Raw genomic sequence first — 144179 nt, 5'->3', positions numbered from 1 at the left:
TTGTATTTCTGCTGGGTCGAACGACTCCCGGGGGAAGTTGGGTATTGGCTGGGCGGGCTCAGGTTCGGCCTTTTCGGCCCCGCCCGCCTCAGTCCCCGGGACGCCCGGCCCGGCGGCTACGCATTCCTCCGCGGTCCCCACGCCCCCCACGACAGGCAGATCTTCCACGCCATCCCCGGGAGGCTGAGGCTGGGCAGCCTCAACTGTCTCACCCTCCCCGGGGACAGACTCTTCTCGCCTACGGCGCTGCTTGGGGGCGCTGGTGGGGGACGCGGGACACGCGGCAGGCACCGACTCCTCCGCGGAGGGATGTTGTTCCCCCTCCGCCTCAACGGAGCCGTGCCTCCTTTTGTTCCTGGGGGCGCGCGGAGTCAGGGAGACCTCCATGTCTGCCGAGGCCTCCCGCTCCGCCCCCCCCCTTTTCTTTTTCTTGCCCGCCTCCGGGCCCCTCTGTGGTGTTCTTCAAGGACTCGGGCACGGGCTCGGGGCACCCCGCGCTCGCCGGTGACTGGGTTGGGCTGAGCGCGGTGGTCAAATTATCTGGCGCACTGAGTGGACCCGCCTCTTGATGTTTTGCCTTCTTCCGCGCCTTCTTTCCGGTCGGACGCTCTCCCTCCCCCCCGCCGGAGGCCCTGAAAACAAAGGCCTCCGACGATGCCCGCGCACCTACGGCTCCCGGCACGCGGACGCAACTAGGGGGAGGGGTGGCGGCGGCGCCAGCCTTGGCCGCCTTAGGTGGTTTGGCGGCCTTGGAGGCATGGCACCGCACGCCGTCCGACGTCCAGAAGACGCGGTAGGCAGTCCCCTCGTGCACCACATTAAAGTTCCCCTCCGTCGTCTCCTCCCGCGCCAGCCGGACAAAGAGCTGGCGGCGGAAGGAGAACACGTGGCGCAGGCTGCTCTCCCTGAGGCCGAGCGGTATGGGGTTGATCCCCGACCTTACCTCCCCCAGTTGGTGTAGGTGAGGGAGGAGGAGCTCAGCGGGAACAAAGGGCGGGACGTTCGATATGATGACCCTCTGCGCGGTGGCCTCGAGAGGGTCCACCGGCAGGAACGTCCCGCCCACCGTGAGCCCCTTTTCGAGGGCCAGGGACACCGCCCGCTCCGACCCCAGGAAGAACACGGCCTTCCCAGACATCTTGGAGGCTGCGACAATGGCCGAGGGGCCGACTACCCCAGCCATCGCCCGCACGCACTCCTCAATGCTCATTGTGGGGTGAGTGTAGCTCTTGACCCCGTGTTTTTTGGTGATTAATCTGAAAGATGGCAGGGCAGCGGGTGGCGCAGGAGGTGCCGTGGAAGCGGTTGCCACCTGCGCATACGTCTTCGCTGGCCCTGCCACCGGCGTGGATGGGGTCGCCATCACGGGGTCCCTTTAAGGGCTACACCCACCCCAAAGTCACAGGCCTTAATGGTCTTAATTGGCCTCGTTTGATTAGACTGAGCAGAGGAGCCCTTAATGAGGTACCTCTCCCCTAGTTGACAATTGGGGAGGGGCCTTGCTCCCTCTGCTCAGTTGTCTTAATTGTTTTTTTTTAAATTAATTTGGGAGAAAGAGGCCTCAGAGAGAGAGGGGAGAAACAGAGTAACAGAGAAAGAGAGAGGGGGGTGGGAAGGGGGGGGGGAACTGCGAGGGCAGGTCTCCCCTCGCAGCTGTGGGTGGGTGCACTCCCCAGATGGCAAAAACACACAAAAAAACACAGTCTTTGGGTTGGTCTTCAGGTGGGGGGAGAAGACGTCTTCACCTGGGGCAGCTCGAGCCACCAGGCACACACACCTAACGATCTTTAATAGGGTGATTAATGAAAATCTTCAGCCTGGTAGCTCCAGCTATCCCAGGCTAGGCAAATGTGGGGGGTGGGGGGGGGTTCCAATTGTGGGGGGGGCCTAGTTGTAAGCAAGGCCCCCACACACACTTCCACACACACACACACCCCCCGCGATGTTCCGGCCCTCAGTGGTCTTCTTTCCTCCCCCCACCGATACAACAAAGTCTTTTTGGGAAATGCACCCACACCCACCTGTAGAAGATGTAGAGTCTCCCTCCTTCCACACTGGATGTTGTTGGTTTTTCCCCCTCTCTCCAACTCTTTGCAGAAATGGTAAAGTTGTTCAAAGTTTTCTGTTCTCCTCCTCTCCCTCTGGGTAAAAGTTGGTGGTGAAGCCCCTTCCTTCCTTCTCTCCCTGGGCTGGTCTCAGGGCTCTCCAGGCAGGAGCAAAAGTTGATAGCTGCTCTCTTCACTGCTCACAGCTCCAACTGAGCAGGACACGCCTCCACTGCTCCACAATTGGTCCTTGTGCATGAAACTCTTTTGAGTTTACCTGCGAAAACATAAAACACTAAACGGTGCCACCCGACCTGGGTGACACTCCAGACATTTACAAGGCCCTTTTTTTTTCCCCCTTTTTTTTTTGTGTTTTTCTTTTTTGGTTTTTTTTTTGGGCACTAAAATCACAATTTTCCCCAGTGCCCCCTATAAAAGGGAAGGGGGACACTAAAAGCACCGGCAATTAAAACAAATGAAACTTAAAAACGTAAAATCAAATTAAAATTTGGTTGCCGGGCGTGATGATGCACTCCAGTCCCTCCGGTGCCCACCTCTCGCGGAAGGCCGCGAGCGTACCGGTGGACACCGCGTGCTCCATCTCCAAGGACACCCTGGACCGGATGTAAGAGCGGAAGAGAGGCAGGCAGTCAGGTTGAACGACCCCCTCGACCGCCCGCTGCCTGGACCGGCTGATGGCACCCTTGGCCGTGCCCAGGAGCAGTCCTACGAGGAGGCCTTCGGACCTACCCGCTCCCCTCCGCACAGGGTGCCCAAAGATCAGGAGAGTGGGACTGAAGTGCAGCCAGAATTTCAGGAGCAGCCCCTTCAAATAATGGAACAGGGGCTGCAACCTCGTGCACTCAATAAAAACATGGAACACGGACTCCTCCAGACCGCAGAAATTGCAGGCGGCCTGGGAGTCCGTGAACCGGCTTAAAAATTTGTTGCACGGCACTGCTCCGTGCACCACCCTCCAGGCCAAGTCCCCGATGAATAGTGGGAGGACCCCTGCGTAGAGTGCCCTCCATCGGGGACCCCCGCCTCCTCCGGACGGCAAGATGGTACGCCATGGCGTGTCCGGACGGCCGGCGAGGATGGCAAAGTTGAGAGTGTGCAGGAGCAGCCCGTACAGGAAACCCATCCGCGCGGAACTGAAAGGCACGGAGGGGATTTTCCCGAGGCGGCTCAAGTTGTGAGGCGCCGGCCCCCAAGGGAGGTTCCGGGGTTTGGCGCCGATGAGGAATTCCGTCCGGACGGGGGTCAGTTCGGACGGGATCTCCCCACGTGCTTGAGCCTCCTCGATGCACCTAACGGAGTCAGGGCCCAGAGCTGTTTTTAGCGACTCGATGGCATCGGCCGCGTGGCGGACGTTGGCAGAATTTAGGCGCCGCGCCAGCGTGTCTGGCGCCATCCAGCCCGCTCCTCCGCCATCGAGCAGGTCCCTGACCCTGGTCACCTCACCAGCCACAGCCCTCTCTTCCAACCGCCACATAAAGCCTCGGCCGTGGAGGTACGGATTCCCGAGCAGCGGTTCCTGCAGGACGGCCGCCACTCCAGCCGGCGGAGAGCTGCGCTTGGTGGAGACTTTGTTCCAGACCCTGATGAGTTCCCTGTAAAAGACAGGCAGCTCCCGGAGGGCGGTCCTGGCACCCCCCAAGTTCACAAACAGGAGCTGCGTGTCATAATTGAGGTCGCGCTGCTGGCGGAAGAAATACCTCGCCAGAGCGCACCACCTAGGAGGGGGCTCGACGTAAAGGTATCTCTGCAGGGTCTGAAGACGGAAAGTCGCGAGCTGGGCGCTGACGCACACCAACGACTGACCGCCCTCCTCAAGCGGGAGACTCAAGACCGCAGCAGAGACCCAGTGCTTCCTGTTGTTCCAGAAGAAGTCCACCAGCTTCTTCTGTATCTTGGCGACAAACGCAGGGGGAGGGGTCAAAGTGACCAGCCGGTACCACAACATTGCGGCCACCAGCTGGTTTATGACTAGCGCTCGACCCCTGTAGGACAGCACTCGGAGCAGTCCTGTCCAGCTCCCTAGGCGAGCGGCGACCTTGGCCTCCAGCTCCTGCCAGTTCGCCGGCCAGGCTCCCTCGTCGGGGCTAAGGTAGACTCCCAGATAGAGGAGATGGGTCGTGCTCCAGGCAAAAGGCCTGAGCTCCTCCGGCAGGGAGTCCACCCGCCACTGACCCACCAGGAGTCCGGAACATTTCTCCCAGTTGATCCTGGCGGAGGACGCGGCCGAGTAAATCTCCTGGCACTCACGCATCCTCCGCAGGTCAGCGGGATCCTCTATCGCGAGGAGCACGTCATCGGCGTAAGCCGAGAGGACGACCTCCACGCCCGGCCCTTGCAGAGCCAGTCCCGTCAACCTCGTCCGCAAGAGGCGCAGGAAAGGCTCCACGCAAACGGCGTATAACTGGCCGGACATGGGGCATCCCTGGCGCACCCCTCTCCTAAAGCGAAGGGGCGCCGTCAAGGACCCGTTAACCTTAATCAGACACTCCGCGGCGGCGTACAAAAGTCGGATCCGGGCGACGAAATGCGTCCCGAACCCGAAAGCGCGCAGAGTTCCGAGCAGATAGTCGTGATCCACCCTGTCGAACGCCTTCTCTTAGTCGAGGGATAGGAAGGCGACCGACAGACCAGCCTCCTGGGAACAATGGATGAGGTCCCGGACCAGATGGATGTTGTCGTGGATTGTCCGGCCCGGGACCGTGTAGGACTGGTCGGGGTGGATCATGTGGTCCAGCACGGCACCAAGACGTGCAGACATCGCCCTGGCGAAGATTTTGTAGTCCGTGCTGAGGAGAGAGACCGGGCGCCAGTTCTTAAGGAGGCGGAGATCGCCCTTCTTAGGCAGCAGGACGATGACTGCCCTGCGCCAAGAGAGGGGCATCTCCCCGGTCGCCAGACTTTCCCCCAGGACCCGCGCGTAGTCGCTCCCCAGGACGTCCCAGAACGCCCTGTGGAACTCCACGGTCAGCCCGTCCAGCCCCGGGGATTTTCCCCTCGAGAGCCGGGCGAGGGCACCGGTCAGCTCCGCCAGGCTTAGCGGAGCTTCCAGATTTTCGGCGCCCTCCGGGCTGACCTTCGGCAAGTCCTCCCATAAAACTCTACGCGCTTCCTCGCTGGACGGATCCGGAGAGAACAGAGCCCCGTAATATTCACGGGCCCTGTTGTTGACGCCCTCCGGATCCGAGACGAGAGAGCCGTCGTCGGCCAGCAGCGTCAAGAGCTGCTTACGGACACTCTGCCTTTTTTCCAGCGGGTAGAAGAAGGTGGAGCCGCGGTCCAGATCCCGCAGGAACCGGATCCGCGACCTCACGAACGCGCCTCGGGACCCGACGAGCTGCAGGTCCTTCAGCGCGGCCTTCTTCGCTTCGTACACCGTCCGCAGGGCCGGGTCCTGGACGACTTGACCGAGACGGGCTTCCAGGTCGAGCACCTCTTTTTCTAGGCGCCCGACTCTGGCCGCCCGCCTCTTGGTCGACCCCTTCGCGTACTCTTGACAGAAGACGCGGACGTGAGCCTTGCCCACGTCCCACCATAGCCTCAAGGAGGGGAAGCCCCCCTGCTTCCTTCTCCAGTCGGACCAGAATCGACGGAACGAGTCCTGGAACCGCACGTCCTCCAGCAGCCGGTTGTTAAAGTGCCAGTACGCGGACCCCGTCCTCGCACGGAGCGAAGCGAGCTCCGCCCACACCTGGTGGTGGTCCGAACACGGCACCGGCCGCATGGAGGCCGCCGGGACGCAGGAAACGTACGCCCGAGACACGTAAAGGCGGTCGACTCTAGACCATCCTACTCCAAGCCTCACCCAAGTAAAGGCGCTGGAGTCGGGGTGGAGATTTCGCCAGACGTCCACCAAGTCGAAGGACCCGACCAGGTCCCTCAACTTCTCCATCGCCGTCATGCACTGCGGGGCACCGGAGCGGTCCCTCGCCTCGAGGGTGCAGTTAAAATCCCCCCCGCGGGCAATGCAGTCGCCGACGTCGACGGAGCCAAGAAGAGCGGACACCTCTTCAAAGAAGCGCGTTTGCTGCGGGCCGGGCTGAGGGGCGTACACGTTCACGAGATGGAGCGGCACGTCCCCCAGGCGAACCGTTACGTGCAGCAAGCGGCCTGGCACGGGCTCCTCGACCCCCAAGATCTCCGGCTGAAAATGCGGGCCCAGCAAGATGGCCACCCCACTAGAAATGGCGGTGAGGTGGCTCATGCGGACCTCTCCTTGCCATTCCAGGAGCCACGTGGCTTCGTCTCCCGGAACGGTGTGGGTTTCTTGCAGGAAGCACACCGCATATTTCCCCTCCCGCAGGAGCGAAAAATTGTCAAATCTACGGCGTGCCCCTCTGCCGCCGTTGATGTTGAGGCTGGCTATGGTTATCTTCATGGCAAAAGCATAGTGCAACCTTTACCTTAACCTATTGTGGGGAAGGGAGCGGAGTCTTTTGTTGAACTCCGCTCCCTCCGCAGCCCAGCGAGGAGTCCCTCGAGCTCGCGCAGCTCAAGGTGTTGCGCTTTTGTCAAGGGCCCGCCCGCGGCCAAGGTTTTGACGGCGGCGCGGACGGACCCCTTGATCAGCTCTGGCTCGGACCATTTTTCCAGGGCCAGTCGGGCTTGGTCGCAGCGACCCCGGCTCTGGGCCAAAAAGTCCCGGAGTTCCTTTGCAGGAATGAGGATGGTCTCAGCGGCGGCCGCGAGCAGATCCACCGCCTCGCTGGCGGTGGTCTCTAGGTCTTCACCCGCGTCCCCCACCGAGTCCCCGTCCTCCTCCGGGAGGTGGCCGCCAGCAGCCGGCCCATCGACCGCACAAGGTACGGCAAATGAACCGGCCGCTCCAACCGACCCTGGCTCTGCCCCGATCCCACGCCCAGGATCGTCGGCAGAGGAGTCCCCACTGGGCTCTTTTAAAAATGGTGCTGGGTCGGGAAATGACAGCGGAAGGGGTTCCCCCTCCGCCCCAGGAACCGGGGAACAAGGAGAGACCCGGCCATAGGAAATCCCCAGGCTCCCCAAGTGCACCAGCTCCAAAGTAAGGGGCGAGGGTGGGTGTTCCTCCCCCTCCCCGCTGCCACCCCCCGGCCCAGCATCTACAGTGTCATTAAATTTCTTCATAGTTTGTATTTCTGCCGGGTCGAGTGACTCCCGGGGGAAGTTGGGTATTGGCTGGGCGGGCTCAGGTTCGGCCTTTTCGGCCCCGCCCGCCTCAGTCCCCGGGACGCCCGGCCCGGCGGCTACGCATTCCTCCGCGGTCCCCACGCCCCCCACGACAGGCAGATCTTCCACGCCATCCCCGGGAGGCTGAGGCTGGGCAGCCTCAACTGTCTCACCCTCCCCGGGGACAGACTCTTCCCGCCTACGGCGCACCTTGGGGGCGCTGGTGGGGGACGCGGGACATGCGGCGGGCACCGACTCCTCTGCGGAGGGATGTTGTTCCCCCTCCGCCTCATCGGAGCCGCGCCTCCTTTTGTTCCTGGGGGCGCGCGGAGTCAGGGAGACCTCCATGTCTGCCGAGGCCTCCCGCTCCGCCCCCCCCTTTTCCTTTTCTTGCCCGCGCCCGGGCCCCTCTGTGGTGTTGTTCAAGGGCTCGGTCACGGGCTCGGGGCACCCCGTGCTCGCCGATGACTGGGTTGGGCTGAGCGCGGTGGTCAAATTATCTGGCGCACTGAGGGGACCCGCCTCTTGATGTTTTGCCTTCTTCCGCGCCCTCTTTCCGGTCGGACGCTCTCCCTCCCCCCCGCCGGAGGCCCTGAAAACAAAGGCCTCCGACGATGCCCGCGCACCTACGGCTCCCGGCACGCGGACGCAACTAGGGGGAGGGGTGGCGGCGGCGCCAGCCTTGGCCGCCTTCGGTGGTTTGGCGGCCTTGGAGGCGGGGCAGTTCTTACGAACATGCCCCACCTCCCTACAGGCATGGCACCGCACGCCGTCCGACGTCCAGAAGACGCGGTAGGCAGTCCCCTCGTGCACCACATTAAAGTTCCCCTCCATCGTCTCCTCCCGCGCCAGCCGGACAAAGAGCTGGCGGCGGAAGGAGAACACGTGGCGCAGGCTGCTCTCCCTGAGGCCGAGCGGTATGGGGTTGATCCCCGACCTTACCTCCCCCAGTTGGTGTAGGTGAGGGAGGAGGAGCTCAGCGGGAACAAAGGGCGGGACGTTCGATATGATGACCCTCTGCGCGGTGGCCTCGAGAGGGTCCACCGGCAGGAACGTCCTGCCCACCGTGTGCCCCTTTTCGAGGGCCAGGGACACCGCCCGCTCCGACCCCAGGAAGAACACGGCCTTCCCAGACATCTTGGAGGCTGCGACAATACCCGAGGGGCCGACTACCCCAGCCATCGCCCGCACGCACTCCTCAATGCTCATTGTGGGGTGAGTGTAGCTCTTGACCCCGTGTTTTTTGGTGATTAATCTGAAAGGTGGCAGGGCAGCGGGTGGCGCAGGAGGTGCCGTGGAAGCGGTTGCCACCTGCGCATACGTCTTCGCTGGCCCTGCCACCGGCGTGGATGGGGTCGCCATCACGGGGTCCCTTTAAGGGCTACACCCATCCCAAAGTCACAGGCCTTAATGGTCTTAATTGGCCTCGTTTGATTAGACTGAGCAGAGAAGCCCTTAATGAGGTACCTCTCCCCTAGTTGGCAATTGGGGAGGGGCCTTGCTCCCTCTGCTCAGTTGTCTTAATTGTTTTTTTTTATTAATTTGGGAGAAAGAGGCCTCAGAGAGAGAGGGGAGAAACAGAGTAACAGAGAAAGAGAGACGGGGGGGTGGGAAGGGGGTGGAACTGCGAGGGCAGGTCTCCCCTCGCAGCTGTGGGTGGGTGCAATCCCAGATGGCAAAACAAAAAGTCTTTGGGGTGGTCTTCAGGTGGGGGGGGAGAAGATGTCTTCACCTGGGGTAGCTAGAGCCACCAGGCACACACTCCTAACGATCTTTAATAGGGTGATTAATGAAAATCTTCAGCCTGGTAGCTCCAGCTATCCCAGGCTAGGCAAATGTGGGGGGTGGGGGGGGTTCCAATTGTGGGGGGGGGCCTAGTTGTAAGCAAGGCCCCCACACACACTACCACACACACACACACCCCCCGCGATGTTCCGGCCCTCAGTGGTCTTCTTTCCTCCCCCCACCGATACAACAAAGTCTGTTTGGGAAATGCACCCACACCCACCTGTAGAAAGTGTAGAGTCTCCCTCCTTCCACACTGGATGTTGTTGTTGTTGGTTTTTCCCCCTCTCTCCAACTCCTTGCAGAAATGGTAAAGTTGTTCAAAGTTTTCTGTTCTCCTCCTCTCCCTCTGGGTAAAAGTTGGTGGTGAAGCCCCTTCCTTCCTTCTCTCCCTGGGCTGGTCTCAGGGCTCTCCAGGCAGGAGCAAAAGTTGATAGCTGCTCTCCTCACTACTCACAGCTCCAACTGAGCAGGACACGCCTCCACTGCTCCACAATTGGTCCTTGTGCATGAATCCCAAAAAGTTAGTTTGCAGGTGCAGCAGGTAATCAGGAAGGCGAATGGAATGTTGGCCTTCATTGCGAGAGGGATGGAGTACAAAAGCAGGGAGGTCCTTCTGCAACTGTACAGGGTATTGGTGAGGCCGCACCTGGAGTACTGCGTGCAGTTTTGGTCTTACTTAAGGAAGGATATACTCGCTTTGGAGGGGGTACAGAGACGATTCACTAGGCTGATTCCGGAGATGAGGGGGTTACCTTATGATGATAGATTGAGTAGACTGGGTCTTTACTCGTTGGAGTTCAGAAGGATGAGGGGTGATCTTATAGAAACATTTAAAACCATGAAAGGGATAGACAAGATAAAGGCAGAGAGGTTGTTTCCACTGGTCGGGGAGACTAGAACTAGGGGGCACAGCCTCAAAATACGGGGGAGCCAATTTAAAACCGAGTTGAGAAGGAATTTAAAAAGGAGTTAGATGAAGTCCTTCCTACTAGGGGGATCAAGGGGTATGGCGAGAAAACAGGAGTGGGGTACTGAAGTTGCATATTCAGCCATGAACTCATTGAGTGGCGGTGCAGGCTGGAGGGGCCGAATGGCCTACTCCTGCACCTATTTTCTATGTTTCTATGTTTCTATGAATTTCTTCTCCCAAAAGGTATTGAATCCGTGGAATTCTCTGCCCAAGGAAGCAGTTGAGGCTAGCTCGTTGAATGTATTCAAGTCACAGATAGATAGATTTTTAACCAATAAGGGAATTAAGGGTTACAGGGAGAGGGCGGTTAAGTGGAGCTGAGTCCACGACCAGATCAGCCATGATCTTATTGAATGGCGGAGCAGGCTCGAGGGGCTAGATGGCCTACTCCTGTTCCTAATTCTTATGTTCTTATGTTCTTATGTTCTTAAATAGAAGAATAAAACCAGATGGACCACTCGGTATCATACTTGGCACAGCCAGCCCAGTCAACCCTGCAAAGTCCTCCTCACCAACATCTGGGGACGTGCCAAAATGGGGAGAGCTGTTCCACAGACGAGTCAAGCAACAGCCTGACATAGCCATACTCACAGAATCCTACCTTTCAGCCAATGTCCCAGACTCCTCCATCACCATCTCTGGATATGTCCTGTCTCACCGGCAGGACAGACCCATCAGGGATGGTGGCACAGTGGTATAAGGTTGGGAGGGAGTGGTCCTGAGAGTCCGGAACCAATGAAGTCTCATGGCTTCAGGTTAAGCATGGGCATGATTACTACCTAGCCCACTCCTTCAGTTGATGAATCAGTACTCTGGTTGGGGGACTTCAATGTCCATCATCAAGAATAGCTCGGTAGCACCACTACTGACCGAGCTGGCTAAGTCCTGAAGGACATAGCTGCCAGACTGGTCCTGCGGCATAATAAGAACATAAGAATTAGGAACAGGAGTAGGCCATCTAGCCCCTCGAGCCTGCTCCGCCATTCAATAAGATCATGGCTGATCTGGCCGTGGACTCAGCTCCACTTAACCGCCCTCTCCCCGTAACCCTTAATTCCCTTATTGGTTAAAAATCTATCTATCTGTGACTTGAATACATTCAACGAGCTAGCCTCAACTGCTTCCTGAAAAGGGCCCGAAAAGGACCCATTTATCCCGACTCTCTGCTTTCTGTTAGGTGGTGAGAGAACCAACACGAGCGAAAAACCTACTTGACCTCATCCTCAGATGCATTGTCCGTGACCGCATTGGTCACAGTGACCATCACACAGTCATTGTAGACATGAAGTCCTGTCTTCACACTGAGGACACCCTCCATTGTGTTGTGTGGCACTACCACTGTGCTAAATGGGATAGATCTAGCAACTCATAACTGGGCATCCATGAGGCGCTTGGGCCATCAGCAGCAATGGAATTGTATCCCTCACTCTACCATTACCATTAATCCAAATGACCAAACATGGTTCAATGAAGAGGAGAGAAGAGCATGTCGGAGTAGCAACACGGGTATTGAAACAAAATGCGGCGCCAACCTGGGGAAGCTGCAACACAGGACTATGTGCATGATAAAAGCGGAAGCAGCAGGCTATAAACAGAGTTACGTGATCCCACAATCAAAGGATCAGATCAAAGCTCTGCAATCTTGCCATGTCCAGTCATGAATGGTGGTGGACCTCCCCAAAGCCTTTCCGCCATCTACAAGGCACAAGTCAGGAGTGTGATGGAATACTCTCTACTTGCTAGGATGAGTGCAGCTCCAAAAAACACTCAACAAGCTCGACACCATCCAGGACAATGCAGCCCGCTTGATTGGCACCCCATCCAGCACTTTAAACTTGCACTCCCTCTGCCACTGGCATACCGAGTCTGCAGTGTGTACCATCTACAAAATGCACTGCAGCAACTCACCAAGGCTTCTTCAGCAGCACCTCCCAAACCTGCGATCTCTACCACCTAGAAGGACAAAGGTAGCAAGTACATGGGAACACCACCAACTCCAAGTTCCCCTCCAAGTTTGCGGATGACACTAAACTGGGTGGCGGTGTGAGCTGTGAGGAGGATGCTAAGAGGCTGCAGGGTGACTTGGACAGGTTAGGGGAGTGGGAAAATGCATGGCAGATGCAGTATAATGTGGATAAATGTGAGGTTATCCACTTTGGGGGCAAAAACACGAAGGCAGAATATTATCTGAATGGCGGCAGATTAGGAAAAGGGGAGGTGCAATGAGACCTGGGTGTCATGGTACATCAGTCACTAAAAGTGGGCATGCAGCTACAGCAGACGGTAAAGAAAGAAAATGGTATGTTGGCCTTCATAGCTAGCGGATTTAGAAGCAGGGAGGTCTTACTGCAGTTTTACATGGCAGTGCGGCCTCACCTGGAATATTGTGTTCAGTTCTGGTCTCCTAATCTGAGGAAGGACTTTCTTGCTATTGAGGGAGTGCAGCGAAGGTTCACCAGACTGATTCCAGGGATGGCTGGACTGTCATATGAGGAGAGACTGGATCAACTGGGCCTTTATTCACTGGAGTTTGGAAGGATGAGAGGGGATCTCATAGAAACGTATAAGATTCTGACGGTACTGGACAGGTTAGATGCGGGAAGAATGTTCCCGATATTGGGGAAGTCCAGAACCAGGGGACATAGCCTTAGGATAAGGGGCAGGCCATTTAGGACTGAGATGAGGAGAAACTTCTTCAGTCAGAGAGTTGTTAACCTGTGGAATTCCCTGCCACAGAGAGTTGTTGATGCCAGTTCATTGGATATATTTAAGAGGGAGTTAGATATGGCCCTTACAGCTAAAGGGATCAAGGGATATGGAGAAAAAGCAGGAAAGGGGTACTGAAGGAATGCGCAGCCATGATCTTATTGAATGGCAGTGCAGGCTCGAAGGGCCGAATGGCCTACTCCTGCAACTATTTTCTATGTTTCTATGTTTCTATGGGGTCAAGTTACGGGCTGCGCCTAGAACGGCGCAGCCCTGCGAGCCATACCTGATTTCTGTACTCAAAACCGCGCCGAAAACTTACCTCGGTATTCTCCACTCCCTCAGGTCGATCCAGGCCCTCGCCGCGTGCAGCACGAGCCGTGGGGGGGCAGAGCCAGGCCCCTGTGCTGAAATCAGTGCCGGGACCTCTGCACAGGCGCGCTACAGTGGACGCGCATGTGCAGTAGCTCCAGGCGCCTGAAACTGTGTGGGAGGGGCCCGAAGCACACCGCACCTAGCCCTGGCCCAATGGGCTCACTGAGGCGGCGAAGAACAGGCTGCACCTCCCTTGTCCAGCTCCTGCTCCAGCTGTGGCTCCAGCTTCCTCCCCTGTTCAGCTGACGCTCCCTCTGGCTCTCTCACCCCACCAGCTCCCGCTCGGTACCCGCTCCCCCAGCTCTCGCTCCCGCCCCCCCCAGCTTCCGCTCCGCTCCCTCTGCTCCCCCCCAGCTCCCGCTCCGCTCCGCTCTGCTCCGGCTCCCCTAGCCACCTAACTTCAACTCCGGTCCGCTCCCTTCTCTCTCCCTCTCCTCTCCTCTCCCCTCCCTTCCTCTCCTCTCTCTCCCTCCCTCCCTCCCTCTCCCCCCCTCCCTCCCCCTTCCTCCTCCCCCTCCCCTCCCCCCCGCCCGAGGTCTTGGGCCCGGCTTCTTCGCGTCGGCCGGGCCCGTTCAGCCTCCTCCCTCTCCCCTTCCCCTCCCTCCCTCTCCTCTCCCCGTCCCTCCCTCTCCTCTCCCACTCCCTCCCTCTCCTCTCCCCGTCCCTCCCTCTCCTCTCATCCTCCCTCCCTCTCCTCTCCCCATCCCTCCCTCTCCTCTTACCCCCTCCCTCTCCTCTCCTCTCCCCCTCCCTCCCTCCCTCCCTCTCCTCTCCCCCTTCCCTTCCCTCCCTCTCCTCTCCCTTCCCTTCCCTCCCCTTCCCTCCCTCTCCTTTCCCTTCCCTCCCTCTCCTCTCCTTCTCCTCTCTCCCTCTCCTCTCCTCTTCCCTCCCTTCCTCTCCTCTCCCTCCCTCCCTCTCTCTCCCCCCTCCCTCCCCCCTCCTCCTCCCCCTCCCCTCCCCCCCTCCTCCTCCCCCCCTCCCCTCGCTGTCAGAAACACATAGACATTGACACTGACAAGAGAGAGAGAGAGACACTGACACTGACAGGCAGAGAGAGAGACACTGACACTGACAGACAGAGTGAGAGAGAGACACTGACAGACAGAGAGAGAGAGAGAGACACTGACAGAGGCAGAGAGAGACACACTGGGGGGGGGAGGGCCCATTCCAGCACGCTGTTGGAGGGCTCCCGGTGCTGCAGTCAGTGAGTAGAAACTTAATTTTTTATTTATTGATTTTTTTTTTTTTTTTATTGATTTATTGGTTGATTTATTGATGTATTTATCATTTATTATTGATGATGGCTCTTTAATTGTAAAACTGAAGTGTTTAATGTTTGTAAACTTCCCTCAACCCCCCCTCACCCCTGTTCCCTACGCCTGATTTGTAACCTACGCCTGATTTTCTAAGTGTAGACAAGGTTTTTATGAGCGTACAAAAATCTACACTTACTCCATTCTAAGTTAGTTTGGAGTAAGTTTTCACTGCCTAAACTTTCAAAACGGGCGTAAGTGGCCAGACACGCCCCCTTTTGAAAACAAAATCTGTTCCAAACTGAAACTGTTCTAACTGACTAGAACTGGAGCAAACTAAATGCCGAGAATTGCAATTTCTAAGATACTCCATTCTAAACCAGTTGCTCCAAAAAAATAGGAGCAACTCAGGCCGAAACTTGACCCCTATGTTTCTAAGTCACACACCATCCTAACTTGGAAGTATATTTCCATTTCTTCATCGTCAATGGGTCAAAATCCTTGTACTCCCTCCCTAACAATACTGTGGGAGTACCTTCACCACACGGACTGCATTGGTTTTAGAAGGCGGCTCACCACGATCAATGGCAATTAGGGATGGGCAATAAATGCTGGCCTTGCCAGCGATGCCCACATCCCATGAACACATTTTTAAAAACTGGATTGCTCTTCAAAAAAGCCGGTGCAAACTCAATGGGCCGAATGGTCTCCTTCTGTTCTGTACTATTCTATGATTCTATGATTCTATAGCCTATATATTAAAACAAAATAGGTTATATCTGTTTTCTCTCTTTCTTTCAACAAAACAGCTGGGAAGAGTATGATGACAGAAAATTCTTACTAGTGTTATATTGAGTACCAGCCAGTTTACAAGTTACAGTTGCCTACAAAAATGTTGGCAGAGCAGAGGATGTAGAAGATACTGATGCCCACCTACAACCCTCTTCCCATTCTATTGTACCATAGAGCATGAGTTAAGAATACCCAACTCATTGCACATAGGACCCTTACAGTCAGCAAAGAGGAAGCTCATATTGGTCTTGTCTGGATCTGAAACTCAAGCCCTAGAGGTCAAAGTGCTGTGTGCTGACTTACTGTAGTACCCAATCCCATAAAGTCTCCTGTTGGGTGATATCATAAGAACTCAATCTGTAAGGGTTACAGTCAGATTCTTTCTCTCTGAGAGTGATTTCCATAGTTTCTCAAAAGTAAATGTTAAAATCCTTTAATCGGACAGAATTAATCAGTTCCCAGAATGGGAATTTTATACAGAATTAATTGGAGTATGAAAACTTACTGAAAACTGAATCCATTGAGAGGAGATTTGACAGTGCAATGAGATGGAACGAATCAAGGGTCATAGTCTGTGACAACAGTATCCTTGAACGACTGGGATTCAGTTTGAATCCAGTCCACATCAATGTGATGAATGGCTTGAATTACCTGGATCGCGCTTATGCAGATATTACACTGAAATGTATGTCGGTTACTGCTACATCCCAAATTCCTGCAAATTGCATTAGCATGCATTATATAAAAACCTGCATTAAACAAGCGGAAATCAGCATAAGCAATCCAGACCAGAGAAAAGCACAGATCATATGACAACTTCCGTCTTTAAGTCTCTCTTTATCTTACTGATATTATTAATATTAAAGTTTGAAGCCATCACACCATCATTTATGTGCATAACAGGACCTAAATTCATTAGTGACCCAAATGGGCCTTGATTTCAGCAGCTCACAGCAATAACGCACCAGAACAGAGAGGCCTGAGGATCAAACTAAATTAATCCTCAGGCCTCATCTTTATAATTCAGGTGAGCTGCGACTGCCAACAGGCACCCTGATGCAGCTCAACTGTCTGGGCCTAACAAATTTCAGCTAGCGCTGAAGCACACAAGTAAGTCTGCGAAGAAGGGGGAGACGATCAAGAGAGGAGACGGCCCACAGTTGTTTTGTGGAGCATGAGACACACCTGTTCCTTCTGACTCTACAAAAACAAAATTTAACAAAGTTTTGTGGCCTTTGTTGAGGGGATTTGACTGCTATTCTTTCCAAATTTGGTTACACAATTTTACTGACCTTTTTGTATAGCTCTTCTTGCATGCAGGAAGATGTCTCAAAATGCTTTACACTCAGGGAAAGGAACAATGAACACTGAGCAGGTTGGGGAAAGGGAGAAATGAAGAGCTTTATGGTGAGGGACCAAAGGTACACTCGAAGAGAAAGATTTTGAAGAGATTTTTTAAAACGGAAGGTGAAAGAGGCAGAGAAAATTGGGCTATGCACTTGCACCTGCTCTATTTCCTTTCCTTGTTAGTAGTGATTTGGCCTCCCAGCCTAGTGCTTGGGCCTACTTCCCTTCCCATTCTCCAGGTTCCATATCCTCATCAGTTGTAGTTAAGACTGTGGCCTACCATCTTGGGCCTTGTAGACTGATCTCATGATCCCCTATCCCTGCAATTCCTGAATTCACAACCCTCCTGTTGTGTATAGAAGAACCCCACAAGGCTGGGTACTATGAGCTAAACTTAGTGTGACCTTAGTCTTCTGTATTACAACGCCAGAGTGCCTAAACAACATGGCAGTCAACCTTTTATACTGGCCCTGCATGTGTGTGTAGGTGACCATTAGGACTCCAACAGTCACACCCTCTGGTGGCAAGTATTACATAGTTACATACATAACATCACTCCCCCGCCACCCCCCCCCCCCCCCCCCCCCCCACAAAGTCTTTGGTACAAGTAATTTACAAGTTGAGGCGATTCGGAGCCCTTCGCTCCCTGGTTGATCATTTAAGTTCAAACCCTGGCATGTGTGAGTTGGCCGGACCATTGATGCACTGCAGCGGCTGGTCTGACCGGACTGTCAGGAACGGTGGGTTCATCCTCGTGATTAACAGCGAGGTCGATTGCTGGTTGGGTGTGTGTTGATGGATCGTCGATGGTGATGTGCTCTTCAAGTCGTTCCTGGTTGTCAGTAAATCATAATTTGATCTGATCTAAATGCTTTCTGCACGTTTAGCCATTTAGCAGTTTGATTATAATTACCCTATTCCCTTCCTTGGCCAAAACAGTGCCAGCAACCCACTCGGGACCATGACCGTAATTCAGGACAAACACAGGGCCGTTAACATCAATGTCACGTGAAACAGCCGCGCAATCGTGGTACATGTTCTGCCGGTGATGCCGGGTTTTCATATGATAATAAAGATCTGGGTGGACTAGGGAGAGCCTGGTTTTGAGGGCTCTCTTCATTAACAATTCTGCGGGGGGAGCCTCGATGAGCGAGTGGGGTCGTGTCCGGCAACTGAGCAGAATGTGAGACAAGCGGGTCTGCAGGGAGCCAGCCATCAAGCATTTCATGCTCTGCTTGATTGTTTGGACTGCCCGCTCTGCTTGACCATTAGACGCGGGCTTAAACGGAGCAGACCTGACATGCTTGATGCCATTGCGGGTCATAAGCTCGTTGAATTCCGCGCTGGTGAAACACGGTCCATTGTCACTGACAAGGACATCGGGCAAGCCATAGGTGGTGAACATGGCCCGGAGGCTTTCAATGGTGGCTGTGGATGTGCTGGATGACATGATTATGCATTCAATCCATTTGGAGTAAGCATCCACAACTATTAAAAACATCTTTCCTAGAAAGGGGCCGGCAAAATCTACATAGATCTATGGAGGGCCATGACCACAGACTCAGTGGAGCCTCCCTTGGTGCATTGCACAGTTGCGAGCAAGTGTTGCAAGCATGACTCCAAGTCCGAGTCAATGCCGGGCCACCAAACATGTGGCCTGGCAATTGCCTTCATCATGACAATGCCTGGGTGGGTACTGTGTAGGTCGCGTATAATCTTTTCCCTGCCATTTTTTGGCAAAACCGCGCGATTACCCCATAAGAGACAATCCGACTGGATGGACATTTCATCTTTGCGTATGTGAAACGGCTTAATTTCATCTTGCATTTCCCTGGGAACAGCTGACCAGTTCCCATTTAGGACACAATTCTTTACTAATGATAGCACAGGATCCTGGCTGGTCCAGGTCCTGATCTGGCGAGCTGTGACGGGTGACTCCTCGCTCTCAAAATCATCCATGATGCGGACTGCGCCATTTCAACCCCAGTGGTGGGTAATGGTAGCTGGCTGAGAGCATCGGCACAGTTTTCAGTGCCTGGTCTGTGGCGGAGAACACAGTCATAAGCGGATAATGTTAGTGCCCATCTTTGGATGCGGGACGAAGCATTGATATTTATACCTGTGCTCTCTGAAAACAGCAAAATGAGCGGCTTGTGGTCAGTTTCAAGCTCAAACCAAAGTCCAACTAGGTATTGGTGCATTTTCTTAACCCCATATACACATGCTAACACCTCTTTCTCGACCATACTATCGGCTCTTTCAGCATTAGACAGACGTCTAGATGCGTCTGCAACCAGTTGCCAGATACATTGGCTTACTGTAACACACAGCCGACCCCGTACGATGAGGTGTCACAAGCTAGCATGAAACATTTACATGGGTCATTGTGTACAAGTAACTTATTTGAACATAGCAGGCTCCTGGCCTTCTCAAAGGCTATGTCTTGAGGTTTGCCCCAAACCCAGTCATCACCCTTACGTAGCAACATGTGCAAAGGCTCTAACAACGTGCTCAACCCGAGTAGAAAGTTACCGAACTAGCTGAGGAGTCCCAGGAACAAACGCAGCTCCGTCACATTCTGTGGTCTGGGTGCATTCTTGATGGCCTCTGTCTTTCAGTCCGTGGGTCTGATGCCGTCTGCTGCAATCTTTCTCCCCAAAAATTCGACTTCTGGCACCAGGAAAACACACTTGGAGTGTTTCAGCCTGAGTCCCACTCTGTCTAGGTGGCTTAGAACCTCTTCCAGGTTGTGTAGATGTCCAATGGTGTCACAACCGGTGATCAGGAATTTGTCTTGAAACACAACGGTGCGTGGGACAGATTTCAGCAAACTCTCCATGTTTCTCTGGAAAATGGCTACAGCCGAGTGAAGCCCAAAAGGGCACCTGTGGTATATAAACAGCCCTTTGCGTGTGTTGATGCACGTCAGTCTTTTCGAAGATTTAGCCAGCTCCTGTGTCATGTAGGCGGAGGTTGGGTCCAACTGGTGAACGACTTCCCACCACCCCGCTAACGTTGTGAACAGGTCATCCGCCTTGGGCAGCGGGTACTGGTCCTGTAGTGAGACTCGGTTAATCATTACCTTTTAGTCTCCGCAGATTCTGACCGTGCCATCGCTTTTCAACACTGGAACAATTGGACTGGCTCACTCGTTAACTCGACTGGCGATATGATTCCTTTGCGTTGGAGTCTGTCCAGTTCGATCTCGACTTTCTCCCTCATCGTGTACGGAACCGCCCGAGCCTTGTGATGGATGGGCCATGCATTGGGGCCTAGATGGATCTGTACCTTGGCGCCTGTGAAGTTGGCGCCTGGTTCAAATAGCGAGGGAAACTTGCTCAGCATTTGAGCACACGAGGCGTCATCCACTGAAGATAGTGCTTTGGTGTTATTCCAATTCCATCTAATCTTTTCTAGCCAGCTTCTGCTGAACAGCGTTGGGCCATTGCCTGGAACAATCCACAATGATAGGTCATGCACAGCTCCATCATACGATACCTTCACTGCCGCACCTCCAATGACTGGTATGAGCTCTTTGGTGTAGGTACGCAGCTTGACATTAATCGGGCTCAGTTTGGGCCTTTGTGTTTTATTGCCCCACAGTTTCTCGAAAGCCTTCTGGCTCATTATTGACTGACTCGCATCCGTGTCCAACTCCATGGATACTGGAACTCCATTTAATTTGACTTTCAGCATTATAGGAGGGCTCTTGGTGGTGAAGGTATGTATCCCATATACTTCCTCGGGTTCAGTTGCCTGTGCTGCGTGATCCATGCCGGATTGATCATCCTCTGCCACGTGGTATGTCGCAGCACATTTGCACATTCACTGGAGGTGCCCCATCATTGCGCAGTCTTTGCACATGTAGTGCTTGAATCAACATTGATGGGCTCGATGATTACCCCCGCAGCGCCAAAACGGTGCTAATGGATTCACATTCACCCACAATGGCGGACTCTGAGTCATCACAGGTCTTGCAGCCACAGATGTATAGGCTCTGCCATATGCAGTTCGGCCTGCTAACGACGTCATTTTATGCATCGTACTTGCCGGTGAGCTTTGATGTTGAGAAGATATCTGTTTGGTGTTATTGTCCATGGCCATGCATGCCTGGGTGATCGCGATGGCACTGCTCAGGTCTAGGGTTTCGGCAGCCAGCAGCTTTCGAAGAATTACCTCATGGCTGATGTCCAGCATGAAAAAGTCCCGCGGCATTTGCTCCAACACAGATCCAAAGTCGCAAGATCCCGCTAGGCATCTCAGGTCAGCGACATAATCCGCCACGTCCTGGCCACCGGAGCTATGGTGCGTGTAAAAACGATATCTGGCCATGAGGATACTCTTCTTCAGCTTGAGGTGGTCCTGAACCAGCGTATATTCCTTCTCCGTTGGTTTTGTCGGTGCGAGCAGATTCTTGATGAGGCCGTATATTTTAGGCCCACAGACGGTGAGGAGAACCGCCCTGCGCTTGGCCACGTTAGTGTCTCACACAAGGCACATTCTGCAGACAAGGTCACTCTGTGACCTGAACCTTTATTCACAGGACCAAGAAGTGGTGATCCTGCGTGGGACCTCCCTTTATATACCTGGATGACCAGGTGAGGAGTGTCTCCCACAAGTTCACCCCCTGTGGTCAAGGTGTGTATTTCCTAGGTGTATACAGTATGCAGTGTTGTTATGAAGGTTACAGTTATATGAAGGTTACATACATGACATCACCTCCCGCCCCCCCCCCCCCCCCCGACGTCTTATGGGGTCAAAGATTAAGTCTTTCAGGCAGTCGACGGTCTCTTGTGGAGCGCCGCAGTTGGGGCTCTGGTTGTTGAGCCTTGGCATGTGTCTCTGTCACCTGTAGTGATTCCGGCTTGTCCGGTCTGGCCACAGAGACTGTGCATGCTGCTGAAAGTTCTTGTTGCTCGTTCACTGGCAGTGGTGTGGGCAACATCTCATGATCTTCCTCAGGTTCCTCAGTGTCCATGCTGAACTTTTTTTTTACTTGGTCCAGATGCTTGCGGCATATCTGTCCATTGTTAAGTCTGACCACTATGACCCTATTCCCCTCTTTGCCAATTACAGTACCCTCAAGCCACTTGGGCCCCAAAGCGTGATTAAGAACAAATACCGGGTCATCGATTTCTATACATCTCCCCTTTGAGTTACGGTCAGGCACTCATTTTGGGACTGGCACTTGCCCTCAACAATGTCTGACAGGACTGGATGAATGAGGGACAGCCGAGTTTTAAGTGTACGTTTCATGAGTAGTTCCGCAGGCGGGACTCCTGTGAGCGAATGCGGTCGGGACCTATAGGCCAGCAGGAGGCATTGAAGGGAGGGTCCTTGAATCTGGAGCATGCCCTGTTTTATGATTTGGACCGCACGTTCCGCTTGGCCATTGGAAGCCGGCTTGAACGGTGCCGTCCTGACATGTTTGATGACATTACCCGACATGAACTCCCGGAATACATAGCTAGTGAAACATGGGCCGTTGTCGCTAACCAGGATGTCCGGCAAGCCGTGGGTCGCAAAGACTGCACGCAGACTCTCCACAGTGGTGGATGTCATGCACGAATTCAATATGATGCATTCAATCCATTTCGAGTACGCATCAACAACAATGAGGAACATTTTTCCCATGAACGGGCTCGCGTAGTTTACATGAATACGTGACCATGGCCTGGTGGGCCAAGGCTATGGGATGAGTGGGGCCTCCCTGGGGGCATTGCCCAGCTGGGCACGCGTCATGCACCTGCGAACACAGTGTTCCAGGTCTGAGTCAATTCCCGGCCACCATACATGTGGTCGGGCAATGGCCTTTATTAGCACGATGCCAGGGTGCTCGCTGTGGAGTTCCCTGATGAATGCTTCCTTCCCCTTCTGGGGCATGACTACCCGGCTGCCCCATAGTAGGCAGTCTGCTTGGATGGAGAGTTCATCCATCCGTCTGTGAAATGGTCTGAACTCCTCGGGGCATGCTCCGTGTGTGGGCGCCCAATCCCCAGTCAGGACACATTTCTTAATCAAGGATAGGAGGGGATCTCTGTTTGTCCAGATTTTGATCTGGCGGGCTGTGATGGGGGAGCCTGCGCTGTCAAAGGCTTCAACGGCTATGACCATCTCAGCGCTTTGCTCCGCTGCCCCCTCAGTGGTGGCCAGTGGAAGCCTGCTGAGCGCGTCAGCGCAATTTTCGGTGCCTGGCCGGTGCCGTATGGTGTAGTCATACGCAGCCAGCGTGAGAGCCCATCGCTGTATACAAGCTGACGCATTGGCATTGACAGCTTTGCTGTCTGACAACAGGGATGTTAACGGCTTGTGGCCCGTTTCTAACTCGAACCTTCTGCCAAAAAGGTACTGGTGCATCTTTTTCACCCTGTAGACACATGCGAGTGCTTCCTTTTCAACCATCCCATATACCCGTTCTGCTTGGGAGAGCGACCTGGAGGCATAAGCCACAGGTTGGAGTTGACCCTCATCATTACTCTGCTGCAACACGCACCCAACCCCATAGGATGATGCATCACATGTCAAAACCAATTTCTTACAGGGGTTGTACAGAGTCAACAGCTTATTAGAACAAAGCAGGTTCCGTGCCCAATTGAAAGCCCGTTCCTGACAGTCCCCCTAAAACCAATCGCAACCCTTACGCAGGAGCACATGTAGCAGCTCCAACAATGTGCTTACGTTCGGCAGAAAGTTCCCGAAATAGTTCAAGAGTCCCAGAAATGGACGCAACTCCGACGTGTTGCCGGGCCTGGGCGCGTGACAAATCGCCTCCATTTTGGATTCAGTAGTCCGGATCCCGTCTGCGGCAATCCTCCTGCCCAAAAACTCGACCTCTGGGGTCAAAAACACACACTTGGACTTATTTAGTTGCAGGCCAACCCGGTCCAGTAGGCGTAGCACCTCCTCCAGGTTGTGGAGGTGTTCCTCGGTGTCTGGACCCGTGATAAGGATGTGGTCCTGAAATACAATTGTTCCGAGGATGGATTTGAGCAGGCTTTCCATGTTCCTTTGAAAGATAGCGGCCGCTGATCGAATGCCAAATGGACACCTGTTGTAGACAAACAGCCCCTTGTGCGTGGTGATGGTGGTCAGTAGCTTGGATTCTTCGGCCAGTTCCTGGGTCATGTAGGCTGAAGTGAGGTCCAACTTGGTGAACAGCTTGCCGCCTGCCAGCGTGGCAAAAAGATCCTCCGCTCTCGGAAGCGGGTATTGGTCTTATAGTGACACTCGGTTGATAGTGGCCTTGTAGTCGCCACAGATCCTGACCGAGCCATCCGTTTTTAGGACAGGGACGATGGGGCTTGCCCAGTCGTTGAATTCAACAGGTGAAATTATGCCCTAACTTAGAACATGTCCAACTCGCTCTCAATTTTCTCCCGCATCACATACGGCACAGCTCTGGCTTTGTGGTGCACTGGTCTGGCATCCGGGGTGATGCGTATCACTACTTTTGTACCTTTGAAAGTCCCGACACCAGGTTGAAATAGTGACTCAGATTTCTGTAGGACCTGTGAGCATGAACTTCGCTCCACAGATGAAATGGCGTGCACATCCCCCCATTTCCAGTTCATCTCAGCTAGCCAGCTCCTCCCCAAAAGCGCAAGACCATTTCCCGGGACAATCCAGAGTGGCAGCCGGTTCTCTGATCCATTATGTGTGACCACCAAAATTGCACTGCCTAGCACTGGGATGATCTCTTTGGTGTATGTCCATAATTGCGTGTCAATGCGTTCTAGTTTGGGTCTGCTAGCTCTGAGTGGCCATAGTTTCTCGAATTGTTGGACACTCATAAGTGACTGGCTGGCCCCTGTGTCCAGCTCCATGGATACCAGGATGCCGTTTAATAGGACTTTCATCATCATAGGTGGCGTTTTGGTATATGAGCTGTGGATGTTAGCCACATGAACCCGCTGAACTTCAGCGTCCATTGCTTTGTCCCAAGCATCAAACTGCCTTGCAGATCCCTCTTCTGGTTCATCTGCCTCGTAAATTAGCCTCGCTGCGGGTATAGTTGCACATTCTGGCTAAATGTCCACTGAAGTTACAATTTCTACAGATAAATTGTTGAAACCTACAGGTTTTTGCAGCATGTCTGCCCCTGCACCTCCAGCATGAGCTGAGATCGTTGTGAACAAAAGGGCTGTTACCAGGCATTCCTCTCTGATTGTCTCTTAGATTATTCTTGAGCACTCCCTGTTAATGGGTGTCAATGGCCCCATCCCAGCACGCATTGTCCACCGTGATGGCGTAAATGTCCGTTCAACCTGCCATTGTCTCTGTTGAGGACCCACTCTAGAGTCTGTTGCTGCCTGGGTGGTGTCGAATTGCCCTTGCCTGCCTGCGGGGTTCTGAGTCACGTTTACAATGTTAACTCCCTGATCCATCGCCACATTGGAAGCAGAGTTGCACGCGTATATTATCTTGATTTCCTCCTCCCCCGCCATGAAGGTCTGAGCCATGAACGCCGCCACTTCCAAGGTCAAGTCCTTGATCTCAATTAGCTTTCTGAAAATCCTGGCATGACTAATGCCCTCAATAAAGAAATCCCTTAACATCTCCCCCCTGCAGGCGTTTGTGAACTTACAGAGGCTGGCCAAGCGCCGAAGGTCCGCAATGAAGTCCGGCATGCTCTGTCCTTCCCGACGTCGGTGTGTATAGAATCGGTGTTGGGCCATGTGTATACTGCTCGCTGGTTTGAGGTGCTCACCGATCAGTTTGCTGAGTTCTTCAAAGGTTTTGTCCGCCAGCTTCTCGGGTGCGAGCAGGTCTTTCATCAGCGCGTATGTCTTAGGTCCACAGCTGGTCAGTAGATGCACCCTTCGCTTGTCAGCCGCTGCATCTCCCAGCCAGTCCTTTGTGACAAAGCTCTGCTGGAGCCTCTCAACAAAATCGTCCTAGTCCTCACCAACACAGTACCATTCCTCTGTGCTACCGGTGACCATTCTCATGAGGCGTTGATTCCCGTTTCTCGTCGCCAAATGTAATGTTCTTACACACTACTATAAATTCACACGAGGCACATTCTGCAGATAAGGTCACTCTGTGACCTGAACCTTTATTCACAGGACCAAGAAGTGATGACCCTGCGTGGGACCTCCCTTTATATACCTGGATGACCAGTTGAGGAGTGTCTCCCACAAGTTCACCCCCTGTGGTCAAGGTGTGTATTTCTTAGGTGTATACAGTATGCAGTGTTGTTATGAAGGTTACAGTTGCATGAAGATTACATACATGACAGAGATGCTCAACGAAGGCTTCACAATCATCACCCTCTACGAATCTCTCTAATATTCCAATGGCAGCCATGGTTGCATGAAGGTTCGTATTCTGTTACTCGTCGTCAATCGTTGTGTATAGAAGAACTCCATGAGGCTGGGTACTGTGAGCTAAACTTAGTGTGACCTTAGTCTTCCTTATTACAACTCCAGAGTGCCTAAACAACATGGCCAACCTTTTATACTGGCCCTGCATGTGTGTACATGTAACCATTAGGACTCCAACAGTCGCGCCCTCTGGTGGCAAGTATTACATAATTATATACATAACACCTCCATCTTCCTTTCCTTCAGGATTGTACTCTGAGTGACCGATTTCCACTGAATACTTTACGAACACTTATTATGTACATATACTGTACAAATATATAATTACTGCTCTTTAATGCCTTAGCAAACAAAACCAGTTTTTAAACATACCTTTAAAGAAACAAAGACTTGCATTTATATAGCACCATTCATTACCTCTAGATGTCCCAATGCGCTTTACAACCAATGAAGTACTTTTGAATGTAGTCATTGTTGTAATGTAGGAAACGCAGCAGCCAATTTGCACACAGCAAGCGCTCACAAACAGCAATGCAATAATGACCAGATTATCTGTGTTTTTTGGGGGATGTTGAGTGAGGGAGAAATATTGGCCAGAACTCCCTACTCTTCTTCGAAATAGTGCCATGGGATCTTTTACATCACCTGAGAGAGCAGACAGTGTCTCATCCGAAAGACGGCACCTCTGACAGTGGAGCACTCCCTCAGTACTGCACTGGAGTGTCAGCCTAGATTTTTGTGCCGAGGCCTCTGAAGTGGGACTTGATTCCACAACCTTCTGACTCAGAGGCGAGGTTATTGCCAACTGAGCCATGACTGACACGAAGATTCATGTTATCATGGATGGCAGAGCAATCATTTATGTAGTCATGGGTTGAGAAAACAGCGATTCCTCCAACTCACCATAAGATCCCCTAATATATTTCTTCATTACCCATCTTTTCTCCTCCTAAATTTTCCCTCAATATTCTCACCAGGAAATGGTTCGAGGCTCACTTTAACTGACTTTGGTAGTTAATCATGAATACTGAAGTTCTATCATCTACGACCATCCAAATATATAAATAGAATATTTTTTAAATTAACTGTCAATTACAGGACCCATGAGGGCTTCCATTTAAAGTTTGCATGGAATGACCTCTGTGCCCGGACCCACCTGGAGGGTGGGAGGACCCAAGTGAGTTTGTGTTATTTACCAGAATTATATTTAAATGGTAATTTAAGTAAAACCAGTGCCCTCTGGAGATATGACAATAAGCTAGGATTAATTTGAAAGAAAACTTATATCATTCATTCATGATCTTTTACAAAACCTTATGTAGTAATTGCCGAATGGCCTCTTTCTGTGTTGTAAATATTATGGGCTAGAACCTCCACTTTTGTGTTTATCGCCCAAAAATGGGCGATATTTCCGGTGTGGGCAGTAAAAAAAAGTTTTCAGATCGTTGGCTTCTCGCCCAATCTCAAACCACTTTTGAAAATGGGCGTTACCGCGAGCAATATAAAATGAGTGGTAGCGTTAAATTTTTCTGACCTGCTGCTGTAAAGTGTGGCCATCCTTAGCAATGGCATGGCAACGCTCGATTCCGGCAATTCTGGAGGTCAAGGGTCACCATGACATGCGCAGAAGAGGAGACAGAGAGAGAGGGAGCTCAGAGGGACTGAAGGCGTGGCTGGGTGTAGTGTGGCTGCTTTGGGAGGAAGGAGGGAGACTTTAGAGCTTCACAGCAAGCAGGCAAACAAAAAGTAGCTGTTACTAGTCACATATTTGACCAAATTTGGCCTATAATGGAGAGAGAGGAGAAGGCATCACAGCACGCTGTGGAGACTGAACCTGGAGAGAGCAGTGAGCTGGGAGAGGAGCACATTTGAGGGCGCAAAAGAGCCAGGAGGTTCTCAGATGAAATGCCTTCTTCCTGCAGGAGGTCGAGTTATGCTGAGGTGATTTGACACAGGGAGGGCGTGGGAAGCCCACCCCAAAGGCCTAGCAGAAGATATGGGCCGAGATAGCAGAGGTGGTCTCGTCGGCGACCAACGAGGTCCTTGAGGGCAACCAATGCTGCAAACGATGGAACAACTTTGTGGGATCTGCAAGAGTAAGTATTACATTGATTTACATGTACTTATGTATTTATATAATTTAATTTGTAACAGTCATGAGTGACTATCAGCAGATGTGAGGTCTTGCACTTTTACGGGAATGTTTTACTTAAAGCCTGCAGTCACGGTGTATGTCTTCAGGTAAAGAATGATAATGATCATAATAATCATGATTACATCTGTCGGTTATGTGTTGTATCAGTCTCTGTGACAGTATCTAGCAATGATATCACGCAATGATCTCATGCCATGTCGTCCTGTCACCTTTTACAGAAGAAGCTATCGACGATGAGGTCTGTGCAGAGGCGAACGGGTGGGGGGGGGCCACCAGTCCCTAGCGACATCACTGACATGGAGGAGCGGGTGCTCACACTTGTGGGGAAGCCCCCCCCCCCCGGACAGCCACGGACGCATCTGCAGACCCTGAAGTGATGCCATGTGAGTAAAGCTTACACCATTGCGTCATGTAAAGTCAATAGATGCCACACCCACTCATATCCTATCAATCATATATGATAGATGATTTCTAAAATTGTCATAGAAATAACGCTGGCCTAATGAAAATCATTGCAATGCACAATGTGTTGATGGTCATGAAATGTGATGTCTGTGATGATTTTGATAGTGGTGATGTTTTTGTGGTGCATATGCTGTGTGCAGCGCTGGACTCACCTTGTCACTCTAGCACCCACTTCTCCTCTAATAACCTCATTTGTGTTTTACATCTCAGCCAGCAGCGTGTCCCCAAGCAAGACCACAGAGGCCAGAAGGTGAGGGCGCAGGGCAGGAGTCGGCGCACGATCCTACTACATCTGGTGTGGAGGATCCCCGATTCTCGCCCATCAATCCGCTGGGTCTGTTCTCCATGGATGAGAACGCGGACTTCGCAGAACCTGCATCGCCATGCTCCAGAAGCCATTCCACCCCAAGGCCATCTAGTGGTCCTCCGGTCATTCCTGCTTCCACTCTGGAGGTACCGGACCCAAGCACCTCACCACAGGGCACCCCATTTGTCCCCAGGACGGCGCCGACCCCGCGTAGGCCTCGTGGACGCGGCAGGTCTGTTCCACGAGCACGACATGAGAGCGGAGAGATGGTACAGTTGTCCAGGAGGACTGTAGACATTGGTGATCAGCTCATCGAAGCATTGGAGGGCATATCCTGACAGCTAGCCACCATGACCGAGTACATTCTGCACATGGCGGAAGCCCTGGATGCGATAGCCAGGAGCACTGCTGCCACCGGCCTCCCAGTGGTCCCCGAGCGCGCACTCCTCCCCTAGGTTCCACCCCACCACTGCAAACGACAGATGAGAGCAAGGACCAAGATCCTGCTTCTGCATCAGAGAATGTTGCCCCCTTGGCACCCCCCTCTTCCATCCCCATCCAAAGACCACATCTGCCTTCATCCCCCCAATGAGGCACCGCCTGAAGAGCTCCTCTGTCAGGTGCCGTGGAGTGAGGAGGGGAAGAGATAGAGGTGGGGAGAATAAGGGTGGGGGGAAGGAAAGTGAGGTGCATGTGCGCAGGTGATGGCTGTGTTATATCTCCATCTGGGTGTATGCAATTTGTTGCAATGTATGTGGGCTGGGGACCATGCTCCTGCTTTGCCTTTGTATTGCTGGACATGTTGAACATGTGATTTATGTCAATGGTTGTAAAAGTGGAGTATGGGTGGGGGTTGGGTGTTATTAACTGTGATACTTTTGATTTCAGACCAATGTTGGTATTAAACTTTTGTTGTTGTACATTGTCTCAGATAGCTGGACCGTTACACACTGGTGATTCCTTAACATGAAAGGGTTAAATACAACTTAACATCAATCAACGTAACCTTTAACTGGCACCAAGATGATGGGAACCATTGATGTCTGAGCTGCACACATACAGCAGTTTGTCAGCGTTGTCACTCACATCAGCGCTCTTTCAGGCAAATCTTTCGGATATCAGCTCCTCACCTAAGAGTGGGATTTAACAAATGCCAGCCACACCGCTGGCATTCGTTCCGGTTAGTTCCACTTTTTGTGGGCGATTTTTTGAGCGAGCGATATTGTGGGCGATATGTGTGCGAGGTGGTGAAATTGACGATGGGCGATCTCATGGCCGCTAGTTTCGGTAAATATGCTCTTTATGACAAAAAAAAAGTGAGCGGGCGTTAATATTGAAACTCGGTGTTAAATCCGTGTGGAAAGTAATGCTGGGCGATATTATGGGCATTGAATTCTCCCATTCTGTTGATTCCGCCCCAAAAAGGTGGTCGGGTGTTAATATTTTTTCTCGGAGTTAAGCACATGGGGAAAGTAACACTCGGCGATAAGTTTCCTAAAAATGCCCGTCAGTTTCCATTTTGTACCAAAATGGGCAATATATGGGCGTTATACGTCATTTCAGCGGTAAAATTGGCATTAAGTGGCAGTATAGTACATAGAAAAGGGAGATTTGTGGCAGTATAGTACATAGAAAAGGAAGATTTGTGGCAGCATAGTACATAGAAAAGGGAGATTTGTGGCAATATAGTATATAGAAAGGGAAGATTTGTGGCAGTATAGTACATAGAAAAGGGAGATTTGTGGCAGTAGAGTGCAGAGGTAGGAGAATGTTGTTGTACTTGTCATGTAGGTGTGATGTCATTATGCAGAGAAGCATTGTATGGAAAATGTCACAATCTCCCCCAGTAGAGTTGCAGAACTTTGTCTTACGGCTTGAATCTGAACTCAGCTTCATCCCCCACATTTGCTTCATAGCTAAGACTGCTTTCTTCTACCTCTGCAACATTGGCTGCCTCCTTCCCTACCTCACTCCCATCACCTCTTGAAACCATAATTCATGCCTTCATTACCTCGAGGCTTAGCTTATCTAATGCTTTGCCTGTCCCCCGCCTTAACCATCCACAAGCTTAAACTCATCCAAAATGCCACAGCCCAAGCTCCACTTGCTTGATGTGCCCCAACGAGTTGACTTCAAAGCTCTCAAAAATCATTTTCAAATCACTCCATGGGCTCACCCCACCCTACTTAATGTTCTCCTCCTGCTTTACATTCCTGGATTGCACCATCTGCTCTTCTAACACTTGCCCTTTGCACCACTTTTGATGGCCACTCCTTCAGATGCTATGCTTCAGCCTGATACTCAGTATTCATAGAATCATAGAATCCTAAAAAAAAAATTACGACACAGAAGGAGGCCATTCGGCCCATCATGTCCGTGCCGATTGAAAAAGAGCTACCCATCTAATCCCACCTTTCAGCACTAGGTCTGTAGCCCTGTAGATTACGGCTCTTTAAGTGGACATCCAAGTACTTTTTAAATGTGATGAGGCTTTCTGCCTCTACCACCCTTTTAGGCAGTGAATTCCAGTTTGCCATTGATCAGGGGGTGGCGGAGTTCCCGAGTGCCCCAGAAATCAGGTTTGAAACAGAAAGGTTGGAATAAAATTCCACAAACATCGGGTGAAAATCTAAATGCCAGGCAGAGTTGGATGACTTAAGAACATAAGAACATAATAAATAGGAACAGGAGTAGGCCATATGGCCCCTCGAGCCTGATCCACCATTCAATAAGATCATGGCTGATCTGATCATGGACTCAGCTTCACTTCCCCGCCCACTCCCCATAACCCCTTATCCCCTTAGCGTTTAAGAAATTGTCTATTTCTGTCTTAAATTTATTCAATGTCCCATCTTCCACAGCTCGCTGAGACAGCGAATTCCACAGATTTACAAACCTCTGAGAGAGGAAATTTCTCCTCATCTCTATTTTAAATGGGCGGCCCCTTATTCTAAGATCATGCCCTCTAGGTCTAGTCTCCCCCATCAGTGGAAACATTCTCCCTGCATCCACCTTGTCAAGCCCCCTCATAATCTTAAATGTTTCGATAAGATCACCTCTCATTCTTCTGAATTCCAATGAGTAGAGGCCCAACCTACTCAACCTTTCCTCATAAATCAATCCCCTCATCCCCAGAATCAACCTAGTGAACCTTCTCTGAACTGCCTCCTGTAAAGTCCTGTCCCTGCAGTACAGATTCACACGAGGCACACACTGAAGTCAAGGTCACTCAGGACCTGCACCTTTATTACACAGCTCTTGAATGCCACACTTGCCTGAGACCTGTCTTTATATACCTGTGTGGAACAGGTATCCAGTGTCTCCTGCAAGTGCACCCCTGGTGGTAAGGTAAGCTTGTGATTAAAGGTCATCTCTAGTTACAGTCCTGTATAGCATGGTAAGATACAGTTATGTACAGTAATGTGAGATATATGACATTACCCTCCCCCAAGGTCTTATTGTCTTTATAGGTTTAGTCTCTCAGGTGGTCTACGCCCTCGCGTGGAGCGTCTTAGTTGTGGTTCAGTTGTTTGCCTTGGTGTCTGTTTTTGTTCCGGTGTGACTGCTGGTAACTCACCTGGGCTGTCTGTTTTGTTCAATATGATTGTTGGTGTCTCGCCTGGGCTGTCTGTTGGGATTGCCCTTTCCTCAGGTTGTTCCCTCTGGTCTGTCCACCAGGTGTGGTGTGAGTTCCACATTGTAGTCTGCCTCTGGTTCAGCAGTGATGTTCGTAAATCTACTTTTGACTTGGTCTACATGCCTGCGGCAGGTTTGGCCATTGTCCATTTGTACCACCAGTAGCCTGTTTCCGTCCTTGCCTGTTACTGTCCCTGCAAGCCATTTGGGACACCTGCCATAGTTTAGCACAAACACTTTGTCCCCTATCTCATTCCACCTCCCCCTCGAATTTTGGTCATGGTACTCAGTTAGCTTATGGCGCTTTGCCTCAATGATTTCATGCATGTCTGGGAGGATTAATGAGAGCCTTGTCTTTAAGGTCCATTTCATCAATAGTTGCGCAGGGGGAACTCCAGTCAATGAATGCGGATGAGATCTGTATGCCAGCAGCAGTCGTGACAGGCGGCCCTGCAGCGTGGGACCTTGGATTTTGAGCATGCCTTGTTTAATGATCTGCACTGCTTGCTCCACCTGGCTGTTGGAGGCCGGCTTGAAAGGTGCCGTCTTAACGTGATTTATGCCGTGGTCACTTATGAAATCTTGGAATTCTGCGCTGGTGAAGCACGGACCATTATCACTGACCAATATGTCAGGAATTCTGTGCATTGCAAACATAGTTCCAAGGCTCTCCACAGTGGTGGAGGTGGTGCTCGAGTTTAAAATGGTGCATTCGATCCACTTTGAAAATGCATCTACAACTACGAGGAACATTTTGCCCATGAATGGGCCCGCATAGTCTATGTTCACCCGCGACCACGGTTTGGTGAGCCAGGGCCAGGGGCTCAGGGGGGCCTCTCTTGAGACATTACTGAGTTGGGCACAAGTGGTGCACTACCGGACGCAGAACTCCAAGTCCGCATCAATGCCAGGCCATCAGACGTGGGATCTGGCTATGGCCTTCATGAGAACGATCCCCGGGTGCTCGCGGTGGAGCTACCGGACAAATGCCTTTCTGCCTCACAGAGGCATAACTACTCAGTTGCCCCACATCAGGCAGTCTGCTTGTAGTGATAGCTCATGCATGCGCCTATGGAAAGGTTTGATCTCCTCGGGGCAGGCATCGCGAGCCTCTGCCCAGTCACCAGTTAAGACACATCTTTTTACTAAGGATAACGTGGGGTTGCTGGTCGTCCAGGCTCTGATTTGGCGAACCATCATAGGCGAACCTGTGGACTCAAAGGCATTGATTGCCATGACTATCTCACAGTCCTGTTCGTCAGACCCTTCCATGGTTGCCAGGGGTAGCCTGCTAAGCGCGTCGGCACAGTTGTCTGCGCCTGGTCTGTGCCTTATGGTGTCATCGTAAGACGCCAGCATGAGTGCCCACCGTTGAATGCGCGCCAAGGCATTGCTGTTTATTGCCTTGCTCTCGGATAGTAGGGACGTGAGGGGCTTGTGGTCGGTTTCTAATGCGAACTTGGCCCCGAAAAGATACTGGTGCATCTTTTTGACACCATACACGCACGCGAGCGCCTCCTTCTCCACCAGTCCGTACCTGCGCTCCGCCCGCGAAAGTGACCTGGAGGCATAAGTTATGGGTTGTAATTTACCCGCACCATTGACATGTTGTAAAACGCACCCGACCCCATACGCTGACGCATCACATGTGAGAACTAGCTTTTTACCTGGATCAAAGAAAGCCAAAACAGTGTTGGAACACAGAAGGTTGCGTGCCTTATTGAAGGCGCGTTCCTGGGCGTCCCCCCAAAACCAATCGCACCCCTTTCTGACTAGCACGTGGAGAGGCTCCAGCAGCGTGCTTAAGTTCTGTATAAAGTTCCCAAAGTAATTGAGTAGCCCGAGAAAGGCGCGCAGTTCCGAGACATTCCAGGGCCTGGGTGCCAGGCGAATTGCTTCGGTTTTGGACTCTGTTGGGCGGATTCCATCAGCGGCAATCCTTCTGCCCAAAAATTCAACCTCGGGTGCGAGAAACAGGCACTTGGATTTCTTGATCGTAGGCCTACCCGATCCAACCGCTTTAGTACTTCCTCCAAATTACGGAGATGGGAGTTGGTGTCCCTGCCCGTGATAAGTATGTCGTCTTGAAATACAACCATCCCCGGGATGGACTTGAGCAGACTCTCCATGTTGCGCTGGAATATAGCAACTGCCGACCTGATGCCGAATGGGCATCGATTGTACATGAAAAGGCCTCGATGTGTGTTGATGGTGGTGAGTAGCTTAGACTCTTCGGTCAGTTCTTGCGTCATGTACGCAGATGTGAGATCTAGTTTTGAGAAAAGTTTTCCTCCAGCCAATGTGGCAAATAGGTCCTCCGCTCTGGGCAGCGGGTATTGGTCCTGTAGGGAGACTCTGTTTATGGTAGATTTGTAATCCCCACGGATTCGTACGGATCCATCAGGCTTCATGACTGGGATGATGGGACTTGCCCAGTCGCTAAATTCCATGGGTGAGATAATGCCTTCCCGCAGAAGCCTGTCCAGTTCATGTTCTATCTTTTCCCTCATCACAAAGGGCACAGCTCTAGCCTTGTGATGGACCGGTGTAGCATCCTGTGTGATGTAGATTTTGACTTTAGCCCCTTTGAAGGTGCCCACACCTGGCTGAAAGAGATGTTCAAATCGACTTAGAACTGTTGAGCAGGAGGTTCGTTCCTCTGACGACATGGCATGAACATCATCCCATTTCCAATTTAGTTTTGCCAGCCAGCTTCTCCCCAGCAGTGCTGGGGTGTCTCCAGGGACAATCCACAGGGGAAGTCGGTTCACTGTCTCTTTGTGTGTGACTGAGAGCATGGCGCTGCCAAGGACTGGGACAATTTCTTTGGTATAGGTCCTTAGTTTGGTATCGACCCTTGTGAGTTTTGGTCTGTCTCTTTTGTGCGGCCACAGCTGTTCAAATTGTTGAGCGCTCATGAGAGATTGACGCGCTCCCGTATCCAGCTCCATGTTGACGGGTATCCCGTTGAGTAGGACCCTCATCATTATTGGAGGTATCTTGTTGTAAGAGCAGTGGCCATTGATCGTGTTGACCTGCTGTACATCGGTGTCCCGGGTACTGTCCCCACCGTCTTCTGGTTCGCTTTCCGACCCTTCCGAATCGTATACCAGCCGAGCTGCCGTTTTTCTGCACATGTGGGCCAGATGTCCTGTATAGTTACAGTTTCTGCAAACAGCATGCTGAAATCGACACCCCCTTGATGAGTTCGTTCCCCCACATCTCGAGCACAGACCGCTTCCATTGGTTCCAAGAAATGAGCTGCGTCTGGCTGATCTCTCTTGAGCTTCTCTCAGTTTGTAGTTGATTGCTCGCATTGTGGTTGATGAGGTATGAACAGCCGTTCATGTCGCCCTTGATGGCTTCTGGCGCCACTGCCTGCTGTTGAGGGCCTGCTCTCCTGCCTTTGTCTGTGTTTGGGGGTAGCAGCTTGTTTCACGCTGTGAACCCCTTGTTCCGATGTTTCGTTAGTTGTCATACCCGCAGTGTAGATCAACCTCGTTTCTTCTTCTCCTGCTAATAATGTCTGTGCAACCAGTGCTGCTGCCTCTCGGGTCAAGTTCTTGGTCTCTATGAGCTTTCGGAATATACCTGCGTGGCCTATTCCTTCAATAAAAATGTCTCTCAGTACTTCTCTCCTTAGTTCATCGGAGAACTCACATAAGCTAGCCAACCTCCGAAGTTCCGCCACAAAGCCGGGTATGCTCTGGCACACATAGCGTCTGTAGTTGTAGAACCTGTGTCTGGCCATGTGTAGGCTGCTTGCTGGCTTCAGGTGGTCTCTTACCAGAGTGCTCAACTCTTCAAACGACTTGCTTGCTGGTTTCTCGGGTGCCAGGAGGTCCTTCATTAAGTTTTCGTATGTTTTCGAGCCACAGCTGGTCTGCCTTATCGTCACCGAACCAGTCTTTGGTTACAAAGCTTTGCTGGAGCCTTTCTATAAAGTCCTCCCAATTATCTCCAGCATTGTATTTTTCATCTGAGCCATTGGTCGCTATTCTGTGGATTCTGTAATCTCGTAACTCGTTGCCACTGTAAAGTCCTGTCCCTGCAGTACAAGGCACATACTGAAGTCAAAGTCACTCAGGACCTGCACCTTTATTACACAGCTCTTGAATGCCACACTTGCCTGAGACCTGTCGTTATATACCAGTGTGGAACAGGTATCCAGTGCCTCCTGCAAGTGCACCCCTGGTGGTAAGGTATGCTTGTGGTTACAGGTCATCTCTAGTTACAGTCATGTATAGCATGGTAAGATACAGTTATGTTCAGTAGTATGAGATACATGACACCTCCAAAGCAAGTATATCTTTTCATAAATATGGAAACCAGAACTGCACGCAGTATTCCAGGTGTAGTGTCTAAAACGAGCGTACTATGCTTAAACAAAGGGGATTACAGAGGGATGAGGACAGAATTGGCTAAAGTAGACTGAAAACACAGACTAAACGGTGGCACAATTGAGGAACAGTGGAGGACTTTTAAGGAGCTCTTTCATCGTGCTCAACAAAAATATATTCCAGTGAAAAAGAAGGGCGGTAAGAGAAGGGATAACCAGCCGTGGATAACCAAGGAAATAAAGGAGAGTATCAAATTAAAGACCAATGCGTATAAGGTGGCCAAGGTTAGTGGGAAACTAGAAGATTGGGAAAATTTTAAACAACAGCAACGAATGACTAAGAAAGCAATAAAGAAAGGAAAGATAGATTATGAAGGTAAACTTGCGCAAAACATAAAAACAGATAGCAAAAGCTTTTACAGATATATAAAATGGAAAAGAGTGACTAAAGTAAATGTTGGTCCCTGAGAAGATGAGAAGGGGGAATTTAATAATGGGAAATGTGGAAATGGCTGAGACCTTCAACAATTATTTTGCTTCGGTCTTCACAGTGGAAGACACAAAAACCATGCCAAAAATTGCTGGTCACAGGAATGTGAGAAGGGAGGACCTTGAGACAATCACTATCACTAGGTGGGTAATTCTGGACAGGCTAATGGGACTCAAGGTAGACAAGTCCCCTGGTCCTCATTAAATGCACCCCAGGGTATTAAAAGAGATGCCAGAAGTTATAGCAGATGCATTTGTTATAATCTACCAAAATTCTCTGGACTCTGGGGAGGTACCAGCAGATTGGAAAGCAGCTAATGTAACACCTCTGTTTAAAAAAGGGGGCAGACAAAAGGCAGGTAACTATAGGCCGGTTAGTTTAACATCTGTAGTGGGGAAAATGCTTGAAACTATCATTAAGGAAGAAATAGCGGGACATCTAGATAGGAATAGCGCAATCAAGCAGACGCAGCATGGATTCATGAAGGGGAAATCATGTTTAACTAATTTACTGGAATTCTTTGAGGATATAACAAGCATGGTGGATAGAGGTGTACTGATGGATGTGGTGTATTTAGATTTCCAAAAGGCATTCGATAAGGTGCCACACAAAAGGTTACTGCAGAAGATAAAGGTATGCGGAGTCAGAGGAAATGTATTAGCATGGATAGAGAATTGGCTGGCTAACAGAAAGCAGAGAGTCGGGATAAATGGGTCCTTTTCGGGTTGGAAATCGGTGGTTAGTGGTGTGCCACAGGGATCGGTGCTGGGACCACAACTGTTTACAATATACATAGATGACCTGGAAGAGGGGACAGAGTGTAGTGTAACAAAATTTGCAGATGACACAAAGATTAGTGGGAAAGCGGGTTGTGTAGAGGACACAGAGAGGCCGCAAAGAGATTTGGATAGGTTAAGCGAATGGGCTAAGGTTTGGCAGATGGAATACAATGTCGGAAAGTGTGAGGTCATCCAGCTTGGGAAAAAAAACAGTAAAAGGGAATATTATTTGAATGGGGAGAAATTACAACATGCTGCGGTGCAGAGGGACCTGGGGGTCCTTGTGCATAAATCCCAAAAAGTTAGTTTGCAGGTGCAGCAGGTAATCAGGAAGGCGAATGGAATGTTGGCCTTCATTGCGAGAGAGATGGAGTACAAAAGCAGGGAGGTCTTGCTGCAACTGTACAGGGTATTGGTGAGGCCGCACGTGGAGTACTGCGTGCAGTTTTGGTCAGCTTACTTAAGGAAGGATATACTAGTTTTGGAGGGGGTACAGAGACGATACACCTCGCTGATTCCGGAGATGAGGGGGTTACCTTATCATGATAGATTGAGTAGACTGGGTCTTTACTCGTTGGAGTTCAGAAGGATGAGGGGTGATCTTATAGAAACATTTAAAATCATGAAAGGGATAGACAAGATAGAGGAAGAGAGGTTGTTTCCACTGGTCGGGGAGACTAGAACTAGGTGGCACAGCCTCAAAATACGAGGGGAGCCAATTTAAAACCGAATTGAGAAGGAATTTCTTCTCCCAGAGGGTTGTAAATCTGTGGAATTCTCTGCCCAAGGAAGCAGTTAAGGCTAGCTCATTGAATGTATTCAAGTCACAGATAGATAGATTTTTAACCAATAAGGTAATTAAGGGTTATGGGGAGCGGGCGGGTAAGTGGAGCTGAGTCCACGGCCAGATCAGCCATGATCTTGTTGAATGGCGGAGCAGGCTCGAGGGGCTAGATGGCCTACTCCTGTTCCTAATTCTTATGTTCTTATGTTCTTATGTGTGGCCTCACCAATATCTTATATAGCTGTAGCAAGACTTCCCTGCTTTTTTATTCCATCCCCTTTGCAAAAAAGGCCAAGATTCCATTGCCCTTCCTGATCACTTGTTGTACCTGCATACTATCCGTTTGGGTTTCACGCACAAGTACCTCCAGGTCCTGCTGTACTGCGGCACTTTGCAATCTTTCTCCATTTAAATAATAACTTGCTCTTTGATTTTTTTCCGCCAAAGTGCATGACCTCACACTTTCCAACATTATACTCCATCTGCCAAATTTTTGCCCGCTCACTTAGCCTGTCTATGTCCTTTTGCAAATTGTTTGTGTCCTCCTCACACATTGCTTTTCCTCCCATCTTTGTATTGTCAGCAAACTTACACTTCTATCACCTACTGGTGGTAGGCCTGCAACTAAAGCGTGGCAAGCAAATTTATAATGTGGACTGGTAATGCAAACCATTACAAGACTATTTACCCCAGTAGAAATTTACAAAATGCATTTATTTTCATGTCTTCAAGGGTTGCAGTCCCTCATTCAAGGTATTTTTCCCCCTTTTCTGGGTCTCCTTATAATATGCATCATCCTTCATAAAAGAGTGAGCAGGTGACTTGTGTTGTGATGTATAATTGTATTCTGTAACATGCATTTTATCACTTATTGTAGTTTCATTTTGTATTTGGTAAATATAATTTTATTACATTAAAACTAGTTGTGAACTACAAAAATCCACAAAACTGGTAACCCTAAAGAAAGAAAAAGCTTTTTAAAACAACTAATTAACACTGTCAAAAGTGTGAATTCAATCAAAACGGAACCATGAGAAAAACAAACAAGGAAGTGGAATGGATCACTTGCAAATGTCTGATTTGAACTGCGTACCATTGTTGAAATTGATAATTAGAACTTGTATATCTGCTCTAAGGTTGAGCAGATGAGTCTGTCTAGGTTGGCAGAATTTATAATGAAAAAAAGGACATAAATAAAACTAACCAGACAACTGGAGAACAGTCAAGTTATGAACCCTGTGCTGGAAGAAATATCCAAAGATCGTGCCCTAGCCTGAGGAGAGATACCACCAGACAAAGAAGGATGAAGAAGACTTCACGTCCAATTAATCCTATGTCATTCATCCCTTTTCTAAATCTTTTGGATAGCTGGTCTATAACAGGTTAAAATAGTTGGGGAGAGACCATCAGGCAAAGGAGAAAGAAGACTTCACTTCTGACTAAACCATTGCTATCATGAGACGCTCTGTTATTTAACTTGTGTAACAAATGTAACTATCAAATAGCTTGTAATTGAATGTGTATTACACACATAAAGGAATAGGAAAATTCTGGTATCCAGGTGGTAGGACCAAAGTGAGTTTGTGTTCTATACCAGAATTTGTGCCTCCTCTGTCCCCGGGATCCCTTTTTCTAAATCTTTAAGGACAGCTAGCCTACACCAGGTTAATCTAAATGAAGTCATATTCTACGATTGTAACAGATTTAGAAATAGTAAGCAACACTCATTTGCAAACTTTCTCCAATTCCCTTGGAACCAGCTGCTAGAAAGCACATCTAAGCAGCCTGGGGAGGGAAAATTACCTAGTTCTTGATTTTCGCTTTAGCCCCAATTTTATCTTGGGGTAGCAGTCATGTGGGTGAGGGGCAAATTACCCCGACCTCAGCAGCATGAGGCAATAGAGATTTTAGCTCCTGGGCCTCATCTGCATAGGCCCAGGCAGGTTCCCGCAAAAAACTGACGGGAGGTGGGTACGAGCACAATAATAAGGGGGCAAGGACTGGCAACAGGGATTGATGGAGGGCTCCCCGGCACTCATGTAAAGTCACTGGGAGGGGGCTGGGAAGAGCCTCATGTTCGGGAGAGAAGATAAACCCAGGGCAGAGGAGGCTTACACTTTCCTTGTGGACTCAGGAGGAGCACACTTGCTCAAAATCAATGTCAAAATTGATGCAATGTATTTGAATACTTTGATGTTTCTATTCTGAAGCTGACAACTGCATACATCACTGCAGGTATATACAATGCATGCCAATATTTACCTTTTTGCCTTTGGGATGGCAAATCAACAGTTGGAGCACCGGGTACAATCAGGCCATACCAGCACCACCATAACAATTCAGTAAGGTTTCAGGCAAGTTACACAGTGAATGTAAAGAGTCAGTTATATTTCACATCTCTGGAATGAAAGGAATTTCTATAATGCACAAAGATTGCACCTTTAGAGAAAACCTTGATCACCCAGCCCTTAGTGTAAACATAGGGAAGAGAGTCGAAGACACTCGTGTCGAAGGCAGAGTCTCGGTTAAGGAGATCTTCGAAGTGCTCCTTCAGCGGGCCCTGACTGCCTCAGTGTCTTTAATGAGTGCCTCTCTGTTCTTCGCCAGCCGTGGGATGGGGCCTTGGGCTGTAGGTGGTCTTGACTGCACTGAAGAATCCTCACACGTCATGGTTGTCGGCCAGCTGTTGGATCTCCTGTGCTTTCTCCACCCACCATCTATTCTTTAGGTCGTGAGTTTATTGTTGGAACTCGGCCTTCAGCCGCCTGTAGAGCTGCTTTGCTGCTCCCGAGTTGGGTTGCTGCTTTAAGTTCAATAATGCCTCGCGTTGCGGCTTATTAGCTCCTGGATCTCCTGGTCATTCTCGTCAAACCAGTCTTGGTGTTTGCTGGTTGAGTGACCGAGCGTCTCTTCGCAGGCGATGTTTATGGAGACTTTGAGGGCAGACCAGGCATTGCAGGCACTCTGTGTCTTGGGGATCATCGAGGGTGGGCAGGTTAGCAGTGAGGCGCTGGCTGTATAGAGCTTTCTTAACTGAGACGTTGAGTGCCTTCGGTCGCCTGAGGAAGAGAGGTTTTGAAGACAAGATCCTCCAATCTGACACCAAGTTTCTGGTTTACTGGGCAGTAATGATACCTGCTCTCCTATATGGCTCAGAGACGTAGATTATATACAGCTTGCATCTGCGCACATTCAGAGGCTGAACTCCAAGTCATCTTCACGAGGTGTTCAAAAGCATGGGCCTTAAGCTAAACATCCGTAACACAAAGGTCCTCCACCAACCTGATCCCGCCACACAGCACTGCCCCCCAGTCATCAAGATCCACGGCGTAGCCCTGGACAATGTGAACCACTTTCCATATCTCGGGAGCCTATTATCAGCAAGGGCAGACATCGACGACGAGGTTCAACATCGCCTCCAGTGCGCCAGTGCAGCCTTCGATCGCCTGAGGAAGAGAGTGTTCGTAGATCAGGTCCTCAAATCTGGCACTAAGCTCATGGTCTACAGGGCTGCAGTGATACCCGCCCTCCTATATGGCTCAGAGACGTGGACCATATAGAGTAGATACCTCAAATCGCTGGAGAAATACCACCACAATGTCTCCGTAAGATTCTGCAAATCCCCTGGGAGGACAGCCACACCAACGTTAGTGTCCTCGATCAGGCAAACATCCCCAGCATCGAAGCACTGACCACACTCGACCAGCTCCGTTGGGCGGGCCATATTGTTCGCATGCCTGACACAAGACTCCCAAAGCAAGCGCTCTACTTGGAAATCCTACACGGCAAGCAAGCCCCAGGTGGGCAGAGGAAACGCTTCAAGGACATCCTCAAAGTCTCCTTGATAAAGTGCAACATCCCCACCGGCACCTGGGAATCCCTGGCCCAAGACCGCCCAAAGTGGAGGAAGAGCATCCGGGAGGGGACTGAGCACCTTGAGTCTCGTCACCGAGAGCATGCAGAAAACAAGCACAGACAGCGGAAGGAGCGTGCGGCAAATCAGACTCCCCACCCACCCTTTCCTTCAACCACTGTCTGTCCCACCTGTTACAGAGACTGTAATTCCCTCTTTGGACTGTACAGCTACCTGAGAACTCACTTTTAGAGTGGAAGCAAGTCTTCCTCGATTTTGAGGAACTGCCTATGATGATGAGGGAAGAGAGGAGCTTGACAACATTCCAGGGACTGAATTCTGGTCTTCACAATAGAACAAAGTCATTGCAGGGGGTGGGGGAGGGAGTCTTGGATACTTAGACCCAAGGGTAGAGCACATGTAAACAGACTAGAAACTTTGATGCAGGACCACCAGCCAGGCTGTCTAATTATTGGCTCCACATGCACTCTGCACATTCAAATTGGTCCCAGGGTCACACCTACACAATTGCCAGCCACAAATCTACCTCTAGCTCTAAAATCATTTGCCAAGAGCACAGTGTTTGCTAGAGCTGTTGGGGAGGGGTTAAACTAATATGGCAGGGGGATGGGAACCTATGCAGGGAGACAGAGGGAAGTAGAATGGGGGCAGAAGCAAAAGATAGAAAGAAGAAAAATAAAAGTGCAGGGCAGAGAACCCCAGGCGAAAATCAAAAAGGGCCACATTACAGCAAAATTCTAAAGGGGCCAAGTGTGTTAAAAAGACAAGCCTGAAGGCTCTGTGCCTCAATGCGAGGAATATTCGTAATAAGGTGGACAAATTAACTGCGCAGGCAGCTATTAACGAATATGATATAATTGGCATTACGTAGACATCGCTCCAGGGTGACCAAGGCTGGGAACTCAAAAGTCAGGGGTATTCAACATTCAAGAAGGATAGAGAGAAAGGAAAAGGAGGTGGGGTAGCATTGCTGGTTAAAAAGGAAATGAGCGCAATAGTAAGGAAGGACATTAGCTTGGATGAGGTGGAATCTGTATGGGTAGAGCTGCGGAATAGCAAAGGGCAGAAAACGCTAGTGGGAGTTGTGTACAGACCGCCAAACAGTAGTAGTGAGGTTGGGGATAGCATCAAACAAGAAATTAGGGATGCGTGCATTAAGGGTACAGCAGTTATCATGGGCGACTTTAATCTAAATATAGATTGGGCTAACCAAACTGATAGCAATATGGTGGAGGAGGATTTCCTGGAATCGATTAGGGAAAGTTTTCTAGACCAATATATCGAGGAACCAACTAGAGGACTGGTCATCCTAGACTGGGTGATGTGTAATGAGAAAGGACTAGTTAGCAATTTTGTTATGTGAAGCCCCTTGGGAAAGAGTGACCATAATATGGTAGAATTCTTTATTAAGATGGAGAGTGACAGAGTTAATTCAGAGACTAGGGTCCTGAAGTTAGGGAAAGATAACTTCAATGGTATGAGACGTGAATTGGCTACAATAGACTGGTAAAAGATATTTAAAGTGTTGATGGTGGATAGGCAATGGCAAACATTTAAAGGTCACGTGGATGAACTTCAACAATTGTATATCCCTGTCTGGAGTAAAAATAAAACGGGGAAGGTGGCTCAACCGTGGCTAACAAGGGAAATTAAGGATATTGTTAAATCGAAGGAGGAGGCATAAAAATTGTCCAGAAAAAGCAGCAAACCTGAGAACTGGGAGAAATTTAGAATTTAGCAGAGGAGGACAAAGGGTTTAATTAGGAGAGGGAAAATAGAGTATGAAAGGAAGCTTGCTGGGAACATAAAAACTGACTGCAAAAGCTTCTATAAATATGTGAAGAGAAAAAGATTAGTGAAGACAAACATAGGTCCCTTGCAGTCAGAATTAGGTGAATTTATAATGGGGAACAAAGAAATGGCAGACCAATTGAACAAATACTTTGGTTCTGTCTTCATGAAGGAAGACACAAATAACCTTCCGGAAATACTAGAGGGCAGAGGGTCTAGGGAGAAGGAGGAACAGAAGGAAATCCTTATTTGTCATGAAATTGTGTTAGGGAAATTGATGGGTATGAAGGCCGATAAATTCCAAGGGCCTGATAGTCTGCATCGCAGAGTACTTAAGGAAGTGGCCCTTGAAATAGTGGATGCATTGGTGATCATTTTCCAGCAGTCTATGGACTCTGGATCAGTTCCTATGGACTGGAGGGTAGCTAATGTAATACCACTTTTTAAGAAAGGAGGGAGAGAGAAAATGGGGAATTATAGACCGGTTAGCCTGACATCAGTGCTGGGGAAAATGTTGGAATCAATTATTAAAGATGAAATAATAACGCATTTGGAAAGCAGTGACAGGATTGGTCCAAGTGAACATGGATTTATGAAAGGGAAATCATGCTTGACAAATCTTCTGGAATTTTTTGAGGATGTAACTAGTAGAATGGACAGGGGAGAACCAGTGGATGTAGTGTATTTGGACTTTCAAAAGGCTTTTGACAAGGTCCCACCCAAGAGATTGGTGTGCAAAATTAAAGCACATTATATTGGGGATACTGTATTGACGTGGATAGCGAACTGGTTGGCAGACAGGAAGCAAAGAGTCGGGATAAATGAGTCCTTTTCAGAATGGCAGGCTATTGGGGTGCCGCAGAGCTTAGTGCTGGGACCCCAGCTATTTACAATATACATCAATGATTTAGATGAAGGAATTGAGTGTAATATCTCCAAGTTTGCAGATGACACTAAGCTGGGTGACGGTGTGAGCTGCGAAGAGGATGCTAAGAGGCTGCAGGGTGACTTGGACAGGTTACGTGAGTGGGCAAATGCATGGCAGATGCAGTATAATGTGGATAAATGTGAGGTTATCCACTTTGGGGGCAAAAACACGAAAGCAAAATATTATCTGAATGGCGACAGATTAGGAAAAGGGGAGGTGCATCGAGACCTGGGTGTCATGGTACATCAGTCATTGAAAGTTGGCATGCAGGTACAGCAGGCGGTGGCATGTTGGCCTTTAAAGCTAGGGGATTTGAGTATAGGAGCAGGGAGTTCTTACTGCAGTTGTACAGGGCCTTGGTGAGGTCTCATCTGGAATATTGTGTTCAGTTTTGGTCTCCTAATCTGAGGAAGGATGTTCTCGCTATTGAGTGAGTGCAGCGAAGGTTCATCAGACTGATTCCCGGGAAGGCAGAACTGACATATGAGTAGAGACTGGATCGACTGTGCCTGTATTCACTGGAGTTTAGAAGAATGAGAGGGGATCTCATAGAAACATATAAAATACTGACTGGACTGGACAGGTTAGATGCAGGAAGAATGTTCCCGATGTTGGGGAAGTCCAGAACCAGGGAACGCAGTCTAAGGATAAGGGGTAAGCTATTTAGTACCGAGATGAGGAGAAACTTCTTCACTCAGAGAGTTGTTAACCTGTGGAATTCTCTGCTGCAGAGAGTAGTTGATGCCAATTCGTTGGATGTATTCAAGAGGGAGTTTACCCTTACGGCTAAAGGGATCAAGGGGTATGGAGAGAAAGCAGGGAAGGGCAACTGAGGTGATGATCAGCCATGATCTTATAGAATGGTGGTGCAGGCTCGAAGGGCCAAATATCCTACTCCTGCACCGATTTATGGCCTCAAGTTTTGGGGCGCGCCTCAAACGGCGCAGCTCCCACGCCGGTTTTCCATGCTCAAAAGCACGTCAAAGACTCACAGAGGAATTCTCGGCTTCCCAGCAGCTTCCTTGCAGCTCGGCGCAGCGCGTAGCAATCAGCGGGAGGTGGGGCCAAAGCGTCGCGCCGATTTTGAGAGTGCAGGAGGGCGGGGCCTTCTTACAGCAGAAGATGTCGTGCCGGCAGCCCTGCGTGTTGGAGCGTGCGCTCATGCGCAGTGAGACACAAACATTGGCACTCGGCCATTTTTAAAGGTACTTGAGGAGCTGTGGAAAGGCTTGGAAATGAATCTTAGTGATATTTTTGTGCCTGAAGGAGTGCTTTTAGCAGCAGAAATTTGCTTGAAGAAATCACCTGCTGAAATCAGTGAGTGTTGCTTTTTGCTGCTGAACTTCCAGAACAAGTGCTGCACAGGTGCATGCAAAATAAGGACTGTGTGTTTTAAAAAATCAGAGTGTCAATTCAATACAACAATGGAACAATGTCCACCAAGAACAAAGAATTTCTTGCATAAGGAAGTGGAGATATTAGTCAACGTCATTGAGCAGAGATGGCAGGAGCTGGATACCAGCAACAGAGGTCGCATAAAAGTGCCACCCAAAGAAATGAAGAAACGCTGAAACCAAGTTGCAGAAGATTACTGCGCAGTGGTGCATACCATGAGATCTGGAAGTCTGTGTAAAAAGAAATGGCATGACCTTGGTCAAGTAGTTAGTGTAAGTAATATTTTCATTTTTTAATGCAATCGTAATTGTAAATGTGACTAGCTGTATGTCCCACGCTGCAGAAAGACGCACTCTGTAAAAAGTTATATTTTACTCTTTGCAGAAGAAATTGACCCACAACAAAAGGGAAATAACTCAAACAAGAGGAGGCACGCCCAATCTGCATCCACTGACACCCTTGGAACAGAGGGTAGCTGCTATGATGAGTTGCACATGGAGAAAAGCAATCAGTACAGCACGAGCTGGGCCCGCACGCGAGGAAGAGGGTACGTCCTGAAAATGCATCGTGGCCCTTCATATCAACCTGCTGCCTGACCTGCTATGTGTGAGAGTACTCATGCCACCCATCCTGCCCCTTCCACTGCTGCTAAACATTTGACTGTTCTGAAATATTTTGCAGAAGGTGATGATGATGCCAACCCTGAAGATCCTGAAGATCCAGAACAAGAACCAGAAGAACCAGATGCGGGCGATCCAGACTGGCTGCAGGCGGCGATGACTGAAATGTCTTCAGGGGAGATCTTCCAAATTAATATTTATAAGCTCACATTAACGGGCATCAGAGTTTCAATCCCTTGCATAGGTTCTGGTTCCACCTTCTGTGGTTTTGATTCCGATGTTGCGGGTCTCAGTGGTGCTGCTGGTGTAATCCAGCAGTTTACAGCCAGTGCCCCACCGTCCCAGCCTACGCCTCCCACTCGCATAGGTTCTGGTTCCACCTTCCATAGTTTTGATTCCGACGTTGCAGGTCCCAGTGGTGCTGGTGATATAATGGAGCAGTTTACACCCATTTACCCACCATTCCAGCCCACGGCTCGCATTCGAGTGGTGCCGGATTCAAGACCCAGGGCCGCACCATCCCAGCCCGCGCCTCCCACTCTAGTGCTGCCGTTTGGAACAACGAGCGTCCCACCATCCCCGCCCGCGGTTCCCAGTGCAGTGGTGCCACGAGGCAGACCCAGGCAGAGGAGAAGGAGATTGGAGACACGCTCTCCTGAGATGCAGCGTGCAACAGATGCGGCTCAAGTTGTGGCATTGGGTATGGAGACCAATGAGCTTACCCGATCACTCGTGGGCAGCGTGTGCAGTGAGTGATGAGGTGACGGTACTGATGGGAGAAATAGTAGTAATGACACGGGAAATGAGGGAGGGAATGTCCGAGGGAGTGCAATCGACGGCACAGGTCGTCAGGGAGAGCATGCAAGTGACGGCACAGGCCGTCAGGGAGGGCATGCAAGTGACGGCACAGGCCTTCATGGAGATAGCTGCTGCAATAAGGGCACACAGCCCGGCCAATCAAATGACATCCCCATGAAGAAGTGAACATTCACTGAGATGTGGATGAGAGATGGTTGCAGCCTTTCTTTGCTGCTTTTGTTCTTGTTCTTGATGTAACTGTAGTAACGTTTTTCAAATTGAAATTGTTTTGTAAGTTTTGTAACTTTACAACTTATAAGTGATCTTAGGGTTTTTAAGTGATCTTATTGTGTAAATGCTCCATGTAACTTATTTAATTTTGCACCTAAAAAGTGATTTTGAAGTTTAAGTGATCTTAAGAGTGTAAGATTTTTCACATTGAAATTGTTTTGTAACTTTTGTAACTTTACAAGTTTATAAGTGATCTTAAAGTTTTTAAGTGATTTTAAAGAGTCATATTAAAAAGTAAAGTTTGATACAACAAATATTTTATTACACCAACGTTAACTTTTCAATAAAAACGTTTTCATTAAAACTGAATCATGTTCCATTAACACAACACAACGTAGGAACAACTCCAAAAAATAAACATGTCCATGCGCAACAGTTGTCGCAGAGTCCTCAGGCATCAGTAATTGAAGCGTTCACGGATGAGCTGCTGGCGCAGGGCTCGAGCAATCGTTATAGGAGCACGATGGACCACCCTCCTCCGACCTCGTGCTCCGGCATCAGTCACTTGCATGCTTTCCTGATCATCGTTATCATCTTCATCCTGCTCTTCCAAATTACTATCATCAGGCACTGGCTCCTCATGTGGGTCTTCTGGTTCCATTACCAGCTCCTGCTGCCTCATGATGGCTAAGTTATGCAGCATGTAGCACACAACAGTGAAGTGACCGACAATCTGAGGAGAGTATTGCAAGTAGCCTCCAGAATGGTCCAGGCATCGGAAACGCTGTTTCAAGATGCCAATGGTCCTCTCTATGATGCTGCGCATCGCAATGTGCGCCAAGTTGTATTGATGGTCAGCTTCCATCCGTGTTACGCGTAGGGGCGTCATGAGCCAGGTGACCAGGCTGTACCCTTTGTCTCCCAGTAGCCAGCTCTGCCCTTCTGGCTGCTGCTCAAACATGTCAGATATAACGCTGTCACATAGGATGAATGCATCATGGGTGCTGCCAGGGTATCTCGCATCGACTGACATGATGCGCTGCTTGTCATCACACACGAGCTACACATTAATGGAGTGGAAACTTTTTCTGTTGCTGTACTGCTCGGAATCCTCCACAGGTGCTCGCAAGGCGATGTGGGTACAATCAATGCAGCCCTGTACCTTTGGGAAGCCAGCAATCCTGAAGAAGCCCACAGCCTTGTCATGCATTGCTTGTGCAGTCATTGGGAACTTGATGAAGTCATTCCTCCGTGCATACAGTGCAGCCATGACCTGGTAAACACAGGCATGTATTGCACGTTGATAGATGGCACACACATCTCCAGTTGTAGCTTGAAATGATCCTGAGGCATAGAAGGCAAGTGCAGCTATTACCTTCACTTCAACAGACAAGGCAGTTGGCATTCTGCTTCTGGGCTGCAAATCTGCTCTTAGCATATCACAGATCTCAACGACAACTTCTCTGCGGCAATGCAGCCTTTTGACACAATCAGCCTCGCTCATGTCCAGGTACGAACGCCTGGCTCGATATTGCCAATGTGGGTAAGGTCCCCTGCCCATCAGCCTACGGGCTACGACGTTCCTGGTGCGGTGAGCTCCAATCAATTCTCGCCTATGCAGTGAATTGATGGCGAACCATTGCATAATCCGTGGTGTTGATAATGCAGCACCCATACTTGAATTACAAATTTAACTTTTAAACTTGCTGGCTAGCTGGCTCGCTGGCTGGCTCTCCCTCCCGGTGCTTTGTACGCCTCCCTTGTCTCCTGGCCAAACGGCCTGCAGCCTATAAAAATAACTTCACAGCTGTGGAAGCTGCTGCGTTGTCTCTGTGTGTGGCCCCAACTGTGTCCCGCCCCTTTCTCCTGGCCGAGTGGCCGAAGTCATAGCGCAGCTCGGGAAGCGTTGCCTCTGTGGGTGGCCTGACGGCGCCCCTGTCCCCTGGCCGAACAACCTGAAGCTTCGCAGCTCGAAAACTGCTGCTGCTATCGTTGGGCTGCCCTCATTGGGCTGCCGTCGTTGGACTGACGCCGCCCCTGTCCCCTGGCCGAATGGTCTGAAGCTTCGCAGCTCGAAGGCTGCTGCTGCTGCTGCTTCAGACAGGTAGGAAAATTCAATGTATTTTTTTATTTGCTTTGTTTATAATTTATTATTCAGGATGGCTCTTTATTTGTATAAGTGAGACTGTTGAATGCTTGTAAAATTTAATTACTTCCCTTCCCCGCCCCCCCACCCCCACGCTCCCCATCTCTCATTCCTTATGCCTGATTTGTAACCTATGCCTGATTTGTAAGTGTAGGCAAGGTTTTTTTGAGCATACAAAAATCTATACTTACTCCATTCTAAGTTAATTTGGAGTAAGTTTTTACTGCCTAAACTTTCAAAACAGGCGTAAGTGGCTGGACATGCCCCCCTTTTGAGAAAAAAAATCTGTTCTAAAATGAAACTGTTCTAACTCACTAGAACTGGAGCAAACTAAATGCCAAGAATTGCAATTTCTAAGATGCTCCATTCTGAACTAGTTGCTCCAAAAAAATAGGAGCCTTCAAACTTAATCACTAGCCATGTTGAACCATAGACAATGAGCGGCCCAAACTAGTGAAAGTGAAACTGTTCACCACTGTGGATGCAATCAATGCTCCAATAACCCTGTGTGTAAATACATTTCTCCTATGCTCTCTTTGACTGCAAGTATGTACCTCGACAACATTACACATCTGGAAGAAGACTGAGAGCATGCCTCATACAAGAAGGTCAATCTGTGGCTTATGCCTCAAGATTTCTAATAGAAACAAAGGTAAATTTTCCTTAGATTAAAAAAGAACCTTTTACCCATTGTTTTTTGCTTTGGAGAAATTGAATAGTGTGACTTTGGAAATAAAATTACTATGGAAAGTAATCACAAATCATTTGAAACCATTTTGAAAGATGTACCCAAATGGTTTCAGAGAATGATGTTACATCTGCAAAAATATAACTTTGATGTTGTCAACAAGGGACAAGGAAGTGCTTCTTGCTGAGCAGAATAGTTGACAACGAAGTAGTCATGTTATTGATAGACATTCAGAAAAAGAGACAGAAATTATCAATACTCAAAATATTTACCCCTATTTGACGATGGAATAACCAAGATTCAGAAAGCCACTGTAATAGATAAAGATCTGAAATTGTTGAGAATGTCAGTTAGAATGATGTGAGAAATGCTATGTATTCAGCATTAGAAATTAACTCAGCATATAGGATAGGAAGTTTCATTAGGTATACCACTCCAGGTGAGAGAAGAGATGAGGTGCAAAGTTCATGCAAGCCATACTGGAATCCAAGGTTGTCTTCGAAGAGCTAGAGAGGTGATTTACTGCCCATTAATGAACATACAAACATAGGAACAGAAGTAGGCCCTTCAGTCCCTCGAGCCTGTTCTGCCATTCCTTCAGATCATGGCTGATCTGTTACTTTACTCCATTTACCGACCTTGGTTACATATCCCCTAATACTCTTTCCTGAAAAATATCTATCAATCTCAGTTTTGAAATTTTCAATTGACATATCCTCAACAGATTTTGGTGGAGAGAGATCAGATTTCCACTACCCTTTGTGTGAAGAACTACTTCCCAGCATCACCTTTGAATGGCCTAGCTCTAATTTTAAGGATATGCCCCCTTATCCTTGATTCACCCGCCAGAGGAAATAGTTTAGGGAGGATTTTCGGGTGTTCTGCGCTCCGTTTTTCACCCTGGAGCGGCGGCAATGGCAGCGGTGAGGTCTTCTGAGCGGGTGGTCAGCCTCCAGCGCCTCGCAGTGATCCTCAGATACGGTTCTGCGGCGGTGCGGAGTAGCATTCCCCAGAAGAGTTGAGCCAGTGTGCAACATCCCTGGTGCAACACCGGTGCAAGTTCTGACCTCAGCCTGACCCGTACGCCCCGCAGCGCGCCCCACAGTGAACACCTGGGAAATCAGGGGGTCCAACGATACCGACTGCAGAGAGATAAGTAATGGACTCCTAAGGTAAATGTGATTGTTTTTTCTTTTAATTTTTTTTTGCGATTTATGTTGTGGTGTTGTCGGCAATGTTTTGGGAATGCTCGTGTGGTTTTATTTTAGGTTTTTTTCTCCCCAAGCGTCTCTCGGAGCGCTCCCGGCCTGGCTCTTTAGCTTGGGATTTTCCCATGCCAATACCCTAAGAGAGGTGTACAATGCCTCCCTTAGCGCTGCACCTCCTGACTCATGGCTCAGATGCACAATTTTATTACTGATGCGCAAACTGTTCCCAGGCGCAAACTTTACCGCCCCGTCGCCATTTCTGTCCCCAGATCATCAAAACCAGCCCAAATTTATCTCTATATAATTTCCACTATCGATTTTTCTCTCCCTCCTGATTAAACATAGAAACATAGAAAATAGGTGCAGGAGTAGGCCATTTGGCCCTTCGAGCCTGCACCGCCATTCAATAAGATCATGGCTGATCATCACCTCAGTACCCCTTTCCTGCTTTCTCTCCATACCCCTTGATCCCCTGAGCCATAAGGGCCATATCTAACTCCCTCTTGAATATATCCAATGAACTGGCATCAACAACTCTCTGCGGCAGGGAATTCCACAGGTTAACAACTCTCTGAGTGAAGAGGTTTCTCCTCATCTCAGTCCTAAATGGCCTACCCCTTATCCCCTGGTTCTGAGGTTGCTAGATCCCCACCAAGCCCCGATCTTTCCTTTCCCCCGATTGGTGGGCACCAAACCCACCAAGCCCTCCGCCAAGCCTTGATATTTCAAGATTGCCGAGGACTGTCCCCAAAAGCAGAGACTTCATGTTAAACTTATATAGAATCTTGGTTAGACCATACATAGAGTACTGTGAACAGTTCTGGTCTCCGTATTACAAAAAGGATAATGAGGCACTGGAGAAAGTGCACAAAAAGATTTACAAGAATGATACCAGAACTGAGGGGTCGAAACTCGGTCCTGCCTTTTTTGAGGTGGTTGCACCAGCTGAGTGCTGATTTTAACGCCAGGCGGTAGGTGTAGCTTCAAACTGCAAAATTCAGTTATGCCACCCAAAGATAAGAGAGCAGCGTTCAAAGTGGTCTTGCACACTCATCCTGCGTTTGCTTTCTGCATGCTCTCGGCGACAAGACTCGAGGTGCTCAGCGTCCTCCCAGCTGCTCTTCCTCCACTTAGGGCGGTCTCTGGCCAGGGTCTCCTAGGTGTCAGTGATGATGTCGCACTTTACCAGGGAGGCTTTGAAGGTGTCCTTATAACGTTTCCACTGTCCTCCTTTGGCTCGTTTACCATGAAGGAGCTCCACATAAAGCATTTGCTTCGGGAGTCTCGTATCTGGCATGCGAACTATGTGGCCTGCCCAGCGAAGCTGATCGAGCGAAGGGATCAAGGGGTATAGAGAGAAAGCAGGAATGGGGTACTGAAGTTGCATGATCAGCCATGATCATATTGAATGGTGGTGCAGGCGCGATGGGCCGAATGGCCTACTCCTGCATCTATTTTCTATGGTTCTATGATTCTAAGAACATAGTATTTGCCAGCTCCACCAGAGCATCAAAATGGTCAACAAATCTGCCAATGGTTAATGGAGAACCAATTCTTCAAACATTTAAGAGATCCCAGGTCAAGCATTCATTTATAATGTTCTCTGTAATACATCACTTATTTTTATTCATTCACGGGATGTGGGAATTGCTAGCAAGGCCCTAATTGCCTTTGAGAAGATTCTAGATTCTTCAACCGCTGCACTCTGTGTGGTGAAGGTACTCCCACAGTGCTGTTAGGTAGGGAGTTCCAGGACTTTGACCAAGCAACGATGAAGGAATGGCAATATATTTCCAAGTCAGGATGGTATGTGACTTGGAGGTGGTGATGTTCTCATGCTTCTGCTGTCCTTGTCCTTCTGGGTGGTAGAGGGTAGAGGGTTTGGAGGTGCTGTCGAAGAAGCCTTGGCAAGTTGCTGCAGTGCATCTTGTAGATGGTACACACTGCAGCCACGGAGTGCCAGTGGTGGAGTGAGCGAGTGTTTAAGGTGGTAGATGGGGTGCCGATCATGTGGGCTGCTTTGTCCTGGATAATGTTGAGCTTCTTGAGTGTTATTGAGCTGCGCACATTCCATCACACTCCTGACTTGTGCCTCTTTCGAGGTAGTAGAGGTCGTGGGTTTGGGAGGTGCTGTCAAACATCGCCCTACTCCACTCCTGTCCCAGCTCATCTGCCACTAAAACGCTCATCCATGCCTTTGTTACCTCTAGACTTGACTATTCCAATGCACTCCTGGCGAGCCTCCCACGTTCGACCCTCCGTAAAGTTGAGGTAGTCCAAAACTCGGTTGCCCGTGTCCTAACTCACACCAAGTCCCTTTCACCCATCGCCCCTATGCCGCTGACCTGCATTAGCTTCTGGTTAAGCAATGCCTTGATTTCAAAATTCTCATCCTTGTTTTCAAATCCCTCCATGGCATCACTCCTCCCTATCTCTGTAATCTTCTCCAGCTCTACAACACCCCAAGATATCTGCCCTCCTCCAATTCTGGCCTCTTGATCATCCCCGATTTTAATCGCTCCACCATTGGTGACCGTGCCTTTAACCATCAAGGGCCCAAATTTGATGAAGGCCTCCGCCTGCCCAAGTGTCACCCAAAGGATGGCCGCCGAGTTTCCTGATGGTTCGTTGGCATGTTTTTCATCACCCAAGTCCCTCGAAGGTCGGCGGGCGACAAATCTGCAATGTACGCCGCCAATCTGGGCAGCAGCCGATGGGAGCTCTCATTCTCAGCGACAAAGGCGCTTGCTGCTCAAGTGCCGCCGAGGTTAGAGTCAGGCCCACAGAAGGTCGAAGACCTGAAAACTAAAATCGTCAGGAAAAAAAATCCATTGGCAGACCTTCAGGGGACACCATTGAGGTAAGTCGCTGTGAACATTTTTTTTTAAAGATCACTAACCATTTTTTCAGGATCGTCCTACCTACCGTCGGGGACAGACCAGCCTCCAGCCAGCAGTCCACCCCCGTTCTGGCGCCAACTCATGCCCACACCAATATGGCAGCTCAGCGGGCGGGAGGTCACTTACGCCACTCAGCCATCCACTGACCTCAGCAGGTGGTTCCCGGTGGCTCTCCCCTCCCATCTGCTCCAGCCCAAGCACTGGTCAGATCTTCTTGAGGAATGTCGGTGGCAGTGGGTGGCAGTCGGCAGCAGTGGGTGGTAAGGTGATCAAATTCAGGGCCCAAGGCTCTAAGCTCTGGAGTGCCCTCCCTAAACCTCTCCGCCTCTCTACCGCTCTTTCCTCCTTTTAGACACTCCTTAAAACCTACCACTTTGACTAAGCTTTCGCTCATTTTCCCTAATATTTCAAGTGGCTTGATGTCAAATTTTGTTTGATATCACAACTGTAAAATGCGTTGTTGTTGGTGAGTTGCTGCAGCCACATTGCACCGGTGTTGGAGGGAGTGGATGGTTATGGTGGCTGATGGGGTGCCAATAAAGTGGATTGCTTTGTTCTGGATGGTGTCAAACTTCTTGAGTGTTGTTGGAGCTGCACTCAACCAGGCAAGTGGAGAGTATTCCATTACACTCCTGAATTGTGCCTTATAGGTGATGGAAAGGCTTTGGGGAGTCAGGAGGTGAATCACACGCCGCAGAATATCCAGCCTCATACAATCATAGAATGGTTACAGCACTCAAAGAGGCCATTTGGCCCATGGAGCCCATGCCTGCTCTCTGCAAGAGCACCTCAGCTAGTCCCACTTCCCCACCCTTTCCCTATAGTCCTGAAAATTTTCCCCTTCAGGTGCTTATCCAATTCCTTTTTGAAAGCCATGATTAAATCTGCCTTCTCCACCCTTTCAGGCCCTGCATTCCCGATCATAACCACTTGCTGCGTGAAAAAGTATTTCTTCACGTCGCCTTCAGTTCTTCTGCCAATCACCTTAAATCTGTCACCTCTAGTTCTCGACCCGTATAGCAAAGGGGACAATTTCTCTTGATCTACTCTGTCTAGACCCCTCATGATTTTGAGCATGCCTCTGACCTGCTCTCGCAGCTACTGTATTTATGTGGCTGGTCCAGTTAAGTATCTGGTCAATGGTGACCCCCAGATGTTGACGCTGGGGGATTCAATTATGGTAATGCTGTTGATTGGCAAGGGAAGGTAGTTAGACTCTCTCTTGTTGGAGATGATCATTGCTTGGCACTTGGTGCAAATATTACTGGCCACTTCTCAGCCCAAGCCTACGTATAGTCTAGGTTTGCTGCATGTGGGCATGGAATTCTCATTTTCTGAGGAATTGCAAATGGAACTCAACATTGTGCAATCATCAGCGATCAGCCCCATTCTGACCATATGATGGAGGGAAGATCATTGATGAAGCCGCTGAAAATGGTTGGGCCTGAGACACTGCTCTGAGGAACACCTGCAGCGATGTCCTGGGGCTGACATGATTGACCTCCAACAACCACAAAGATCTTCCTTTGTGCTAGGTATGACTCCAGCCATCAAAATTGTAAGATGCAAGTTTACATTTATGTTGGGAACTCCTGCAGTTCAACCATACCATTAGCAAAGTTATCAATGAAGAAAAGACTCGAGGCTAGAAATTCGGCATCGCCCATTTTGAGCCGGTAATCCCGGCTGGTCAGTAAGTGTAGCTCCTTGTGAAAGTTAACAGCGTCTGCTGCAAAATTCGGCTTCAGCGCTCCAAGAGAGAAATGGATCGGTAAATGATTCGTTGCACAATTCTCTTAGGGCGGTAAAGCCGAAAACGTTGCGATACATACCCCAATCAAATGTGGGTGAGGTGATGGCCACTTTTTAAAGAGGAGGTCTTAAAGTGCAGGCGCACTTTCACCATCGCAGTCTGGTCAGAGCGACAACATGCTGAGGGTGCAGCTCGCCAGCGTGCCCACTGCTTTTCCAACACGACCCTGGAGGCTTTGATGGAGGCTGTGGTGAGGCGAACGACGTCCTTCAGCCTGAGAGTGGCAGGAGTTTTCAGACATTTGTGGAGGGAGGTGGCACAGCACATGTCGGCAAGGAGCACGGTGCCTAGAACTGCGACACAATGTCGCAAGAAGTTGAACGACCTCACTCAGGTCGTCAGGGTGAGTACCCTTTCTATTAACCTTGCAATACCATAATGTGAGCCTCACTGTCTCACACAATGTACAGTCTATGCAGTACCTGCTCCTTCACTGTGTGTACCAGGCCATGTTCTTCATTGCTGAAGAGAGCTGCAAAATTCCGGCTCAGTTCAGTAGCCATACCCTGGGCCTCCATGCGTAGCTCTCCTTCTTGGTCCCTACTCAACCCCACCCCTACTTTTACTACCTTTTCACTCCTTGTATGCATTTGCAAAACTTTAGCCTTATCCTTAATCTTAGCTGGTAGCCACCAAATCCCACCATTCACACAGCCACTCTGCGCACCTACTGAGAGTCAAATGGACACCTGTACACTTCCATACAGTAGCAGCTATTCAACTCTGCAAGACACATGTGACAGACGATTAGCTGCACATTTAGTCACACCTCTCCTGTTTGTTATTGCAGGCAAAACTCACTCACAACAGGTGATAACAAATGCGGACCAGAAGAGGGGAGCCTGACCACCACACCCTCACGGAGGTGGAAGAATGAGTGGCTGCCCTCATGGGCGCACAAGTGGGTGCGGCAGCAGTCGGGGAAGCCCAGCCCCCTGGGGACAGCGACGGTATGTTCATCCCCTTTCCCTCTTATATGAGACCATTTACCCCTGAAACTACATGTCTTTCCCACTTTACATAAAAATGTCCTATGTCACCTCCTTCCTATCCTGCCTCTTCCCTGCTGCTAACCACACTTCTGTTGCTTTGTGCTTACAGATAATGAGCCAGAAACGCAACAGAAGGCGTCCACCTCCAACAACGGGGGAGATGAGGAGGAAGGAAACGACAGTTCTGCGTCAGCCCGGCACGATCCATCCACTGCAGACTGAGGACATCACCTCGGTGGATGAGCCTATCATCCTGGAGTTTGATGAGCCTGAGGTTCCTGGACCCAGTGGCCTGCAGCAACGCCCAGCACGAAGGCAAGCTCGGGGTCCACCTCCCCGGAGGGTGAGTCGGCGCCTGAGACCTGCTGAGCATGACTCAGATGTGGACCTGGATTTGGAGGGTATGACGACAGAGACTCAGAGGATGCACCGTGAACTTATGGGTTCATAGAAACATAGAAACATAGAAAATAGGTGCAGGAGTAGGCCATTCGGCCCTTCTAGCCTGCACCGCCATTCAATGAGTTCATGGCTGAACATGCAACTTCAGTACCCCATTCCTGCTTTCTCACCATACCCCTTGATTCCCCCTAGTAGTAAGGACTTCATCTAACTCCCTTTTGAATATATTTAGTGAATTGGCCTCCACAACTTTCTGTGATCGAGAATTCAACAGGTTCACCACTCTCTGGGTGAAGAAATTCCTCCTCATCTCGGTCCTAAATGGCTTCCCCCTTATCCTTAGACTGTGTCCCCTGGTTCTGGACTTCCCCAACATTGGGAACATTCTTCCTGCATCTAACCTGTCTAACCCCGTCAGAATTTTAAACGTTTCTATGAGGTCCCCTCTCATTCTTCTGAACTCCAGTGAATACAAGCCCAGTTGATCCAGTCTTTCTTGATAGATCAGTCCCGCCATCCCGGGAATTAGTCTGGTGAACCGTCGCTGCACTCCCTCAATAGCAAGAATGTCCTTCCTCAGGTTAGGAGACCAAAACTGTACACAATACTCCAGGTGTGGCCTCACCAAGGCCCTGTACAACTGTAGCAACACCTCCCTGCCCCTGTACTCAAATCCCCTCGCTATGAAGGCCAACATGCCATTTGCTTTCTTGTCCGCCTGCTGTACCTGCATGCCAACCTTCAATGACTGATGTACCATGACACCCAGGTCTCTTTGCACCTCCCCTTTTCCTAATCTGTCACCATTCAGATAATAGTCTGTCTCTCTGTTTTTACCACCAAAGTGGATAACCTCACATTTATCCACATTATACTTCATCTGCCATGCATTTGCCCACTCACCTAACCTATCCAAGTCGCTCTGCAGCCTCATAGCATCCTCCTCGCAGCTCACACTGCCACCCAACTTAGTGTCATCCACAAATTTGGAGATACTACATTTAATCCCCTCATCTAAATCATTAATGTACAGTGTAAACAGCTGGGGCCCCAGCACAGAACCTTGCAGTACCCCACTAGTCACTGCCTGCCATTCTGAAAAGTCCCCATTTACTCCTACTCTTTGCTTCCTGTCGGACAACCAGTTCTCAATCCATGTCAGCACACTACCCCCAATCCCATGTGCTTTAACTTTGCACATTAATCTCTTGTGTGGGACCTTGTCGAAAGCCTTCTGAAAGTCCAAATATACCACATCAACTGGTTCTCCCTTGTCCACTCTACTGGAAACATCCTCAAAAAATTCCAGAAGATTTGTCAAGCATGATTTCCCTTTCACAAATCCATGCTGACTTGGACCTATCATGTCACCTCTTTCCAAATGCACTGCTATGACATCCTTAATAATTGATTCCATCATTTTACCCACTGCCGATGTCAGGCTGACCGGTCTATAATTCCCTGTTATCTTTCTCCCTCCTTTTTTAAAAAGTGGGGTTACATTGGCTACCCTCCACTCCATAGGAACTGATCCAGAGTCAATGGAATGTTGGAAAATGACTGTCAATGTATCCACTATTTCCAAGGCCACCTCCTTAAGTACTCTGGGATGCAGTCCATCAGGCCCTGGGGATTTATCGGCCTTCAATCCCATCAATTTCCCCAACACAATTTCCTGACTAATAAGGATTTCCCTCAGTTCCTCCTCCTTACTAGACCCTCCGATCTCTTTTATATCCGGAAGGTTGTTTGTGTCCTCCTTAGTGAATACCGAACCAAAATACTTGTTCAATTGGTGCGCCATTTCTTTGTTCCCCGTTATGACTTCCCCTGATTCTGACTGCAGGGGACCTACGTTTGTCTTTACTAACCTTTTTCTCTTTACATATCTATAGAAACTTTTGCAATCCGTCTTAATGTTCCCTGCAAGCTTCTTCTCGTACTCCATTTTCCCTGCCCTAATCAAACCCTTTGTCCTCCTCTGCTGAGTTCTAAATCTCTCCCAGTCCCCGGGTTCGCTGCTATTTCTGGCCAATTTGTATGCCACTTCCTTGGCTTTAATACTATCCCTTGATAGCCACGGTTGAGCCACCTTCCCTTTTTTATTTTTACGCCAGACAGAATTGTAGTTCATCCATGCGGTCTCTAAATGTCTGCCATTGCCCATCCACAGTCAACCCCTTAAGTATCATTCGCCAATCTATCCTAGCCAATTCACGCCTCATACCTTCAAAGTTACCCTTCTTTAAGTTCTGGACCATTGGCAAGGGTCCTGCAGAGCATGGATGCACTTGCTGTAAGGTTGGGGGAGGTCACCTCAAGCATCGCCCATGCCTCTGAGCATTCCATCGAGCCCATCCTTGGCAACCAAAGGATGTTGGAGTTGATGAGCGATTGTGGGGGCCCAGAGGTGATGGTGCATGTCATGGCTGATGTGGCAGCAGCTATCACAGCATAGGCCGAATAACGCGAGGCCTTTGTGATGTGATGCAGTCACTAGTTGGTGGCATTAATCCTCAGTCTGCTGCACGGCAGAGTCAGTTTGCTCTCATGCAGATTCAGATTGATCCCATGCAAGCACTGACTGCTGCCATCCTCTCTGGATTCCCCACAGTCCAACGCAGAACTCACTGCGCTGATGCAGGCCAGCAATCTGTGCTCCAGCCGATTGCTCCAGATGCTGAGGCTCTGCCCCGGGGGAGTGGCAGTGTCGATGGAAATGGAAGGCGCTGTCCTCTCTCACGATTATAGCAATCCAGCTCCCACCACTGCCACTCCACCTTAGCACCTGCTGCTGTCTGCACCCCACCCATCCCAGACTGCTGCCGCCCATGCTGAGGTGATGCAGTCCGTAGCCGGGCCTTCCAGGCCCAGAGCTGGGCCAGGGCGTCCTGCTTGGCCATCTGCAGTCTCTGCCTCACAGACACAGCAGCCTTTAAGCAGCCTTGCTGCAAGCACTGTGGACACATTAAGGAGGAGCACTAGGCGTGGGAGCAGGGAAATGGGAAGGGGTGGGAAATATGTGAGTATGTTTTGGATCGATAATAATAGATCCAGGTTCGGGATCTGGATGAATGTTAAACAAGAGACAAGACAAATGTAGTAAAGAATAAAACACCGTTTACTGAGAGAAAAGAAACATAATAATACAGTTTACAAAGAAAGGAGATGTATGATAAGATGCAACAAAGCTCACAGCCTTCAGCCCATCGGGAACTCTGCAACGACGGCTGGTCTGGAGCCTTGGAGGTCCCGGCACCGCTCGCGAATCACGGTCCAAGGTGAAATTCGAAGAGCTACGGGAGAGTGCCGCTCCTTTATACTATTAAACAAACATACTATTGAACAAAACATGGGTGCATGTGACTTATGGCCAACTCCTAATTTGTAAGGCCCCAGCTGTTTGTCCACAAAGCATGAGCTCTCGAGGCGCCGACCGTCTCATAACAAGCTGGTGTGTGTCCCAAGGTCACTTCCCTCTCTCTCTATAGCAACAACATTCTACGGGGCATGGGACAGAGACACACTGTAAATGTCTAAATATCATAATTAACAGTATGTGATTAACCCCATATAATACAATCCACCCTTGATATTTAGACATTCTAAGTAATATAATCAAGTTGAAGGCGTAATGCATCAGTTACACGTTGATTATGCGCAAGCAACGCCCGTAATCTACACCAAAGAATACATACAGGCAGTAATATCAGTAATAACATGAGTAAAACAATGATATGATGTATTAACAGCTTCAAAGCGGCGAATGTTTTTGAGGGCCATCTGTAAAAGATGTCCCACCAATACAATCCACCCTTCATTGTCTTGCGTACGATCAGTGTTAGCTAACCGCCACCCTATACAGCCAGCCCATGCTGTGTTTGAGGATGGAAGTAGCACAGTCACAGATAACGAGACACAGAGACTTGCCAGCACGAGTTGGTAAGTCGCCATTTTGGGCAGAATTCCTGTGGGAGGAAACATGAGTATATTAATTTCAGCCTCGTTTAGTCAATTTATCCTTGTCAATACAGAGAGGAATATCTTGACCAATCAGGAACACCCAATAAGTGTTTCCTTCTCCTTTCGCTAAGATTTCCCCTGCTTGTAAGGGTTTCTGGGGGTACTGCATCCACACTTTTCCTCCTTCACAAACTGTGTCCTGAGTCTGATTTTCTTTTTCAATAGTAGTGACACTAACTTTGCCTAACATGTGGCATATGGGAGTTGCCCCCCGCAATGGTCGGTGATTCAGATTGCGCACTGCTTGTGGTAAGACCTTTAACCACCCTTGCAATGTGTTAGTGGGAGTTAGTATTTTAATCTGTTGCTTAAGTAGTCCATTCATGCGTTCTATTAACCCTGCAGCTTGCGGATAGTAAGGTATGTGGAACATCCAACAGATCCCGTTGTCTACCGCCCACTGTTGCACTGTTTGACCTGTGACATGTGACCCATTATCGGACTGTACTTCTGCTGGCTCACCGTAGTATGTGATTAAATTCTCCAGTCCTTTAATCGTACTTTGTTGATTCGCTTTAGTCACTGGATAAGCTATCAAAAGTCCAGAATAGGTATCAACAGCAGTGAGCAAATATTGGAATCGTTGTTGCAATGGTAAAGGTCCTACATAATCAACTTGCCATATTTGTGCTGGTTGAGTCCCTCTCTTAATATGGGCACCGGGTTGTCATTGTAGGGGAAAATGCTTCACCTTTTGACAAATTTCACATGTGTTTATGATCTGTTTAACACCGTCCGTAGTCAAATGTAACCCCCTATTTCATGCCCATTGTATCATACCCTGAATGCCCAAATGTCCAGATTTGTGGTGGGCCCACTTGCCTATGCCATATTCTTCCTCTTCCGCCTCTTTGACAGCCCGTACCCAGGCTATATTATCAACGGTGTTATTATATTCAGAGGTCTTTGAAGTGTTTTTCATGTGAGCGTCCACATGATATACAGTTATTTTCATCTTTTGGGCTTTGGACCATATTTGTTCCCATAGGTGCTTTCCCCACAAGTCTTTTCCAGTTATTTGCCAGTTATGTTCATGCCAGTTTCGCATCCAGCTCGCCATGCCATTGGCTACTGCCCATGAGTCAGTATATATATGTACTTGTTGCTGTTCCTCTTCTAACGCAAGGTCTACAGCTGCTAGTTCTGCTAGCTGGCTGGAGCCTCCCACGCCCTCACCATGCACAATTGTCTGGGTTTTTGGATTGAAGGCAGCGGCTCGCCATCACCGAAGGCTGTTTCGCCAGACCGCTGAGCCATCTGTGAACCAAGCATGGTGTTAACTGTTCAAAAGACACGCCCCAGGAGATCGGTGTCACTTTGGTTAAACTGACAGACGACTGCGTAAGTTTACTCTCAGCTGTTTGTGAGTATTCAGCCACATGCTCATGTAGTTGGGTGATTCCTTCTCTTCCTTTACTTGCTCTGTCTGCGATATACCATTTCCAGCATACTATGGAGCTTTGCTGCGCTCGCCCGACCTTGTGTGTCTCATTTTCTGAGAGAACCCAGGATAATATGGGTAGGTCTGGTCTTAAACTGACTTTGTCATCCCCTGTCTGTTCTTCTGTTTCTGTTAGGGCCCAATAACATGCTAATAATTGTTTCTCAAATGGAGTGTAATGAGTAGCAGCATCTGTCAATTTTCTAGACCAGAACCTGAACGGTATACGAGTGCCATGTTGAACCTGCCACAAACTCCATACCGCAGTATCATTGGTAACGGATACCTGTAGCTCAAAAGGCTGTCCAGGCACTCGCGGGGCTAGGGGTAAAGCTTGAGCTACGGCTTCTTTGGCTGCACCAAAGGCCACCTGCTGTTCCTTTCCCCGCTCGAAGTGGGCCTTTTTTCATGTTACGGCATACAGCAGTTTTAATAACATTGTGAGGTGAGGTATGTGTCTCCTCCAGTAACCCAATAGTCCCACAAACCGTTGTGTCTCAGTTTTATTTGTGGGGGTGGCCATTTCTTGAATTTTATTCTTCACAGGCTCGGGTATGATGTGCTCACCCCGAGACCATTGGATCCCCAAAAACTGGACAATCTGGCTAGGGCCCTGCACCTTCTTCGGATTTATCTCCCAGCCCCTGTCTCGCATGTGTTGGACTAAAGTAGCTAGGGCTTCTGACACCACTGCCTCGGTGGGACCCCTTATTAGTACATCATCGATGTAGTGTGCCAGTGAGACATTAGGAGCCAACGTGTACATGTCCAGGTCCCTGGCCACCAATCCGTGGCATAGGGTAGGGCTATGTAGGTAACCTTGAGATAGGCGTTTAAACGTGTATTGCCTCCCTTCCCAAGTGAATGCAAACTGGTCCTGTGATTCTTCCGCTATTAGAATGGAGAAAAAGGCATTGGCCAGGTCGATTACCGCATACCACTCTGCACCTTCTTCAGACAGCCGCTCTGTTGTAGTTACTACATCTAGGACAGCGGTTGCCAGGGGAGGGGCAAATTTGTTCAGTTGTTGGTAGTCCACAGTCATCGTCCAACTTTTGTCGGTTTCTGCACAGGCCAAACAGGGCTATTGTAGGGGGACACCGCATGTCTAATGATACTTGCCTCCAAGAGCCCTTGTATGGTTTCCCCTATTTCTTTGTGTCCCCCAGGTCTTCGGTACTGTTTCATAGTCACTATATGCGATGGCCGTGGTATTACCACTGGTTCCCACTTTGCTTCCCCTGCAATCAAAGTGATCGCCCGTATCCCGAATGAGAATCACCCGAACGAGGTGTTGTGTGTGGTTCCCTTTAAAAGATCCATCCCAATAATATGTTCCTTTACTGCCGATATTAAGACCGTTACCCAGCACGGAGGCCCGTTTCCCAACGCCATTCTGATAGTTGTTCAGACAGCGGGCGTTTCTGCCCCTCCGAACCCATTAATTATCATACGGGTCCCTGTGTGTTTCCTAGGATTTCCATGGATAACAGTAACTTCTGCCCCTGTGTCTAGTAAAGCAACATCTCTTCGTATGTTCCCCCCCCCCCCCCCGCCAATGTATCGTCATCGGAACGTGTGGCCTCAGGTCCCCGGGAGCTTGGGTTGATGTGGTTCTAACGGGGGGCACTCCCGGATCCTGGCCACACCCCTAGTCGAGGGGATTACTAGCCTTCCACAGCTCTTCTACGTTGGGGTATAGGCTAGCGGGAGGTGGTTTCTCCGCATCCGCAAACTTATCGCTATCTGACTTAGTCTCCCTTACCTCCCTCCTTTCACCCTTCTCTGTTCCCGGGACGCAGTGTTGCTTCCACATAGAATACATCACTCCTGTTGGGATTCCATCAATTTTTCCCTTGGGGACCCCTGCCTTCAGTAAAGCCGCGAACATGTCCCTCCGCGTAAAATTCTTTTTTCTGTCTTTACTGGCCCTGTACCTTTCCCAGAGGTCGAACCTTGTTGCTGATCCCGATCCCCCTCTACATTAGCCATTCTCAACTCTCGCACACTATCTTCTGCATCCTCTAACTGTCCTAACAATAGGCAAGCGTGCCCCACCCGCTGCCCTTGGGCTGGTCCCAATAATGTGAGTAGCGCATCCCTCATCATAGGAGGGTCACTCTTCATCAGTCTGCTCTGCATTCCTGCCGTAAAGAGCTTCTGATCTGGCCCCCCATATGGTTGGTGATATATTCCTCCATGTGTTGCCATGTTGCGCAACTGTATCGCACCCTCCGCCATAGTATTCCAAGGTTTTACCCACCTTCCCAATCAACGGCAGAGGGATATTTTTGCCGGACCCGTATAGTAACCATGTCCCATAGTGAACTTGTGCCCTGGACATTCTGTAGCACTGCTGTGATATGGTGGTCCGTAGTCATAGTCCCCATTTTTGTTAACTCTTCGGGGTTAGGTATTACGCCTGATGCTCCCTGGTCCCAAATCCGGGTTAGCCCTCCTGACAATGATTCCCCGGGTTTTTGACGAAATCGAGATCCTATTTCTTGTAACTCACTAGTGGTGAAGTGGTTATCGGCTGTTCCCCATTTTGCTGTTTCATCTTATTTGTCATAAGGGGTCTAGCTTCCATGCTCAGATCGTTTGGGAGAGGGTCTTTAGTTTCCTCCCGTTCTGCCACCCATCCCCTTCCAGCTGTCCGTTCACATTCTGAGTCAAAGGAGTACCAGATATTTTTCCCAGCTTGTATACATTCACCACATGATTTTGCATTGGCTTTTAAACACTCACTGGGATCTGATTGAGCAAGTACAAACCACATGCAGCAGAAAATCAGTGCAATACAAATGATATATTTCAAAGCCATCTGTAATTTCCGTGGTCTGGCTTTCTTTTTATTTTGTACTGTCGCCAGATGGCATATTAAAGTTTCTGATTGTTCATTGACCTTGTCCGCCCGTTCTTGTGCAGTGCGGACCGACCGCTTCAGTCAGGATCGAGTTTTGACTTTCCAAAACCTTAGCAGCTGTTTTTAACTGCAGGTTTTCTGCCTCACTTTCCTTAAGTTGTTTACACATCGCCCTTAAGGCTGTCAACAAAATCCACCCCATTGGTGGGGGACTATTTTTCTCCTGTGGGAAGTCCGCTTCCTCCAGGAGAGACAGTACCGCGTGGGGTACGGCTCTATCTTTGTTCTGTTCCAATAACGACGTATCCCCATGTTGTGGGGGTCCAAACCGGGCTAGCACATTGGCAAGAGAGCCATAACCCTCATCCCCCGTACTCCACCCTGGTATTCTATACTTCTCTCCCGCAGGAGGAGACTGCTTCTTGTCTTTTCACTTCAACATTTTACCAGATCCTGTTCGTGACGCCAAAATGCTTTGGATCGATAATAATAGACCCAGGTTCGGGATCTGGATGAATGTTAAACACGAGACAAGACAAATGAAGTAAAGAATAAAACACCGTTTACTGAGAGAAAAGAAATATAATAATACAGTTTACGAAGAAAAGAGAAGTATGATAAGATGCAACAAAGCTCACAGCCTTCAACCCGTCGGGAACTCCACAACGACGGCTGGTCTGGAGCCTTGGGGGTCCCGGCACCGCTCGCGAATCACTGTCCAAGGTGAAATTCGAAGAGCTACGGGACAGTGCCGCTCCTTTATACTATTAAACAAACATACTATTGAACAAAACATGGGTGTATGTGGCTTATGGCCAACTCCTAATCTGTAAGGCCCCAGCTGTTTGTCCACAAAGCATGAGCTCTCGAGGCGCCGACCGTCTCATAACAAGCTGATGTGCATCCCAAGGTCGCTTCCCTCTCTCTCTATAGCAACAACATTCTACGAGGCATAGGACAGAGACACACTGTAAATGTCTACATATCATAATTAACAGTATGTGATTAACCCCATACAATACAGAGTAAGTCCCAATAAGGACTTTTCCAACCATTGCCAGATGTCCACATCTTGTAAATATAATTGTACATATTTTGTTGCTGATGTTTGGCGCCTGTTATTTGTGAAAGGTTCTTGGCATAATATGGTTCATGGGAGCTGGTCTTGTATTTCAGGTGGGAGGGGTGTTTGTATATATAATCATGAAGTTGCTTGCTGTTTCAGGGGGTATTTGTTACATTCTTTATTAATTGCTGGTGAAGCGTTATTGGTGTGCTGCTTAGAGATAATAAAATGTGGATTTGACCGTTTGCATTGCCATCATGTGTATTATTGTGAATTTGACGGAGTTGCACCATCAGCCTAACATATAGCGATGTGACTATGAGGCCCAGTTGTTATCTGATCGATGATTCATCAGAATCGATGTAGGATGAGGCACTGACGTGCAGTGACATTGGCACGGCGCCTCCTCTGTGGCTGCTGATCCTCCTCGTCTGCCTCACCATGCTGTACATCATCATGCTCTTCTTCCTCTTCCTCCTCCTGAGGTGGAGCTGCAATCCCTAATGGCAATATCTGGGCTGTCATGATGACCAGGTTGTGCAGCATGCAGCAGACCACAATGAAGAGTGAGACTTGATCAGGGGAGTACTGAAGGCTGCCTCCAGAGCGGTCATGGCACAAGAAATGCTATTTTAGTACCCCAATATTCTGTTCTATGAGGATCCAGGTGGTCACATGGCTCTCGTTGTATCGATGCTCAGCACGGGTGTTGGGGTTGTGGAGGGGTGTCATGAGCCAGGTGGCTAGAGCATAGTCTTTGTCCCCGAGCAGCCAGCCGCGACCTTCATGTGGTGGCTGAAAGAGTCATGGCATAGTGCTCTCCCGCAGGATGAAAGCATTGTATACGCTGCCAGGACAACGGGCTTTCACAGCGAGGATGCGATGCCAGGATAGCGGGGATTGATAGCGAGGATGCACTGCCAGGATAGCGGGCATTCACAGCGAGGATGCGATGCGTGTGGTCACACACCAACTGTTCATTGAAAAAGCGATAACCCTTGCGGTTGCAAAACACCTCCGCATTTTGGTGTGGTGCACGCAATGCCACGTGGGTGTAATCAATGGCGCCCTGAACCATTGGAAGGTCCGCTATCCTGGTGAACCCACATGACTGTTCCTTCTGTTTCTCCCTTGTCATGGGAAACTTTATGTAGTCCATTCTCCTGCGGTACAGAGTGTCTGTGACTTTGCGGATGCTGCAATGAGTAGCAAATTGCAACACGCTGCAGATGTCTCCTGCTGTAGCCTGGAAGGAGCTGAGGCATAGAAACTGAGAGCCACAGTAACCTTTACTGTGATGGACAGCAAAGTCCTGGTCCTGATATCAACCTCTAGGTCTGGCTGCAGGAGAAGGCATAGTTCGGTGACGACCTCCTTGCGGAACCGCAGCCTTCTGACACACTGCTCCTCATGCCTAGGTATGATAAGTGCTCCCGATAAACCCGTGGGAGGTTAAGGCCTCTTTCCCCAACGTCTACGGGGTCTCCTCATTCGGGGCCCCACATTCCCAATCTCCCTTCTCTGTCGACGTCGCCTTCAAATTGCTTGGAGGAGGCGAAGGTGTCGTGTTAGCACTGCACCCATCTAAATGCACACCTGAAATCACTACTTAACTGTAAATTTGAAGACAATCTGCTGCAGCAATCCCAGAGATACACACATTGTGTTATGTGCACAGTAGCACTCACTGTGACCTCTGAGTAACTCGGTTGCTCATCCCTTTAAATACCCTCCATAAGCATCGGCATGAACATCAAAAGCATCGGCATAAACATCGACAGCATCGGCATAAACACTTTGGACTTTAAGTTTTGGACATTACTTTTTCATATTTCAGAAGAGCTAACATGACTGGGGCAAGCCCAGGTATGTTCCACAGAAATACACATCAGGTGGGCGGGGATAGTCTGGGATGGCTGCATGAAGATGGAGGACCCTTTTGATATGTAATGGAAACCCATCAGTGAGAGATCAGGTAAACTGTCAGTGCTCAAGCCATCGAAATGACTGAGATCCCCGGAGCGTGGGAACCTCAGGACAAAGGAAACTATTTGGCCACCCAGACTCGTTGGAGCCTTTATCCCCAGGAAGAGCCCAGTAACAAAGGCACAGGCTGAAGATGTGATTCAATGCTCTTTAGTTGGACTGCCTCAGGCAAAGGTCTGTTTTTTTGGCATGAGAATTCAGCAAGCCTTTTTCAGGTATAAGAGAGGCAGCTTGCTGCCATATCCCTTTCCTCTTCTACGCTTGCTTGCTTCGTTCAATGCATTCAAGGACCGAGCACTTCATCTGGGATGGAGAGAAAAAACCATCTATGAGCAAAGAGAGCCTCGCTATTTCGACTGGGAAGCTGACCTTGAGACTGGACTTGGAACCCACAGATTGGTAGGAAACCAAAAGATACGCCTCATCAGGAGAAGCAGCGAGTAAGCCAGAGGGGTAACTGGTGAGCATTATCCCAACCCACACATCCTTTAGACCACCGCATAGTGTGAAGGGGTGTCGTGTGTCCCAACCAAACCTTAGGGGTTTAGTGGGGAGGTTTCTGCACGGATCATAGGCGTACGCACAGTCTGTTGGACAGATTCGGTGGTGCCCTATTGAGCCAAGCAGGGGTGTTTTAGTCATGGGTACTTCGCAATCGGAGCCTGTTCAGATGGGCAAGTGTTGTGTATTGTATTGTGTTTTTTTGTTTTACACCACCAGGGTGTGTTTTACTGGAAGCAGGTGTATGCTTTAACTTGAATAAAAGTATTGTGATGGTTGAGACTGAAAGATCTGTCTATAACTGAGTATTCTGTTCACTACTATAATTCCCGGGGTCTAGAACTGTTGTAAGAGGGGTGATTTGAAACCACCAAGGGCAAAACCAGAATCTGGCAACCATGAAGGGGCCCTTGGTTTGAGTGAACAGACAGTTATGGAAGATCTAAAGATCAAAAGATCAGCAATGGGGGATAGAATTTCGTTGTACATATTCAGAAAAGTTAATGTAACACAGCAGTGGGTGTTAGACCTGTTGCGGGCTGAAAGTCCTGAGGACAAAGTTGCTGAGTGGACGGGGAGTAAGGAGCACAAAAAGGAAAAAGAAAAGGTCATTTGGCCATTTGCAGAAGCAAGTCCAGCTGCTCAATTTTGTCTTCTGATTAAACACTACAAAAATGATTTTAAAAATGCTTTAAAAAATGTATAAATCTTTTCAATTTATTTAATTAGTCGAGGAAGACATTTCCAGATCTTTCTTTTCGATGCGCTCTTGGTGACGTTCCACTTCCAACATGTTGCCCAGAACATATGTTATTTCAAAGTAAAGTTGTTGTAATCTAGAATGTGGAGGACAAAAACAAAATATTATATTACTCTGTAGAAAGGGCACATACTCTTTCCCCTGTTTTGTCCCTTTAAAGATTGTCTCTGGAGTAATCACCTGTGTGGCTGAGAGGGCAGAATGGATGGCTTGCTCCCAGCATACCATCAATGCCGCTCTTCTCTGCCTAAAAGCATCCTAATGAGGATATACCTTCTGATGATCAGTTACTCTTGAGGAGAAATGCTTTGCCTCTGCCTTAGCACAGCTCAGATCAGGAATTCAACAGTTACTGCACTTTGTAGTTCCCTAACCCTTTGGACATCCTTATAATAAGAACATAACATAAGAACATAAGAAATAGTAACAGCATTAGGCCATTCGGCCCCTCGAGCCAGCTCCGGCATTCAATACATAAGAACAGAAGGCGTGAGTCCGGGGATCAGCAGAGGCCTATAAAAGGCCGCGAGAGGCAGCGGGAGTTTGTGGTTGCTGAGGCGTGAGTCCGGGGATCAGCAGAGGCCTATAAAAGGCCGCGAGAGGCAGCGGGAGTTCGTGGTTGCTGAGGCGCGAGTCCGGGGATCAGCAGAGGCCTATAAAAGGCCGCGAGAGGCAGCGAGAGTTCGTGGTCGCTGAGGCGTGAGTCCGGGGATCAGCAGAGACCTATAAAATGCCGCGAGAGGCAGCGGGAGTTCGTGGTCGCTGAGGTGTGAGTCCAGGGATCAGCAGAGGCCTATAAAAGGCTGCGAGAGGCAGCGGGAGTTCGTGGTCGCTGAGGCGTGAGTCCGGGGATCAGCAGAGGCCTATAAAAGGCCGCGAGAGGCAGCGAGAGTTCGTGGTCGCTGAGGCGTGAGTCCGGGGATCAGCAGAGGCCAAAAAAGGCCGCGAGAGGCAGCGGGAGTTCGTGGTCGCTGAGGCGTGAGTCCGTGGATCAGCAGAGGCCTATAAAAGGCCGCGAGAGGCAGCGGGAGTTCGTGGTCGCTGAGGCGTGAGTCCGGGGATCAGCAGAGGCCTATAAAAGGCCGCGAGAGGCAGCGGGAGTTCGTGGTCGCTGAGGCGTGAGTCCGGGGATCAGCAGAGGCCTATAAAAGGTGTACTTGTGCAGCTACAAGGAGAAGGCAAAAAAGAAGTAGAAAGAAACAGAAAGGTGACGTGAGAGCCTAGGGGGTAAATGATTGGCTGGTGATTGGTGAGTAGTTTTTCTTTTTCTTTTTATATTAGTCAGTAACTTTTAACATTGTTGTTGCCAATTTAAGTGTATCTAAGGGTTAAGTCATGGCAGGAGAGCTCGGTCGGGTGTTATGCTCCTCCTGTACCATGTGTCCCTGACGACTACGTGTGCGGGAAGTGTATCCGACTCGAGCTCCTGACGGTCAGCATTGCAGAGTTGGAGCTGCGGGTGGGTTCACTCTGGAGCATCCACGATGCTGAGAATGACGTGAGTAGCACGTGTAGCGAGTTGATCTTACCGCGGGAGAAAGGTCCACAGCCAGATAGGGAATGGAAGACCAGCAGGAAGAGTAGTGCAAGGAAGGTAGTGCAGGGGTCCCCTGTGGTCATCCCTCTGCAAAACAGATACACCGCTTTGAGTACTGTTGGGAGGGGATGACTCATCAGGGGAGGGCAGCAGCAGCCAAGTTCATGTTGCACAGAAGGGCAGGAAAAAGAGTGGGAGAGCGATAGTGATAGGGGATTCAATGGTGAGGGGAATAGATAGGCGTTTCTGCAGCCACAACCGAGACTCCAGGATGGTATGTTGCCTCCCTGGTGCAAGGGTCAAGGATGTTTCGGAGCGGGTGCAGGACATTCTGAAAAGGGAGGGAGAACAGCCAGTTGTCGTGGTGCACATTGGTACCAACGACATCGGTAAAAAAAGGGATGAGTTCTACGAAACGAATTTAAGGAGCTAGGAGCTAAATTAAAAAGTAGGACCTCAAAAGTAGTAATCTCGGGATTGCTACCAGTGCCACGTGCTAGTCAGAGTAGGAATCGCAGGATAGCGCAGATGAATACGTGGCTTGAGCAGTGGTGCAGCAGGGAGGGATTCAAATTCCTGGGGCATTGGAACCGGTTCTGGGGGAGGTGGGACCAGTACAAATCGGACGGTCTGCACCTGGGCAGGACCGGAACCAATGTCCTAGGGGGAGTGTTTGCTAGTGCTGTTGGGGAGGAGTTAAACTAATATGGCAGGGGGATGGGAACCAATGCAGGGAGACAGAGGGAGACAAAAAGGAGGCAAAAGCAAAAGACAGAAAGGAGATGAGGAAAAGTGGAGGGCAGAGAAACCCAAGGCAAAGAACAAAAAGGGCCACTATACAGCAAAATTCTAAAAGGACAAAGGGTGTTAAAAAAACAAGCCTGAAGGCTTTGTGTCTTAATGCAAGGAGTATCCGCAATAAGGTGGATGAATTAACTGTGCAAATAGATGTTAACAAATATGATGTGATTGGGATTACGGAGACGTGGTTCCAGGATGACCAGGGCTGGGAACTCAACATCCAGGGGTATTCAACATTCAGGAAGGATAGAATAAAAGGAAAAGGAGGTGGGGTAGCATTGCTGGTTAAAGAGGAGATTAATGCAATAGTTAGGAAAGACATTAGCTTGGATGATGTGGAATCTATATGGGTAGAGCTGCAGAACACCAAAGGGCAAAAAACGTTAGTGGGAGTTGTGTACAGACCTCCAAACAGTAGTAGTGATGTTGGGGAGGGTATCAAACAGGAAATTAGGGGTGCATGCAATAAAGGTGCAGCAGTTATAACGGGTGACTTTAATATGTACATAGATTGGGCGAGCAAAACTGGAAGCAATACGGTGGAGGAGGATTTCCTGGAGTGCATAAGGGATGGTTTTCTAGACCAATATGTCGAGGAACCAACTAGGGGGGGAGGCCATCTTAGACTGGGTGTTGTGTAATGAGAGAGGATTAATTAACAATCTCATTGTGCGAGGCCCCTTGGGGAAGAGTGACCATAATATGGTGGAATTCTGCATTAGGATGGAGAATGAAACAGTTAATTCAGAGACCATGGTCCAGAACTTAAAGAAGGGTAACTTTGAAGGTATGAGGCGTGAATTGGCTAGGATAGATTGGCGAATGATACTTAAGGGGTTGACTGTGGATGGGCAATGGCAGACATTTAGAGACCGCATGGATGAACTACAACAATTGTACATTCCTGTCTGGCGTAAAAATAAAAAAGGGAAGGTGGCTCAACCGTGGCTATCAAGGGAAATCAGGGATAGTATTAAAGCCAAGGAAGTGGCATACAAATTGGCAGAAATAGCAGTGAACCCGGGGACTGGGAGAAATTTAGAACTCAGCAGAGGAGGACAAAGGGTTTGATTAGGGCAGGGAAAATGGAGTACGAGAAGAAGCTTGCAGGGAACATTAAGGCGGATTGCAAAAGTTTCTATAGGTATGTAAAGAGAAAAAGATTAGTAAAGACAAACATAGGTCCCCTGCAGTCAGAATCAGAGGAAGTCATAATGGGGAACAAAGAAATGGCAGACCAATTGAACAAGTACTTTGGTTCGGTATTCACTAAGGAGGACACAAACAACCTTCCGGATATAAAAGGGGTCAGAGGGTCTAGTAAGGAGGAGGAACTGAGGGAAATCTTTATTAGTCGGGAAATTGTGTTGGGGAAATTGATGGGATTGAAGGCCGATAAATCCCCAGGGCCTGATGGACTGCATCCCAGAGTACTTAAGGAGGTGGCCTTGGAAATAGCGGATGCATCGACAGTCATTTTCCAACATTCCATTGACTCTGGATCAGTTCCTATCGAGTGGAGGGTAGCCAATGTAACCCCACTTTTTAAAAAAGGAGGGAGAGAGAAAACAGGGAATTATAGACCGGTCAGCCTGACATCGGTAGTGGGTAAAATGATGGAATCAATTATTAAGGATGTCATAGCAGTGCATTTGGAAAGAGGTGACATGATAGGTCCAAGTCAGCATGGATTTGTGAAAGGGAAATCATGCTTGACAAATCTTCTGGAATTTTTTGAGGATGTTTCCAGTAAAGTGGACAAGGGAGAACCAGTTGATGTGGTATATTTGGGCTTTCAGAAGGCTTTAATGTGCAAGAGATTAATGTGCAAAATTAAAGCACATGGGATTGGGGGTAGTGTGCTGACGTGGATTGAGAACTGGTTGTCAGACAGGAAGCAAAGAGTAGGAGTAAATGGGTACTTTTCAGAATGGCAGGCAGTGACTAGTGGGGTACCGCAAGTTTCTGTGCTGGGGCCCCAGCTGTTTACATTGTACATTAATGATTTAGACGAGGGGATTAAATGTAGTATCTCCAAATTTGCGGATGACACTAAGTTGGGTGGCAGTGTGAGCTGCGAGGAGGATGCTATGAGGTTGCAGAGTGACTTGGATAGGTTAGGTGAGTGGGCAAATGCATGGCAGATGAAGTATAATGTGGATAAATGTGAGGTTATCCACTTTGGTGGTAAAAACAGAGAGACAGACTATTATCTGAATGGTGGCAGATTAGGAAAGGGGGAGGTGCAACGAGACCTGGGTGTCATGGTACATCATTCATTGAAGGTTGGTATGCAGGTACAGCAGGCGGTTAAGAAAGCAAATGGCATGTTGGCCTTCATAGCGAGGGGATTTGAGTACAGGGGCAGGGAGGTGTTGCTACAGTTGTATAGGGCCTTGGTGAGGCCACACCTGGAGTATTGTGTACAGTTTTGGTCTCCTAACTTGAGGAAGGACATTCTTGCTATTGAGGGAGTGCAGCGAAGATTCACCAGACTGATTTCCGGGAAGGTGGGACTGACCTATCAAGAAAGACTGGATCAACTGGGCTTGTATTCACTGGAGTTCAGAAGAATGAGAGGGGACCTCATAGAAACGTTTAAAATTCTGACAGGTTTAGACAGGTTAGATGCAGGAAGAATGCTCCCAATGTTGGGGAAGTCCAGAACCAGGGGTCACAGTCTAAGGATAAAGGGTAAGCCATTTAGGACCGAGATGAGGAGAAACTTCTTCACCCAGAGAGTGGTGAACCTGTGGAATTCTCTACCACAGAAGGTAGTTGAGGCCAATTCACTAAATATATTCAAAAGGGAGTTAGATGAAGTCCTTACTACTCGGGGGATCAAGGGGTATGGCGAGAAAGCAGGAAGGGGGTACTGAAGTTGCATGTTCAGCCATGAACTCATTGAATGGCGGTGCAGGCTAGAAGGGCTGAATGACCTACTCCTGCACCTATTTTCTATGTTCTATGTTTCTATAAGAATTAGGAACAGGAATAGGCCATCTCGCCCCTCGAGCCTGCTCCGCCATTCAACAAGATCATGGCTGATCTGGCCATGAACTCAGCTCCACTTACCTGCCCCCTCCCGATAACCCTTAATTCCCTTATTGGCTAAAAATCTATCTATCTGTAATTTGAATACATTCAATGAGCTAGCCTCAACTGCTTCCCTGGGCAGAGAATTCCACAGATTCACAACCCTCTGGGAGAAGAAATTCCTTCTCAACTCGGTTTTAAATTGGCTCCCCCGCATTTTGAGGCTGTGCCCCCTTGTTCTCGTGTCCCCTACCAGTGGAAACAACCTCTCGGCCTCTATCTTGTCTATCCCTTTCATTATTTTAAATGTTTCTATAAGATCACCCCTCATCCTTCTGAACTCCAACGAGTAAAGACCCAGTCTACTCAATCTATCATCATAAGGTAACCCCCTCATCTACGGAATCAGTCTAGTGAATCGTCTCTGTACCCCCTCCAAAGATAGTATATCCTTCCTTAAGTAAGGTGACAAAAACTGCACGCAGTACTCCAGGTGCGGCCTCACCAATACCCTGTACAGTTGCAGCAGGACCTCCCTGCTTTTGTACTCTATCCCTCTCGCAATGAAGGCCAACATTCCATTCGCCTTCCTGATTACCTGCTGCACCTGCAAACTAACTTTTTGGGATTTATGCACAAGAACCCCCAGGTCCCTCTGCACCGCAGCATGTTGTAATTTCTCCCCATTCAAATAATATTCCCTTTTACTGTTTTTTTTTCCAAGGTGGATGACCTCACATTTTGCGACATTGTATTCCATCTGCCAAACCTTAGCCCATTCGCTTAACCTATCTAAATCTCTTTGCAGCCTCTCTGTGTCCTCTACACAACCCGCTTTCCCACTAATCTTTGGGTCATCTGCAAATTTTGTTACACTACACTCTGTCCCCTCTTCCAGGTCATCTATGTATATTGTAAACAATTGTGGACCCAGTACCGATCCCTGTGGCACACCACTAACCACCGATTTCCAACCCAAAAAGGACCCATTTATTCCAACTCTCTGCTTTCTGTTAGCCAGCCAATTCTCTATCCATAAGATCATGGCTGATCTTCAACCTCAACTCCATTTTCCTGCATTCAACTGCATTATAGCCCTTGATTCCCTTCATATCCAAAAATCTATCGATGTCTGTCTTGATTATATTCAACGACTAAGGCTCCACAGCCTTTTGGGGTAGAGAATTCCAAAGATTCACCACCCTCTGAGTGAAGAAATTTCTCCTCGATAAAGTTTCTCATGTCTGTCTGCATTGAGTCTGTTCTATACGTTTTGAGCAATGAGCTTGCAGTAAAAATGTTCTTCTTCCTCATTGGTTAAGGGTTTAAATCTCTGTTTTTCTGCTGTCCCACTTGGTTATTTTATACATGTAAATTACATCAAAATTATAACATGGGATTGAGCCATTCATCCCAAGCAGCCCACGTTGGTGTTTAGCTTTCACATGAGCAGTACTCCTGATCCATGAACCTACCCTAATCCCTTTTCTCTTTCCCTTCAACCACCTATGCAACACATTGTTAAATGTTGACATGGTCTCTCCTTCAATCATCAAGTCTAGTAGCGCATTTCACAGCCACACAACACTGTGTTTAAAAATATTTCTCCTGCTGTCTGTCCTAAATCTCTTGTGTTTAACCTTGTCTCAATATCCCCCTCGTCCTAGACTCTTCAATCTGTTTGCACCTATTTTATCTCATCCCTTCATAATTATAAAAACCTCTATCAAACTGACAATTGACCAGGTGTTTTCCAACTGATCTGATATCCCCTCCTCAACCCCTTTTTATGCACAACAAGATGCAGGATGTTAGTGCAGGAGAATATAACTCTTTCCATTTCAGGCACCCAGTATCAGCATCAAGCACTCCCAAGTAAGGTATAGCACAACCAAATGCAGCATAAAACTCCCTCTATTTTGACCCAACATCCTTCAGTTGCACCCTTTACAGAGTAACTTACTGAACCAGTGTGACATTTTTTTCATTTACTGGACTATCTCGCCTGTGGCCTGTCTGAATGAGATTGGCAATTAGTGCTGAATTAGAGACTAGTTTAATGCTATAGGCTGCAGAACTGGATTGATACTGCCCCAATTCATTTCACACAGCATGCCTACAGCTAGCAGAGGACTTTTTCATTCTATCAGAATGGGCTGAATTCGAACCTAAATAGCTGATACGAATGGCCAATGTCAGAAAATCCCCATATATATTCATCTGACAATTTCAGCCCTCCTGTCAGGTCCATTCATTACATAAATATTGTTTCAAGTTGCATTTCACACTATATTGATAACTTTTACTGTCAACTCCATTTTTTTATTGCAAACAAACAACAGAAGTGGTCACTGTGCTAATATTCACAGTCCTGATATGATACCATTTCATGCTTTTTTTTTCTCTGTCTTTTTTTTCATTATTCACTTCTTTCCCAAATTTTCAGTTCTTTTCAAACATTTTATTTTGTCTCGAGAAAGCACCCATGCCACTCCCCACTCAGTCAGTTCGCGATCTTAACCGCAGTTCTGCAGACGCAGTGAGCAGAAAACCAGGCACCACCCCAACAACAACAACTTGCATTTATCTAGCGCCCTTAAAGTAGTAAAATGTCCCAAGGTGCCCCAAAAGGGGAGAAAGTAAAAGGAAACTGCGACTAACTGCAGGTGACTCTCATGTACCTCAAGTGTCGGACAGGCAACACCCTAAGAACAGGTCACTAGAGATCGTGGCCTGAGAATGTGAATGGCACGTGAACCTACACCATGTACACACATGGAGCATGTGAACCTGCACAGTTTTATACAAGCATGCAGCACGTGAGCCTGCACTCTCTTACATAGAATCTCTTCTTACTCACTTGTACAAAGTATTGTCCTGTTCATCAAGGCTCGTGAGGTAAATATCAATGAATGACAGACTTGAACATTGATCATCCAACAAAACGTAATCATCATGTCGCAGAGTCTTTTTGAACTTCTCTACCATTTCACTGAAGCTTACAAATTGGCTGGTTTTCTAGAATAGGGCACAAACCTAGTTATTCCTCTTTTTCTCTGTTTTGAGTAATTGAATTTTTTTCTCTTGTCTCCACAGCCATAATTTACTGCAAGTGAGAGACTCTTGTGGGCCCAATTTTGGCCATGACTTGCTCCAAATTTTTTGGAGTAAGTTGTTTTTTCTGGCGCAAGTTGAAAAACGCCATTTTCCCCAATAAACTTGCTCCAGAGTAACTTAGTTAGGTACGATTTTTTTTTAGTTCAGTTTTTTTTCCAAAAGGGGCCTTCCCAGCCACTTACGCCAGTTTTGGCCATTTATGCCACTTTGGCCAGCTAAAACTTACTCCAAATCGACTTAGGTCAGCGTATGTGGCCAGCTCTGAAAAACATTGCGGGCAGTGAAGAAAGCAGCGCCCATTAGTACATCGGCGGACATTAGGGCAGAGATGGGGAGGGAAGGGAACCGGAGAGAACCTGAAACAATACAACCAAGCACCAAACATTGCTAGAAAAAGCACAAACAAGTAACATGCTAATAGAAATCAAGTAAATCCTACCTTAATCGTTAAAGTCGACCTGGGAAGGCAGCGGTGGGTGGGGGGGGGGGGGGGCGGCATAGTGAGATGCTGGCCTCGATATCACCGGGTTGGGGGGGGGGGCCGCGAAACAAAGCAGTACATTTGCACCAAGCACAAAAAGTAATAAGCAATTAATTAACAAATAAAAAATAAAAGGAACCCTGCACCTTAAGCACCAAGACCAAAGTAATAAGCAATCAATCAATTAATAAATAACAAATAAAAAAATAGAAGGAACCCTGCACCTAGAGCATTAAAATCAATCAGTAAATAACAAATAAAAAATAGAAGTCCTACCTTAGGGAATGTAGTGGGCGGGCGATGAGGGAGCCCATTCGGCCGGGGCTAGGGATGGCGTGCTTCGGGCGCCTCCCACACAGCCTGCAGTGCGCGTTTGCAGAAACGGCCTGCCAGGAGCTACTGCACATGCGCGCAGACTCTAGTGCGCATGTGCAGAGGTCCCGGCACAGTTTTCAGCGCCGGGACCTGGCTCTGCCCCCAATCCATTGGGCCACGCTGCACCACGACTGAGGAGAGGCTGGGGAGCAGCCAGAATATGGACGTCTTTTTTCGGTGCATTTGGAGGCGGACAAAAGCGGCGCACCTCGCATGCGGGCGCCAGAAAAAGGGGTTGGGGAAATTTGAGCCCTAGTCACTGCCACTCTTGATCTACAACAACAACTTGTATTTATATAGTGCCTTTAAAATAGTGAAACGTCCCAAGGCGCTTCACAGGAGTATTATGAGATAAACAGTTTGACACTGAGCCACGTAAGGAGAAATCAGGGCAGGTGACCAAAAGTTTGGTCAAAGAGGTAGGTTTTAAGGAGCGTCTTGAAGGAGGAAAGAAAGGTAGAGAGGCAGAGAGGTTTAGGCAGGGAATTCCAGTGCTTAGGTTCTATACAACAGAAGGAATGGTCACCAATGGTTGAGTGATTATAATCAGGGATGCCCAAGAGGGCAGAATTAGAGGAGCGCAGACATCTTGGGGGGGTTGTGGGGTTGGAGGAGATTACAGAGATAGAGAGGGGCGAGGCCATGGAGGGATTTGAAAACAAGGATGAGAATTTTCAAGTCAAGACGTTGCTTAACCGGTCAGCGAGCACAAGGGTGATGGGTGAGCGGGACTTGGTGTGAATTAGAACATGGGCAGCCGAGTTTTAGATCACTTCTATTTTATGTAGGGTAGAATGTGGGAAGCGTTGGGATAGTCAAGTCTAGAGGTAACAAAGGCATGGATGAGGGCTCCAGCAGCGGATGAGCTGAGGCAAAGATGATGTCACAAATGGGCAACATGTGGATGAGAAATAGGAGGGGGCCAAGTATAGATCCTTGGGGGACCCCAGAGGTAACGATGCGGGAGCGTGAAGAGAAGCCACTGCAGGTGATTCTCTGCCTATGATTAGATAAATAAGAATGGAACCAGGCGAGTGCAGTTCCACCCAGCTGGATGATGGTGGAGAGGTGTTGGAGGAGTATAGAGTGCTCAACCATGTCAAAGGCTGCAGACAAGTCAAGAAGGATGATGAGGGATAGTTTGCCTTTGTCACAGTCATAAAGAATTTCATTTGAGTCTTTCATGAATTTCGGCACTGTGGCTGGCACGGAAACCGGATTGAAGGGATTCAAACATGGAATTGCGGGAAAGATGGTCACGGATTTGTGAGACGACCAAACGTTCAAGGACTTTGGAGAGGAAAGGGAGGTTGGAGATGGGGCGGTAGTTTGCAAGGACGGAGGGGTCGAGGGTTGGTTTTTGAGGAGATGGGTGATGACGGCAGATTTGAGGGAGAAGGGGACAGTACCTGAGGAGAGAGAACCATTAACAATGTCAGCTAACATGGGAGCCAGAAAAGGAAGTTGGGTGGTCAGCAGTTTGGTGGGAATAGGGTCAAGGGAGCAGGAAGTGGGTCTCATGGACAGAATGAGCTTGGAAAGGTCATGCGGGTAGATCAGAGAGAAACTGGAGAAAGATGTGATGTTAGGTCTAGGGCAGGGGGGATCTTTAAAGGAAGTTTGGCTTAGTGGGCTAGGATAGGAAGGGATCAACCAGATTGATTCCCGGGATGGCAGGACTGACATATGAGGAGAGACTGGATCAACTGGGCTTGTATCCACTGGAGTTTAGAAGAATGAGAGGGGATCTCATAGAAACATATAAAATTGGATAGGATAGAGGCAGGAAGAATGTTCCCGTTGCTGGGGAGTTCCAGAACCAGGGGTCACAATCTAAGAATAAGGGGTAAGCCATTTAGGACCGAGATGAGGAGAAATTCTTCACTCAGTGAGTGGTTAACCTGTGGTATCCTCAACCGCAGAAAGTTGTTGAGGCCAGTTCGTTAGATATATTCAAAAGGGAGTTAGATATGGCCCTTACGGCCAAAGGGATCAAGGAGTATGGAGAGAAAGCAGGAAAGGGGTACTGAGGTTGAATGATCAGCCATAATCTTATTGAATGGCGGTGCCGGCTCGAAGGGCCGAATGGCCTACTCCTGCACTAATTTCTATGTTTCTAAGAGGTCAAACAGATGGTCTCAATCTTAGAGGCAAAGAAAAATGGAAGACAGAGTGACTTGCCTGACAACATTCCCTTCTGTTCTTTAGGGAATGGTTCAGTCTTCATTCAGCACCTTCCATTGACACCAACCACTTGCATTTATAAAGTGGTCGATATTTTTGCCCCTCTCTGCCTGGTACTGGGCCTGTCCAGGATCAAGAATGCCTCAATTTCCTGTCCCACTCCATTAATATGGCCTAAGATCCAATGGGTAAGTTGGAAATGTATTCCAAGTTGTTTTTTTGGCTTGCGGATGGGTCCCCACAGACCTGACGCTTTGAGTGGAGTTCCCTGTACAAGCCCAATACCAGCTTCATGGGCCGCCCTCTTTTCCAGGTGCAGGCTCTGCTCTATACTCCTAAAGAAAGCTCTGGAATTCACAGGGCAACATAAATGGGCACAGACCAGGTATAATGGGTCTCCATCCCTATTTTCTTGCCCTTTGTGCCAAGGAAATGGGTATTCCCTGGGGACAAAGTTCCAGAAAATCACTTCCATTATGTCTTTAATGTAGAAAAAATATCAAGGTGTTTTATAAAGAGGAAGAGGTGGAAATAAAAAGATAAAAGGTACAAAGGATCAGATGCCAAGCCATGTTGTGTGAATTAGGAAAAGCAACCAAAAGCTTGGTCGAAATGATAAGTGGACAACTGTTTTGATGGTTTTTAAAGGTGGTAACAGATGTGAAGATGCAGAGGGGTTTAGGGATGGACTTCCAGGGGACTAAGGCTGAAGCAACTGATGATTGTCACCAACGATGAGGCAAAGTGAGAGAATGCACAAAAACGAAGGATGCAGGAGAGATAGAAGATAGGAAGTTACAGAGAGAGGGTGGGGCAAGGCTATGAAATGACTTGAGGACAAGGGTTTTGATAATCAATGCTTTGGGGACATAGCATGGGCCTTATTAGGAGGGAGCGTCATAAACCTCGGGGGGGTGGAACGTGGTCCGCGGGGAGAGATTGTGTGCCTTGGGGGGGGGGCATGTGATCAGTGGCAGGGGGGATGGCAGCTTTAGCTGACAGTGGCCCTTGGGATCGGGACCTTGGCATGGAGGACGGGAGATCAAGGACTGGGGAGCCTGAAATTCAAGGCCATGGAGGGAGGGAGATTGAGGACTGGGGAACCTGGAGGTTGGGCCATGCGGGGGGCAGGGAGATGAAGGATCGTAGCCTGGAGGTCGGGGCAGGCTGGGGAGAGGGAGATCAGGGGTCAGGGAGCCTGCAGGTTGGGTTCGGGTGGGTGGAAGATCGAGGAGCCTGGAGGTTGAGGCCAGGGGAGAGGGGGATCGGGGGTCAGGGGCGGAGATCCTGGAGGAACTGAGAACAGGGCACAGCACTAGCCTGGAGGTCGGGGATCATCGATTTTGGGCTGGGAGCAGCTGCGATTGGGAAGGGGGATTAATGTAGGGTTGGGAGGAGCATTCTTGCTCCTCCTGGCTCAACATTCGGGTAAGTAATTTACCTTTTTTGTTGTAGGCATTCTGTTGGGTTGGTTTCCCTGAGTCCAACCAGCGATGGTACTGGCTGCCTCACAGCAAACCAGTCTTGCAACAGGGACCTCAAGCAGATGTTAGACCTCTTATTTTCATATGCAAAGGACCTAACACCTACTTCAGGCGTGGGTACCGGACAGCACTTGTTTGTTTTTACCGAATATGGTGGGAGGCGCACTTCCGGTCGGAAGTATGAGCGGGCTTGCTGCCCGCCACCTTGGTGATTTAGGTGGCCGCGTAGCGCCTGAAAAATGGGGGCTGTGCAACCCAATTTCTAGGCCTTTGACTGAGACAATAAAGAAACAGGCAATATATTTAACATTAAACAGGTAATTGAACAATATTCAATGCAAATAGTACAATAACAAGACATTTAAATATGCTCAATAATCAAAAACGACAAAAATGCTTCTTTTTGAGCTATCTCTCAGTATATCATTGATCCTTGCAAAGAGTTATTCATTTCTTTTGTGATAAAATACCATGTTAAAAAAAAAAGTCAGAATAGCTGTCACTCAACTGACAAGAATCTGACTAGCTGGGTTCCAGCAGCTCCAGACAAACCCACAATCAGAAGCTTTGCCCACAGACCTGTCCATCAAAGAGGTTGCAAAGAATCACTGATACGCATTCTTACAGAGTCAACCCACATCTTCACCTTAGACACAACTGCATTCAATTGAAATTTGCATATTATGCACCTCTTTTTGACAGAAATCAAAATTCAGATGCATTTTAATTGCCTTCAACCTGCCAGACCATGGAGGGAGTTTTAACCACTCCGCCGGGTGAGAAGGCCTTTAAAATGGATCACTCAGCCTTACCACTTGATGCTGCTGGAGTCACGTTGGACACCATTTTAACTGCTTACCACAATTAGATGGTTGAGGTGCCTACCAGAAACAGGCAGGAGCTTCATAAATCTTTGCAACTCATCCACCCCATTATGTCAATGGCACCACCGATTGCATTTTAACCTGGGCCTGAGTGGGAAGCAATCATGGCTTTTCCACCAGGTGAAGGCAGGTCGGAAGAGGTCAGGAGGATGAAGTGGTCCTCCAAAATAGGTGAAAATCTTTCCTTTGTGGAGCCAGGGTGAGCAGGAGTGTGTTTCCACAAGGAAAATCTCACCTCCACTGTCCCAGACTCCATCTCCCTTCCCCAGTACCCTCCCAAGACTTTCTCCCTGCAACTTGCATGTTGGCGATCCTTCCTTTGATACTGGCTGCTGGCTTCTGGCCACCTGGACTTCCACATCCATCTGCCAGTCAACTGCCACTTTCTGCTCATCTTGAGCAAATTGCTGACCGGTGGCATGCAGATGAGGTTTGGGAGTTAAAATATCCTGGGGCCCAATCTTAGGCCTGTAAGTGCATTTTGCACTTGCTCCGTATCTGCCCACCTGAAATCCGCTAGAGGTTAAAATTGACCTCTTATAGTTAATTCTTGTAACTTGCAGAAATGGCCAGTAGCTATTAAAAAAAGTCTAACAAAGACAAAAATGTTTCATTTTTGTAATAGGGAGTTTGAGAATGAATCAGTGAGAGAGTTGTGGGAGGGTTTTTCCCAAGGGTGGATGGTGAGAGTAGTGGGATCAGGAAAAGTTGGGAATGAGGTTGGAAATGGAGGTGAGGATGTAGTTGGAGATTACCATTTCAGTGATTGAAACCTCAGGATTGAAAAGGCCTTGAGAAATGGTGAGGTCCAGAAGTTTATATGAAAAGTGAGACTGATGAGCATTTGCCAGCCCACCACATCACCCAGCTCCTATCCCTACTCTTTGCTCTTTCACCACATCAGGTTTTCACCTTTTATTTATTTGCTGTCCCATCTCTTATCCCCTCCCCTTGACTCCTTTTTCTCCATTTCTTAGCCCCACATTTCATGCTCTGTTGTGCACTAAGAGGGCAGAGAAGTTAGATAAGAGAGGGCAAGGGCCTATTGGGAACTCAGGGGGAGAAATTTGGGTAATTTGCAACTCTCGTTTGCACCCCTGGGGCGTGCTTGTGTGCAAACGATTTTGAGACCGGGCGCTGCTAACAACTCCTGCTAAATTCCGTGGGGGTTTAACGGCAGCGGTAACCCATAGTGCCCCGCTCTGCTGTGCTGGCCATGCTGACGTCATCACCGTGCGCAGCGCCCCGTTAGTACCCTGGACCCTAAATTGGTTATCACCCCCTGACGCTGCGCCGGGCAATGACAGTGACATCTTCAGGGGACACGTACCAGGGCGAAAGTTAATGGGGAGGTGTGCTAATGTTCATTAAAAAAATGCCGATTTTATTGTACACCCCATTGATGCTTTGGATGTAAGGTCCGTGCCGCGATCGGTCAGCCCAGCATTCTGCTTGAGTGCCAGGCTGTTGGCACGGCACCCCCACTTCCCGGTGGTCCAGATAGGACCCTTTCATTAATGCAGAGTAAGCAGTTGGGCCTTTCCCTTTAATTCAGGGAAGAGCCCCTCCGACGCGACCCAGTGTGTAGCGCTGCTGAGCTGTGCGCTCCGCTACAAGGCGTCCAACCTGCTATCGCCCCAGAAAGGAAGTAGAATGCCTGATTTAGTGCTCCACTTCCTTTCGGGGGCAGTAACCCCAATTTCTTGCGAGAGGCGAGACTTCTGTGCAAAGTCTCATGCCTCGCGAGCGTTACTGCCCCCAAACGGGGCTGTACCAAATTCTTAGCCCTCAATGTCTGAAGACAATACAGTTCTGCAGATCACAAGCATTCAATGGAATGCAAGTCTCCCTTGGGTTATAGCTTGTATTCATAATCTATTCTCATACTAAAACTGGTAAGCAAAATAGGATCAGAGTGTAGGAGTTCAAGATAGAAACATAGAAAATAGGAGCAGTAGTAGGCATTCGGCCCTTCGAGTCTGCACCGCCATTCAATATGATCATGGCTGATCCTCTATCTCAACCTCTTTGTGGGTCTAGTTACATTAGTGAAGTACTGGCTAATTCATTTATAAGAAAGGGACACACACATATAGGCCGGAATTTTCATGTTGCCGTGTGTGCTGGATTGGACAGGAACACGGCATCATCCCACCTCCTCGCACCTTTCACCCAGTGTGTTTGCCAGCGCAGCACGGACCTGAACGGCAGAGGTGGGCGGTCTAATTTACTTCATTAATATCCTGTTTTCAGACCCTTAACAGTGCTTTTAACCATGCCTTTTGAATTCTACTGCGAGACCACAGGAATTACGCAGCTCGGGAACCAAGACTATCAAGCTAAGGTGGAAGTTCAGTGGCCATTGATCGAGGTCATTACTGCAGAGCATGGAAATCCGAATAAATACTCCCACATGACACCTGCTTACTTGCCTAAGGGAAAGGGTTTTGCTGAGTGCATTTTGAGCACAGATTTAGGTGTCTGCAGTTTACAAATCTTTTCTGCAAATTTGGAAGCCACTCTCACCTCATTGCTACGACCAACTATCACACTATTTACTGATTGCTTCTCTGATCTCTACTTGGCCTGGTATCTATTAGATCAGTATGGGTGCCATTTATGCTGTCTCACACTTCCTCAGAATCAGACCAGGATGAGCCCCAGTCCCAGCAGCAGCAGCAACAGCACCAACAACTTTCTCCTCAATGACCTGATGCTCCACAGGACAGAGGGCATCTGCGCAGGGCTGCACTGCACCAGAGGCGATACCCCCAGCACAGGGTATACAGGCAGAGGATGAGCCTCCTCAACATGACTGAGCAGCAGTGCCAAAGGAGGCTCAGGCTATTGCAGACAGGTCGTAGTAGACTTTTGCAGCTTACTGGAGCAAGACCTGCAGCCCAGAGGACCTAGTGGACACGCCTTACCAATGGCTTTCAAAGTCATCACTGCCCTCAATTTCTTTGTCTCAGGCTCCATCCAGGGATCTGAAGCAGAAATTTGCGGGATCTCGCTGTTGGCTGGCAACAGATGCATCACAGAGGTCACTGATGCCATGTTTGATAAGTCAACCAATTATATCAACTTTGCCAGTGATTAAGCCAGTGTTACTGAGCAGACGTGGCTTTTGTCGCTTTGGCTGGCTTCCCATGGGTGCATGACATCATTGACTGCATACATATGGCCAAGAAGGCACTCCATCATCACCCAGGAATGTTTGTGAACCACAAGGGTTGCCACTCCCTCTATGTGCAGCTCACCTGCCACCATAAAAAGATGAATATGCATGTGTGCGCCAGATTCCCTGACAGCTGTGATGACTCATTCGTCCCTCAGCTCTTCGCACCTCCAAACACACTTATCGGCTGGCTGCCCAGAGACAAAGGCTATCCACTAAAGACATGGATCACAACACCCTTGAGGAGGCCACATACTGAGGCCGAGGAGAGAAATGAAAGCCATATCCACCAGATGATAATATCTCTGGGGAGGTGTGATCGGCAGAGAGGGGGTAGGGAAAACCAACTCCAGCAGTACCCTGCTCCTGACAAAATGCCTAGAACATGACCTTGTCATTACCAACACCTTGTTCCGTCAGAGGGACATGTACAAGACATCATGGCAGCACCCTCGCACCAAGCACAGGCCATGATGGGAGTCGACGACTGCTGGATGGACCACCACCTAATCCGTTCTGGCATTAACATCAATGTAGCCCCAAAACAGCGACAGCAACAAAGACAATCCCGCAGGAACATCAATGCAGAGGCACTCAAAGACCCAGTTAAGAAAGTCCTATTCAGTCAGCGCCTCACTGCCAATCTGGTGACCCTCGATAACCCAAAGACGCAGAGTGCCCACAGTGCCAGGTCTGCCGTCAAGGCCTCCATAATCAGCACCTGCGCAGAGACGCTCGGTCACTTGACCAGGAAACACCAAGACTGGTTCGACGAGAACGACCAGCAGATCCAGGAGCTAATAAGCGGAAAGCGCAAGGCATTTCTAAACTTAAAACAGCAACCCAACACGAGAGCAAGAAAGCAGCTCTATAGACGTCTGAAGGCCAAGGTCCAAATAAAAAACCTGGGACCTAAAAAAACAGATGGTGGATAGAGAAAGCACAGGAGATCCAGCAGTTAGCCGACAACCACACCATACGTGGATTCTTCAGCGCAGTCAAGATCATATACGGCCCAGCACCCAAGGTCCTATCCCACTGCTGGCCAACAACGGCGATGTACTCATCAAGGACAGAGAGGCAGTCAGTGCCTGCTGAAAGGAGCATTTCGAAGATCTCCTTAACCGAGACTCTATTTTTGACATGAGTGTCCTCGACTCCATCCCGCAGTATACTACCCGCCACCATCTCAGCAAAACCCCAGCCAGGCACGAGGTAGAAAAGGTCAACCATCAGCTGAAGAATAATAAAGCATCAAGAGCAGATGGAATTCCCGCCGAAGCACTAAAGCATGGCGGAAAAGCACTTTTGGCACAAATACATGATCTCATTTCTCTTATCGGGAAGGAGGAGAGCATGCCAGGAGATTTCAGGGACGCCGTAATCGTGATCATCTTCAAAAAAGGGGACAAGTCCAACTGCGGTAACTACAGAGGAATCACCCTGCTGTTTGCCACAGGGAAAGTCATTGCAAGAATCCTCTTCAATCGTCTTCTCCCTGTGGCTGAAGAGCTCCTCCCAGAGTCACAATGCGGATTCCGTCCACTAACATAACAACATAAGAAATAGGAGCAGGAGTAGGCCACCTGGCCCCTCAAACCTGCTCCACCATTTAATAAGATCATCGCTGATCCGATCATGGACTCAACTTCCCCATAACCCTTTACTCCCTTATCGCTCAAAAATCTGTCTATCACCACCTTAAATGATCCAGCCTCCACAGCTTTCTGGGGCAGTGAATTCCATAGATTTACAACCCTCTGAGAGAAGAAATTCCTCCTCATCTCAGTTTTAAATGGGTGGCCCCTTATTCTGAGACTATGTCCCCTAGTTTTCATTTCCCCTATGAGTGGAAGTATCCTCTTTGCATCCACCTTGTCGAGCCACCTCATTATCTTATTTGTTTCGATAAGATCACCTCTCATTCTTCTGAACTCCAATGTGTATCGGCCCAACCTACTCAACCTATCTTCATAAGTCAAACCCCTCATCTCTGGAAACAACCTAATGAATCTTCTGAACAGTCTCCAATGCAAGTGTATCTTTCCTTAAATACGGAGACCAAAACTGTACACAGTACTCTAGGTGTGGCCTCACCAATACCCTGTACAGTTGTAGCAGGACTTCTCTGCTTTTATAGTCTATCCCCCTTGCAATAAAGGCTAACATTCCATTAGCCTTCCTGATTACTTGCTGTACCTGCGTACTAACTTTTTGTGTTTCAAGCACAAGGACGCCCAGGTCCCTCTGTACTGCAACACTTTGTAATTGTTCTCCATTTAAATTATAATTTGCTTTTCTATTTTTTCTGCCAAAGTGGATAACCTCACATTTACCCACATTATACACCATCTGCCAAATTTTTGTCACTCACTTAGCCTGTCTATATCTCTTTGCAGATTTTTTGTGTCCTCCTCACAATTTGCTTTCCCACCCATCTTTGTATCATTAGCAAACTTGGCTACATTACACTCAGTCCCTTCATCCAAGTCATTAATATAGATAGTAAATAGTTGAGCATCCAGCACCGATCTCTGCAGCACCCCACTAGTCACTGTTTGCCAACCGGAAAATGACCCATTTATCCCAACTCTCTGTTTTCTGTTAGTTAGCCAATCCTCTATATTACCCCCAACCCCGTCAACTTTTATCTTGTGCAGTAACCTTTTATGTGGCACCTTATTGAATGCCTTTTGGAAATCCAAATACACCACATCCACTGGTTCCCCCTTATCCACCCTGCTCATTACATCCTCCAAGAACTCCAGCAAATTTGTCAAACGTGATTTCCCTTTCATAAAACCATGCTGACTCTGCATGATTGATTGATGCTTTTCCAAATGTCCCACTACTACTTTCTTAATAATGGACTCCAGCATTTTCCCAGAATCCAAGGAATTTTGGTAGATTACAACCAATGCATCCACTATCTCTGCAGCCACTTCTTTTAAGACCCTAGGATGTAAGCCATCAGGTCCAGGGGACTTGTCCAGCTTTAATCCCATTATTTTACCGAGTACTACTTCATTAGTGATAGTGATTGTATAAAGTTCCTCCCTCCCTATAGCCCCTTGATTATCCACTACTGGGATGTTTTTAGTGTCTTCTACCATGAAGACCAATACAAAATACTAAAGGGTACAATGGACATGATCCTCACCTCGCGACAACTACAAGAGAAATGCAGGGAACATGCACCAACCCTTGTACATGGCCTTCTTTGACCTCACAAAAGCATGAGGGATTATGGAACTTCCTCCTCCGTTTCAGCTGCCCTCAAAAGTTTGTCACCATCACCCGTCTGCTCCATGATGATATGCAAGCTCTGATCCTGACCAATGGATCCACCACAGACCCAATTCACATCCGGGCCAGGGTCAAGCAGGGCTGCGTCATCGCACCAAGACTCCTTTCGATCTTCCTTGCTGCAATGCTACATCTCACCCTTAGCAAGCTAAATTATAGAACAGATGGGAATCTGTACAACCTCCGCCACCTCCAAGCCAGAGCCAAGATCGCCCCATCCTCTGTCATTGAACTACAGTATGCAGATGACGCTTGCATCTGCGCACACTCGGAGGCCGAACTTCAAGCTATCGTCAACACCTTCACCAAGGCTTACGAGAGCATGGGCCTTACACTAAACATCTGTAAGACAAAGGTCCTCTGCTAACACTGCCCTCCTCAATTATCAAAATCCATGACGTGGCCTTGGATAACGTGGACCATTTTCCATACCTCGGGAGCCTACTCTCAGCAAGAGCAGACATTGGCGACAAGATCCAACACTGCTTTCAGTGCGCCAGCGCAGCCTTCTGAGGAAGAGAGCGTTTGAAGACCAGGATCCCAAATCCAGCACCAAGCTCACAGTCTCCAGGACAGTAGTGATTCCCGTCCTCCTTTATAGCTCAGAGACATGGACTATATATAGCAGACACCTCAAAGCGCTGGAGAAGTACCACCAGTGCTGCTTCTGCAAGATCCTACAAATCCATTGGCAGGACAGATGCACCAACGTCAGTGTTCTCGCTCAGGCCAACATCCTCAGCATCGAAGCATTGCCCATGCTCGATCAGCTCCGCTAGGCGGGCCACATCGTCCGCATGCCCAACACGAGATTCCCAAAGCAAGCACTCTACGCGGAGCTTCGACATGGCAAACGATCCCCAGGTGGGCAGAGAAAACGCTTCAAGGACATCCTTGACAAAGTGCAACATCCCCACTGACTCCTGGGAATCCCTGGCCCACGACCGCCCAAAGTGGAGGAAGGGCATCTGGGAGGGCGCTGAGCACCCCGAGTCCTATCGCCGAGAACGAGCAGAAACCAAACGCAGACAGCGGAAGGAGCATCCGTCAACCCATGCTCCCTGACCACTCTTTCCCTCAACTACTGTCTGCCCCATCTGTGATAGAGACTGTAGATCCCGCATTGGACACCTGAGAACTCATTTTTAGAGTGGAAGCAAGTCATCCTCGACTCCGAGAGACTGCCTATGATGACGATGATGAGATGTGTCATAGAGCAAACAATAGGCATGCTGAAGATGTATTTCAGATGCCTTGACAGATCTGAAGGAGCCTTTCAGTATGCACCAGCCAGGGTATCCAAAATCATAGTTATCTGCTTGCGCTGCACAACATTTGCAGCATCGAAGATTAGCGCTGCTTGAAGAGCACAGAGCGTACAGCCTCTTCAGAAGTGAAGATTGTGCATAAGCTGGAAGATGAGGAGCAGGAGGAACCTGAGGTCCAGATGCCAGCAGCACTCGAGCACCTTGCTGCCCGAGAGGCCAGAGATGGCCTCATCATGGCCAGATTTACATAACTTCCTGCACTACACCCATATGGCTGCCATATGTTGTTTTAGGTTCGTCCACCTCCAACAACACCAGAAAACATCCCTACAATTGCCAAGCCATTTCTTTCACATTGTCTCCCATTGCTGGAGGTAACGTTGTCTCAACATTCACTCCAACTCACTAAGCCACTTCCAAAGTAGCAGACAAAAATGGGCATGACTGGAAAGTGTTGAAAATAAATAGTTTTATATGTGACATAAGGTTCTGAACGGAAACAGTTCTTTAAACATCCATGTGCTTACCCTTGTTCATCTTCTACTGTGTCAATTTTTGCTTAAGCATGTTTCTGCGAGGTGCAACCCCTGTGGCTTCAGCAGAGATAGGGGCAGCATGCTCACTTCCCTGTTGTGACTGCATAGACATTTTTGGCAGACGTCCTCTGGGTTTTGGAGCCTGTGAGGGCCCTGCCAAAGTCTGCTGCTCCTGTGACTGTGCAGGGCAGACTCGGGCATCATGATCTGAGGAGGCATCTGGGGCTCTGACTGAGGGGAAGATAACCGGGGAGCAGTGTGAGCACTTTGAGAGGAGCCCCCACTTTCATGTCTCCTCTCACCATCATCCCTCTCTTGGGCCACCCGCACTTCTCTGCTAGCAAGGAGCTGGAGAGCACCTTGCTGCATAGCAGTGGGGCCAGGAGGACCCAAAACTACATCTACATTCCTTCTAGAGAGGAGGTCTATGAGCCTCTGCCATCTGTTCTCCATAGATAGCATATGCTTCACTGAGTGGCACATTAGCTGCTCCATGCAGGTGGTCATCCTTGCCATGGAAGAGCCAATCGTTGTCATTCCCTTGACACAGTGGTGCTCATGTTGCTGATGGATTCCTCTATTCTCTGCACATTTGCAGACATTGTCATTGCAATACCTGTCAGAGCCTCCTGCACTTCTTCCTGCACCTCCAGGATCGCCCTCTTTCTCAATGATTCCTGTGGCTCAGTGTCTGCTGTAATAGAGCTCCTCCTAGTGGACTACTGCTCCACCTAATGGACTAATGTGGTAATGTAACTACTGATGTAAATAATAAGTCATGTGGCAAAGTCACATGATGACAGTTTCTGTGTTAGAGCCATTTTGTGTAGTGTGCTTTTGTTAGTGATGTCGTAAGAATATATCACATCTGCATGCAGCTGAGCAGAGCCGGGAGTGTCCTGTGCCCTCTGGCGAGGAGGCTCCACTGCTGTCTCTGTGTCTCCACTATCTGCTCTTGCTCACTTGTGACCTGTGAGACACCAGTTGACAACACTGCTCTATCTCACGAAGGAGCCACCGAGGTGTGCCTATCTGTGGTGGTGCTGGGTGCGCTTATGTCTGTTGACGGTGCACCCTCAGAGGCTAGAGGCTCCTATGAGGAGTCATCTTCCTCCTCCAGCTGGACAATAGAATGGGGGGGGGGGGGCATCTAGATGGACCTTGGGAGAGTAAAGAGTTGATTGAGAAATGTAATATTAAGAACGGGTAACAATACCATTATACACATGATGAATATTCTCTGGTTGCTGACATTAGTGCCCATCTGAGTGACTGCTGTATGCCATGTGACTGTATGGAATGTAATTCTGTCATCAGGTTGCTGAGAGACCCCTCTCTTTCCGTCTCCTACAAGTTGCTCTGCAACTCCTGAGTCCTCCAGGGTGACCTCCTGTGCTGGAGTCAACGTGGCGAATGATGGAGCGCCACCTCCGTTCTCTTCCTCTCCCTCATATTGTGGGCTCTCTTCTCCTGCTAGGAGGGAAAGAAGAGATGCTTGAGTGAGAGTGATGGCATGAGTGTAAGGAATGTGTGGGTTACATCTAGAGGGTGACTATGAGGGAGTGTGATGCCAACGCCAAAGTGCCAATGCAAAGTGGCCTCCTTGTGTATTATTAGTTGATATGATTGCATTAGGATGAAGGTGAGTGTGAGGGATGGTTAGTCAAATGGGGATGTGATTGAGGGATGGGTGGTGTGAGGAATGATGTGCAGGAGTAGGCTTGGGAAGGGAGAGTGATGGAAATATGATGACAGGCAAAGCAGAATGAAATTGAGTGTGGTTTTTCACTCACCTTTCCTGATCTCATGAGATCATTGAAGAGCTTCCAGCACTGCATCTATGTCCTCCTCACCACATCCCTGCTGTTGACTCCTCTGCAATTTGCAGCCAGGCTCTTCTGGTCGCCTGGGGAGGTCTCTTGCACCCATCAGAAGGGAAAAGGACCTCCATGCGTGCTCTGACTCCCTCCACAGGAATATGGACGGAGTCATCTGAGAACCTGGGTGCAACCCTCTGTCTCTGTGAAGCTATCTGTGTCAGGCTCAGCAATAATGAATCGGTGATAATGTACTGCCTAGATGAACGTTCAAATGCAAAGTGGCCGGCTGATTTAAATATCCTACTGGAAATGAGTCATCGATGATGCCATCAGACCCGCACCATTTAATAGGGCCGGGAAACACGTAGGCGCGCACTGCTTCCTGCTTGCTGTTTTTGGGCGCGAGCGACCTTCTAGGCACATGGCTCTGAAAATCTGTGGCTACTCCGGCATACTCCTCATGTAGAGGAGTAGTCTGCCTTAATAGGTGCCATTAACGGAAAGTCACACTGTGGAACAGGATGAAAAGGGTTCCAAGCCTCCACGCCGACCCGCCCAGGTAATGAAAATTTCGGCCATAGTGTGGGCATATTCACAGTGGCAGTTACACTGATCACCAGTGCATCAGTGCACCAGTGCAAGGGGAGCAGTTCTACTTATTAGGGATGGAGTTAGGGTTCAGATTCATCTAAGGTTCCCAACATTTTTTTACAGACCAGCTGTTGGGAGGGAGGAATATCCATTTTGGGGGAGTCATTTGTGAACATGAATGAATGCAGGGAGTTTGAGTTTGGGCACTGCCTACTAGTATTATGTAAGGGACATCCACATGCATATCTGATCATCTGCGAAACCACTCTATCTTTTACAAATATTAGAAACAATATAAACTCACTGGGCAAATACCACCCAATGTAGTGCCAATCTATATAGAGCCGAGAGTCCCAGGCCAAGTCTGTGTTAGTTCACTCATCTCAGCCAGAATGGCAGTGGGAGTGAAGATGCTACAATTGGCCTCCGTGCCCTCAGGTCAGCAAAAAGCAAACATAATGCAGGGTTCCCTCTCCTCATTGATTTCCAATGACCCAAGCTGGAAGGGGGCTGTGTGTACATCGGTGAGGATAGGATTGAGCTTGGCTGTGACACTCCGCTCACATACAAAGAAAATGGCCAGTTGGAAGGTGGCTAGTGCCTGTTGAACAGTGCCACATTCGTCATCAGCTTCAGTAAAGGAAGAAAGCAATTGAAGAAAAGAAGAAAATTAGTACCAAAAAGTTACAGAACAAGAAAACCTAAAATACAGTGTAACCAGCATACTTGGCAAAATGAATCTAAAATCCAACTTCCTACAATGCATAGTATTGTGATGATGTAATCATATATGACTTTATTTCATGAATGTTAAACTGTACATGCACAAGTCAATTCAAACATTCATTCCACAAACATTCAGAAGTAATGAATCCAAATTTTCGAATTTGGGAGATGTCTCAATGGAATCAGAATGAATTCAATACCTGTTTTTCCATTAACTCTGCGATATGAGCTTGCTGCCTTTGCAATATAGCCTGTTTCTTTTGGAGCAACATGGTTTCTCGCTCAGCTTGGACCCCTTTATTAAATTCTCTCGTTGTTTCCTAGGAATAACAATATAATTTATTTTGGCAGTTTTACTGAACAGGTACTTAATGGCACAAATGGAGAATTTAAAACTCTCCAGCATGCAACTGTGGTCACCCAGAACAGACCATGGAACATATAACGATTCAATGACCAATTCACAAATCGAAGGAAGCATCATAGCGATACACTCCGTTACTCCAGATGCAATTATCTAGCTTAACCGCCTAAATGTAAAATTATAGTTGTTACTCCACATCTACATCTGGCATATGAAATAACAAATGTAATGGCATAAGAAAAGGAGCATAAACATACCCGTATATCTATAATAACGACTCCAATGAAGAGGTTGAAGAAGAGGAAGCATCCCAGTAAAATGAAACCAATTATGAAAATTCGGCTTGACTTGAAGCCAAGTTGATCTGTTTCAGCCTCAATATCAGTCCAGCCATCCAACTGCAAGATAGCAGGCATCAGTTAAACCATCCTATAAGAAATAACTTTTCAACAAAATTATAGTTTTCTCCACACACAAAATCTTTATCTTTTGCAACCAAAACAACTTTGCTTTGTTTTCCAAACAATCTAAAATCTTTAGATATTTTCCTCTGTGTATAATGCTATAGAAATAATCTTTTTCTAATCTGTGATTATAAAATCATGGGTCCCAAAAATCTGCAGTGTGCCAATTTTCATGCAAATATTGAAATGTGCATGCCGAGGACCACCCACTGACCCCACCAAAGTTCATTAACGCCATTGGCATGTGCCGTTGTCACTCAGGTCATATCTGGGGTGCTTGCCATAAAAACTAAGCTGAAATATCTAACTAAGGTGATCAGGGTACATGTTGGGGCCCTCTCCAGGAAGCTGTAGCTGTTCTCCATGGTCCCCTTTGTAAGGGTACTGCTATACAATTTTTTGTTGTTGAAAATATGCTTTTCTTCAGGGGTCCCAAACTCAAACCCGAACCCCTGAATTTGCCTCAGAGGTGCCAATTGTTGGGGAGGTATGGTTGGTCTGCCCAGGTGCTAATAAGACCATGGGGCATGGTAACTCCTGAAGTAGGGGGTCCTTACCCCTGGCCCCCTTATGGTGATAGCTATATTTGGGGAGGGCAAAGGGTCTACCCCCAGCAGGCTAGCCCAATCCTTCATTGGAAGGTAAGGACATGGCATATCTAGTTTTCAAGTTTAGTTACCAGCTGTTCTGACTTCTGCGATGTGTACATGAGGAGTACACTGGAGTAGCCACAGATTTTCAGAGCCATGGGCCTAGAAGGTCACTCGCGCCCAAAAACAGCTAGCAGGAGGCAGTGCGTGAGCTGCATGTACCTGTTCATATGGTCCCAGGCAGCAGACAGAGGGAAAACTATGTCAGTGGAGAAATGGCTGCCAGAAAGCACACCCAGGTTCTCTGATGCCATGTTGGAGCCCCTGACCCAGGCAGTTAAAGGGAGGTGAGAGATGCTGTTTCCCAGAAAGAGGTCACTGAAGAGGTTAATGCAAAGAGCTTCGCTCCTAGGGCATGGTTGCAATGCCGAAAGAAGTTCACTAACCTTATTAGAGTTACCAAGGTAAGAATCTTATCACTTAGCTCAAATACTCTCTCCTCACACCTGCAGCCCCACTATTCACAACATTTCCTCCCCCACTTCCCTTCACTCTCCTACAATCACTACAGCACACTTCAATCCAACTCCTTCTCCTCCAACTCACATATTCTGCAATGCATGTTCTCACCACTATTGCAACCCTCACTTCTCGACACCTCATATCCGAAACACCAAATATGAACTATTCAGCCATGACAGGTACATTCTCTAAACACCTCACAAGGAGGTCACCAACACACACCTTTTTTACTTACAGGAGATGATCAAGCAGAACATAAGAACATAAGAATATAATAAATAGGAACAGGAGTAGACCACCTGGCCCCTTGAGCCTGCTCTGCCATTTAATAAGATCATGGCTGATCTGATCAAGAACTCAGCTCCACTTCCCTGCTCGGTCCTCATAACCCTTTATTCCCTTGTCACTAAAAGTTCTGTCTATCGCCGCTTTAAATATATTCAATGATCCAGTCTCCACAGCTCTCTGGGGCAGAGAATTCCATAGATTTACAATCCTCTGAGAGAAGAAATTCTTCCTCAGCTCAGTGTTAAATGGGCGGCCCCTTATTCTGAGACTATGTCCCCTAATTTTAGTTTCCTCTATGAGTGGAAACATCCTCTCCGCATCCACCTTGTCGAGCCCCCTCATTAGCTTATATGTTTCGATAAGATCATCTCTTATTCTTCTGAACTCCAATGAGTATAGGCCCAACCTACTCAACTTATCTTCATAAGTCAACCGCCTCATCTCCAGAATCAACCTAGTGAACCTTCTCTGTATAGCCTCCAATGCAAGTATATCCTTCCTTAAATACGGAGACCAAAACTATACCCAGTACTCTAGGTGTGGCCTCACCAATATCCTGTACAGTTGTAGCAGGACTTCTCTGCTTTTATACTCTATCCCACTTGCAATAAAGGCCAATCTTTTGCCTTCCTGATTACTTGCTGTAAACATAGAAAACATAGAAACATAAAAAATAGGTGCAGGAGCAGGCCATTCGACCCTTCGAGCCTGCACCATCATGGCTGATCATGCAACTTCAGTACCCCACACCTGCCTTCTCTCCATATCCCCTGATCCCTTTAGACGTAAGGGCCACATCTAACTCCCTTTTGAATATATCTAATGAACTGGACTCAACAACTTTCTATGGTAGAGAATTCCACAGGTTCACAATTCTCTAGGTGAAAAAGTTTCTCCTCATCTCGGTCCTATATGGCTTACCCCTTATCTTTAGACTGTGACGCCTGGTTCTGGACTTCCCCAACATCAGGAACATTCTTCCTGCTAGATCTAACCCGTCCAAACCGGTCAGAATTTTATATGCTTCGATGAGATCCCCTCTCATTCTTCTAAATTCCAGTGAATATAAGCCTAGTCGATCCAGTCTTTCTTCATATGTCAGTCCTGCCATCCCGGGATTCACTCTGGTGAACCTTCGCTGCATTCCCTCAATAGCAAGAATGTCCTTCCTCAGATTAGGAGATCACAACTGCATACAATACTCAAGGTGTGGTCTCACCAAGGCCCTGTACAACTGAAGCAAGACTTCCCTGCTCCTATACTCAAATCCTCTCGCTATGAAGGCCAACATGCCATTTGCTTTCTTAACTGCCTGCTGTATCTGTATGCCTACTTTCCGTGACTGATGTACCATGACACCCAGGTCTCATTGCACCTCCCCTTTTCTTAATCTGTCACCATTCAGATAATAATCTGCCTTCCTGTTTTTGCTACCAAAGTGGATAACCTCCCATTATCCACATTATACTGCATCTGCCATGCATTTGCCCACTCACCTAACCTGTCCAAGTCATCCTGCAGCCTCTTAGCATCCTCCTCACAGCTCACACTGCCACCCAGCCATTCTGAAAAGGACCCGCTTATTCCCACTCTTTGCTTCCTGTCTGCCAACCAATTTTCTATCCATGTCAATACATTACCCCAATCCCATGTGCCTTAATTTTGCACACTAATCTCGTATGGGACCTTGTCAAAAGCCTTTTGAAAGTCCAAATACACCACATCCACTGGTTCTCCCTTATCCACCCTACTGTTACATCCTCAAAAAATTCTAGAAGATTTGTCAAGCAGGATTTCCCTTTCATAAATCCATGCTGACTTGGACCGATCCTGTCACTGCTTTCCAAATGCGCTGCTATTAATTCTTTAATAACTGATTCCAGCATTTTCCACACTACCGATGTCAGGCTAACTGGTCTATAATTCCCTGTTTTCTCTCTGCCTCTTTTTTTAAAAAGTGGAGTTACATTAGCTACCCTCCAATCAATAGGAACTGATCCAGAGTCCATGGAATGTTGGAAAATGACCACCAATGCTTCTACTATTTCTAGGGCCACTTCCTTAAGTACTCTGGGATGCAGACTATCAGGCCTTGGAGATTTATCGGCCTTCAATGCCATCAATTTCCCTAACACAATTTCCTGACTAATAAGGATTTCCCTCAGTTCTCTCAGTTCCTCCTTCTCACTAGACCCTCGGTCCCCCAGTATTTACGGAAGGTTATTTGTGTCTTCCATAGTGAAGACAGAACCAAAGTATTTGTTCAATTGTTCTGCCATTTCTTTGTTCCTCATTATGAAGGCACCTGATTCTGACTGCAAGGGACCTACATTAGTCTTCACTAATTTTTTTCTCTTCACATATCTATAGAAGCTTTTGCAGTCAGTTTTTATGTTCCCGGCAAGCTTACTCTCATACTCTATTTCCCCCCTCCTAATTAAACCCTTTGTCCTCCACTGCTGAATTCTAAATTTCTCCCAGTCCTCAGGTTTGCTGTTTTTTCTGGCCAATTTATATGCCTCTTCCTTGGATTTAACACTATCCTTAATTTCCCTTGTTAGCCACGGTTGAGCCACCTTCCCCGTTTTATTTTTACATCAGACAGGGATGTACAATTGTTGTAGCTCATCCATGTGATCTTTAAATGTCTGCCATTGCCTATCTACCATCAACCCTTTAAGTATCATTCTCCAGTCTATCCTAGCCAATTCACGTCTCATACCATCTAAGTTACCTTTCTTTAAGTTCAGGACCCTAGTCTCTGAATTAATTGCGTCACTCTCCATCTTAATGAAGAATTCTACCATATTATGGTCACTCTTCCCCAAGGGGCCTCGCACGACATGATTGCTAATTAATCCTCTCTCAGTACACATCACCCAGTCTAGGATGGCCTACACTCCAGGAAACCTTCCTCCACAGTATTGCTACCAGTTTGGGTAGCCCAATCTATATGTAGATTAAAGTCACCCATGATAACTGCTGTACCTTTATTGCACGCATCCCTAATTTTTATTTGATGCCATCCCCAACCTCACTACTATTGTTTGGGGGTCTGTACACAACTCCCACTAATGTTTTGGGCACTTTGGGGAACGTTTTCTGCCCTCTACCTGCGAACAAACTTTTTGTGTTTCATGCACAATGACCCCAACTCCTTCTGTACTGCAGCACTTTGCAATTTTTCTCCATTTAAATTATAATTTGCTTTTCTATTTTTTCTGCCTCACATTTTCCCACATTATACTCCATCTGCCAAATTTTTGCACACTTACTTAGTCTGTTTATGTGCTAGATTTTCCACGTTTTTTGCATGTTTGTTGCCCACTTAACATCCATTTTACTGTTGAAATGACGTATAACGCCCATATATCACCCATTTAGCCACAAAATGGAAATTGACGGGCATTATTCAGAAACTTATCGCCGAGCGTTACTTTCCCCATGTGCGTAACGCCAGGAAAAAATAATACCGCACACCACTTTTTTTGGGTGGAATCATAAGAATGGGCGAAATCAACGGCCATAATATCGCCCAGCATTAGTTTCCACTCGGAATTAACGCTGAAATTCAATAATACCGCCCATTCATTTTTTTGCTTTCGTAAAGATCACATTTGCCAAAACTAATGCCGAGGAGATCGCCCACTGTCACTTTCACCACCTCGCACACATATCGCCCACAATATCGCTCATCCAAAAAAACGCCCGGAAAAAGTGGAACTGTTCTGAACTAAAGCCAGCGGTGTGGGTGCCATTTTTTAAATCGCAGGTCGCTTCATTGAAAAGGCTGCTTCAATTTCAGGGGAGTTTGGATGTACTCTGGAGTTCTTCTCAGGTGAAGTGACCATCTCAACAGACATATTTTCAGACTCAGGACTATTGGGGGTTTACTCTAGGGGTATTTTAGTGAGGAAGTTATTGGTTCTGATCAATCGCTATTATACTTTGATTGCAATGGGGCCAACCATTTCTCAGCCTGCATCGATTAATACGCATATGCTGCAGAGTGCAGATGGCTCAATGTGTGATGCACATCATTATGTGCCCAATTTAACACGTGCACGAATGAGGAGGAGGGCCAGACCATACACACCCCGCACGTACACGGAAAAGGGGTCTTACCTCGACATGTCCGATCACACCTGCCTTCAGAGACTGTGCTTCCACAAGGTGGTGATCAATGAAATATGTGAGCTCATCAGGCCATGTAGGCAGCCTGCCATTAAGATATCAGTGTCGGTCAAGGTCAAGGTCACCGCGGCACTGTCTTTCTACGCGTCCGGTTCCTTTCAGGCTTTCGCAGCTGAGATTTGCCCTCTGTCTCACCATGCAACCCATCGCTGCATTAGACAGGTCAAGGAGGCCCTGTATGCGCGAAGGATGGATGTTATCAGCTTCCCCATGACCACGGAGGCTCAGACTGACAGGACTGGAGCATTCTATCGCATTGCTAAGTTCCCCAGGATGCAGGGAGCAATACAGTGCACTCACATCGCCATGCGGCCACCTTCTCAGGACCTGGAGCTTTTTCGTAACAGAAAAGGATTTCACTCCCTGAAGGTCCAACTAGTTGTCGACCACAACCAGATCATAATGGCAATGAATGCCAAATGTCCGAGCAGCTTCGATGAGGCTCACATCCTGCATGAGAGCGCTGTCATCTTTAAGAGTCAGCCACAAGAACAATGCTGGATGCTTGCTGATAACCAATATGGCCTAGCCACTTGGCTGATGGCCCCCCCTGCGTGACACCCACACCGAGACCGAGAAGCGATACAACCAGAGCCATAGAGACACACGCAATGTGGTCCAGAAAACAACAACTGTGCTTAAGCAGTGCTTCAGATGTCTGGACCACCCAGGAGGGGAGCTACAATACAACCCTGAGTAAGTAGGTAAATTTGTGGTTGTGTGCTCCAACCTGGCTATCAGGAGGGGCCAAGAATTGCCAGAAAGGACGATGCTCCACCTCAGGAGAGAGAGGAAGAGGAGGTCGAGGGGCTGGACGCTGACCTAGAGCCAGACAATCAGGCTGGCTATGCAACCTTGCCCACAACCTCCTCCAGACCGCAGGAAAGGGCCCGTGGTGGCTACATAGCTGCAAGACTCTTACATGAGGAGCTGATATCTGAATGATTTGCCTGAAAGAACGTTGCTATGAGTGACAACGCTGATACACTGCTGTGGGTGTGCAGCTCAGACATCAATGGTGCATATCACCTTGGTGCCAGTTAAAGTTTATGTTGATTGAAGTTAAGTTTTATTTAACCCTTTCATGTTAAGGAATCACCAGTGTGTAATGGTGCAGCTATCTGAGACAATGCGCAACAAGGTTATGTTCAATAAAAAAAATGTATACCAACATTGGTCTGAAATCATAAGTATCACAGGCAAAATCACTCAACCCCCGCCCACACCTTACTTTTTCTACCATTGACATCAATCAAATGTTCAACGTGTCCAGCAACACAGAATACAAATGCAAAGCAGGAGGGTGATCCCTTCCCCCTATACATTACCACAAATTGCATACACCCAGATGGAGATATAACACAGCCATCGCCTGCAGACATGCTGCTCACTTTCCTTCCCCCCTCCCCTTCTTCTCCCCACCTCTACCCCTTCCCCCTCCTCGCTCCACAATGCCTGGCTGAAGAGCTCCTCAGGCGGTGCCTCATTGGGGGGGCCTGAAGGCAGATGCGGTGATTGCATGGGTATGGGAGTGGGGAGTGCCAAGGGGGGAACATTCTCTGATGCAGAAGCAGGATCTTGGTCCTCCCTCTCATCTGCCATTCGCAGTGGTAGTGCGGAACCTAGGGGACCACTGGGAGGCCTGTGGCAGCAGTGTACCTGGCTATCGCCTCCAGGGCCTCCGCCATCCGTGGAATGTACTCAGTCATGGTGGCCAGCTGTCGGGATATGCCCCCCAATGCTTCGATGAGCTGGTCACCAATGTCTACTGTCCTCCTGGATAACTGTATCATCTCTCCGCTCTCATGTGGAGCTTGTGGACCAGACCTGCCGCATCCACGAGGCCTCCGCGGGGTCGGCACCGTCCTAGGGACAAATAGGGTGCCCTGTGGCAAGGCGCTTGGTCCCAGTACCTCCAGACTGGGAATGACTGGAGGAGCACTAGATGGCCTTGGGGTGAAATGTTTTCTGGAGCATGGCAATGCAGGTTCCTCGAAGTCCACGCTCTCATCCGTGGAGAACAGACCCAGTGGATTGACGGGCGAGAATCGGAGCTCCTCAGCACCAGATGTAGTAGGATCGTCTGGAGAGTCGGGCCACGCTCCCCACCTTCTGGCCTCTGTGGTCTTGCCTGGGGATGTGCTGCTGGCTGAGCTGCAAAACACAAATGAGGTTATTAGAGGAGAAGGGGGTGCTCGGGTCACAAGGTGAGTCCAGCATTACACACAGCATATCCACGACAAAAGCACCACCGCTATCAAAATCATCACAGACATCACATTTCATGACCATCAACGCATTTGCATTGCAATGATTTTCATTAGACCATCATTATTTCTAGGACAATGTTAGAAATCATCTATCATGTATGATTTTTCAGATATGACTGGGTGTGGCATCTATTGACTTTACATCACACAATGGTGTAAGAATTACTCACGTCGCTTCACTTCAGGGTCTGCAGATGGCTGTCCGGGGGGGCTTCCCCACGAGTGCGAGCACCCACTCCTCCATCTCAGTGATGTCGCTGGGGACTGATGGCTCCCACCCATTCGCCTCTGCACGGGCCTCATCGTCGATAGCTTCTTCTGTAAAAGGTGACAGGACATAAGATCATTGCGTGATATCACTGCTAGGTACTGTCATAGAGACTGATACAACACATCACTGACAGATGTAATCATGATTATTATGATAATTATCATTCTTTACCTAATATGTACACCGTGACCGCAGGCTTTGACTACAACATTCCCGGTAAAAGTGAAAGAACTCACATCTGATGATAGTCACTCATGACTCTTACAAATCAAATTATATAAATAAATACATAAGTACATGTAAATAAATGTAATACTTACTCTTGCGGATCCCACAAGGTCGTTCCATCGTTTGCGGCATTGGTTGCCCTCAAGGACCTCGTTGGTCGGCGACGAGACCTCTGCTATCTCGGTCCATATCTTCTGGTAGGCCTAGGGGTGGGCTTCCCACGCCCTCGCTGTGTCAAATCACCCCAGCGTAACTCGACCTCCTGTAGGAGGGAGGCATTTGACACGTCTGAGAACCTCCTCGCTCTTCTGCGCCCTCCAATGTGCTCCCTTCCCACCTTACTGCTCTCTCCAGCATCAGTCTCCACAGCGTGCTGTGATGCTTCCTCCTCTCCCTCCATTATAGGCCAAATTCAGGCAAATACGTGGCTGGTAACAGCTAATTTTTGTTTCCCTATTTGCTCTGAAGTTCTAAACTCTCCCTTCCTCCTCCCAAAGCAGCCACACCACACCCACACACGCCTTCAGTCCCTCTCAGCTCCCTCTCTCTGTCTCCTCTTCTGCGCATGTTATGATGACCCTTGACCTTCTGAATCACAGGAATCGAGCGTTGCCATGCAATTGCTAAGGACGGCAACACTTTATGGCAGAAGGTCAGAGAGATTTAACATTATCGGCCATTTCATATCGCTCGTGGTAACGCCCAATTTCAAAAATGGAGACTAGGTGCTTTGAGAATGGGCGAGAAACCTGCGATCTGAAACCCCATTTTTACCGCCTATGCCGGAAATAACACCCATTTTTGGGCGATCTGCACAAAAGTGTAAAATCTAGCCCTATATCCCTTTGCAGATTTTTTGTATCCTCACAATTTACTTTCCCACTCATCTTTGTATCATCAGCAAACTTGGCTACATTACACTCGGTCCCTTCATCCAAGTCATTAATATAGATTGTAAATAGTTGAGGTCCCAGCACCGATCCTTGCGGCGTCCCACTAGTTATTGTTTGCCAACCAGAAAATGACCCATTTTTCCCGATTCTCCGTTTTCTGTTACAGGATTCATGTGACAGGAGGTCGCGATCGGAGCAGGCTGAAACAGCTAGCACATCCTCTCCCCTGTGAAGCACAGACCAGGAGACCATTATGGCCATACTGAGCGGCAATGCTGCAGAACATGTCGCTCAGGGTTTCTTTACACCTTATCCTCTTTTTCCATTCTTACTGCTATCTATCCATACAAACTCTGCTCTCCCTTCACAATAACAACTAACCCTTGACCCTCTCTTTCAGGTCAAGTGCTGAAACTGTCGACGTCCCTTTGCCACTTCAGAAAGATGATGGTCAGTCTTCCTGAACATGTAGCGCCAGAAGTTTTGACATGAGCAAGCACCAGTTCAGAGTCTGGTATCACACGCACTTTACAGGGTAGGCTAGAGGAAAGGTCTTCACATGTAGGTAGGTTGTCACAGGTGCCAACAGGAGACTGTTGGGGATGGGAGAGACGGTTCATAGAATCATAGAATGGTTACAACACAGAAGGAGGCCATTCGGCCTGTCGAGCCCGTGCCGGCTCACTGTGAGAGTACTTCAGCTAATTCCAATCCCCCGCCCATCCCCCGCTGCCCTGAAATTTATTTTCCTTCAGGTGCTTGCCCAATTCACTTTTGAAAGCCACAACTGAATCTGCACCCTTTCATGCAGAACATTCCAGATCATAAACGCTTGTTGCATTAAAATACGTTTCCTCGTGTTGCTTTTGGTTCTTTTGCCAATCACCTTTAATCTGTGTCATCTGGTTCTCGACCCTTCCGCCAATGGGAACAGTTTCTCTATATCCACTCTGTTTAGACCCCTGATGATTTTTGAAGTTCTCTATCAAATCTCCTCTCAATCTTTTCTGCTCCAAGGTGAACAACCCCAGCTTCTCCAGCCTATCCACGTAAGTCCCTCATCCCTGGAACCATTCTTGAACATCTTTTCTGCACCCTCACTAAGGCCTTCATATCCTTCCTAAAGTGTGATGCCCAAAATTTGACACGATACTCCAGTTGAGACCAAACCAGTGTTTTACAAAAGTTTGTCATAACTTCCTTGCTTTTTTATTGTATGCCTTTATTTATGAAGCCCAGGATCCATAGGCATTTTTTAACCGTTTTCTCAACCTGCCCTGCCACTTTCAACAACGTGTGCACATATACCCCAGGACTCTCTGTTCATGCACCCCCTTTAGAATTGTACCCTTTAGTTTATATTGCCTCTCCTTGTTCTTCCAATCAAAATGTATCACTTACATCTGTGTTAAATTACATCTGCCATGTGCTTACCCATTCCACCAGCTTGTCTATGTTCTCTTGAATTCTATCACTATTGTTCACTATACGTCCAAGTTTTACGTCATCTGCAAATTGTGAAATTGTGTCCTGTACATCCAAGTCCAAGGGCTAGAACCTCCACTTTTTTTGCATGCTTAATGCCCACTTAATGCCCATTTTACTGCTGAAATGACGTATAACACCCATATATTGCCCATTTTGGCACAAAATGAAAACTGACAGGCATTTTTAGGAAACTTATCGCTGAGCGTTATTTTCCCCATGTGCTTAATGCCGGGAAACAATATTACCACCCGCCCACTTTTTTGGGGCGGAATCATCACAACGGGCGAAATCAACACTCATAACATCACCCAGCATTACATTCCGCACAGAATTAACGGCGAGATTCAATAATACCGCCCGTCTACTGTTTTTGTCATAAAGAGCACATCTGGCGAAACTAATGCCCAGGAGATCGCTCACTGTCACTTTCACCACCTCGCACACATATCGGCCACAATATCATTCGCCCAAAAAACGGCCAGAAAAAGTGGAACTGTTCTGAACGAACGCCAGCGGTGTGGCTGGCATTTTTTTAATTGCAAACCTACGTGAGGAGCTGATATCTGAACGATTTGTCTGAAAGAGCGTTGATATAAGTGACAACGCTGACACATTGCTGTGTGTGTGCAGCTCAGACATCAATGGTGCCCATCATCTTAGTGCCAGTTAAAGCTTACGTTGATTGATGTTAAGTTTAACCCTTTCATGCTAAGGAATCAGCAGTGTGTAACGGTGCAGCTATCTGAGACAATGCGTAACAAGGTTATGTTCAATAACAAAAATTTTATACCAACATTGGTCTGAAATAATAAGCATCACAGCCAAATAACACCCAGACCCTGCCCACACCCCACTTTTTCCACCATTGACTTCAATCAAATGTTCAACATATCCAGCAACACAGAATACAAAGGCAAAGCAGGAGGGTGGTCCCCAGCCCCCATACATTACAACAAATTGGATACACCAGATGGAGATATAATACAGCCATCACCTGCGGACATGCGCCTCACTTTCCTTCCCCTCTCCCCTTCTACTCCCCACCTCTACCCATTCCCCTCCTCGCTCTACGGAGCCTGGCCGAGGAGCTCCTCAGGCGGTGCCTCATTGGAGGGGATGAAGGCAGATGCGGTCGTTGCACGGGTACGGGAGCGGGGGGTGCCGAGGGGGGCAACATTCTCTGATGCAGAAGCAGGATCTTGGTCCTTGCTCTCATCTGTCGTGGTGGTGCGGAACATAGGGGTGGAATGCTGCACTCGGGGACCACTGGGAGGCCTGTGGCAGTAGTGTGGCAGGGCCTCCGCCACCTGCAGAAAGTACTCGGCCACTGTCGGGATATGCCCCCCAATGCTTTGATGAGCTGGTCACCAATGTCTACAGTCCTCCTGTACCACCTCTCCGCTGTCATGTGGCACTCATGGAACAGACCTGCCACGTCCACAAGACCTCCACAGGGTCGGCGCCATCCTGGGGACAAATGGGGTGCCCTGTGGTGAGGTGCTTAGGGCTGGTACCTCCAGAGTGGAGGTGGGATGACTGGAGGACCACTTGATGGCCTTGGGGTGGAATGTCTTCTGGAGCATGGCGATGCAGGTTCCTCAAAGTCCACGCTCTCATCCGTGGAGAACAGACCCAACAGATTGACGGGCAAGAATCGGAGCTCCTCAGCACCAGATGTTGGATCGTCCGGAGAGTCGGGCCCTGCGTCCCCATCTTCTGGCCTCTGTGGTCTTGCCTTGGGACACGCTGCTGGCTGATTTGCAAAACACAAATGAGGTGATTAGAGGAGAAGAGGTGCTAGGGTCACAAAGTGAGTCCAGCATTGAACACAGCATATACACGACAAAAGCACCACCGCTCTCAAAATCATCGCAGGCATCACATTTCATGACCATCAGCACATTTACATTCCATTAGGCCATCATAATTTTCATAAACAACAGATGTAATCATGATTATTATTACTATGACAATTTTAGAAATCATCTATCATATATGATTGTTCGGATATGAGTGGATGTGGCATCTATTGACTTTACATCACACAATGGTGTAAGCTTTACTCACGTGGCATCACTTCAGAGTCTGCAGATGCGTCCGTGGCTGTCCGGGAGTGCTTCCCCACAAGTGTGAGCACCCGCTCCTCCATGTCAGTGATGTCGCTAGGGACTGGTGGCCCCCCACCCGTTCACCTCTGCACAGACCTCATCGTCGATAGCTTCTTCTGTAAAAGGTGATAGGACAACATGGCTTGAGATCATTGCGTGATATCATTGCTAGGTACTGTCATAGAGACTGATACAACACATAATAATCATGATTACATTTGTCGTTTATGAAAATTATCATTCTTTACCTAAAGACGTTCACCGTGATCGCAGGCTTTGAGTAAAACATTCCCGGTAAAAGTTAAAGACCTCACATCTGATGATAGTCACTCATGACTGTTACAAATCAAATTATATAAATACATATGTACATGTAAATCAATGTAATACTTACTCTTGCGGATCCCACAAGGTCATTCCATTGTTTGCGGCATTGGTTGCCCTCACGAACCTCGTTGGTTGCCAACGAGACCACCTCTGCTATCTCGGTCCATATCCTCTGGTGCCTTTGGGGTGGGCTTCCCAGCCTGACTCGACCTCCTGCAGGAGGGAGCCATTTGCCTCGTCCGAGAACCTCCTGGCTCTTTGGCGCCCTCCAATATGCTCCTCTCCCACCTCACTGCTCTCTCCAGCGTCAGTCTCCACAGCGTGCTGTGATGCAACCTCCTCTCTCTCCATTATAGGCCAAATTCGGGCAAATATGTGGCTGGTAACAGCTTATTTTTGTTTGCCTACTTGCTGTGAAGCTCTAAAGTATCCCTCCTTCCTTCCAAAGCAGCCACACTACACCCAAACATGCCTTCAGTCCCTCTGAGCTCCCTCTCTCTCTGTCTCCTTTTCTGCGCATATCATGATGACCCTTGACCCCCTGAATCGCGGGAATCGAGCGTTGCCATGCATTTGCTAAGGACGGCCACACTTTACTGCAGAAGGTCAAAAAAATGTAACGGTACCACCCATTTTATATCGCTCGCGGTAATGCCTATTTTCAAAAATTGAGACTAGGTGCTTTGAGAATGGGCTTGAAGCCAGCGATCTGAAAACCCTTTTTTATCGCCCATGATGGAAATATCGACCACAAAAATGGAAGTTCTAGCCCCAAGCCATTAATATATATCAAGAAAAGCAGTGGTCCTCATACCAGCCGCTGGAGAACACCACTGCATTACTTCCTCCAGTCGAAAAACAACCGTTCACCACTATTCTCTGTTTCCTGTCACTTAGCCAATTTCATATCGATGCTGCCACTGTCCCTTTTATTCCATAGGCTTCAACATTGCTGGAAAGCCTATTATGTGGTGCTTTATCAAATGCCTTTTAGAAGTCCATGTACACCACATCAACCACATTGCCCTCATCAACCCTCTCTGTTACCTCATCAAAAAACTCAATCAAGTTATTTAAACACAATTTGCCCTTCACAAATCCGTGCTGGCTTTCCTTAATTAATCCACACTTGTCCAAGTGACTGTAAATGTTGCCAGGATCATTGTTTCTAAAATCTTCCCCACTACCGAGATTAAACTGACTGGCCTGCAGTTGCTGGGTTTATCGTTACACACTTTTTGAACAAGGGTGTAACATTGTCAATTCTCCAGTCCTCTAATACAAAGCCATATCTAAGGAGGATTGGAAGATTATGGCCAGTACCTCCACGATTTCTTCCTTCACTTCCCTCAATGTCCGAGGAAGCAACCCATCCAGTCCTGGTGATTATCTACTTTTAGTACAACCAGCCTTTCTAGTAACCCCTCTTTATCAATTTGTATCCCATCCAGTATCTCAACTACCTCCTCTTTCACTATGACTTCTGCAGCATCTTCTTCCTTGATGAAGACAAATGTAAGGTACACATATTGGGCCCAATTTTGGCCAACCTGTTTTTTTGGCGTACTTACCCTTTATGTGCCGTTTTTAGTGCGCTAGAAACGGCGCCGGAAAAAAATGGCCCCATCTTGGCTGTTCTGAAGAGTCTGGTGTGCCCGGGCATGGCACAGATTAAACTGGGGGGTGGAGCTACAGCCCTGCATCGAAATCAGTGCCGGCAGCATTGCGCATGCGCAGTGGCACGGGTCCAGTGTTCGCGCACACACAGTAGCGCCGAAATTTGCAGTAGTGTCCTGCCTGTGTTGCTGTTTGTATGCAAATTAAGATGCCGCGTTCGGTCGCCCCCCCCTCTCCCCCGATACGAAGGCCAGCCAGCAGCTCTCTCTCTCTCTCTCCCCTCCTTCCCCCACCACCGATGCCGCGTTTGGCCACACCCCACCCCCCCCTCGATATGAAGGCAGCCAGCAGCTCTCTCACTCTCTCCCCTCCTCCCCGCACCCCCCAGCGATGCCATGTTCGGTCGCCCCCCCTCTCCCCCGATATGAAGGCCAGCCAACAGCTCTTTCACTCTCCCCCCTCCTCCCCCGCACCCCCCAGCGATGCCACGTTCAGTCGCCCCCCCGACCCCCCCTGATATGAAGGCCAGCCAGCAGCTCTCTCACTCTCTCCCCTCCTCCCCCGCACCCCCCAGCAATGCCACGTTCAGTCGCCCCCCCGACCCCCCCTGATATGAAGGCCAGCCAGCAGCTCTCTCACTCTCTCCCCTCCTTTCCCCCCACCCCCCCCACCCCTCACCACCGATGCCTCGTTCGGTCGCTCTGCTTCGCACACCGCCCCCGCCCCCTCCCCCAGCCCTGGACCCTTAGTATCTCAATCATGCACTCTGCTTCCATGCTTAGGTCTCTTTTTTGGTCCTTAATCGGCCCCACACCTCCTTATACTACCTGTTTACAATTTCATAGAATCATAAAATTTACTGCATGGAAGGAGGCCATTTTGGCCCATCATGTCCACACTGGCTGACCAAGAATTATGCAGCCTAATCCCACTTTCCAAATCTTGGTCCGTAGCCCTGTAGGTTACGGCACTTTAAGACCACATCCAAGTATTTTAAAAATGTGGTGAGGGTTCCTGCCTCTACCACGTTTTCAAGCAGGGAGTTCCAGACCCCCACCACCCTCTGGGTAAAGAAATTTCCTCTCATATATCCTCTATACCTCCCCCCAATTACTTTAAATCTATGCCTCCTGGTTGTTGACCCTTCTGCTAAGGGGAATAGGTCCTTCCTATCCACTCTATCCAGGCCCTTCATAATTTTATACACCTTAATCAGGTCTCCCCTCAGCCTCCTCTGTTCCAAAGAAAACAGATGCAGCATCTCCAATCTTTCCTCATAGCCAAAATTCTCCAGTCCAGGCAACATTCTTGTAAATGTCCTCTGCACCCTTTCCAGTGCAATCACATCTTTCCTGTAATGTGATGACCAGAACTGCACACAGTACTCCAGCTGCGGCCTAATCTGTGTTTTATACAGTTCAAGGTTTATACAGTCCTTGCTTTTGTATTCCATGCCTTGACTAATATAGACAATTATTCCATATTTATATGCCTATAGAAGACTTTTTGATTTCTTTTTATGTTAGCTGCCAGGCTATTTTCATACTCTCTCTTTTACCATCTTATTTCCTTTTTCACTTGCCCTCTGAACTTTTTATACTCAGCCTGGTTCTCACTTGTATTTTCAACCTGACATCTGTCAACCTCCCCCTTTTTCTGCTTCATCTTACTCTCTATCTCTTTTGTCATCCAGGGAGCTCTGGCTTTGGTTGACCTTTCTTTCCCACCTCGACTGTACCTGGGCCAGATCCATTCTCAACCCACTGAAATTAGCCCTCCTCCAATTAAGTATTTTTACTCTAGATTGCGCCTTGTTCTTTCTCATACCAATCTTAACGTTATACTATGCTCACTGTTCCCTAAATGTTCCCCTATTGACACTTTCATTCCCCAGAACTAGATCCAGCAATTCCTCTTTCCTCGTTGGGCCAGAAACGTACTAACCAAAAAAGTTCTCCTGAACACACCAAAAATTCTTCCCCCTCTCTGCCCTTTACACTATTACTACCCTAGTCTACATTGGAATATTTGAAGTTCCCCATTATCACTACTCTATAGTTCTTGCACCTCTCTGTCATTTTCCTGCATTTTTGCTCCTCTATATTCTTCCCTATAGAATACACCTAGTAATGTAATGGCACCTCTATTGTTTCTTAATTCTAACCAAATAGATCCTGTCTTTGACCCCTCCAGGACATCCTCTCTCTCCAGCATTGTAATATTCTCCTTAATCAATACTGCCACTCACCTCCTTTCTTTCCTTCCCTATCTTTCCTGAACACCTTATATCCAGGAATATTTAGTACCCAATCTTGCCCTTTTTTGAGCCAGGTCTCTGTTAACGCCACAACATCACATCCCCATTTGGCTATTTGTGCTTGCAGCTCACCAACCTTATTTTGTGCGTTTACACACATGCACAATATTTTAGACCTTCTTGTATTCTCTATTAGATTGACCCCACTTAATGCCATACTATTTTTTACTCTAGTGTTATCTGTCTCTCCCAATCCTTTGTGCACCTCGTTTCTCTTTTCTAAAGCTACATGCTGGTGCCCATCTCTTAGTTTAAACCCTCCGCAATATCCGCGAGGATATTGGTCCTGGCACTGTTGAGGTGCAACCTGTCTGGCCTGTATGGATCCCACCACCCCAAGAACCGGTCCCAAGATCCCAGGAACCTAAAGTCCTCCCTCTTGCACCATCTCTCCAGCCACGGATACATCTGCTCTATCCTTATTTTCTATGCTCACTAGCTCGGGGAACCGGGAGTAATCCAGAGATTACTACCTTTGAGGTCCTGCTTTTTAATCTCTTTTCTAGCTCCCTAAAATCTGCCTGCAGGACGTTATCCCTCTTTTCTATCTATATCGTTGTTACCGACATGGACCATGACTATGGTTCACGTGAAGCTCTCTTGGAGGAACTGCTCTCTAAGAGCTCTGGCATCAAGGAGCACTGATGGTCGATGTTGCTTCTGATCCTCTTCCTGCACTACTTGCTGACCAGGTGGTGGTGAGGGCAGGTCCCTAATTATGGCAAAGCCATGCAACATGCAGTAGATGACCACAAATCTGGATATGTAATGCAAAGCTCCTCCAAAATGGTCCAGACAGCGGAAACATTGCTTGAGAAAACTAACTGTCTGCTCAATGACGTTTCTGGTGGCGGCATGAGTCTAATTGTAGGCCAGATTTACAACTGTACCCAAGTTCCTGACATATCTAAAGGGGTTATCCCTTGTTGTCCAGTAACCAGCTTGTGACCTGATGGAATAAAGGGGGCACAAAGGACTGATGCAGAATAAATGAATCATGATTGGTGCCAGGGAACAGGGCATGTTGTGCTGCCTGTGATCACAAACAAGCTGGAGATTGAAGGAGTGGAATTGTCATGTATGTAACCACAATGTAACACCACTGTATTACTGCATACACTCAACCTAGATGCACACCTTGATGACAAGGGGTGAACTTGTGGGAGACATTCCTTACCTGATCACACAGGTATAAAAAGGGAGGTCCCATGCAGGGTCATCGCTTTTGAAGTCCTGTGAATAAAGAGTTAAGGTCACAGAGTGACCTTGTCCCCAGAATGTGCCACATGTGGTTTCATACTGTAGAGTAAGGACTTTACATTGGCGACGAGAAATGGGAATTCACGACCCATGAGAATGGCCACTGGTAGCACAGATGAACGGTACTGTGTTGGGGAAGACTGTGAAGAGAGGCTTCAACAAAGCTTCGTTATGAAAGAATGGCTGGGGGATGCAGCGGCCGACAAGCGAAGGGCTCATCTTTTGACCAGCTGCGGACCAATGACTTACGCGCTCACGAAGGACTAATACCCGAAAAGCCGGCGAACAAAACCTTTAAAGAACTTAGCAAATTGATCGGGGAGCACCTCAAACTGGCGAGTAGCATACATATGGCCCGACACAGATTCTACACCCACCGACGTCGTGAAGGACAGAGCATACCGGACTTCGTAGCGGACCTCCGGCGTTTGGCCAGCCTCTGTAAGTTCACAGACACCTGCAGGGGGGAGATGCTAAGGGACTTCTTTATCGAGGGCATCGGTCATGCGGGGATTTTCCGCAAATTAATTGAGACCAAGGATTTGACCTTGGAAGCGGCGGCGTTAACAGCTCAAACTTTCATGGCGGGGAATAAAGAGACGAAAATTATATATGCGCGCAATTCTGCCTCTAACGCGGCGATGGATCACGGCGTCAACATCACCAATGCGACTCAGAGCCCCGCAGGCAGGCAGGGGCAGTCCGACACTCCCCAGGCAGCAATAGACCCCAGAGTAGGACTTCAACAGAGACAATGGCAGGCTGAATGGACATTCACAATGCAGCCATTGACAGTCACTAATAGGGTACTTAAGAGCAGTCAAAGGGACAGTCAGCGCGGAATGCCTGGCCATAGTCCCTTTGTTCCCAACAATGGAAACTTTAACTCAAACTGGAGGTGTGGGGGAAAACACTCAGCTAGATCTTGCCGATTTCAACAGTTTGTCTGCAGTAACTGCAATCTCATTTAGCTCGAATGTGCAAGAAGTCTGCAACCAGACTGATATATGAGGTGGATGGACCAGAAGAGGGTTCTTTGAGGCAGGATGACTTTTGGGGCAAATCGATGGATGCTGAGGTTCAGCGGGTCCAGGTGGCGAATATTCACAGTTCATACACCAAAACGCCACCAATGATGATGAGGGTTTTATTAAACGGTATCCCAGTACACATGGAGCTGGACACTGGGGCCAGCCAGTTACTCATGGGTGTTCAGCAATTTGAGAAGCTATGGCCACTTAAAGACAGTAAACCCAAATTAGCACATATTGAGACACAATTACGGACTTACACTAAAGAAATCATTCCGGTACTAGGCAGTGCAATGTTGGCTGTCACACACAATGGGTTAGTGAATCGGCTGCCACTCTGGATTGTCCCGGGCAATGGTCCCGCACTGCTGGGGAGGAGCTGGTTAGCCGAGATGAACTGGAAATGGGGGGATGTTCACACAATGTCATCTGTAGAGCGAAGTTCGTGCTCACAAATCCTACAATAATTCGTTTCACTATTCCAACCTGGCGTCGGAATTTCAAAGGCACTAAAGTAGTGATATACATCACCTCGGACGCCATGCCAGTGCACCACAAAGCCAGAGCGGTGCCGTATGTGATGCGGGAAAAGATCGAGAGCAAATTGGACCGGCTGTTACGAGAGGGCATCATCTCGCCTGTTGAATTCAGTGACTGGGCGAGCCCCATCGTTCCCGTCCTAAAAGCGGATGGCTCTGTCAGGATCTGTGGCGACTACAAGGCCACCATCAATCGGGTGTCCCTACAAGATCAATACCTGTTCCCGAGAGTGGAGGACCTCTTCGCCATGCTGGCAGGCGGCAAGCTGTTCACCAAGTTGGACCTCACTTCAGCCTATATGACCCAGGAACTGGCCGACGAATCTAAACTACTGACCACCATCACCACGCACAAGGGACTGTTTGTTTATAACAGGTGCCCGTTTGGCATTCGATCAGCGGCCGCGATTTTTCAACGAAACATGGAAAGCCTGCTTAAATCCATTCCTGGAACGATCATATTCTAGGACGACATCCTCATCACTGGTCGAGACACTGAGGAACACCTCCACAACCTGACTGGACCGAGTAGGCCTGCGACTCAAGAAGTCTAAATATGTGTTCTTAGCTCCTGAGGTTGAGTTTCTGGGCAGGAGGGTTGCTGCAGATGGGATTCGGCCCACCGAATCCAAAACAGGCGATTCAACGAGCACCCAGGCCCTGCAACACATCGGAGTTATGTTCATTCATGGGACTGTTGAACTATTTCGGGAACTTTCTGCTGAACTTGAGCACGTTGTTGGAGCTGCTACACGTGCTCCTGCGTAAGGGTTGCGATTGGTTTTGGGGGGACTGTCAGGAACGGGCTTTTGATCGGGCACGAAACCTACTTTGGTCAAACAAGTTGATGACCTTATACGACCCCTGTAAAAAATTGGTTCTGACATGTGATGCATCGTCCGATGGGGTTGGGTGCATGTTGCAGCAGGGCAATGCTGAGGGTCAACCACAACCTGTGGCTTATGCCTCAGGTCGCGCTCTCAAGCAGAACAGGGATATGGGATGGTCGAGAAGGAAGCGCTTGCATGTGTCGATGGTGTAAAAAAAATGCATCAGTACCTCTTTGGTAGGAAGTTTGAATTAGAGACGGACCACAAGCCATTAACATCCCTGTTGTCAGACAGCAAGGTTATCAATGCCAACGCATCAGCTCGCATACAGTGATGGGCTCTCACGCTGGCTGCTTATGACTACTCCATCCGGCACTAGCCCGGCACTGAAAATTGCGCTGACGCGCTCAGCAGGCTTCCACTGGCCACCACTGAGGGGGTAGCGGAGCAAAGCGCCGAGATGGTCATGGCTGTCGATGCCTTTGACAGCGCAGGCTTTCCCATCACAGCCCGCCAGATCAAAATCTGGAAAAAGAGAGATCCCCTCCTATCCCTGCTTAAGAAATGTGTCCTGACTGGGGATTGGGCGCCTGCACACGGAGCATGCCCTGAGGAGGTCAGACCGTTCCACAGACGGATGGATGAGCTCTCCATCCAAGCCGACTGCCTACTATGGGGCAGCCGGGTAGTTATTTCCCAGAAAGGCAGGGAGGCATTCATCAGGGATCTCCACAGCGAGCACCCAGGCATTGTGCTGATGAAGGCCATTGCCTGGTCACATGTGTGGTGGCCTGGAATTGATTCAGACCTAGAACACTGTGTTCGCAGGTGCACGACATGTGCCCAGCTGGGTAAATCCCCCAGGGAGGCCCCACTCAGCCCGTGGCCCTGGCCCACCAGGCCATGGTCATGCATTCATGTTGACTACACGGGCCCATTCATGGGAAAGATGTTCCTTATTGTGGTAGATGTGTACTCGAAATGGATCGAGTGCATCATTCTGAATTCATGCACGTCATCCACCACCGTGGAAAGCCTACTTGCAATCTTTGCAACCCATGGCTTGCCAGACATCCTGGTTAGTGATAATGATCCATGTTTCACAAGCTACGAATTCCGAGAGTTTATGTCGGGCAATGGCATCAACCACGTCAGGACTGCGCCGTTCAAGCCAGCCTCCAATGGCTAGGCGGAACGTGCGGTCCAAATCATTAAGCAAGGTATGCTCAAGATTCAAGGACCCCCCCTACAATGCCGCCTATCGCGTGTCCTGCTGGCCTATAGATCCTGACCGCACTCGCTCACGGGGGTCCCGCCCGCAGAGCTACTAATGAAATGGACACTCAAAACTCGGTTGTCCCTCATTCACCCAGTCCTGACCGACATAGTTGAGGGCAAGCGCAAGTCACAAAACAAGTACCATGACTGCAATTCGAGGAGGAGATGTATAGACATAAATGATCCTGTATTCATCCTCAATCGCGCCATGGGACCCAAATGGCTTGAGGGCACTGTAATTGACAAAGAGGGGAATAGGGTCATCGTGGTAAAACTCAACAATGGTCAGATATGCCGTAAGCATCTGGACCAAGTCAAAAAAAGGTGCAGCATCAACATGGAGGAACTTGAAGAAGACCATGAGATGGAGCTCACAACACTGCCAGTGAATGAGCAACAAGAGCAATCAGAGGAATGCACAGTCCCTGAGGTCAGCCCGGACAGGCCGGAATCACCACAGGTGACAGACACTCACGTCAGTGTCCAACAACCAGAGCCCCAACTGCGGCGCTCCACGAGGGAACGTAGACCACCTGAAAGATTAAACCTATGATCCCAATAAGAATTTGGGGGGGCGGGCGCGGGGTGAGGTGATGTCATGTATGTAACCACAATGTAACACCACTGTATTACTGTATACACTCAACCTAGATGCACACCTTGACCACAAGGGGTGAACTTGTGAGAGACACTCCTTACCTGATCACACAGGTATAAAAAGGGAGGTCCCACGCAGGGTCATCGCTTTTGGATTCCTGGAATAAAGAGTTAAGGTCACAGAGTGACCTTGTCCACAGAATGTGCCTCATGTGGTTTCATACTGTAGAGTAAGGACTTTATAGGAATCCCTTTCTATTCAGAAAGATCCAGGATCATAATGGGGAGCACACATGGCAATTTGGGTGTAGTTTATGGCACTTTGCACCTGGAGAAGCCGACAATACGGATGAACCATAGTACTCTCTCATCCTGCTTTGCTCTGTTATTTGGCATAGAGAGTGTCAGTGACCTCCCTAATATAACGGTGAACATTAAACTGGGAGATGTCACTAATGCCACTTGCTGCAGCCTGGAAGGAACCTGTTGCATAAAGGTTAGGGATCACAGTGACCTTAACAGCCACAGGTAGTACTGTCCATGCACTGTTCAAGACTCTAATTGTGGGTATCAGGTGCTGGGGCAGACCAATTATACAAAAGGGTCTGACAACAATCATAGGACCCTTATTTAAATATTTTAATGAGTGTTTTTAAAACTTCCGGCATGTGCCCCAGACGTCTGCAGAGATGCCCTATTCAATAAGGCTTGTGGCACACTTCCAACATAAAATGAGCACATGCACAATACCTGCCATATTCGACCTTGAGGCGTCCACATGTAAAATAAGCATAGCGCGATCCAATTTCTAGGCCATGATGTTTAGTAATAAAATGCTTCTTTATCGTCACAGAGGAAAATATGCTCGATAGTCTATCTTAAATTTTTATCAACAGTAGCTTTTCTCAGAGAGTTTGAATCTGAATGAATTTACCTCTCTTACATAACACAGGAAAAATAAATAAGAAATGACCTTTCAAAAGGACTGAAGATGTTTTACTATGTAAGAAATACTGCTTAAAATAATTATCACATTTAACACTCATCAGCACGGTCAGAGGAAAGCGACTGAGAATTTTGATGATCAAAAATTTGGGCAGAATCTGTGGACAGCTGCAGAGACAATGACATGTACTTCCATCCATCCTACTTCAGGGCCCCGCAATCATATCATTAAATTAATATGTTATGGCATAATCTGCAAATAAAACACTTAGGGTTAGAACATGCACTTTTGTGTTGCCGATATTTCCGGCGTGGGAGTTAAAAAAGGGTTTTCACCCATTCTCAAAGCACCTAGTTTCCACTTTTGAAAATGAATGTTACCACGAGCGATATAAAATGGGCGGTAGAACATAAGAAATAGGAGCAGGAGTAGGCCATACGACCCCTCGAACCTGCTCCACCATTTAATACGATCATGGCTGATCTGATCATGAACTCAGGTCCACTTCCCTGCCTGCTCTCCATAACCCCTTATTCCCTTATAGTTTAAGAAATTGACTTAAATTTATTCAATGTCCCAGCTTTCACAGCTCTCTGAGGCAGCGAATTCCACAGTTCCACAACCCTCTGAGAGAAGAAATTTCTCCTCATCTCAGTTTTAAATGGGCGGCCCCTTATTCTAAGATTACGCCCTCGAGTTCTAGTCTCCCCTATCAATAGAAACATCCTCTCTGCATCCACCTTGGCAAGCCCCCTCATAATCTTATATGTTTTGATAAGATCAGCTCTCATTCTTTTGAACTACAATGAGTAGAGGCCCAACCTACTCAACCTTTCCTTATGCCAACCCCCTCATCTCTGGAATCAACCTAGTGAACCTTCTCTGAACTGCCTCCAAAGCAAGTATATCCTTTCGTAAATATGGAAACCAAAACTGCATGCAAAGTGTGGCCGTCCTGAGCAACGGCATGGCAACTCTCAATTCCTGAGATTCAGGAGGTCAAGGCTCATCATGCCATGCGCAGAAGAGGAGACAGAGAGAGAGGGAGCTCAGAGGGACTGAAGGCGTATCTGGGTGTTGTGTGGCTGCTTTGGGAGGAAGGAGGGAGACTTAAGAGCTTCATAGCAAGTAGGGAAACAAAAATTAGCTGTTACAGCCACATATTTGCCCAAATTTGGCCTATAATGGAGAGAGAGGAGGAGGCATCACAGCACACTGTGCAGACTGATGCTGGAGAGAGCAGTGAGGTGGGAGAGGAGCACATTGGAGAGCACAAAAGAGCTCAGAGGTTCTCGGACGAGGCAAATGCCTCTCTCCTCCAGGAGGTCGAGTTATGCTGGGGTGATTTGACACAGGGAGGGCGTGGGAAGCCCACCCCAAAGGCATACCAGAAGATATGGACCGAGCTAGCAGAGGTGGTCTCGTCGGCGACTAATGAGGTGTGTGAGGGCAACCAATGCTGCAAATGATGGAACGACCTTGTGGGATCCGCAGAGTAACTATTACATTGATTTATATGTACTTATGTATTTATATAATTTGATTTGTAAGAGTCATGAGTGACTATCATCAGATGTGAGGTCTTTCACTTTTACCAGGAATGTTTTACTCAAAGACTGCAGTCAAGGTATAGGTGTTTAGGTAAAGAATGATAATAATCATAATAATAATGATTACATCTGTCAGTTATGTGTTGTATCAGTGTCTGTGACAGTACCTAGCAATGATATCACGCAATGATCTTATGTCCTGTCACCTTTTATAGAAGAAGCTATCGACGATGAGATCTGTGCAGAGGCGAACGGGTGGGGGGCCACCAGTCCCCAGCGACAACACTGACACGGAGTAGCGGGTGCTCGCACTCGTGGGGAAGCACACCCGGACAGCCATGGACGCATCTGCAGATCCTGAAATTATGCCACGTGAGTAAAGCTTACACCATTGCGTGTAAAGTCAATAGGTGCCACACCCACTCATATCCGAACAATCATATATGATAGATGATTTCTAAAATTGTCATAGAAATAATGATGACCTAATGAAAATCATTGAAATGCAAACATATTGATGGTCATGAAATGTGATGTCTGCGATGATTTTGAGAGCGGTGATGCTTTTGTTGTGCGTATGCTGTGTGTAGCGCTGGACTCACCTTGTCACCCTAGCACCCCCTTCTCCTCTAATAACCTCATTTGTGTTTTGCAGCTCAGCCAACAGTGCATCACAAGGCAAGACCACAGAGGCCAGAAGGTGGGGGTGCGGAGCAGGGGTCGGCAGACGATCCAACATCTGGTGCTGAGGAAGTCCGATTCTCGCTCGTCAATCCGCTGGGTCTGTTCTCCATGGATGAGAGCACAGACTTCGAGGAATCTGCATCGCCACGCTCCAGAAGCCATTCCACCCCAAGGCCATCGAGTGGTCCTCCGGTCATTCCCGCCTCCACTCTGGAGGTACCGGCCCCAAGCACTTCGCCACAGGGCACCCATTTGTCCCTGGGACAGCGCCGACCTCGCGGAAGTCCCGTGGACGTGGCAGGTCTGTTCCACGAGCGCCACATGACAGCGGAGAGAGGGTACAGTTGTTAAGGAGGACTGTAGACATTGTGGCCAGCTCATCAAAGCATTGACAGCTGGCCACCATCTCCAGCACCATGACCGAATACATTCCGCAGATGGTGGAGTCCCTGGATGCGATAGCCAGGAACATTGCTGCCACAGGCCTCCCAGTGGTCCCCGAGCGCGGCACTCCACCCCTAGGTTCCGCACCACCACTGCAAACGACAGATGAGATCAAGGACCAAGATCCTGCTTCTGCATCAGAGAATGTTGCCCCTTTGGCAACCCAGCTCCCATACCCATCCAACGACAGCATCTGCATTCATCCCCCCGCAATGAGGCGCCACCTGAGGAGCTCCTCGTCCAGGCGCCATGGAGCGAGGAGGGGAAGGGGTAGACGTGGGGAGAAGGGGAAGGGGGAAGGAAAGTAAGGTGCATGTCCGCAGATGATGGCTGTGTTATATCTCCATCTGGGTGTATGCAATTTGTTGCAATGTATGGGGGCTGGGGACCATGCTCTTGCTTTGCCTTTGTATTCTGTGTTGCTGGATTTGTTGAACATGTGATTAATGTCAATGGTGGAAAAAGTGGGGTGTGGACAATGTTTGGATATTATTGCCTGTGATGCTTATGATTTCAGACCAATGTTGGTATAAAATTTTTGTTATTGAACATAACCTTGTTACGCATTGTCTCAGATAGCTGCACCGTTACACCGTTTCTCAACATGAAAGGGTTAAACTTAACATCAATCAACATAAACTTTAACTGGCACCAAGATGATGGGTACCAATGATGTCTGAGTTGCATACACATAGCAGTGTGTCAGCATTCTCACTCACATTAACGCTCTTTCAGGCAAATCGTTCAGATATCAGCTCCTCACATAAGAGTGGGATTTTAAAAATGCCAGCCACACCGTTGGCATTCATTCAGAACAGTTCCACTTTTTGTGGGTGGTTTTTTGGGCGAGTGATATTGTGGGCGATATGTGTGCGAGGTGGTGAAATTGATGCTGGGCGATCTGCTGGGCGGTTCATTTCTTTAATCTACATATAGATTGGGCTAACCAAACTGATAGCAATATGGTGGAGGAGGATTTCCTGGAGTGCATAAGGGATGGTTTTCTGGACCAGTATGTCAAGGAACCAACTAACTAGAGAGCTGGCCATCCTAGACTGGGTGTTATGTAACGAGAGAGGATTAATTAGCAATCTTGTTGTGCGAGGCCCCTTGGGGAAGAGTCACCATAATATGATAGAATTCTTCATTAAGATGAAGAGTGACGCAGTCAATTCAGAAACTAGGGTCCTGAACTTTAAGAAAGGTAACCTCGATGAGACGTGAATTGGCTAGGATAGACTGGCGAATGATACTTAAAGGGATTGAAGGTGGATAGGCAATGGCAGACATTTAAAGATAACATGGATGAACTTCAACAATTGTACATCCCTGTCTGGCATAAAAATAAAACAGGGAAGGTGGCTCAACTGAGGCTAACAAGAGAAATTAAGTATAGTGTTAAATCCAAGGAAGAGGCATATAAATTGGCCAGAAAAAACAGCAAACCTGAGGACTGGGAGAAATTTAGAATTCAGCAGAGGAGGACAAAGGGTTTAATTAGGAGGGGAAAAATAGAGTATGAGAGTAAGCTTGCAGGGAACATAAAAACTGACTGCAAAAGCTTCTATAGATATGTGAAGAGAAAAAGATTAGTAAAGACAAATGTAGGTCCCTTGCAGTGAGAATCAGGTGAATTTATAATGGGGAACAAAGAAATGGCAGAACAATTGAACAAATACTTTGGTTCTGTCTTCACTAAGGAAGACACAAATAACCTTCTGGAAATACTAGGGGACCGAGGATCTAGAGAGAAGGAGGAACTTGAAGGAAATCGTTATTAGTCAGGAAATTGTGTTAAGGAAATTGATGGGATTGAAGGCCAATAAATCGCCAGGGCCTGATAGTCTGCATCAAAAAGTACTTAAGGAAGTAGCCCTAGAAATAGTGGATGCATTGGTGGTCATTTTCCAACATTCTATGGACTCTGGATCAATCCCTATGGATTGGAGGGTAGCAAATGTAACCCCACTTTTTAAAAAAAGGAGGGAGAGAGAAAACAGGGAATTATAGACTGGTTAGCCTGACGTCGGTAGTGGGGAAAATGTTCGAATCAATGATTAAAGATGTAATAGCAGCACATAAGAACATAAGAACATAAGAATTAGGAACAGGAGTAGGCCATCTAGCCCCTCGAGCCTGCTCTGCCATTCAACAAGATCATGGTTGATCTGGCCGTGGACTCAGCTCCACTTACCCGCCCGCTCCCCGCAACCCTTAATTCCCTGATTGGTTAAAAATCTATCTATCTGTGATTTGAATACATTCAATGAGCTAGCCTCAACTGCTTCATTGGGCAGACAATTCCACAGATTCACAACCCTCTGGGAGAAGAAATTCCTTCTCAACTCGGTTTTAAATTGGCTCCCCCGTATTTTGGGGCTGTGCCCCCGAGTTCTAGTCTCCCCGACCAGTGGAAACAATCTCTCTGCCTCTATCCCTTTCATTATTTTAAATGTTACTATAAGATCACCCCTCATCCTTCTGAACTCCAACGAGTAAAGACCGAGTCTACTCAATCTATCATCATAAGGTAACCCCCTCATCTCCGGAATCAGCCTAGTGAATCGTCTCTGTACCCCCTCCAAAGCTAGTATATCCTTCCTTAAGTAAGGTTCCAGCACCGATCCCTGTGGCACACCACTAACCACCGATTTCCAACCCGAAAAGGACCCATTTATCCTGACTCTCTGCTTTCTGTTATCCAGCCAATTCTCTACCCATGCTAATACATTTCCTCTGACTCCGCGTACCTTTATCTTCTGCAGTAACCTTTTGTGTGGCACCTTATCGAATGCCTTTTGGAAATCTAAATACACCACATCCATCGGTACACCTCTATCCACCATGCTTGTTATATCCTCAAAGAATTCCAGTAAATTAGTTAAACATGATTTCCCCTTCATGAATCCATGTTGCATCTGCTTGATGGCATTATTCCTATCTAGATGTCCCGCTATTTCTTCCTTAATGATAGCTTCAAGCATTTTCCCTACTACAGATGTTAAACTAACCGTCCTATAGTTACCTGCCTTTTGTCTGCCCCCTTTTTTAAACAGAGGCGTTACATTAGCTGCTTTCTAATCCGCTGGTACCGCCCCAGAGTCCAGAGAATTTTGGTACATTATAACGAATGCATCTGCTATAACTTCCGCCATCTCTTTTAATACCCTGGGGTGCATTTCATCAGGACCAGGGGACTTGTCTACCTTGAGTCCCATTAGCCTGTCCAGCACTACCCCCCTAGTGATAGTGATTATCTCAAGGTCCTCCCTTCCCACATTCCCGTGACCAGCAATTTTTGGCATGGTTTTTGTGTCTTCCACTGTGAAGACCGAAGCAAAATAATTGTTTAAGGTCTCAGCCATTTCCACATTTCCCATTATTAAATCCTCCTTCTCATCTTCTCAGGGACCAACATTTACTTTAGTCATTCTTTTCCGTTTTATATATCGGTAAATGCTTTTACTATCTGTTTTTATGTTTTGGGCAAGTTTACTTTCGTAATCTATCTTTCCTTTCTTTATTGCTTTCTTAGTCATTCTTTGCTGTTGTTTAAAATTTTCCCACTCTTCTATTTTCCCACTAACCTTGGCCACCTTATACGCATTGGTTTTGAATTTGATACTCTCCTTTATTTCCTTGGTTATCCACGGCTGGTTATCCCTTCTCTTACCGCCCTTCTTTTTCACTGGAATATATTTTTGTTGAGCACTATGAAAGAGCTCCTTAAAAGTCCTCCACTGTTCCTCAATTGTGCCACCATTTAGTCTGTGTTTCCAGTCTACTTTAGCCAACTCTGCCCTCATCCCACTGTAGTCCCCTTTGTTTAAGCATTGTACGCTCATTTGAGACACTACTTCCTCACCCTCAATCTGCATTACAAATTCAACCATACTGTGATCACTCATTCCGAGAGGATCTTTTACTAGGAGATCGTTTATTATTCCTGTCTCATTACACAGGACCAGATCGAAAATAGCTTGCTCCCTTGTAGGTTCTGTAACATACTGTTCTAAGAAACAATCCCATATGCATTCTATGAATTCCTCCTCAAGGCTACCCCGTGCGATTTGATTTGACCAATCGATATTTAGGTTAAAATCCCCCATGATTACTGCCATTATTTTTTCACATGCCTCCATTATTCCCTTGATTATTGCCCGCCCCACCGTGAAGTTATTATTTGGGGGCCTATAAACTACGCCCACCAGTGACTTTTTCCCCTTACTATCTCTAATCTCCACCCACGATTCAACATTTTGTTCATTAGAGCCAATATCGTCTCTCATAACTGCTCTGATATCATCCTTTATTAACAGAGCTGCCCCACCTCCTTTCCCTTCTTGTCTATCTTTCCGAATTGTCAGATACCCCTGTATGTTTAATTCCCAGTCTTGGCCACCCTGCAACCAAATTTCTGTAATGGCCACCAAATCATACCCATTTGTAATGATTTGTGCCATCAACTCATTTACTTTATTTCGAATGCTGCATGCGTTTAGGTAGAGGGTTTTAATACTAGTTTTTAAACCATGATTTTTAGTTTTGACCCCTCCTGCAGCCCCTTTATATTCATACATATTGTCCCTTCCTATCACCTTGTGGTTTACACTTACCCCAGTGCTACTCTGCTCTGTTGCCTCCTGCCTTTTGCATTCTTTTTTGGGGTCATGTTCATCTGAGCTCTCACCCACTCTAACTAGCTCAGAGCTCTCTCCTGGGTTCCGAATATTCCTTGCATTGAGGCACCGAGCTTTCATGCTTGCCTTTTTATTACACTTTGACCCTTTAAAATTTTGCTGTACAGTGGCCCTTTTTGTTTTTTGCCTTGGGTTTCTCTGCCCTCCACTTTTACTCATCTCCTTTCTGTCTTTTGCTTTTGTCTCCATTTTGTTTCCCTCTGTCTCCCTGCATTGGTTCCCATCCCCCTGCCATATTAGTTTAACTCCTCCCCAACAGCACTAGCAAACACTCCCCCTAGGACATTGGTTCCGGTCCTGCCCAGGTGCAGATCGTCCGGTTTGTACTGGTCCCACCTTCCTCAGAACCGGTTCCAATGCCCCAGGAATTTGAATCCCTCCCTGCTGCACCACTGCTCAAGCCACGTATTCATCTGAGCTATCCTGCGATTCCTACTCTGACTAGCATGTGGCACGGATAGCAATCCCGAGATTACTACTTTTGAGGTCCTACATTTTAATTTAGCTCCTAGCTCCTTAAATTCGTCTCGTAGGACCTCATCCCTTTTTTTACCTATATCGTTGGTACCAATGTGCACCACGACAATTGACTGTTCACCCTCCCTTTTCAGAATGTCCTGCACCCGCTTCGAGACATCCTTGACCCTTGCACCAGGGAGGCACCATACCATCCTGGAGACTCAGTTGCGGCCACAGAAATGCCTATCTATTCCCCTTACCATTGAATCCCCTATCACTTTCACTCTCCCACTCTTTTTCCTGCCCTCCTGTGCAGCAGAGCCAGCCACGGTGCCATGAACTTGGCTGCTGCTGCTCTCCCCTGATGAGTCATCCCCCTCAACAGTACTCAAAGCGGTGTATCTGTTTTGCAGGGGGATGACCGCAGGGGACCCCTGCACTACCTTCCTTGCACTGCTCTTCCTGCTGGTCTACCATTCCCTATCTGGCTGTGGACCCTTCATCTGCGGTAAGACCAACTCGCTACACGTGCTACTCACGTCATTCTCAGCATCGTGGATGCTCCAGAGTAAATCCACCCTCAGCTCCAATTCCGCAATGCGGACCGTCAGGAGCTGGAGGCGGATACACTTCCCGCACATGTAGTCGTCAGGGACACCGGAAGTGTCCCTGAGTTCCCACATGGTACAGGAGGAGCATATCACGTGACCGAGCTCTCCTGCCATGACTTAACCCTTAGATACACTTAAATTGGCAACAACAATGCAAAAGTTTACTCACTGTTATAGAAGAGAAAAAATAAAAACTACTCACCAATCACCAGCCAATCACTTACCCCCTTGGCTGTGATGTCACCTTTCTGTTTCTTTCTACTTCTTTTTTGCCTTCTCCCTGTAGCTGCACAAGCTGGGCCTTTATAGGCCTCTCACCGACCCCAGACTCACGCCTCAGTGACGCACCTCCCGACTGCTGAACTCACGGCCTTTATAGGCCTCTCGCCGACCCCAGACTCACGCCTCAGTGACGCACCTCCCGACTGCTGAACTCGCGGCCTTTATAGGCCTCTCGCCGACCCCGGACTCACGCCCCAGTGACACACCTCCCGACTGCTGAACTCGCGGCCTTTATAGGCCTCTCGCCGACCCCAGACTCACGCCTCAGTGACACACCTCCCGACTGCTGAACTCACGGCCTTTATCGGCCTCTCGCCGACCCCAGACTCACGCCTCAGTGACACACCTCCCGACTGCTGAACTCACGGCCTTTATAGGCCTCTCGCCGACCCCAGACTCACGCCTCAGTGACACACCTCCCAACTGCTGAACTCGCGGCCTTTATCGGCCTCTCGCCGACCCCAGACTCACGCCTCAGTGACGTACTTCCCGACTGCTGAACTCGCGGCCTTTATAGGCCGCTCGCCGACCCCAGACTCACGCCTCAGTGACGCACCTCCCGACTGCTGAACTCACGGCCTTTATAGGCCTCTCGCCGAACCCAGACTCACGCCTCAGTGACGCACCTCCCGACTGCTGAACTCGCGGCCTTTATAGGCCTCTCGCCGACCCCGGACTCACGCCTCAGCGACGCACCTCCCGACTGCTGAACTCGCGGCCTTTATAGGCCTCTCGCCGACCCCAGACTCACGCCTCAGTAACGCACCTCCCGACTGCTGAACTCGCGGCCTTTATAGGCCTCTCGCCGACCCCAGACTCACGCCCCAGTGACGCACCTACCGACTGCTTAACTCGCGGCCTTTATAGGCCTCTCGCCGACCCCGGACTCACGCCTCAGCGACGCACCTCCCGACTGCTGAACTCGCGGCCTTTATAGGCCTCTCACCGACCCCGGACTCACTCCTCAGCGACGCACATTTGGAAAGCAGTGACAGGATCGGTCCAAGTCAGCATGGATTTATGAAAGGGAAATCATGCTTGACAAATCTTCTAGAATTTTTTGAGGATGTAACTACTAGAGTGGACAAGGGAGAACCAGTGGATGTGTTGTATTTGGACTTTCAAAAGGCTTTTGACAAGATCCCATACAAGAGATTAGTGTGCAAAATTAAAGCACATGGTATTGGGGGTAATGTATTGACATGGATAGAGAACTGGTTGGCAGACAGAAAGCAGAGAGCCGGGATAAACAGGTCCTTTTCAGAATGGCAGGCAGTGACTAGTGGGGTGCCGCAGGGCTCAGTGCTGGGACCTCAGCTATTTACAATATACATCAATGATTTAGACGAAGGAATTGAATGTAATATCTCCAAGTTTGCAGATGACACTAAGCTGGGTGGCAGTGTGAGCTGAGAGGAGGATGCTAAGAGGCTGCAGGATGACTTGGATAGGTTAGGTGAGTGGGAAAATGCATGGCAGATGCAGTCTATTGTAGATAAATGTGAGGTTATCCATTTTGGTGGCAAAAATAGGAAGGCAGAATATTATCTGAATGGTGACAGATTAGGAAAAGGGGAGGTGCAACAAGACCTGGGTGTCATGGTACATCAGTCATTGAAAGTTGGCATGCAGGTACAGCAGGCGGTGAAGAAGGCAAATGGCATGTTGGCCTTCATAGCAAGAAGATTTGAGTATAGGAGCATGGAGGTCGTACTGCAGTTGTACAGGGCCTTGGTGAGGCCACATCTTGAATATTGTGTACAGTTTTGGTCTCCTAATCTGAGGAAGGACATTCTTGCCATTGAGGGAGTGCAACCAAGGTTCACCAGACTGATTCCCAGGATGGCAGGACTGACATATGAAGATAGATTGGATCGACTAGGCTTATATTCACTGGAATTTAGAATGAGAGGGGATCTCATAGAAACATATAAAATTCTGACGGGACTGGACAGGTTCGATGCAGGAAGAATGTTCCCAATGTTGGGGAAGTCCAGAACCAGGGATCATAGTCTAAGGATAAGGGGTAAGTCATTTAGGACCGAGATGAGGAGAAACTTCTTCATTCAGAGAATTGTGAACCTGTGGAATTATCTACCACCGAAAGCTGTTGAGGCCAGATCGTTAGATATATTCAAAAGGGAGTTCGATGTGGCCCTTACGCTAAAGGGATTAAGAGGTATGGAGAGAAAGCAGGAATGGGGTACTAAAGTTGTATGATCAGCCATGATCATATTGAATGGTGGTGCAGGCTCGAAGGGCCGAATGGCCTACTCCTGCACCTATTTTCTATGTTTCTATGTAAATATGCTCTTCACGAAAAAAAAAAGTGGGCGGGCGTTAATATTGAATCTTGCCGTTAAATCCGTGCGGAAATTAACGCTGGACGATATTATGGGCGTGGATTTCACCCATTCTGATGATTCCGCCCAAAAAAACTGGGTGGGTAGAAAAGATATTACCGCCCACATGGGAAAAGTAACGCTCAGCGATAAGTTTCCTAAAAATGGGCGTCAGTTTCCATTTTGTGGCTAAATGGGCAATATCTGGGCGTTATACGTCATTTCAGCGGTAAAATGGGCGTTAAATGCGCGTTAAGCATGCAAAAAAAGTCCAGGTTTCTAGCCCTTAGACATCCACTGTAGCTGAGTGGGTGGTATGATACTGAGCCAAGAAGACCAGGAAAATGCAGTTTTAGGTCTGTGCCAATTTAAAGTGTTACAATCAGGTTTACCTGAAAACAAATGCTTGGGATAAACAAAATTGGCCAGAACTGTCAGTCTGAGCCCTATTCAGTGAACACTCATGAAACATAGACAGCCAATTTTCTCTGCTGTATATGCTTATTTTCTGGTGCAAAGCTGACCAGAAAGAGCCAGAGATCCATTACGCTTGATCCCTGTCCCTGTTGTAATGTTCAGAGATTTCCTGAGGATCCCCTGAGATGGAGGTGAGAAATTGGATCAGTTATGCCAAAATCAGGTGTAAGCAGGGTAATTCTATGCAAGTAAGGTGGGAAACTTCTCAGGGGCTATGGAGGAGCCGATAAAGTAAGTGCCCTTTTTTTTCATGGCTAGAGGCCTTTCGGTAGTGGTATTTGGACAGCAGCCAAAGGACCTCAAAACTGGTGGCCGTTATCTCTCAGGCCGACTGCAGCGACTAGATTTCCATCCTTATTTTCAGGTACAAAAGCAATGGATACATCAAAGAAAGAAAGAAAAATTTAAAAAGCACTTACATTTATATAGCACTTTTCATGACCTCAGCACTTCACAGACAATTAAATACTTTTTGAAGTCTAATCACTGTTGTAATATAGGGAAACATGGCAGCTAATTTTCACACAGCAAGGTCCCACAAACAGCAATGAGATCAATAACCAGATTATGGGGTTGAAATTCAGCTCCCAAAAAGGCCTCTTACCACCAAAAGCTGCGGCCAGGCGACGGAGTCGAGCGACCGCCGAATTCCAGTCCAATGGACGCCGCCAGCTAAATTTAGCTTGGGGATTTTTCTAGTGGTCCCCACTCCACCCCGCTGCTGCTGACCGTTCAAAGTGCGTCATCAAAGGGCGCACCATCAATCTCCCGCACCTCCCGCGAAATTTAGCTCCAAAATTCTTTCATCTGTCGCACTGCCTCTTGGGTGCCAAGACGCTGGCCTGGCCGAAACCCTCCCTGGTGGCCCAGTAGACCAAAGTTTCAAAATGCTGAAGGCTCTCCCCTTTACGTGAAGGGGAAAGCGTGGTGACGCACACGCGTCATGGTCATCTCACTCCGCTGCTGACTGACAGCGTCCCGCCTCCACTTCCGCTCCTCTACAGCACTTACTGCTCCACTTCCACTCCATTATGACCGACTTCCGGTCCGCTTAAAAATAACTGACAAAGAGCTGAATTTACAGAAAGAAGCGACCTGATCCACGCAGCAGGAAAAAAAACTTTCGGAGCGACCCGTTTCGGGCGGAAGTAAATTTCGGCCCCCATTAGTTTTACTGATGTTAGTTGAGAGATAAGTGTTGACCAGGACATTGGGATAACCTCCCTACTATTCTTCAAATCGTGCCATGGGATCTTTTGCGTCCACCTGAGAAGGCAGGCGGGGCCTTGGTTTAACTTCTCATCCAAATGACAGCACCTCCAACAGTGCAGCTCTCCCTCAGTACTGCACTGGATTATCAGCCGAGATTAAGGGTTCAATCTCTGGAGTGGGACTTGAACCCACAATCTTCGGACTCAGAGACAAGAGTGCTTGGGGGCGAAATTGCCCCGCGTCCCGATTGGGGCGGTAACCTTCCGGGGCCGGGATTTTTAGTGCTGACGCACTTCAACGCCCCTCCTCTTCGCTTAAAAGAGAGGGCCGCTGCACACTCTGCACAGCCTCTGATGGCCTCGCCTGCAGCCTGGCATCCAAGACGGTGTGCTGGGCTAGGGCCGCCATCGTCGAGCCAACCCGAGAGTTGGCTGACAAAAGAAGATGGCGGCTCGGGGCGCTGGCGCCCTCACCATTAGGCGAACCCCGAAGCTGGTGTTCACATCTGCTCGACCCAGCCTCGCGGCCCGCGGGGCAATTTCCCCCGCAGGACGGTAAGGGGTCCGCGCAGGGCGGTGAAGGGTCACCGTGCACAGCGATGACGTCATTCGCGGTTGCGCAGCACTGCCTCCGCAAACTCCCAGGCAATTTCAGAGCGCCGACCACCCGGACCTGTGAGGGAGCACCACACCAACGGCAGCAGTCAAAGCAGTGAGCAGCCAGCCCCTGCAGGGAGCAGAGCAAGCAGGTAAAAGAGGGCGGTAAAGGAGAAAAGGGCGACTACATTCGACGGCACAGGAAGGGAGGGAAATGATTGGTTGGTGAGTTTTTTCTCTCTTTTTTTTCTTGTTTTAAATTAAGGGCCTTACATTCGGGGCCGGGATTAATAACTCCAAACTAAATCTAATTAATTAAATACATGAGAGATGGCAGGACAGGCGATGTGTTTCTGCTGTTGTATGTAGGAGCTGGTTGACCCCATTGAGGTCCATCACGACCACATCTGCAGCAAGTGTCTGCAGCTCGAGGAACTTCTGCTCCGCGTTGATGAACTGGAGTCCGAGCTGCAGATACTAAGGCACATCAGGGAGAGGGAGAGTTACCTGGAGGCTGTGTTCCAGGAGGCAGTCACACCCCTTAGATTAATTCATTCAAATTTGGTCCGTGGTCAGGGAGTGGAGGGTGTGACTATAAGCGAGACAGGTAAGGGGACCCAGAATGTAGTGATTGAGAAGCCTCAGCCCTTGCTCTTGTGCAACAGGTCCCTGTTGGATGAGAGCAGGGTCTGCAGTGAGGATGAGCAAACTGACCACAGCACCGTGGTACAGGGGGCCTTTCAAGCGGGGCGATTAAAAAGAAATGTTGTAGTGGTAGGGGACAGTATCATTAGGGGGATAGATACAGTTCTCTACAGCCGAGAGAGTGAGTCGTGAAGGCTGTGTTGCCTGCCCGGTGCCAGGATTAAGGACATTTAACCAATAAGGGAAATTTAACCAATAAGGGAATTAAGGGTTATGGAGAGCGGGCGGGTAAGTGGAGCTGAGTCAACGGCCAGATCAGCCATGACCTTGTCGAATGGCGGAGCAGGCTCGAGGGGCTAAATGGCCTACTCCTGTTCCTAATGCTTATGTTCTTATGTTCTCCTCAGGGCTGCAGAGGAACCTGGAGTGGGAGGGGGAAGATCCAGTTGTCGTGGTCCACGTGGGTATCAATGACAGAGATAGGACAAAGAAAGAGGTTCTACTGAGAGAGTATGAGCAGCTAGGGGCCAAATTAAAAAGCAGAACCACAAAGGTAATAATCGCTGGATTACTACCCGAGCCACGAGCAAATTTGCATCGGGTAAATAAGATCAGAGAGTTAAACACGTGGCTCAAATACTGGTGTGGGAGAAATAGGTTTTGGTTCATGGGACACTGGCACCAGTACTGGGGTAAGAGGGAGCTGTTCCGTTTGGACAGGCTCTACTTAAACCATGTTGGGTCTAGGGTCCTGGCAAAAAATAACTAGGGCTGTAGAGAGGGCTTTAAACTAATTAGGGAGGGGGAGGGTTCAGCTGAGCGAAAATTGAAAACGTCAAATAACAAGGAGAAGGCAATAGATCAGAGTAACACTGGAGGAAATAAAAACTAGAGCGTGCCAGGAAGGGACAGAGTGTATAAGCATAAAGGTGAAGCAGAAAATGGGGTAAAAGCAGGAAAAAATGGTAAAAAAAACAAATTTAAAAGCTCTTTATCTGAATGCACGTAGCATTCATAACAAAATAGATGAATTAAAGACACAAATAGATACAAATGGGTATGATCTGATAGCCATTACAGAGACGTGGTTGCAAGGTGACCAGAATTGGGAACTAAATATTCAGGGGTATTTGACAATTTGGAAGGACAGACAGAAAGGAAAAGGACGTGGGGTAGCACTGTTAATAAAGGATGGGATCAGTGCTAGTGAGGAATGATATTGGCTCAGTAGATAAAGATGTTGAATCAGTTTGGATGGAGATAAGGAATAATAAGGGGAAAAGGTCGCTGGTGGGCGTAGTCTATTTGCCCCCCAACAGTAGCTACACAGTTGGATGGAGTATAAATCAAGAAATAAGGGAGGCTTGTAATAAAGAAGCTATAATCATGGGCAATTTTAACTTTCGTATTGATTGGACAATGCAAATTGGCCAGGGCAGCCTTGAGGAAGAGTTCTTAGAGTGTATCCGGGATAGTTTCCTTCAACAGTACGTTGCGGAACCAACCAGGGAGCAGGCTATCTTAGATCTGGTACTGTGTAATGAGACAGGATTAATAAATGATCTCGTAGTAAAGGATCTTCTAGGAGTGACCATAACATGGTTGAATTTCAAATTCAGTTCGAGGGTGAGAAAGTTGGTTCTCAAACCAGGGTCCTCAGCTTAAATAAAGGAGACTACAAAGGTATGAGGGCAGAGTTGCATAAAGTGGACTGGGAAAATAGATTAAAGTATGGGACGGTTGATGAGATGTGGCAGACATTTAAGGAGATATTCCACAACTCGCAACATAAATATATCCCAATGAGAAGGAAAGACTGTAAGAGAAGGGATAACCATCCGTGGCTAACTAAGGAAATAACGGAGGGTATCAAATTGAAATCAAGGGCAAACAATGTGGCCAAGACTAATGGGAGGCCAGAGAATTGGGAAACTTTTAAAAGCCAGCAAAGAACCAGTAAAAAAATGATAAAGTGAGGGAAGATAGATTATGAGAGTAAACTAGCATGAAATATAAAAACAGATAGTAAGAGTTTCTACAGGTACATAAAAAGGAAAAGAGTGGCTAAAGTAAATGTTGGTCCCCTAGAGGATGAGACTGGGGAATTAATAATGGAGAACAGGGAAATGGCAGAAACATTGAACAAATATTTTATGTCAGTCTTCACGGTAAACAACACTAAAAACATCCCAATAGTGGATAACCAAGTGGCTATAGGGAGGGAGGAACTTAATACAATCACTATCACAAATGAAGTAGTACAGGGTAAAATAAAGACGGATAAGTCCCCTGGAACTGATGGCTTACATCCTAAGGTCTTAAAAGAGGTGGCTGCTGAGACAGTGGATGCATTGGTTGTAATCTACCAAAATTCGCTGGATTCTGGGGCGGTCCCAGCAGATTGGAAAACTGTAAATGTAACGACCCTATTTAAAAAAGGAGGCAGACAGAAATCAGGAAACTATAGACCAGTTAGCCTAACATCTGTCGTTGGGAAAATGCTAGAGTGCATTATTAAGGAAGCAGTAGCGGGATATTTGGAAACGCATAATTCAATCAAGCAGAGTCAGCATGGTTATATGAAAGGGAAATCATGCTTGACAAATTTGCTGGAGATCTTTGAGGATGTAACGAGCAGGGTAGATAAGGAGCAGGGTCCTTAGTGGTTGTGGTGTATTTGGATTTCTAGAAGGCATTCGATAAGGTGCCACATAAAAGGTTACTGCACAAGATAAAAGCTCACGGGGTTGGGGGTAATATATTAGCATGGATAGAGGACTGGCTAACCATCAGAAAACAGAGAGTCGGGATGAATGGGTAATTTTCCGGTTGGCAAACGGTAACTAGTGGAGTGCCACAGGGATCGGTGCTGGGGCCTCAACTATTTACAATCTATACTAATGACTTGGATGAAGGGACCGAGTGTAATGTAGCCAAGTTTGCTGATGATACAAAGATGGGTGAGAAAGTAAACTGTGAGGAGGACACAAAACATCTGCAGAGGGATATAGACAGGCTAAGTGAGTGGGCAAAAATCTGGCAGATGGAGTATAACATGGGAAAATGAGGTTATCCACTTTGGCAGTAAATTAGAAAAGCAAATTATAATTTAAATGGAGAAAAATTGCAAAGTGTTACAGTACAGAGGGACCTGGGGGTCCTTTGTGCATGAAACACAAAAAGTTAGTATGCGGGTAAGCAAGTGATCAGGAAGGCAAATGGAATGTTGGCCTTTATTGCAAAGGGGATAGAGTATAAAAGCAGAGAAGTCCTGCTACAACTGTACAGGATATTGGTGAGGCCACATCTAGAGAACTGCGTACAGGTTTGGTCTCTATATTTAAGGAAGGATATACTTGGCTGTTCAGAGAAGGTTCACTCGGTTGATTCCGGAGATGAGGAGGTTGACTTATGAAGATAGGTTGATTGGGCCTAAACACATTGGAGTTCAGAAGAATGAGAGGTGATCTTATCGAAACATATACGATAATGAGGAGGCTTGACAAGGTGAATGCAGAAAGGATATTTCCACTCATAGGGGACACTAAAACTAGGGGACATAATCTCAGAATAAGGGTCGCCCATTTAAAACTGAGATGAGGAGGAATTTCTTCTCTCAGAGGGTTGTAAATCTATGGAATTCTCTGCCCCAGAGAGCTGTGGAGGCTGAGTCTTTGAATATATTTAAGGCCGAGATAGACAGATTTTTGAGCGATAAGGGAGTAAAGGGTTATGGGAGCGGGCAGGGAAGTGGAGCTGAGTCCATGATCAGATCAGCCATGATCTTATTGAATGCTGGAGCAAGCTCGATGGGCCGAATGGCCTAATCCTTATGTTCTTATGAGGCGATAGCACCCCCCTTTTAAATCCAAAACTATGGCCCCGCTTTTCATGAGCTGCAACATCTGCCCAAGTGCCGTCCAAAGGACCACCGAATGCCGGCGAGAGACCGGGCAGTACTTTGCCTGAAGGATTCCTCTAAAAGAGGTGGCAGTACCACCCGGCAGCAAAATAACGGCTTACGCCGTCAATCTGGGCGGCAGCGGGCGGAAGCTCTCCATCTCAGTGGCAAATGAGCTTGCCACCCAAGTGCTGCCGAGGATGGAGTCGGGCCCAGGGAGGGTGGAAGAACTGAAAAGTAAAAAAAAAAGAAACACTGCAACACCTTCAGGACACCCCATCCAGGTAAGTCGCTGTAAAAAATACATTTTACTTATGGTCACTAACCTTTTATGCCCTTTCTTCATACCTACTGTCGGGGGTAGACCTGCCTCCCGCAGCGGTCCTTCCGCCTGCTGGCGCCAACTCCCGCCGACTCCCGCCCGCACCAATCTAGCATCTCGGGGGCTGGGAGGCCACTTACGCGACTTGGCCACCAGAGGACGGCCACACGCGGTTCCTGGCGGTACTCCCCTCCCACCCGCTCCAGCCCAAGTGGAAACTGGGAGAGAGAGGAAACCGGAAGCAAAACTCGGCGGCAGTTGGCGGCAGCAGGCGGCAGTGGGCGTTAAGGCCACCAACATTACCCCAATGAATCTGACTTTTTAAAATGTCAATTATTAGGATTTATGAGCTTTGCGAGAAGTAATCATTAATTTGGCTGTGCTCTTTCAATCAACCACAGCTGTGTTATAGAATGATGGTGAAGTTTCATTACCGTTACTAAACTGAAGAGTGTGAAGAATGAAGCTCTAAGGCTCCCCCAGTTTTTGAAATCACTGTTTTCTGTGCTTCCAAAGAAATAATATCCGATCAATGCGAAAACGGTCATCAGCAGGGCGAGGAGGAACAGGACATAGAAAACACTCTTCAACGTCTTTACCAAGGCACCAGACAGGAACTATGGAACAGGGAAAACAAAATGGGAAATCATTCCAAAAAGGTCAGGGAATCAGTTTAAAGAATAAGCTTGTCATTCATTTTGATTTCGATCAAAAATGCCTGATTTCATCATTCATTTATCTGCTCAAACAATCTAAATTATATTTAATTTTCTTCACAATGCACTCAACACACTTTACCTTCAAGCCACGGATAAAGGAGATTGTCCTGAATGTTCTGAGGGGCCGCACTATATGAAACCAGGGCACAGATTGCTTTGTTTTGTCAGTGAGGAAGCGGTTGATAAGTGATAGGACCAGCACTATGAAATCGAACACATTGAAACCAGTCTTCCAATACTTGATCGGGTCAACATAAAACTTTGCTACGAACTCCACCGTGTAAACTGCCAAGAACAGCTGTTCAGCCACCTAACCAAATGAAAACAAATTAATTGGGATTAAAAAGTTAATTAAAAAGTTCTATCTAGCAAGCTCGACATTCTCATGCCCTCCCTGCCCCTCCATCTGATACTTGGGCCCCCTGCCACAAACACTTTCATGTGTGGCAGCACCCTTCCCTTCTTCTTAATTTGGTTTATCATTTCCTTTTTTCTTTTCAGAAATGTTAAATAAAAAATAGATTTCAGTAAAACTGAGCAAATGTTCTTTCTTATTAAAGTTTTAAAAAATTCAATGTCCAAATCTCTGGAAAATAATCCAAATAAATAGTAAAACATCTTAATTTTCAGGATAAGGGAGGCATGCCCCCAGACATCATAGAAGACAAATCTTCTGCTTTCACCCTTTATATTCCTCTTCAGGCTTTCATTTTTAGCACAGCCCACTGCACTTTCAGTGTTATTACCTATTTACACATACCTTCACATGCCTTATATTCAGAGCTGTTTGAAACTGTTGGGCAGCTTTTGTGTTTTCTAGGTTGGCAGGTATGTTACTAAAGGAGTGCTGATTTGAACTCTGATCCTGTAGAAAAGTACTGAGCTGACAGCACACACCTCTCTGCGAATAAGGAAAGGGCCAACAGAGGTATAGTTATCCGCAGGAAACTTTAGCACTTTAGATTGGCTCGGGGTGGCATTAACAGCAGCATGGAAGTCAGTCATCTGCCCATCCTCTCAGCAGGTGAGGTATTGCATAGGAAAACTGTAGGAAATGAGGGGCTCACGCCCTCAAATCAATAGGGAAAAATACTATTAAATACAACAGTTAAAATATATTTTAAAAATATTGTGCTTTTCTTACGTTAAAGAATACGTAAAATTCATTCTCTCTTTGGTAATCACTCTCAAGCGCCATGATAAGAGAATTTGCTAAAATTGTAGCGAAGATGAATCCTTTGAAAACCCAGCTCTTCGTAAGCCTTTTCACATAGTTATGCCATTCAGCGTCTCTCCTAGCAAAAGAGATTCAGATGGAGTGTAAGAACTGGTCTTTCCAAAGAGATAGTAAAAGCTCTAAAACCTTGGATTTACTTACCGCCTTTTTTGGAAATAGATAATGTCAAAAGACTTCTGATCAAACCGGTGGTGCGCAAAGGGATGGATTTGCATGCCAAATACCATAACTCAGATAATATGTTCCTCCTCTAGACTATAGGAAATGTATTGATTGCTTTTGATTTAGAATTTCATTGTTTTCTGCAGTCTGCCATCTGTCTGCAAACATTACAATTCATCAGTAATGAAAGATCACACAGCATTGGAAAAAAAATGATTGTGTGTAATTTATTTTAAACAGTTCTAGAATGGAATAATACATAGCAACAGAGCAAACATCAAAACAAAGTGATTGTGACGTACAGACATTCCAAAATATAACGAACACTGAGAGAAGGAAGAGAATGACAACTTGTATTTATATAAGAAAGCGAATACCTCATGAAAAGCCATTGAATACCAAATTTCTCCCATCCATTAATTTTGTCTCTGTTTTGTCTCTTTCTTCCCTGTATGTGGTGACTGATCATAGAATCATAGAAAATTATGACACAGAAGGATGCCATTCGGTCCATCGTGTCCGTGTCAGTTGGAAAAGAACTACCCAGCCTAATCCCACCTTCCAGCTCTTGGTCCGTAGCCTTGTAGATTACGGCTCTTCAAGTGCACATCCAAGTACTTTTTAAATGTGATGAGTGTTTCTGCCTCTACCACCCTTTCAGACAGTGAGTTCTAGACCCCCACCACCCTCTGGGTGAATTTCTTTTCCCTCATCGCCCCTCTAATCTTTCTATCAGCTAAATCTATGCCCCCTGGTTATTGATTCCTCTGCTTAGGGAAATAGGTCCAACCTATCCACTCTATCTAGGCCACTCATAATTTTATACACATCAAGTAAATCTCCCTTCAGCCTTCTCTGTTCCAAAGAAAACAACCCCAGGATATCCAATCTTCCCTCATAGCTAATGTTTTCCAGACCTGGCAACATCCTCGTAAATCTCCTCTGCACCCTCTCTAGTGCAATCACATCTTTCCTATAATGTGATGACCAGAACTGTACGCAGTACTCAAGCTGTGGCCTAACTAGTGTTGTACATAGTTCGAGCATAACTTCCCTGCTCTTATATTCCATGCCTCGGCTAATAAAGGAAAGCATTCCATATGCCTTTTTAACTATCTTATCGGCCTGTCTTGCTACCTTTAAGGATCTGTGGACATACACTCCAAGATCCCTCTGTTCCTTCACACCTCTCTGTATCCTCCCATTTATTGTGTATTCCCTTGTATTATTGCCCCTCGCCAAATGCATTACCTCACATTTTCTTGGATTGAATTCCAATTTCTTCCCCAACTGACCAGTGCATCGAAACCTTCCTGCGGTCTAAAGCTTTCCTACTCATTGTCAACCACATGGACAATTTTTGTATTATCTGCAAACTTCTTTATCATGCCCCCTAAGACTAAATCATTGCTATATATTACATAAAACAAAGGACAAGTACTGAGCCCAGTCGCAAAAACACCCATCAACCATTACACTTTGCTTCCTGCCACTGAGCCAATTTTAGATTCAATCTCCCTTGGGTCCAGAGGATGAACTGGAGATGTGTAGTGTGATTGTTAAACCTTTGTTAATAAACCAACTAGTTCTTACTAGCAATGTGTTGCTATGAATTCTTAAGCAAAGAGCCCATGAAGCAAATACATTACAGATCCCATGGGATTTTACTTTTTTGATCAGCCTGACATGTGGGACCTTGTCAAAAGCCTTGCTAAAATCCATATAGACTACATCAAACACACTGCTTTCATCGACCTTCCTTGTTACCTCCTCAAAAAATGCAATCAAGTTAGTCAGACGTGACCTTCCCTTAACAAATTCATGCTTAATTAATCTGTGTCTTTCTAAATGAAGGTTTATACTATCCCTCAGAATTGATTCTAATAATTTGCCCACCACCGAGGTTAAACTAACTGGCCTGATGCTGACAGTAGGCTCGAGCAGCATTCTTGCCCTGGTGTCTAGTCTTCATTTGTGAACTTAGGCAATGAGAGATGGCAGGCTGATTTCTTTCTCCTCCCTAGCCCAGCTAGCACAGAAGTGAATGTGGGACTTTCCTGGTCTGTATAACTCACTAACTTATCGTATAGAGCAGTTACTCACTAAACCACCAGAGGCAGTTTCAAAAATACAGGGATTTAGTAGCTTGCAACTGAGTTGTGTTCCAAAAAACAGCCTATAATTTAGTACTAATTTGCAATGTCAGTGAGACCATAAATGCAGCTGGTACGTAAGAAATAGAAATGTAGAGGGTGTTCTTCTGGGGCTGGGACTAACATTTTTGAGACACAACAAAAGGAGCGTAAGTCTGCATGCTGTACTTAGAATGCTCAATACTGACACTGGGTGGCTAAGATAAAAAATATTCAATTTCCTAGCACTGCTACCTCTTGCAATAAAGAGCACAAACCTTCACCAAAAATCTGTCTGGGAAGTCTAGAACAAAGGGTCACAGTCTCAGGACACGGGGTAGGAAATTTAGGACCGAGATGAGGAGAAATGTTTTCACTCAGAGGGTGGTGAACCTGTGGAATTCTCTACCATAGAAAGCTGTGGCGGTCAAGTCACTGATTGTATTTAAGAGGGAGATAGATAGATTTCTAGTCACAAAAGACATCAAGGGGCATGGGGAAAAGGCAGGAATATGGTGTTGAGATAGAGGATCAGCCATGATCATATTGAATAGCGGTGCAGACTCGAAAGGCAGAATGACCTACTACTGCTCCTATTTTCTATGTCTCTATGTTTCACTAAAAATCTACAATATATTAAACTTGATATGTAGGTCATTGCTCCATATTGTGGTGGGAATGTGGAACTTGCTGCGAAAATGGAGTGGATGAGGTGAATAGCATAGATACAACAGGAACAACTTACATTTATATAGCACCTTTGACATATTAAAACGTCCCAAGACGTTTCATGGGAGCGTTATCAAACAAAA

At 48.1% G+C, this 144179-nt stretch overlaps 1 protein-coding gene across 1 annotated transcript; it reads right to left on the bottom strand.

Annotated features, from left to right (window-relative positions):
- Positions 1-71107: 71107 nt before the first annotated feature.
- LOC139262445 (cation channel sperm-associated protein 3-like) lies at positions 71108-141034 on the bottom strand. The gene is made up of 8 exons (XM_070877634.1): positions 140981-141034; positions 139916-140146; positions 139552-139734; positions 97092-97232; positions 96671-96790; positions 85318-85452; positions 79381-79538; positions 71108-71222 (listed from the first exon to the last, which is right to left on the bottom strand). Exons 1-8 carry the CDS (start codon positions 141032-141034, stop codon positions 71108-71110), a joined length of 1137 nt encoding a protein of 378 aa, XP_070733735.1.
- Between the last annotated feature and the right edge of the window lie 3145 nt (positions 141035-144179).

The sequence above is a fragment of the Pristiophorus japonicus genome, chromosome 4 (assembly GCF_044704955.1).
Source record: "Pristiophorus japonicus isolate sPriJap1 chromosome 4, sPriJap1.hap1, whole genome shotgun sequence".
Classification (NCBI taxonomy): Eukaryota; Metazoa; Chordata; class Chondrichthyes; family Pristiophoridae; genus Pristiophorus; species Pristiophorus japonicus.
Note: the sequence above shows the minus strand (reverse complement) of the source record. Positions and strands in the feature narration are given on the sequence as shown.

Coding starts and splice junctions, on each gene's coding strand:
- LOC139262445 (XM_070877634.1), bottom strand. CDS start 141,034: ATGGCGCTTGAGAGTGATTACCAAAGAGAGAATGAATTTTACGTATTC. Junction 140,147..140,980: donor AATTTTACGTATTCTTTAAC/GTAAGAAAAGCA, acceptor TCATTTGGTTAG/GTGGCTGAACAGCTGTTCTT. Junction 79,539..85,317: donor AGGGAGAAAGTCTTGGGAGG/GTACTGGGGAAG, acceptor GCCCTATTCTAG/AAAACCAGCCAATTTGTAAG.